Here is a 144,179-nt window from a genome sequence, read left to right as displayed (position 1 = left end):
ACTATTTGTGCCACGGTTATAAACACACACAAATAAACTCAAAGATCTGCTGCAATGTTATAGTTATTGTTTTGTCCCTTGAGAAATAAAATAGGCCTCTGAATCATTGTGACTAACTATCACAATAATGTTGTAAGTGACGTTATGGAGCAGATTATTGTATTCAGGCTCCTGCATAATAAGAGAACATTAGCTACAGATGGGCTAACTGTTCATTTCTTGAAAAGTAAGTATGCAGTGTAGCTCGCAACTGTTTCCGTTCTTTAAAAATGTTTTGTATTGTGGGATCCAGTCAGTGGTGGGATTCAGTCGGTTCGCACCACTTCGGCAGAACTGGTAGCTAATTTTTTGTTGCCCAGGCTCAGAATGGACTTCCAGAAGCGGCATCCACACAGAGAACCGGTTGTGCACATATTTGAATCCAGTTAGGTTTTCTTTTCATTGTGTAAATCAACATACCTGTATCATTCATGTTTAAATAAGATGTTTCTTCATATACTTCAAAGCCATTGTTGACCGAAGAGAATTTCCTTGGCCGTGCATTGAAATGTGTATCTAGCAACAAGGCTCAGCATTCTTAACAGGGAACATTGCAAAATTACCTCTAATAATTTTGCTTTTTGCCCTATTACATATCCTGAGTCCTGCTGCTACAGACACAATTCAAGGCGCAGCCAAGGAAATATTCACGATGAACGCAATTAGTCACAAAGATTCAGAGTCCTGTTTTATTTCTCAAGGGACAAAACAATCACCATGAAATCTGCGGCAGATCTTTGTATGTTGATTGGCGTGTGTTTACAACCACGACATAAATACAGCTAGTTTTCTACTTACGTTCACGACTGAGCCCAAAATTTCTGCTGCTAGGTGAGACGCTGGTTAAGTGGGGTTTGTCCCATTTCTACGACCCTTCTTGCCACAGTTGTCAAGTGAATCACTGCAGTTATTAAATTAGTCACTCGGTTGCTAAGCGAATCTGGATTCCCTATTGACTTTGCTTGTCAGAAGGTTGCAAAAGGGGATCACGTGGCCCCTGGAAAACTGCGACCGTCATAAATACGAGTCAGTTGCCAGTGATCTGAATTTTTATCACCTGACCACGGGGATGCCGCAACAGCCTTAAGTGTGAAAAATGGTCCCAAGCCACTTTTTTCCAGGGCTGTTGTGACTTCGAACGGTCAGTAAATGGATTGTGGTGAGTTGAGAATTCCCCGTACTCTTGGCATATTACTTCTTAGCTTTTGGGCTAAGAAGAAGTATAGTATCTATTCTTATTTCCTTTCTATATAGTCTTCTGCCAACTACCTATCTAGTTTGTCAGGGTCAGGAGAAGTCAGGCTGATCCGTAAAGGAATGAACAGCCATGCAATCTTTTTTTTTTATTATTATTACTTTTATCAACTTGAGAATAATAACAGGGGGAAAAAAGCATAAGGAATAAAACACAAAAGTAAAAGAATAAAACACAAATGCAGTGGTAAGTCGAGGAATATATATATATATATATATATATATATATATATATATATATATATATATATATATATATATATATATATATATATATATATTTACAAATACATATACATAAATATACACACACACAAACACACATATAAACACACATACATATACACATACACACACACACACACACATATATATATAATATATATATAATGAAATGGGGCAAGAAATATATATATTCAAGTGGTCAGTCAAGGAATCTCTCTCTCTCTCTCTCTCTCTCTCTCTCTCTCTCTCTCTCTCTCTCTCTCTCTCTCTCTATATATATATATATATATATATATATATATATATATATATATATATATATATATATATATCTAGAGTCTCGGGTTTCTTCCCGCGTTCCTTTCATCTTTAGAAAGTTGTGGCGACGTTTCGACGAAATCCCATCCGTCATCATCAGGCCGGAGTGTTCCTCCTGCTGCTTCCAGAGCCCACTCCTCAGGACACCAAATCACAACACTCAGGATATTACAACACAACAAAAAACCCCACCCATTCAGAACACACCCCACCCAATCAGAAGACAGCCACGCCTCCAACCAATCAGAAGACAACCACACATCCACCCAATCAGAAGACAGCCACGCCTCCACTCAATCAGAAGACAACCACGCCTCCACCCAGCCGGAGGACACCCCCCCCACCCAATCAGAAAGCAGCCACGCCCCCACCCAGTCAGAACACAGCCCCACCGGCAGTTGGAAAGAAAGGAACAGCCAGACCACGCATTGCTCCTGGAAGCAGCAGGAGGAACACTCCGGCCTGATGATGACGGATGGGATTTCGTCGAAACGTCGCCACAACTTTCTGAAGATGAAAGGAACGCGGGAAGAAACCCAAGACTCTAGATCTACACATACAGACACCCGCGAGAATCTACGAAAACATATATATATATATATATATATATATATATATATATATATATATATATATATATATATATATATATATACCTTGACATGAATGCAATTGAACCAATATTTCTGTCACTAAGCGAGACACTTGTTCAATCAGTTTGGTGCCCCATTTTACGACCTTTCTTGCCACAGTGCTTACGTGCACCACTGCAGATGGTAAGCGAGTCACACGGTTGTAAAGTGAATCTGGCTTCCTGGTTGTTCCTTTGCTTGTTAGAAGGTCGCAAAAGGGGATTGTCTGATCACCGTCATAAATATGAGTCGGTGGTCAAGCGTCTGAATTTTGATCGCGTGACTCTGGGGATGCTGTGAGGGCCGTGTGAAAAACAGTCAGGCCACTCTTTTCAGGGGCCACGGTAACTTTAATAATAATAATAATAATAATAATAATAATAATAATAATAATAATAATAATAATAATAATAATATAAAGTTGGAAGGGACCTTGGAGGTCATCTAGTCCAACCCCCTGCTCAGGTGAAGTCACTAAATGGACTGTTGTTAAGTCAAGGACCGCCCGTGTTTCCGTGTGTCCCGTTTGTTTACAGTACAACAGCCCCGAACTTCACTTCAGAAGCTTCTCCATTTTTCCCTCAGGGGTGGAAATAGCAAATACAACTGAGGCGCAGAGCACCTGAGCAGCGGTGATGTGCCTTTGTCTACAAAATCAAAGTCAGATTTCAGGCTAGCCGCATGACAACTTAATTGGGAACGCTGAATTCCTCTCAATTCCTCGCATCTGCCCGTTGAAGTACCACTGGGGTTTATCTGAACAAGATTTACTTTCCGATAGTGAAAATAGCCTCAGATCCGGTTTGCCAGAGGCCTGTGCCGCAGTGCACATTTAATGCTTCTCAATAAGTATCTAATTTTCGTTCCTGCTTGATTTTGGAAGTTTTACCGTTATTACACTGAGACTGTTTACTCATTTCTGCAGTTGGTCGCCTCAGAAGATTTACTGCACATCTCGCTTTTGGGGGGGGGTTGAGAAAGGGGGGAACTTGGTTAGCTTTCTTAGGGGATTTGTAATCACGAAGCGGGGAGGGGAAAAAAAGATTCTATATTTCAAAGATGACGTTAATGAGAGATCAGCCTGCCATATTACAGGGAGGACAATGCTCTCGTTGTAGTTTTCTGAGAGACAAAAACAACAACAACAACAACAACAAAAACCTTTGCAATATGGCTGATATTCTGTTCCAGGGAGGCAGTCTGGCAATCAAGACCTGCCAGTTGGAAACAAAGATCTCACTGTAGAGAGAAAACTGCTACTGCAATTGAGAAAAAGACAGACTTGCTGAATGGCCGCAGAATCATATGGCCATGGAATTTATGAATTACTGCAATATTAACATGGAGTATAATCAGCTTTGGATGAAGCAGCTCAGGGCAAAGATTGACCAGGGGAGTCAACAGGCTCCTTTCCCATCTTCTGTTCTACAATGGCTCCAGAAGCAGCAACAAGAGAGGTCTAAGTGACTGGAATCATCTATCTGCAGGGTTTACACCTTGCTGCACTACATATTACTCCGTAGCAGAAGTAATGTATACACTGCTGAGCTATATTAAATGTATGACAAAAGGAGGAGGAAGAATAGAATAGAATAGAATAGAATAGAATAGAATAGAATAGAATAGAATAGAATAGAATAGAATAGAGTATAAAATGTAATGCAATGCAATGCAATGCAATGGAATAGAAATAGAAATAGAAATAGAAATAGAATAGAATAGAATAGAATAGAATAGAATAGAATAGAATAGAATAGAATAGAATAGAATAGAAGTATAAAATGTAATGCAATGCAATGCAATGGAATAGAAATAGAAATAGAAATAGAAATAGAATGGAATAGAATAGAATAGAATAGAATAGAATAGAATAGAATAGAATAGAATAGAATAGAATAGAATAGAATAGAATAGAATAGAATAGAAGTATAAAATGTAATGCAATGCAATGCAATGCAATGCAATGAAATAGAAAATAGAATAGAATAGAATAGAATAGAATAGAATAGAATAGAATAGAATAGAATAGAATAGAATAGAATAGAATAGAATAGAATAGAATAGAATAGGAGTATAAAATGTAATGCAATGCAATGCAATGCAATGGAATAGAAATAGAAATAGAATGGAATGGAATGGAATAGAATAGAGTAGAATAGAATAGAATAGAGTAGAATAGAATAGAATAGAATAGAATAGAATAGAATAGAATAGAATAGAATAGAATAGAATAGAATAGAATAGAATAGAATAGAATAGAATAGAATAGAATAGAATGTACCTTGGAGGTCATCTAGTCAAACCTCTGCTCAGGCAGGAAACCTTATACCATTTCAGGCAAATGGCTGTCCAGTCTCTTCTTAAAAACTTCCAGTGTTGGAGCATTCACCACTTCTGGAGGCAGGTTGTTACACTGGTTAATTGTTCTAACTGTCAGGAAGTTCCTCCTTAGTTCTAGGTTGCTTCTCTCCTTGGTTAGTTTCCATCCGTTGCTTCCCGTTCTGCCTTCAGGTGCTTTGGAGAATAGCTTGACTCCCTCTTCTTTGGGGCAGCCCCTGAGACATGGGAACGCTGCTATCATGTCCCCCCTCGTCCTTCTCTTCATTAAACTAGACATACCCAATTCCAGCAACCGTTCCTTATATGTTTTAGCCTCCAGTCCTCTGATCATCTTTGTTGCTCTTCTCTGTAGTCATTCTAGAGTCTCAACATCTTTTTTACATCGTGGTGACCAAAACTGGATGTAGCATTCTAAATTTTGCAATTGAATAATGGGTGCTTTTCAGACAAGGAGGAGGAAGAGGAGGAGGAGGAGGAGGAGGAGGAGGAGGAGGAGGAGGAGGAGGAGGAGGAGGAGGAGGAGAGAAAGAACACATTAGGCCACTGACTGTTTAAATGCACTAGAGAGAATAGAGAGATTTCCCGAAAAGCTCAATTACTCCTTTCCATCTGCCTCATTGTTGAAAACATAAGAGAGATGCTGGGGCCTGAACTGGATTTTTTTCTCCCCTTTCGGGGAATCTCAAGAACTGAGGTAGGCATCAGTGCAGGAGAGGTCGTCAGTTGCCATATTGACAATTAAAAATAGATAAATCACGGTGTCAAACAGTATTCCCTAGAGCCACCTTCTCCAACCTAGGCCCTTGCTAAGATTGCAATTTTTGGTCATGCCAGCTGGGAATGTTGAGCACTGCAATCCCAACCCATCTGGAAGATGCCAAGTTGTGTTGCACCAGAGGGCTTTTAAGCTCAAAAGTGGAAATGTTGTTTGTTTAAGAAATTATAAATCAGATTTTGTAGGTTGGGGTTCGGAGGGACACGGCTAGCACAATACCGGCTTAAGGAAGCAAAAAAAGAATGATACCGGAAAGCTCAGAAGGAGCTACAGTGGATTGCAGCGAGTTAGAGGTAAAGCAAAGTGACGTGCCATCTCCTGTATCTGAGAAGCTTCGTCAACTGCGGTCCATTTCATTGGATGATTAACTTCTTCTGCTCTTTCTCCAAGATTCTAGCTTTATATCCTTTTACAGTAGATTAGATGGGGCTACTAAACAGGCCCAAGTCAGGTTCAATGCGTTAAGATTTGGGCCCCGATTGTTATTAGAATAACAGAAAACAGAATTGGAAAGGATCTCGGAGGTCTTGTAGTCCAATCCGCTGCTCAGGCAGGAAACCCTACCCCATTTCAGACCCATGGTTGTCCAATCTTTTCTTAAAAATCTCCCGTGTGGGAGCACCCACAAACTTCTGGAGGTACCGTAAGTGATTCCGCTGATTCATTCTTCTCACTGTCAAGAAATTTAAATTAGAATTATTCCAAATTAGTTCTTCTATTGCTTACAGTCTGTTCTATTGAGAAACATGCAACCAAGAGGATCAGGGGACTGGAGGCTAAAACGCATAAGGGAACGGTTGCTGGAATTGGGGATGTCTGGTTTAATGAAGAGAAGGACGAGGGGGGACAGTGTTCCAATATCTCAGGGGCTGCCCCAAAGAAGAGGGAGTCAAGCTATTCTCCAGAGCGCCTAAGGGCAGGACAAGAAGCAACGGATGGGAACTAATCAAGGAGAGAAGCAACCTAGGACTAAGGAGAAACTTCCTGACAGTTAGAACAACTAACCAGTGGAACAACCTGCCTCCGGAAGTGGTGAATGCTCCAACATTGGAAGTCTTTAAGAAGAGACTGGGCAACCATTTGTCTGAAATGGTATAGGGTTTCCTGCCTGAGCAGGGGGTTGGACTAAATGACCTCCAAGATCCCTTCCAAGTTTATTATTATTATTATTATTATTATTATTATTATTATTATTATTATTATTATTATTATTATTATTATTATTATTGTTGTTGTTGTTGTTGTTGTTGTTGTTGTTGTTGTTATTTCTAAAACAAGCATCAGATATCCAGCCTTCTTAAATGTTTTTATGTCCATTGTATTGAAATAAACTACTATAGAGTTTTCCTTCGGGATCCTGTTCTTTTGACCTTTTAAAGTCCTTTCGAACAACTTCAAAGTTTTCTTAAGTTCGGTTAAGAGTTATAGTTGTTTCTTTCCTTTGTCCCAACAGCTATTTAACAAGGCCGATGGAACAGACCTTCTAACATGTATATTTGACTACACAAGACACTCAGTCTGGATCATCAACCATTATTTCCATTGTGACCTTGAGGGAAATTTAGCTTCAGCGGTTTTGTTTGGCACGAGATGCAATTTGAAGTCCCTCAGGTGAAATCAAACAAGCCATTTAGCACTATTATCTTACCTCCCCAATCTCACATAACTTATCCTTCTTTGATATCTTGTGCATCTCCTGATCCAAAATAAGAAAATTAGTTTTTCAGATAACTTCATATTTTATTCCCCCGTAAGCTGAATGAATGAATGAATGAACAATTTTGTTGATCAAATGGCTTCTTCGCTTTTCAGAAAGTATAAAGATTCACTGACTACATCTAAAGGATGCCAGATTGGAAACTCTTGTTTTAAAAACTGTCATAAAAATAAATAGTACATTAGAAGGCGGGAGAAAAAAACACAACGAGGAATGAATGAATTACACCATTATTAAGCTCAACAGAATGCCCAACTGGTTTACAACTTCAACTTTCTTTTAACAGTCAAAAAATGGCATCTTGGAGCCAGAGTTCAAAGGATTAAAGTTTCCCAAAAACTCTGCTAATGACTTAACAAAACGAAATGCCTGTTTTAATTGAAGTAAATTGATGGATTTCATTTAAACCTGCTGCTTATGAAAATGACGTGGTTAAACAACTGCCTTAGAATGTGCTTATTTTTATCTGAATTGTCACAGAGGAAAAATAATACATTTATTTTCTAAAATGTGTAAAGTGCCACGTTCACCGAGTACCAGCGTTGTTGTTTTTTTTTTTTATTTCCCATGCACGTGATAACTATCAATGTCCCTTGGTAAGTAAGAGAAGCCTTGATTGGTTGCTCAAATCTAAGTTCTCCAGAGTGAGATTTGATGTCAATCCTCAGAATGATCTGGAAGCGCAAAATGAATTCTCTACTGTACATCTTTTGAAGAGATGGTGCTAACAAGGAAATGTTGATGTATAGAAGAAATCAGAAGAATTGTAAAAAAAAAAAAGGTGGGGGAGGAGAACCAGTCCAAAATTAAGGACCGGCCAAATGTAAAGAGGTCCATAATGGTTTTACACGCTCCTTGAGCAATCACATAAACAACAAATTAGCTTGCTTCATTCAAAGTTGCCAAATAAAAATGTTAACACCAATTGTGGATATACAGTTGGTTGCTTACCACAAATCTCCTCACTTCAGTTTAATAAGAAGACAAAACGTTGTGTATTCTAATCAATTGAGGTTTTCTTACAGAATGATTTATCAGCCCTGGTTACTGATCTAGACCACGGTGGGAAAGAATTCATACATATATATATTCAGGTATTTTGTATCTTTGAAAACATTCACGGAAAACGATACATTTCTTTGAAGCTCAACTTTTTGGGCAGGTGGATTGAGCAAAAGCTCCTTGACATGCGAAGGCAACTGAATATACAAAGAAAGCAGAACGCAATCCAATTTGGGAGTCTGTAAATTGTAAACAATTTTTTTTAAAAAATCTATATCCCTAAGAGCTGGCGGGCTCCTACTATAGTTTGGCTAACTGCTGGAGGCAGAGAGAAAGAACATCTCACATCCCAGAAAAGAAAAAAAAAGCCAATGTTATCTACTGTAATTGGCTGCGAAGCTATCATAACTGGATTTTGACTTGAAGGCAATTTACCGTATCCAGTCTTATGCTGTTACATGATGGGACACGTTATTTCTCAGCCTTATCTCCAGGTGGTTTATAGGATAGAGGGAAACTCTCATTACAATGGTATAATAATGGTGATGATGAATAGAATAGAATAGAATAGAATAGAATAGAATAGAATAGAATAAATATGGAATAGAATAGAATAGAATAGAATAGAATAGAATAGAATAGAATAGAATATATGGGATGGGATGGGATGGGATGGGATAGAATAGAATAGAATAGAATAGAATAGAATAGAATAGAATATATGGGATGGGATGGGATGGGATGGGATAGAATAGAATAGAATAGAATAGAATATATGGGATGGGATGGGATGGGATGGGATAGAATAGAATAGAATAGAATAGAATATATGGGATGGGATGGGATGGGATGGGATGGGATGGGATAGAATAGAATAGAATAGAATAGAATAGAATAGAATAGAATAGAATAGAATAGAATAGAATAGAATAGAATAGAATAGAATAGAATAGAATAGAATATATGGGATGGGATGGGATGGGATGGGATAGAATAGAATAGAATAGAATAGAATAGAATAGAATAGAATAGAATAGAATAGAATAGAATAGAATAGAATATATGGGATGGGATGGGATAGAATAGAATAGAATAGAATAGAATATATAGGATGGGATGGGATGGGATGGGATAGAATAGAATAGAATAGAATAGAACAGAACAGAATAGAATAGAATAGAATAGAATAGAATAGAATAGAATAGAATAGAATAGAATATATGGGATGGGATGGGATGGGATGGGATGGGATGGGATGGGATAGAATAGAATAGAATAGAATAGAATAGAATAGAATAGAATAGAATAGAAAAGAGTTGGAAGGGACCTTGGAGGTCTTCTAGTCCATCCCACTGCTCAGGCAGAAAACCCTATACCATTTCAGACAAATCGCTGTCCAATCTCTTCTTAAAAACTTCCATTGTTGGAGCATTCAGATTCTGGAGGTAGGTGGTTCCACTGGTTAATTGTTCTGTCAGGAAGTTTCTCCTTAGTTCTAATTTGCTTCTCTCCCTGATTAGTTTCCATCCGTTGCCTCTTGTCCTGCCTTCAAGAGCGTTGGAGATTAGCTTGACTCCCTCTTCTTTGTGGCAGCCCCTGAGATATTGGAAAACTGCTATCATGTCCCCCCATCGTCCTTCTCTTCATTAAACTAGACATACCCAATTCCAGCAATGGTTCCTTATATATTTTAGCCTCCAGTCCCCCGATCATCTTTGTTGCTCTTCTCTGCACTCTTATAGAGTCTCAACATCTTTTTTTACATCGTGGTGACCAAAACTGGATGCAGTATTCCAAGTGTGGCCTTACCAAGGCGTTGTAAAGTGGTATTAACACTTCACATGATCTTAATTCTATCCCTCTGTTCATGTAGCCTAGCACTGTGTTGGCTTTTTTGGCAGCTGCAGCACACGGCTGGCTCCTATTTAAGTGATTGTCCACTAGGACTCCAAGATCCCTCTCAGTTGCTACTATTGGGCAAGGTACCACCTATTCTGTACCTGTGCATATGGTTTTTCTTGCCTAAGTGTAAAACCTTACTTTTTCATTTTTTATTATTAGAATTCTATCAGTACCAATGGAAGGGAACTTCTATCAGTGTTCTTCAAACTTGACAACTTTAAGATGTGTGAAATTCAACTCCCAGAATTCCCCAGCCAGCAGAACACTGATTAGTATGAACAAACTTTTAGTATAGAATACCCCAACAAGAAGGATACATATTTTTGTTTTAGGGACAAATATTCTAGATCTTTCCAGAAAATTCTGTTTTTTTTTCCTTCTGACTGTGATGATTTAGTAGATTGTTGGGAATTCTGAACAAAGTAGGCCGAACGGGTAGATTTTACACATACCCAAGCAATAAAGTTCGACATTCACAAGGAGACTTGTTCAAAACTCTGTTTTTAAACACACAAAAAATATAGTAATGAGTGAGCGTGGCAGATAAATATATTTAAATAAAATATGTTTCAGCATTCTTTTATTTGTTTAGAAATAAACAGGGCAAAGGGAAAAAAACCCTCAATAGTGCCGTCAGTACAATATTTTGAAGATTACTCTTTTCTTCAGCAAACAGTAGTGTCATCAAATAATCTGCAACACAGTGCACTGTTACAATATGATTAGCCATATCCATAGAGCAAAGCAATGAATAAATGAATTAGAAAGTATAGCAATAGTAATAGCCCTTAGACTTATATACCAATTCACAGTGCTTTCCGACACTCTCAGTACTGTTTACAGAGTCAGCCTCTTGCCCCCAACAATCTGGGTCCTCATTTTACCGATTTTGGAAGGACGGAAGGCTGAGTCAACCTTGAGCCGGTCAGGATCGAACTGCTGGCAGTGGGCAGAGTTTGTCTGCAATACGGCATTCTAATCAGCACAAATTATTCCAATAATAATTCATAAGGTAAAAGTTTGTGGATAAATCCAAGCTAAACTTTTCGCAAAAGCAAGGGTGCGTGGGTTTTCCTGTATCCAAAAATGGTAAATTAAGGCTGGCTATGTGAAAATAGCCAACAAAATTGCTTTGGTTATTAGATTTGTGCTATGAGCAAGTCCACTTTATGCTTCAGTTTGAATAGCAGCTATATGTTGAATATAAATTTCAGATTTATTATAGAAATAACAATACATTTTATATATGCATATAACCAATAGTCCATGCAGCCATCCACCAAATACTTCAAAACATTTATAAAGCTTTATACTAAGATATATATTGTATTGCACATTCCAGAGAGCTAATAACAAAACTGTAAACACGCATAGCTTGATTTGCATTTTTTTTTAACATTCAACCAATAGTTTATGTGAAAAGGCACGTCAGTTAATAAAAGGTGAGCGATGGGGGGGGGGAATCTGTTTTCGTTGTTTTAATTGCCTCCCAACCAGTTGCAAAATATTGAGCCCGTATATTACAGTAATGCAATTTTAATTCGGATCCAAAGTATTTATGAATGTGCATGTCAAAATATAATGACAAATATGCGGCAGCATGCAAAATGTATATCTACTTTGGAATATGTAAAAGTCCTTTAACACATTATTTGTGATAGCAATTAAAAATATTTTTAAATATATATATATATTTTACCAAGTTGGTGTCATGTCAGAAAAACAGTGGAGGCTGGGAGTTTTAAATAAGGAATTCTTCTCCCTCGAACGTTAGGAATATGTTAATCGCGACTTGCAGGTATATATGATGCGAAGCCTCGTTCCCGACTGCTACAGTCTTATGAATAATGTAGCCAAGTATTGTCTTGAACGTCTAAATGGGTCCAAAGTTTTACGCAACTGGTTGAAAGGTTTACAGTGCTCGTAATCTTGCGAGCAAAGCTTCCACTTCAGGAATCGCGTCGCCTTTAGAACCGCCAAGTTCTATTTCGTCTCTTCTCTGGGTTCCTCCAGGAGTGGCTTTCTTTTTTCCAACAGTGTTTCTCTTTTCTAGCGACGGACTAGCTTCGTTTTTACGATGACCGTCCTTGCACGTGGGGTTCCTTCCACTCATACTGTGGTGGGGATGTAACTTTTCTCCCGTCGGTGCCTTCTGGTTTTCTGTACGAAAGAAAACAAACCCGTTGTTGCAGGACACAACAGTGAAGTGCCTAACACCAGATTTACCCATTCACTATACTGGTCGAGCTAATCTTTGCCGCCAGGCCGCCCCATCCCCAACTCGTTCGGGAGGGGAAAGCTTCTGCTACGCCCCGCTACTCTTCAAAGCAACCTCAGAGAGAAGATTTCTGCCTGATTTTTGAAGTACTCTCAGTCCTGAGATATGACTCTGGCTACTCCTGTTTGTTGGGGCCACAATGCTTCACTTAGTTGCAGGTTCACCTCGGCCCTTCACTGGGTCTCTTTGCAAAGATGGATCACCCCTTCCGCGAGCCAATGATTATCAGGCACCCTAAGAGGGTCAATGGCTGACTTTACCAGCATTGCTAAAGTAACATGGTGGATGAGATCTTTGCTTAGCCTAGAGAAAGTCACTCATTTAAACTCTACAGAGACCCCAGAGAAACCATTACAATTTTTCTTGTTTTGGGTCGTTTTCCACAGTTCTTTCTTTCCTCTCTCTCTCTCTCTTTCCTCCCTCCCTTCCGTCTCTTTTCCTTCCTTCCTTCCTTCCTTCCTTCCTTCCTTCCTTCCTTCCTTCCTTCCTTCCTTCCCTTCTCCTTTTTGTGCATGAGCATAAACTCACAAAAATGTTTGACATATGCTTTTCTGGGAAAGAACAATGGGAAGGCACAGCAATGGGAAAATTGTCTAGTGGGAAAACATAGTAGCTGGCAGTCTGCCATGAATAATTTTCAAGATGTTGTCAACCTGTCTCAGTTCAGGCAGTTTTACACACACACCCCTCAAATGATCTTAGAATTAAGCCAGACTGAACACAGGATAGAACCAGCTTCAAATGTTACTGATTTATTCGTATCCTGTCTTTATTATTTTTACAAATAACTCAAGGCAGCCAGCATATCCAACAGAAATTCCTCCTTCTATTTTTTTTTTCTCTTCACAACAGCAATCCTGTGAGGTGGGCTGGGCTGAGAGAGAGTTCAAAGTTACCCAGTTAGCTTTCAGGGTTAAGGCAGGACTAGAATCCTTTCTAACCTGGTGCCATAACTAGACCAAAATGTAAGTGAAGACATGCACTGAGGTAAAAGTTCTGACAAGAATCAAAAGGAAGGACAAATTTTTATATCCCTTGATTCATGAAAACGGGTAGATTCTGCCTGTGTTGAGGTAAGCTTAATTCATTCAAACAATGTTCCTGAGATATTGCATTGAAGGACCTCCAGAAATATTCTGGAGATTTGATCAATTCTTCCCACCTTGATGTATAATAATAATAATAATAATAATAATAATAATAATAATAATAATAATAATAATAATAATAATAATAATAATAATAATAATAATAATAATAATAACAACAACAACAACAAAGCTGAAACTGTTTCACATTTAATATGTGAGTGCAGCAAAATCACGCACACTGATTACAAAACTAGACATGACTGAGTTGCTAAACTAATCCACTGGGCTTTGTGTAAAAAATATGACTTGCCTGTGTCCGAAAAGTTGTGGGAACATAGGGTGGGAAAAGTTGTCGAGAATGAGAGGGTCAAGATCTTGTGGGACTTCCGAATACAGACAGATCACCATTTGGAACACAACACGCCAGATATCGCAGTTGTAGAAAACCGAAGCGTACAGCTGATTGATAACGCTGTACCAGGAGATGCCAGAGTCGAAGAAAAAGAACTGGAAAAAATTACGAAATACCGCGACCTGGCCATCGAAACTGCACTATTATGGATGAAATGCGTAACAGTGATACCCATTGTCATCGGGGCACTGGGAACTATGTCCCAAAACTTTACAAAACACATCAAGAAATTGCAACTTCCTGCAATAACTCCAGCAAAGCTACAAAAAACTGCGCTACTCGGAACATCTTACATTTTAAGGAGATACCTGGTTGATACCTAGGATGCTGGCAGCAGCCCGTGTCAACCATTAGTGCCAGTCAATTTGAGTGTTCAGTTGACTGAGTTTCATGCTTTATGAACAAAAGTTTAATAATAATAATAATAATAATTAGAGCCTTGGTGGAGCAGTGGGCTAATGCCTCCTTAAGTAACACCAGCTGCCTGCAATTATTGCAGGTTCGCATCCCACCAGGCTCAAGGTTGACTCAGCCTTCCATCCTTCCGAGGTAGGTAAAATGAGGACCCAGATTGTTGGGGGCAATTAAGCTGACTTTGTAATAATGCCGCTTGGGGGGTGTATGAAAGCCCTAATAAGCAGGCATATACATAGAATGAAGGCTACTGCTAAGCTTGTAAGCCGCCCTGAGTCTTCGGAGAAGGGCGGGATATAAATGGAATTAAAATAAAAATAAATAAAATAAAATAATAATGTCCACCACATGTGCACTAAACTAAAAGTACAGCAGCTAATGCTGGACTTGACAGAAGCAGTTCCAACAGTTCTACAGAAATTTGAACATACATTTCTGTAACCTAAGCAGTGTCTTCTCAAGTTGACCTAGTGTTCTGTCCCAGCCTACGTGACTCCTTGTTAACTCACAAGGACAAACCCCTCTTCCAACAAGCAGGCTGGAAACGCAGGAAAAACAAACCCCTTTTAATATTTACAGACCTGCAAAATGTCCCAAAAGCAAAGGCAAACAAAAAAACAATTCAAACGGAGAAGTGTTCACAGGCAAGGCAATCAGAACATGATCCCATGAAACGTGAGTCCTTTGCAAACGGTTGCCTTCAGCAACCAGCACCGCCCATACCTTCCCTTTTTATTTTGCAGCCCCAAGGCGTGGCTTCTCAATGCCTTCTCCTCCTCCCTTGGAGCCGCTCCATTGCCTCCGTCTGTCCTACTCTTGTTGCCTGTCGACATTTGCGAGCGTCTATGATGTCTTCCAGCTGTGAGTCCTCAGAGTCTGACTCAGCTTCCCAGTACAGCTGGGTCTCAGCCTGAGCACGAGTGGAGGGGCCAGGCTCTTCATCAGATTGTAAGTCCTGGAGCTCATCAGAGCCTTCTTCCAACTCTGATGGCTCTCGAGGCTCCTCAGACTCAGCTGCCGGGTCCACTGGCTGGCACGGAATCACAACACCTAGGTCACAGTTGTTTTGAGGAAAATTGGGGAGGGGGGGGAATGCATCAAACTCCGAAAGGAGGATAAATTGAAAATAAGGTAGAGGTTATTGTCTTCTAGCACAGGGGTCCCCAAACCCTGGTCTGCAGACTGATACCGGACCACGGGCACTTAGGAACCTGGCTGCGCAGCTGGAAGTGTGCTAGAAAGCGCGTCTTCCATCTCCAGGAATGGGGCAAGTCTGCAGGAGAAAACTCCCCCCTCCCCCCTGCCCAACCCATGGAAAAATGGTCTTCCATGAAACCAGTCCCTGGTGCCAAAAAGGTTGGGGACCTCTGTTCTAGCAGGAGAAATGGATAAATTTGTATAAGACTACTGATTGGCTGGCATCAACTGCCCTCAGAACAGTAACCATTGGGGAAGGATGCTCGATTTAGCTGGCATTCTAGAAGATGAATAAAACTAATTTTAGCTCTGTGTGTGGGCCAACGGTCGCTTTAACTGGTGTGTCAGTGTGTACAGATTGGTACGCTGATTTCACAATTTCCCAGGAACAGGAATGGAGAGAGTTTATTTGCTCAAGTAAGTTTACTGTCACGATGGTGAGTCAATTAACAGGACTTCCCGGTCCATAGAGAAAAAGAAATTGAAAACCCAAATAAAGATATTTTGGAACTGAAGCTACACCACATAGGCACTAATTGCAGGCAGCTGGTGTTACTTAAGGAGGCATTAGCCCACTGCTCCACCAAAGAGGAAAAAAAATTGGGCCCAATTCTACAGGATCACCTATAATCCGATTGCGTATGGGATCTTCCATGGACTTCCAACGTGCCTGTGCTTAAAAAGCCCTAGAAATGTCATTCTCGAACCTTTGTTCGTTCCCGGGACGTGCTCGACGAAGAATAAAAAAACCGAACTGCCGATTTTTAACTCAAACAATACGTCAGTCAAAAAAAACACCTTCAAATGCACTTCTCCCTTTTTAACCAACCTCCTGAGAGATCTCAAACTTTTTCTTTCTTTCTTTCTTTTTTTTTTAAAAAAGGAATATTCAATATTCATATAACCTTGAACAAGGCTTGAAAATGGCTTCAACAAACTTGACATGACATTTAGGGAGGGGGGTGTTTTGGTTTTTTTGGTTTTTTTGGGGGGTTAGGCGCTGAAAGATGTTCCATCATCCCAATTGTAATGACTTTGGAGCACAGGCAGTCACTCATGACAGTGTGTTTTATGTGACTGGTGAAAATCCCTACCGAAAACAGCTTGTACATTAAAAGGCTGCTGCTGAAGATATTTACTACACTGTCAGTCCCTGACCGGGGGCTCACGGTGATGGATGAGTTTTTTTTTTTACACAGTTTCTTGGGCAATCTCGACAAAAATTCTAGCAAGTATGATCACCTTTTGGCCGTTGGGGAGAACATAAAAACCGTCTTCTGCAACTTCCTTTATCACGGGGGCAGTTGATACTTAAAAATCTAATAATGCAGGAGCAACATTCATTTAGTTCCGCTTACTGTATGATAAAATAACGTAAAGGTATTGCCAGGATTAAACCCTGCACAAAATGGTGAGATGATGTGCTTTGGGGGATGTCTGTTAAGTATGTAAATTTGTTTTCTGAGGGAGGTGCGCGGTGCACACATTCACGGGCGCACAGTTTCCTTCAAGAGAAAAAGAATAATCCTGTTAGACTGAAAAAGAAGAATAGGTATATGAGAGGCAACTGGCAATTCAACAACTCCATACAGGCTCTGGATATTTTCTTGGGGAAGAAAACCATTTTCCTGACATGTACGCAGAAAGATTTTTATGGGACATATTTTAAACCTGCTAGGTAGATAATAATAATAATAATAAAGTTGGAAGGGACATTGGAGGTCATCTAGTCCAACCCACTGCTCAGGCAGGAAACCCTATACCATTTTGGACAAATGGCTGTCCAGTCTCTTCTTAAAAACTTCCATTTGTTGGAGCATTCACCGCTTCTGGAGGCAGGTTGTTCCACTGGTTAATTGTTCTGTCAGGAAGTTTCTCCTTAGTTCTAGGTTGCTTCTCTCCTTGGTTAGTTTCCATCTGTTGCTTCTTGTCCTGCCTTCAGGTGCTTTGGAGAACAGAACAGAATAAGAAGGGACCTTGGAGATCTTCTAGTTCAACCCCCGCTCAGGCAGGAAACCCTATACCATTTTGGACAAATGGCTGTCCAGTCTCTTCTTAAAAACTTCCATTTGTTGGAGCATTCACCGCTTCTGGAGGCAGGTTTTTCCACTGGTTAATTGTTCTAACTATCATTAAGTTTCTCCTTATTTCTAGGTTGCTTCTCACCTTGATTAGTTTCCATCCGTTGCTAGGTGGAAGGGTAAAATATATATACTTTCCCTTTGTGCATTCCTCCCCCCCCCGTGTTTATTAAAAGAATATTCAAATTTGGGTTCATAGGTAGCCCTTGCTTAAGAACCATTGGGACCACAATCTTGGACATTGAGCGAAGTGGTTGTTAAACTAGAAATCACATCACTACTTTGCTCAACGGCTGCAATCTCAGCACGTCCGGTTGCAGTCATTAAACAGTCCTGCAGGTTGTTAAGTGGATGAACGGATGGGTGCCTCAGCGGGTAGACTTATAGAAAGACAGGGCTTCGAGAAATAGATGTCAGACATTATGTATATTTGGAACTTGCAGCATTTGATGTGAGCTTTGAGCAGAGAAAATTCAAATTCTGGCTAGACGAAATTTAATTTCCCTAGATTGTGGTTAAACGTAATTGTAGGTTTGCAGATATCTATTATATAAGGTAGCAATTTGAGCACGTAGAGCACTAGTTTTACTCCGAAATGAATTATTTTGAAAGTTGCCTCTTTGGAAGTAGATGGGTTACATTCTACATTAGTTGATCAATGTGCACATTTCTGATGACCTACTGTCTTCTTAAAAGACGAAACATAACAAGCACTATCAAAGCAGCCTTGCAAATTCTATCCGTTGGCTGAATTGTAAAAGAGCTGTTGTTTTGGGCTCTTTAAAAATCAGAAGTAATAACATCAACCTTTTTCTCTCTCTCTCTCTTAAAACAAAGTATTTGTGGTATGCCTCATTTCTAAATCTTTCCCAGGAATAAACCATAAAGATCTCCAATGAAGAAAGTCTTCCATATCCAGCGTAGCTGATACAATTAGCTGGGGAGAAACCCCCGAAGTTGGTGTGTTGATACATTCCAACGACCTTCTCTTGACTGATGAAGTTGCTTGGATGATCAATGAAACATCTCCGATTAATAAAGTTTGGTCCAGTTGCTATGATTCAACCTTTTAGACTCGCTTGGGCTGGATGATTGAGCCCTCTTGGACATTTTGCAACCTTAGGACAAGCAAAGTCAATGAGGAAGCCAGCTTCACGTAACAATCGTGTTACTAGCAACTGGAGTCATTCACGTAACCAGTGGGCCAAGAAAGGTCGTAAAATGGGGCAAAATGCGGTGGCGCAGTGGTTAGAATGCAGTATTGCAGGCTAACTCTGCACTCCCGTTGCCAGTTCGATCCTGACTGGCTCATGTTTGGGGCAATATGCTGACTCTTGTAAACTGCTTAGGGAGGGCTGTAAAGCACTGTGAAGTGGTATATAACTCTAAGCGCTATTGCTAAAATTCACTTAACAATGGTCTTGCTTTTCAATGAAAAGTTTGGACTCTATTGTAGCCCTAAATTGAGGGCCACCTGCATATTCTTTAAAGAAAAATAGCTGGATCCCTCAAATCTCAACCTGCCTTAAGAGAAAAATATCTACTGCTAGCGATGACAATCTTTGCATACTGAAGTAGTGTACGTTTTCTCCTATAATTCCTGTAGATAATACAACAATCAGGAAAAATATATTTGTAGATACTTAGCTTCTCCACACATATCTAGCATTAGAAATGAATACTGCAGCATGGGTATGAAATAGCACTGGCTTGAAATGAGAATTTAATTCTTAATAGCAAATGATAAAAGTCTGACCAACATCTTTGAGAACTTTCAGTTCAGCAACTCTGTGCAAACATAGGTGGTTTTTTTTTGGGGTGTGTGTGTGCATAATTTTATTTTTTTCTAGCCCTAACTCTTCCGTAGATTGGTAGAAATTGTATTTGTAAAGGTTTTCTATATGGTTCAGAATTGATTCACCTTATTTTTTTTTCTGATTTGGATATAATTAATCATGTCAAGAAGAGAGCGTTAAATGTTATGAGGAAGACACTGGACATTTTTCTTGTGGTATATGCACCAGGAAAGGAGATAAATGCAATAGTTTCCTATTTCCTTCAGCAAAATAGATATTTGTCGAGTCATATATTATACTTTGCTTGCTTGCTTACTTGCTTTTTCCATAAAAATATTCACCATTTGGCTAGGAAAAGCAAAGGAGTTTTCCAAAAGCAGAGATGCCTTGGTCCTTGCTCATAAATGGAAGTATCTGATGTCCTACATTAACAGAATACTGCATCCAGTTTTCGTCACCATGATGTAAAAAAAAAGTTGTTTAGACTCTAGAAAGAGTGCAGAGAAGAGCAACAAATATGATCAGGAACGGTTGCTGGAATTGGGTATGTCTAGTTTAATGAAGAGAAGGACAAAGTGGGACATGACAGCAGTTTTCCAATATCTCAGGGGCTGCCACAAAGAAGAGCGAGTCAAGCTATTCTCCAAAGCACCCGAAGGCAGGACAAGAAGCAACGGATGGAAACTAACCAAAGAGAGAAGCAACCTAGAACTAAGGAGAAACATCTTGACAGTGAGAACAATTAATCAGTGGAACAACCTGCCTCCAGAAGCTGTGAATGCTCCAACACTGGAAGTTTTTAAGAAGACTGGACAGCCATTTGTCTGAAACGATATAGGGTTTCCTGCCTGAGCAGGGGGTTGGACTAGATGATCTCCAAGGTTCCTTCTAACTTTATATTATTATTATTATTATTATTATTATTATTATTATTATTATTATTATTATTGTTGTTGTTGTTGTTGTTGTTGTTGTTGTTGTTGTTGTTGTTGTTAAATGATGTTTCCTAAAAAAATATTTTTAAATAATGTCAAATTCACAGCATTTGGATCCAAGTTTAATCTTCTCTATAGTCACTTAGATGAGATGGGCCATGGAGAATTAAATAAATAAATTTGATAGAACATCACAATAGCACTTAGACTTGTATACCGCTTCACATTGCTTTACAGCCCCTCTCTAAGGGGTTTACAGAGTCAGCCTGTTGCCCCCAACAATCTGGGTCCTCATTTTACCGACCTCGGAAGGATGGAGTCAACCTTGAGCTGGTGAGGATCGAACTGCTGGCAGTGGGCAGAGCCATCCTGCAGTGCTGCATTCTAACCACTGCACCACCCCAGCTCTTGCTGCGGGCTTAATGCCAGTCAAGTTCAATTAAGGAGACTGCTCAACTTTCTTGCTTTTTTAGAATGTAAAAAGCTGAGCCCACATTTGTTCTAAGAAATGATACGGGGGTTTCTCCTACCATGGTGTTGCTTTCACTGTCGTGGTGTGTCTTTCAATGCCTTCCATAGAAGACAGCAAGAGGTACTTCGCTCTGGGGAACAAGGACAGCAACACCATCCCAACGTCTGCTTAGCAAACCAATCCACAGGCCACTGTCCAGGAGCAATGAAACTACTGCTTTTCTGTTGAAGTTGCGGTACTGACTTGATTATGCTTGCATAATTCAATGAAGCTATGAGCTATGCCGTGCAGGGCCACCCAAGACGGAGAGGTCATAGCAGAGAGTTCTGACAAAACGTGATCCACTGGAGAAGGAAATGGCAACCCACTCCAGTATCTTTGCCATGAAAACCCTATGGACAGTACCAAAAGGCAAAACTATATGACGCTGGAAGATGAGCCCCTCAGGTCGGAAGGCGTCCAATATGCTACTGGGGAAGAGCAGAGGGCTAGTACTAGTAGCGCCAGAAAGAATGAAGCGACTGGGCCAAAGCCGAAAGGATGCTCAGCTGTGGATATATCTGGTGGTGAAAGGAAAGTCCAATGCTGTAAAGATTTTTTGTGAGCTTAAATGGACTCCAGAAGATGGTAGAGGACAGGAAGGCCTGGAGGAACGTTGTCCATGGGGTCGCGATGGGTTGGACACGACTTCACAGCTAACAACAACAAGTGTTTAACAGCATTCCCTGGGCAGTTTACAATATTAGCATGATTTGCATATTGTCTCCCACAATTCTGGGAAGGATGGAGGACTGAGTCAAAACCTTGAGTCCGTCAGGATCAAACTCCGGGCTGTGGGCAGAGTTATCCTGCAAGGCTGCACTCTAACCACTACACCATTAGAGTTCCCTATGCCAGTGGTGGTGAACCTATGGCACACGTGTCAGAGACGGCACTCAGAGCCCTCTCTGTGGGCACATGCACCGTCGCCCCAGCCCCGCCTCCTCCCACGGCACCCTCCTCACCAGCAGCCCCCCCCAGAGGAGAGTCGCCCCCGGGCGTGGCCCACGCGAAGCAGTGCAGCCAAAGATACGGTAGCCAGGCAGCAGGGACAAGACTCCACCCTTGCGCCCCATCGCGCACAGAGGATCCTGTGGGGCAACGGTGGAAGGCGTGGCCACCATGGCACTGATGGGCTGCCTGGGTGATCTGTGGAGGGCCGTGGAGGTGGTGGGTGGCCCAGCAGGCAGGGCAAAGCAGGGACAGGGGTGGTGAGGGGGCGGTTTTGGGGGCACTCGGTCTCTAAAAGTTTCGCCATCACTGCCCTATGCAATAAAACCATCTCCTGTAAATGTTCTTAAGCTGAACCAAATGCTCCATTAATTAGGAAGAACAGTTTGGGGAGCCGGGATACGCTGCTCCTTTGGTAGAGGGACAAGTTTTAAAATGGAGATGTGTTTTCTCAGTGGAAGAACAGAGAGTCAGTTCTGTTTGAATGGATAATCATACCTTCATTGATTAGTCACGCTATTGATTCAACTGTCAGCTCCTCTCCTTATATCCCAAGCACTTACTGCTACCTTTGGCAACTACGTTCTAGGTTTCTCTGTGCATTTTTAATGAGACGCTTATACAGTCCCAGTTATCCGGCAGTATTCCAGCACTCCCGTGTTCACAAACACTGGGAAAGAATGCATACACGCCTACGTCTGTCACGTCCCGGGAAAGGTCTGACGTTTTCTTCCTCTTTAAATAGAGAAGAGGAGAAACAAAGAAAGTGACCAGGTAAAGAAAGATTGCCAGTTCTGCAATAACACACACACACACACACACACACACACACACACACACACAATCAGATATTCAACAGGCAGTTCCGCATTAAGAAACTATATTTACTGAAGTTTCATCTTTTATAGAACTATCATCTGGTCGTGTGTGTGTGTGTGTGTGTGTGTGACTGATGACTAACTACTGTATCTATCTATCTATCTATCATCTATCTATCTATCTATCTATCTATCTATCTATCTATCTATCTATCTATCTATCTATCTATCTATCTATCTAATCCATCTGTCTATCTATCTATCTATCTATCTATCTATCTATCTATCTATCTATCTATCTATCTATCTATCTATCTATCTATCTATCTATCTATCTATCTATCTAATCCATCTGTCTGTCTGTCTATCTATCTATCTATCTATCTATCTATCTATCTATCTATCTATCTATCTATCTATCTATCTATCATCTATCTATCTATCTACTGTATCTATCTATCTATCTATCTATCTATCTATCTATCTATCTATCTATCTATCTATCTATCTATCTATCTATCTATCTATCTATCTTTGTGTGTATGTATCTCTCTCTCTCATCTATCTATCTATCTATCTATCTATCTATCTATCTATCTATCTATCTATCTATCTATCTATCTATCTATCTATCTATCTATCTATTGGCTTGAGCTGAATGAAGTTCACTGCAGTTGTAAATAAGATTGTAATGTACAAGTTAACAGTTGCAAGAACACTTAATATTGCAGCTGTAAGCCTGATGTCAGGTCAGTGCAGGCAGCCTTGAAATGTTAGCACAAACCCTTCCCCTAACACAACATTCTTTCTGCATTGTTCACCAATCACCCTTCACTTGAACTAAGCAAATATGACAGAGGAGGTCACATTGTCAAAGCATTTCAGGAAAGCAGCTTTGCAAACTGTTGACAGAAAGCAGGCAAGGAAATCAAGGTGGCAGAAACAGAGAACGTGAAAAGGTGAGAGACGCCGCGAGCAGAAATAAAAGGATATGCATGGGCATCCAGAATAAGAGACGGATGACAAAACTGGAGAGAATCCAACTAGCCAAGGCAATAATGCAGATACGAGAAGAGTCAGACACTGCTCTTGACAATGTGAACATATGTTTGCTCTCTACTTAGTAGAAGCACAGACTCTGGAATTGTGGGAGGCAAAATGTATTCAGTTTGAATAATTTACTAACTGCATTTCCATAACTAACATAAAAAGCAATACCTAGCCTAGACGCCAAAATCATCTGACTCTCCTCCAGCAAATCACACTTCTGCTTTCCAATTGTTAACATTACTACATTCGGAAAAATTAACACCCTGCTGAAAATTAGCCGTAAATCATAGATCCATTCTAACAATACCTCTGCCTGATATTCCACAGGAATAAACTATAAACAACTGTTTGAGACTATTTTGTATAAGAACAACAGTACATTTAGTTCAGGGCTGTCAAACTCGCCACGTCACGTGACGCAACTTTTTTTCCCCCCATTGCCGGCAATAGGGTGGGTGCGGTTTTGGCGTGACGCATCCGGCCCGCGGGCCGACAGTTTGACACCCCTGATTTAGTTGACCACTTGAAGTTGCAATGGCACCGAAAAGCTTTTCATGCTTACAGCCGTTGCAGCATTCTCATGAACGTTCTGATCCAAATTCAGATGCTGGGCAACTGACGCGTACTGTATCGATGACGGTTGCCAGGTCCCGGGGTCACAGGATCCTTTTGTGACCTTGACAGGCAAAAATAAATAAATAAATAAATGGGGAAGCCAGAGTCTCTTCACAACCATGTTGTTAAGCTGAGAACTGCCGGGATTCGTTCAATCAAAGTGGCGAGAAAAGTCGTAAAATGGGGCAAAACTCGCTTAACAAAATGTCTCGCTTACCGGTAGACTTACAATACACTCAACTGTTCTTTGGGTTGGAAGTTTTAAAACCTCTATCACGTTCCGTTTAACGTTTCACAGTGCGCCAACTTGGTGGCACAGTGGGCTAATGCCTCCTTAAGTAACACCAGCTGTCTGCAATTAGTGCAGGTTCGAGTCCCACCAGGCTCAAGGTTGACTCAGCCTTCCATCCTTCCGAGGTAGGTAAAATGAGGACCCAGATTGTTGGGGGCAATAAGCTGACTTTGTAATAATGCCGCTTGGGGTGTGTGTGTGAAAGCCCTAATAAGCAGGCATATACATAGAAGGAAGGCTACTGCTAAGCTTGTAAGCCGCCCTGAGTCTTCGGAGAAGGGCGGGATATAAATGAAATAAAAATAAAATAAATAAAAAATAAAATAAATAAATAAATATTTGGAATAGCGTAACCGTAAAACTCCTTGCAAAGTGCTCCTGTACATAAATATCATAATGAGAGGGATTCTGCAGCATCACGTTCATTAGGCACATACTTCTGCTACCCTGATTAAATTGCTCTTGGGTTGGACAAAGTAGACAGTTATTACTGAACCGCATAACTAAGGCAAAGTATCTGTCTTGCAATATCAAAAGACAAGGCACAGATATTTCAAGGAAACACGGCATTAAAATGGCCATAATGAACTATTTGTCAGTTATGGCCATTTCTAACCAAACTGAAGAATTGAGAAGACATTTTCAGACTTGTTAGAATTGTTTATGTCTGTATCTGATGAGCTATGGTTTTGTTTTTGGCCCCAAACTGTATATAGCTAATGCACTAAAGCTGACCATAATATTTTTTTCTGATTAACTCTCAATTCAGATGGTTAATACCGAAATGCAATATGGCCGTTTGCTGTAATGAGGAATCTCAAACTGCCCTATTTGCTTTTTACTTGTTTGGTAACATTTTAGTAAAGACCAAGGTGTTGTGATTCAGGGTCAGCCTGTGGGTTCGGCAGTTGGGCCGGATGACTCAGAGGAGGAGGAGGGGGGTGTTGAAGACCATGCTGAGGGGGTTGAAGATCTTGCTGATGAGAGCCCTCAGCCAGGCCCCTCCCACTTGGTCACCACGGAGACCCAGCTGTGTGAGCCTGACAGTGTGGATGAAGATGACCCACAGCTGGCCCTGTTCAAGGACGCCCGATGCAGGAGGCAGTCAATTAGGAGTAAACAGAGGAAGGCAATGGGGCTTCTCTGAAGGAGGCAGAGAGAAGCCACGCCCTGAACTCTATATAAGGGGAATGTGTGGGGAGGGCTGGTTTGCTGAAGGCAACCGCTTGGATAGTTCGTGTTTCTTAAAGCTCCTGTTTCTTGGTTCGTGTCTTGTTTGTTTTTGTAGCTATAAATTTGGCAGGCGTCATTCCAGCCTCTTGCCGTTTGTAAAGGGGTTGTCCCTGCCTTTTCTGCAGGGTCGGTAGCAGGCTGGTACAGAACACAAGGTTGTTCCTCCCTTAAAAATAACAGCAAGGATTTGACAACATGGAAATATCCCTTATCTGAAAGAAAATTGCTGTTTAAACTTGGGCAAACAATTAAAAAGACATGCATTAGCACATTTCAGTTTCAGCTTTTTTTTTAATTTAAAAAAAACATTTCTAAATGTGCTACACAATAACGAGAGGTAACTTTAAAAATAATAAAATAAAATAAAAAGCAGACTGTATTTTAAATGACACGCAAGACCTTGAATGTTAAATAAAGGTGATCTTCCATCTGTGATTAAAACACACTTCTGCTTTAATTGCCTTTAAGCTAATTGGCTTCTTCCTGTGTAGATAAAACTGCCCCTTTTAGCAACTTTAATTGCTTTTAAGGTACCCCTCAGGAAATGTCAGAAAAATAAAATAAAATAATGCATCCATAAGACTGGTTTTTGTTGAGAGGTACATTCACCTTAAAAAAAAGGGGAGGGGGAAGAAATCGCATTTTTATTTATATAAAGTATTTGGCTGATTGCATTCCAAATACAAGATGGCGATTACTTGAATATTATTAGAGGGGAAAATTGAGCATAATTTTAAAAGATGTCACTCGGTGTTCGCTTGTAAAAGAGAAAGAACTGTTATTCGGGACGACAGTGACATGTCCCGTGATGTCAGAACTCTGTGGGGTTTTTAGATAAAAACAAATAAATGTGAAAGCTACTATTATGATAGAGAGGGGGAGTATTCTGCAGCATAACTGGATTTCCCGACGGTGCATTCGTTCATATTTATAATACATCTGCCCCAATACATAATGGCCCCAACCATTATGCCAAAGCAATCTATAACGGCAAAAAGACAGGAGCTGACAGGAGCTAATGCCGGTTTTATTTTGCCTACTATTGCTTTCTAATCTACTAAATGGCTATGAAAATTGATGCGCGGTTTGAAGTGCTTTAATACATTCCTAGATAGACAAAAAGGCTAAGCTCCCTCTATGGTAAATTGAAATTGACCAAGTTCTTTTGTTTCCTGGGTTTGAATGTAAACAGCTCGGCTTGCTATGCATGTAAGTTAAACTAAGTGCAACGTGCTAATTGGAATGAAGGCTGGAGACTACTCACAGGAGATAGGATACTTAAAAAAAACAACGACAACCACGACAAAAAACCCCTCAGACCTTTAGATCCACAATCCATGCACAATACAAACAGGCAATTACGGATGCTCACACTGAATCAAAATCTATCATAACAAAAATGGGGGGGGGAAATCCTGAATCAAAATCTATTGTAACAGAAATGGGGGGGGGAGAAATCCTAACTAAAAATGCACTATGCTACCTTTGGATTCCCAGGAGAACCATCCTTTGTGCACTCACTTCCCATCTCTTAAATGAAACTGTTTTAGGCACCGTTTAAAGCTATGGCAAAACGGACTCTTCAAAACTACAGGCAATCCTTGACTTACTATAGCTCATTTAACAACCCTTTGGGGTTATACAAGGGCCCTGAAAAAAAGGGGCTTATAATCTATCCCAAAAGGCAACTGGACCTCCTTTGTTTTTCCTTGAAAAACGTTTCCCTCCTCATCCAAGAAGCTTCTTCAGTTCTGAGTGAAGTTCTTCGAGTTCTTCAGTCAGAAGCTGAAGAAGCTTCTTGGATGAGAAGCGAAATGTCTTCCAAGGAAAACCCAAGGACGTCCAGTTGCCTTTTGGAAAAAAGTACCTTTGGGACAAAAGGGACGCGGTGGCTCAGTGGGTTAGGACGCTGAGCTTGTTGATCAGAAGGTCGGCAGTTTGGCGGGTCGAATCCCGAGTGCCACGTAACAGAGTTGAGCGCCTGTTACTTGTCCCAGCTTCTGCCAACCTAGCAGTTCGAAAACACGTAAAAATGCAAGTAGAAAAATAGGGATCACTACGGTGGGAAGGTAACAGCGTTCCGTGCGCCTTTGGCGTCTAGTCATGCTGGCCACATGACCACGGAGACATCCTCGGATAAACGCTGGCTCTTCGGCTTTGAAATGGAGATGAGCACCGGCCCCTAGAGCCGGAAACGACTAGCACACCTGTGCAGGGGAACCTTTACCTTACCTTTGGGACAACCTGGATGACTGAGAATCTCTCTATAGACACGCGTCTTTTTCACAGTTACGACGGGTACAGCATCCTCATGGACACATGATCAAAATTCAGGAGCTTGGCAACTGCTTCTTATTTATGAGACTTGCAGTGTCCTGGGGTCATGTGATCAGCTTGTGCAACCTTCTGACTAGCAAGTCAACGGGGAAGCTTGATTTGCCCGACAGCCGTGGGACTAACTTAACAACTAAAGCGATTCAGTTAGCAACTGTAGCGAGAAAGGTTGTAAAATGAGGCGACCCTCACTTAAGAACCATTTCACTTAGCAACATAAATTTTGGACCCAACTGTAGTCCAAAGTCGAGGTCAGCCTTGCCTCCAGTTGAAAGAGTCCATCTTTATTGCTGCAATTTGACTCAGCCTTCCATCCTTCCGAGGTAGGTAAAATGAGGACCCAGATAGTTGGGGGCAATTAAGCTGACTTTGTAATAATGCCGCTTGGGGGGTGTATGAAAGCCCTAATAAGCAGGCATATACATAGAATGAAGGCTACTGCTAAGCTTGTAAGCCGCCCTGAGTCTTCGGAGAAGGGCGGGATATAAATGGAATTAAAATAAATAAATAAAAATAAATTTTCACCTCCTCTTTAAAAAACAAAAAACAAAAAAACAACCGACAGATCTACTTAAACCCAGCATTTCAACATCTTTTTGTTTACACCTCCATCAAACCACAGCTCGGCCCGGTGCTGGGGATTAAAATGAAGGCTAGAGGCGATGTGGGGGAAGATATATAACACCTTCCCCAACAAGTTGTCTATGAGTGTGCCAAGAGTACGATTCCCACCCTCAGCAGCCAGCGCTGGGATGAGGGGAATTGTGAACAATGTGCCTGGAAGGTACCAGATTGCAGAAAGCTGATTGAGAAGCATAAAAATTAGTCAAGAGGTTTCAGCTTGGAGATGCTCCAGCTTCCTTTGGGAGGTAACTGCGGGTGTAACCGCGATAATTCGGCTTCTGAGCCAGGAATTCTCTACTTTTGTTGATTTTTTAAAAAAATTTATTAGCCTGCTCACGGAAATGACTGCTTTGCCACTAGGTCAGAAGGACCCGGTGAAGGATGGAGGTGGAAAACGTCTTTAGACTTCAGGCCATCTCAGTTTGCAGGGGTGGGGATGGGGGCAAGGTAGCTTCTAAAGATAGACTGGCTAGCGCTTATCCTTGATGGTGAGCAGAGGACTTCAGATCCTCTGCTCTGCTTCAACGACAAATAAAGGAAGTGGCAGAGGTTCTTTTGGGATAAACTATTAACTATTCCAAAAAACTAGAAAGGCAGAGCACACAAAGGGAACAATAGGACTGGAGAAGACGTTAATGCTTATCTGTATTGATCTGATCAGCTTCCCGGCCGGCCGCTCAACGGTTTGTGTTGATGACACACATCTAACACGACAGGGTGAATTTGCTCTTCACAGCTGACTGGGTTCTTTTTTTCCCTTCCATTTTGAGGTTTTTCCCAGCTGATTTCTATTTATCACTCTTTTTTTTGGAGAAGATCTACTACTTTCTCTCCTATCAAATGGGTGGACTTTGGATCCCTCGGTTAGAGATTCCAGCGGCGATGAATTTTGCTTGTCCGAATCAAGAAGGGGGAAAGGCAAAACAAAACGGATGTTCATCTCCTCTGTTGCGCTTCTTTTCTATTGTTCTCTAACCAATTAATACTTTAATTACTTTAATTTGTTTTAGCATACGAGTCATTCTGAGGTTTGGTGGGGGGAGGAGACACCAAGCTTTGTTCCTTTGTGCCTTTCTGAAAGTGGGCCATTTAAAGCAGGGGTCTTCAGACTTGGCCCTTTTATGACTTGTGGACTTCAACTCTCAGAATTCCTCAGCCAGGCACACAGGCTGAGGAATTCTGGGAGTTGAAGTCCATAAGTCATCAAAGGGCCATGTTGGAAGACCCCCCGGGTTAAAGTTTCCTGACCTTTTGCACCATGGAAGAAAGGGAAAGCATGGTGTAGACCAGGGCTAGGCAACCCTGGCTCTTTTATGACTCGTGGACTTCAACTCCCAGAATTCCTGAGCCAGAATGGCTGGCTCCGGAATTTTGGGAGTTGAAGTCCACGAGTCATAAAAGAGCCAAGGTTGCCTACCCCTGGTGTAGACATTCAACGCCGAGATAATTCAAAGGTTTTATTCACCACCACCACCACCATTTCAAGATTTATGATAAATCAGTTTGGATAGCCAACATTTCTCCCAAATGCTTTGCTATTGAAAATAAATAAATAAAAAAAGGACCTGGGAATGTGGGATGTGGAAAAACCTATGGACCAATCGTGTTAAAAGATGCCTGGACCAAAAGGGTCAACATCCAAAAGGGAAGCAGTTTCTTAGACAGGCAATCCTCAGCTTACAACTTCACATTGTGCCTAAACCTTCCGTTGCTAAGCGAGACATTTGTTAAGTCAGTTTTCCCCCAGTTCACAACCTTCCTTGCCACAGCTGTGAAGTGAATTGCTGCAATTGTTGAGTTAGTCACACGGTTGTTAAATCTTAAGGCAGGAAGGAGACTGCAGAAACGAGAGTTGAGGAAATCAGTTTGCTCTTTTCTAATTCTAACACATCTAGCTTAAAGGAGAAGAAGATAAGTATACAAGGTAATTTTAAAGAAGATCGTGGCATATCAGACAGTTTAACAGCCCATCTTCCTTTGCTTAAAATGTTCAAGGAGTTGCAAGTTCCAGAGACCCATCATTTCAGGATCCTAGCCACTGTTCACTTCCTTCTTGTTTTGATTACCGTATTTTCTGGCGCATAAGACGACTTTTTAACCCATGAAAATCTTCTCAAAAGTCGGGGGTCTTCTTATACGCCCAGTCGTCTTATACGCCGGAAAATAGTAAATCAATCCTCGGGAGCGGAGACATTAGTGGAAACGGACAAATCCAGCGCTCGAGAACGGCGAAAGGCGGCCTCCTCATAAATAAACTGACCAGCCCAAACGAGGCTGAGGCTCCAGCTTACCGGCATCCTAGGGCAACAGCCATTATTTTTTTTGGGAAGGGAGCAGGAGTTAAGCGCGTGCTGAGCCGCTGGCGCTCCGCGAGCACGAGAACTCAAGGGAGTGTGGGAAGCCAGGCGGAGGCTGACCTGACATGTTCATGCAGAGCTGAGCTTCACCTGACCCTGGGAGTTTGACTTCAGGGCGTGGTGCCGCGGCAGACCTACAGCAACACCCGCCCGGGAAGGCGCAGCTCGGGAATTGCGACAGGCAGACCGCAGTGGAAAGCTGGCGCTGGGGCTTCAGCAGCCCAGGGTCGCCCCTCCACCCTGAAGTAGAAGGCGGCCTCGTGGAGGGTGTGTGTGTGAATCTTAAACTTGCCGCGCATGGCTGAGCCCGTTTCTTCCCCCCCACTCCTCCACCACCCTGTTCATTAACTAACCTATGGAAAGAACCGCCTTCTTTCAGACCTGGTGCCTTCCCGAAGTGTTGGGCCACAACTCTCGTCGCTCCTGGACGAAACAGCCAGCGCGTGTGGCTGAAGTAGAAGGGGGCGCCAAGGCGAGAGGACACGAGGTTTAGGTGAGGCAGAGCAAAGCTGATCTCGAGGTCAAAAGCTCTTGATAAACCTTCACCTAATTGAGAAGCAGCCCTGACTTCCTACTTATGTCTGGCAGAAGCAGTTTGTTCACTTAGTCTAGACAGGCACAATCATACCAAAGAGAATGCCTGTGGAGATTCTCAGTCATGCAGGTCATGGTTGTGTTTTTTCCCAAAAGGCAACTGAACTTACTTGGTGGTTGTTGTTTTTTTTCCTGTGCAAACATTTTGCTTCTCATCCAAGAAGCTTCTTAGTTCAACTAAAGAAGCTTGCTTGGATGAGAAGTAAAAACATTTTCAAAGGAAAAAAAAAACCAAGAAAGGCCAGTTACCCTTTTGGAAAAAGCACCTTTGGGACTACCGAAGAGTGTTATCATTAATAAGTGTGAGTGTTACAAATATGCAAATAAAATCTACATGAGCCAGTCAAGTCAATAGTACTGTATTCCTACATTGCCTCATAACTACAAGTGTGCTAAAGCTCACAACATACTAGAAATGCATCTTTTTTGTATGTCAGTCAACTGGAGAGAGCTGGACATATCTAGAAGATTCTGCTACTGAGGACATTTATAAAATAAAAATAAGGTCACAGTTTAATGGCTAAGCTGTGCACAAATAAAAATAGGCTGGGTTTATTTAGAAAGATCAGAAGCAAACAATGAATTTTAAACATCAAGACTCTGTATATACAAACAGCTAAGATAAAAGCGTCATTGTCTCTTTTTGCCTAAGATGCTGAGAATCAAAACATTTTGGTTAAATCAGTCTTTCCCTAGCTTGGCATTCTCTAGATGTGTGAAAATTAAAATTCTCAGCCAGAACAATTTTGAGCATTGTTAACTCTAAGGCACCTGAGGAGCACCACATAGGGAAAACTACTTTTAACCCATGAAAATCTTCTCAAAAGTTGGGGGTCGTCTTATAAGCCCAGTCGTCTTATACGCCGGAAAATACGGTACCATAATTTTCTAAGTCAGAGGTTTTGCAAATTAGGGTTTCTTCTGAAAAACTGCACCGGGAGTGAAGACAAGGCTTGTTATCCTGTAAGGTCCTTTTGAAATTATTATGAATCTGTGCGTTTTGAATTTTGCTTCATAAGGAATTCCAAAGGAGGGTTGAAGTGTCCTTTCTGATTCTTTCCATGAAAATCTCCATTTTGTGCCAAAGCTGGGAACCGAAAAGCCCACTGATGTTGATACAGTGGGACATTCTGCTCGTTAAAGACGAGCAGCGTTAAACGTGGCATGCCGAAAGCAGAAGCCAAGTATCACAAGCTCAGCAAGCCAAGATATGTCGAGTCAATATTAGACAGGTTAATGGTGGCAATAATAATGGTACTCAAGAAAGCCTCACCCTTGTGGAGTTTCTGGGAAAGCTATAAGATAAGATAATCTTTATTGTCATCTTTTTTTTACTGTGGGCACGACGGCACACATCAAAAATGAAATTTAGTTGCCCGCTCTCAAAGGGAAACACCTACATGACACACACCTAAAATGTACTATATACAACATATGTATAGACCCACACCCCTACATATACATAACAAAGAAATATTAAATACTGTCCATCTTGAATATAGGGACGCGGTGGCTCAGTGGGTTAGGATGCTGAGCTTGTCGATCAGAAGGTCGGCAGTTTGGCGGGTCGAATCCCGAGTGCCGCGTAACAGAGTGAGTGCCTGTTACTCGTCCCAGCTTCTGCCAACCTAGCAGTTCGAAAGCACGTAAAAATGCAAGTAGAAAAATAGGGACCACTACGGTGGGAGGGGAACAGCGTTCCGTGCGCCTCTGGCGTCTAGTCATGCCGGCCACATGACCACGGAGACGTCCTTGGACAAGAGCTGGCTCTTTGGCTTTGAAACGGAGATGAGCACCGGCCCCTAGAGTCGGAAACGACTAGCACGCATTTGCGGGGGAACCTTTACCTTGAATATATAATGGCAGGAGGAAGCCTGAGAGTTCACAAGGTTAATGCTGTATGGAACGAAACTGTGGCTGAATCTGGATGTTCTGCTTCGGATACCACAAAGCCCCCTCCTCCCAGAAGGGAACAAGGAAAACAGGTTGTGAAGAGGATGGGTAGCATCCCAGACAATCCTGTGGACCCTGCTCAAGCAACGCTTCTGTGCTACGTCCTGGATGGAAGGGAGAGAACTGGCAATGATCTTTTCGGCCCTCCCCACCACTCTCTGCACTGCCTTCCTGTCTGAAGCAGGGATGCTTCCAAACCAGACTGTGATGCTGTATGACAGGATGCTCTCGATCGTCCCCCTGTAGAAAGTGGTCAGGACAGGGGAAGGAAGATGTGTTTTTCTCATGCGATGCAGAAAATGCAGGCGCTGCCGTGCCCGCTTCACCAGGGTCTCGCTGTTGAGTGACCAAGCCAGCCTATTCATTAACTGCTGGTAACCATCTCCACAGGTGAATCATTAATGCACAGAGAAGTGTGGCTCTGCCTATCCTGGTGCATTCCCTAAAAATATTCAGGGAATGGATTACCACCCCACATAAATGTCATAGATTCTCTTTGCAGCCCTTTTATTTTGCTTATTTTATTGTTTAATTATAGATAACACATCCCAGGCCTGTCCTTTTGGAGAGACCTTTTCCCGTGCTTATTATGAATGTACTTTCTCCGTCTCAAGGTCCCCTTTCCGTTGCGGGTACCCACTTAATAGAAGTAATTTATTCTCTCAATATTCCCACTCCATTGCTCAGAGGATATTGTGCAGTAAAGTTTCACCGGCTGGGAACAAACTAAACTCAGAATCTAAAATGTAGCATTCTGTGTAAGTACTCTTCAGTTGTACAGGTCTGAATGAACGTAATTTTAGAGTTATTTCATGAAAGAGAAATTGACTTGGTTACAGGGAGGAAATAGGAGAGCAGTGGCATGACCCATGATGATGAACCAAATCTACTTTTTCTCCTGTGCTCACACAAACAAATATCCCCAATTCCAACATCTGCAAAAACAAACCCCAGTTGATAAGTCATTAACGCTACATTTAGGAAAGAAAAACCACAGGCACAGGTATAATATGGGTGGTATCTCGCTCAGCAGTAGCAACTGTGAGAGGGATCTTGGAGTCCTAGTGGACAATCACTTAGATATGAGCCAGCCGTGTGCTGCAGCTGCCAAAAAAGCCAACACAGTGCTAGGCTGAGGGATAGAATTAAGATCATGTGAGGTGTTAATACCACTTTACAACGCCTTGGTAAGGCCAGACTTGGAATACTGCATCCAGTTTTGGTCACCATGATGTAAAAAAGATGTTGAGACTCTAGAAAGAGTACAGAGAAGAGCAACAAAAATGATCAGGGGACTGGAGGCTAAAACATATAAGGAATGGTTGCTGGAATTGGGTACGTCTAGTAGTCTAATGAAGAGAAGGATGAGGGGTGACAGGATAGGAGAGTTCCAATATCTCAGGGGTTGCCACAAAGAAGACGGAGTCAAGCTATCCTCCAAAGCACCTGAAGGCAGGACAAGAAGCAACAGATGGAAACTAATCAAGGAGAGAAGCAGCCCGGAACTAAGCACAAACTTTCTGACTTTTAGAACAATTAACCAGTGGAACAACCTGCCTCTAGAAGCAGTGAATGCTCCAACACTGGAAGTTTTTAAGAAGAGACTGGACAGCCATTTGTCTGAAATGGTATTGGGTTTCCTGCCTGAGCAGGGGGTTGGACTAGATCAGGGCTTTTCAACTAGTGGTACAGGTACCACCTGTGGTACATTGGCACCTGGCAGGTGGTACGTGACCATGCTAGAAAAGTGGTAGTGGGGGAGGGGAAAGAGCTGAACCGGTGGCAGCACCACACAAGCCTGAGCGAGAGACGGGTAGAGCTGCAGGGCTGTCAGGGCTCAGTGGAAGCGCCAGGATCAGCGCCAGGCTCCAGCTGGAGCTCAGCAGTGATCCTGCCGCTTCTGAGCCCAGAAGAAGCGCCAATCAGCTGGAATGTTGCAGTTTTAAATTGTTACGTTATTATTGTATTTACGCGTTTAATTCTTTTACAATTTTTCTATGTTTTTTCTTTTTTTAATTTTTATTGTTGTGAGCCGCCCTGAGTCCTTTGGGAGAAGGGCGGCATATAAATTTAAGTAAATAAATAAATAAATCTCCAGGGACTTGTGATTTACATTCAGATGCTTGGCAACTGATTCATATTTATGACGGTCACAGTGTCCCAGGGTCGTGTGAAGTGAGCAAAACCTGCTGCAACCACCCAGCAGATGGGGGGGGAAATAAAAAACAAACACCCCCCCCCCACCCCCGCTGCCAATCCTCAACAGAAATGGTCACAATGATGAAAACCTTGGACAGGAGGAAGAGCGCTGCCGGGAGGGCAGGCAGGCGTCTTGCTCGGTTGTGGCTTGGGGGGCACTTTTTTCAGTGCCACTGGAACTTCAAACTAAGTGAACTGTTGTAAGTCGAGGACTACCTGTGCTTAATCACTTTTTTCCTATTTTTTTGGTCATCAAGTTTTTGACAGCTTGCTAGGCGACTGGTGGTACTCGGATGTTGCCATATCCTAAAAGTGGTACAATGGGTGAAAAGGTTGAAAAGCCCTGGACTAGATGACCTCCAAGGTCCCTTCCAACTTTATTATTATTATTATTATTATTATTATTATTATTATTATTATTATTATTATTATTATTATTATTATTATTATTAATTATGCAAGGGGAAAAAAGGAAGAATCTCTTTCATAAGCAAATTTAAAGTTTGTCTTAGTAACCCAAAGTGGTAAGATTTCTGTAGATCCTCCAAAGTTAAATATATAAACTCTGGACCTGATTGTCAAGTTGAGTCCAGGTGAGGTGCATAAGGTAGAACTTTTTCCCTGAGATTACAAGCAACCTGACCTTCCTTCTTGATGTCAGTTTAAATAACCCAAGACATCATTCAGACGTTTTTGCCAATTCATTCAAATTGCCAGGAACCAAGTGGCAATAAACTCTCATTTCCATCTTCCAAAAGTGAATTAGACAAAAATGTCTTCACATTCGTGCATTTTGAGATGCACCTCATAATACATTAATAAAGAATGACAAACCCAAAGAGCAGAATTGTAACTGTTCATGTTACAGTTAAATGTTACTGTGCAAGTTTCCTGGCCCTAGGCATTTCGCTTCATGCTGATCGTGTGGCATTGCAGTGGATGGGATATACAGCTGTTCAACAAAAGTCAAATTAGTGTTTTTTTTATAATTCGTCTTTCGTGGTGAGAGAAAGAGGGACTGGTTAAATCAGTTAAACTGGACCTTAGGGGTGAATCTGGCCTTTTGTGTTCACAAAAATCATTCTAAACAGTGGTCCGAAGATACATCATTTAAAAAGAAAAAGAAAAAAAAGGATGTAATCTGGATACTTTAGTCAGGTTACCAGTGGCGTAGCGTGGGGGGTGCAGGGGGGGCCGGCCGCACCGGGCGCAACATCTGGGGGGGCGCCCATTAAGCTCGCCGGAGGGGGACGATTCTGCTTCACCGAGGGTCGGAGGAGCGAGCGAGTGGGCGGAGCATAGAAAGCAACCGCATTTGCTGCACCCAGCCAGAGTGGGATCCCGTCCTCTCGCGGCTGCGGATCGCCTCCTTTCTCGGGTGGGGGTGGGGAGGCTTGGCGGCGTCTCGCCTCCCTCTCTTTCTCCCGCCGCGGCTCTCCTCCGCTTGGCTCTCAACATGCAAGCCCGCCCCCCCCGACCCAGCTCCCGCCCCCATCTCCTTTCCCGGAGGTAAAGGTAAAGATGAGATCCCCCCATCTCTCTTAGATTCAGAAGACCCGGTTGCTGAAGTCGTGAACTCGCCGGGTCGCGCCCGTCTTCACGGGGCCTGAATGAAGGCGTCGGTGTTAAATCTAAATAACCAATCCATCACCCTCCATTTAAGCAAGAGGAATGGATAGGCGGTTCTCAAAATCACTCGGCGGCTGCCCCTGATCTTGAACTTCCTCTTAACCAAGACAAACGGGAGCTCCCAGGTTGAGAATTCGGAGGAGCTTCCCCTCGGCCGTGGAAGTTCACTTTTGAGACAGCCGCTATCTTTGGGCAATTGGTTTCACTGGGTTTCTATTGTGGGGTAAGGAGGGGGAGGGGGGCAATGTACCTTGTCCGGAAGGTATTGAGGAGAGGAGGAAGGTGACTGGAGAGGGACGGAAGTCCAGGTAGCGCCAAGTTCCTGAAATCTCTGCCAGAAAAGGAAGGAAGAGAACGGCGCTTGTCCTAGTCCTAGTTGGGAAGAGGAATCTGCCTGAAATTGACTAGTCAACGGGACTTCAGAGTTTTCCCTTTGGGGGGTAGGTCCGAGAAATTGACAAGACCCACTCTCGAATCCGTGTTGAATTTAATAAGGTCACTTTATAGTCCAATCCCCTCCGTGCTGAGAAGTAGCCGAAGCAAGTTCCGTGAGATTCATTCCCAGGTAAGCAGAGACTTCCCAGTACGTTCGACTACAGCATCCCTCATCCTTGATTGACCCTGGACGAATTGGTGATGACTGGGACTTGAAATCCAGGACATTGAGCGAGCCCGGGTTGGGAGGGGAAAGGGGGAGGAAGGGGGTAGCCTGGACTGTGGGTCTGCAGGAGGCAACAATCTGGAATATGGACAATTTGGAATAATCTTGGGAAGCTGAGGCATTGTAAGTTGGAAGTCATTGTTTGTTGCCTAACATGTTGGGTCACCCCACACCACATGCTAAGCCATAAACCGTGGTTGGTATCCAGGGTTTAGGACAAGATGGAGAAAACTAGCCAATTGTGGGATCATAAATCTTGATGAAGCCCATCATCGCTCCATGTGATGTATGCACTCAATCTACAAACGTAGTCCAAGCCTATTCACATCTGTTGTAAGGTCATTCTCTCGTGGGGTTTATCTTGACATCCACTAAGAGTGGAACAAACATGCCCCATTAACCATTTTCAACGCCATGTCCTCTCTTTGTCTCATCCTAAATCACAGCTGAGGCACCTTAAAGTTGCCTTGTTTCAGTTTTAAACTAGCATTTTCCCTCTTCTCCAGAGACCCTTGTTTGCCTTGAACCTAACTCAGGGGTAGGCAACCTTGGCTCTTTTATGACTCATGGACTTCAACTCCCAGAATTCCTGAGCTAGTGGAAGAGACTCGAGTGCTAAAATCCACGGGTTAGGGGGCGCAAATTACTTGCCTTGCCCCGGGTGCTGACAACCCACGCTACGCCACTGCAGGTTACTAAACATACAATAAAATGTCGGTGTTAAAGACCACTGTAATTAACAGTTGAATAATACCCAGAAATCAAAGCAAATTATTTCTGCTCCAAATACTAAAACCTTTAAGCTTCTGTTTCATTCCATATCCTGAATTACACCCCAAAAGAAGCCATTCACAATTAAAAATGTGTTTAATCAATGTAATGCAAGTATCTTTAGCTCCTACAGCAAAAGCCAAGAATCGCACGTACTCTGTGTAGATATTTTTGGAGAATTTGGCCGGATTAACTGCGGCAACAACGTCTTATCGCCACTTCCCCCCTTCATAAAGGGAGTTATTTATCATCATTTGCAACAAATCCAGTCTATATTTTGATGTCGCAACCAAAAGGGCTGAACTGGCATGCAGTTGCAGTTTGCCAGCCACATTTCTCCTAATGAGATGCCCCCGTGGCTCTCAATTTCTCTGATTATAGTCAACAGCTTTCATTAGTCGTTGCAAATAAGGCTGCCTGCCACTGTATTTACGCTCCTATTGCAAACAATTAGAATTTCATATTAGAATCATGGGGAAAAAAACTTTTGGAATGGCAAAGGCAGACGTTTAATGCACTTTGCGTTTTGGCTAGAATCAAAGGCTCTTTGGGCACCGGGCAACTGATCTGCCATCCAGAGAGATTGGACGGAAGTTACAGGCATCAAAATCAGCTGCACGCTATCCTTTGTACAGCTAGTCCTCAACTCATGACCACAATTGAGTCCCCAAATTTCTGTTGCTTAAGCGAGGCGGCTGCTTTAAGTGAATTTTGCCACAGATCTGCAGGCGTTCAGTTAGAAACGGGGCTGTTAAGAGAAGCTGACTTGCCCATTGACATGGCTTGTCGGAAAGGCCGCCAAAAGGGGATCACACGATCCCGGGACACTTGCAACCGTCCTACGTACATGCCAGTTGCCAAGCGTTCGAATGTGGATTGCGTGAGCGTGGGGATGCTGCAACAGTCGTAAGGGTGAAACATAGTCATTTTTTTTCCCCAGTGCCGTTCGTGAGAAGAATCCAGACGAAGAAATATTTTGGGGAATATGAAAAAAGGCAGAATATATTTCCTCAAAGGAATAATGGAAAAGATCTTTAAAAAGACAGGAACCAGCCCCAGCCCCTCTCCCCCAAGCAGAAACTAGGCAGAGGCCAGCTTTTAGAAATGCAGATGTAATAATCCATTCAGGAAGGATGGAGCCAGCAAGCTAGGAGCTGATGAGATTGGGAAAACAAAGACCCGCAAAATCGACATACCCACCATCAGAATACCAAAAGGACACACTCTAAGTACATGACACAGGAAATACAAAGTCTCAAACAGGAACAAGAACCCACCTCAAAAGCCCCAGAAGGTATAAAAACCCACCACTCCTTACTACATGTGATCAGTTTTTCCCAAAGCCATTTTTCTGTCTGGCTCTGCTCTTCAATAAACTACGACCTTCTTTCTAAAGCAGTCTCCATTTTGATTATTCCCAGCTTGGATTGGACCCCGATGAAGGTTTTTCTTTCAACACGTTGTAACTTCGAACGATCACTAAGCCAATGGGTGGAAGTCAAGAACTACTGCATACGTGTAACTCTAGTCTAGAGGGTCACCCACTTCTTCCCGTGTCCTTTCTTACCAGTATCGAAGCGAGAATTAAGCAAAGATGTGAAAAGAAAACTTATTTCCACAGTAAGTTATCTCCGGCCTTTATATATATGCATATAAATCTCTGGGCAGAAGCCGCAGGTAAATTAATATTTCAAACGTGTGCTGTACAGCATTAAAGAAATTTCAGTTTAGATGCTGGCAACAGAATTATTACTCTTTGCTTTGAAAATTAGAAGGACTTGCCTAGAGTGAATTAAGAAACCAGTCATTGCTTTTAAGTAAGGAGCTGGATTTCCTTAGTCATCCCACCCTTCTCAACTTCAGAATTCTGTCAGCTGAAACAAACAAACAAACAAAAATTAGCTTTAGGTTTCTGCAAACAGTTCATCCTCACTGGGACTTCAAATCTCAGTTGGGGGGGTGATGAGGATTAGGAAATATTTAGTTCATCTTGAACAGTTAATGGTTGTGTAATTCCTGAAGAACATCAAATGGTCTAAATTTTGGCACAGTCACATTTAAAGATGCGTTCTTCTTCCATCAAACATACACTACATTGTTCTGAGTAGTGGAAGCAATAGGTAGGTTGGAAGTTAAGAAGGTTAATGATTGACTTATCAAATGATATCCCAAAGGTGCTTTTTCAACTGGTCTTCCTTGTTTTTCTTTGAAGACGTTTCGCTTCTCCTCCAAGAAGCTTCTTCAGCTCTGACTGGATGGTGGGGAATGGAAGGATTTATATTCTTTGCAGACAGCTGGTCATTTGCATTCTTTTAGAGAGTCGTTGAGGCAACTTGGAGGTTTATCTGTGTCTTCAGGGTCACCTGAGTGGTGCAAATGGGTGCGGAGCCTTCTTGGAACTGCTGAAAGGATTGTGTCGTGACGCTTTAGAGTTGAATACTCCACACCCATTTGCACCACTCAGGTGACCTTGAGGACACAGATAAACTTCCAAGTGGCCTCAATGACTCTCTAGAAGACCAGTTGCCTCTTGAAAAAGCACCGGGATCACTGAGAATCTCCAAAGACATTTATCAAAAGATAACTAGAACCCATTTTATGTGGCAAAACATTCAACGCCCAACTAAAAATGAAGGTAACCTCTTAAAACACCAAGAACATCATCAATAAAGAAGATGGCGCAGGGCTTAAATTAAATTAAAAAAATAAATAAATTAAGAGAACATCTTCTGGAATAATTCAACTTTCAATATTTCCATGTTCGATAGGGACAGAGTTAGCCTGATCTCAGTCCGGGAGCCATTCCAAGCATCGGCGCTGCCACAGAAAAGCAGTGACATCTAGCCAAGGTCTCCTCTCCTGGAAGTATGGGACCAATGAAAATGGTTTTCCCTAGCTGAGCTAATAGACTAGCATAGAAGGCTTTGCAGGTACCCAGGTGTCAAGCCACAAGATAGTAAAAAACATTACTTTTAATTGTACCTGGCCACCAAACAATAAAATATTTATGGGTCAATTCCAAAGAGTTTTGTGGATCAAACCCCATACAGTGCTAAGCCTGTCCCTATAGAAAACAGATGTACTGAAAACTGAATTGTGTTCGCTGTTATCATTTACATGCCATTGTCTTTTCCTGCTGAAATTAAGAGTTTTAGGACGATAGGGGTGGAATCACACAACTGCACGACTTTTAAGTATAAATGAGGATTTAGTTAAAACCACAAGCATTTTCCAGAACTGGTAGGCAGTTATCGGTATTTTCGTCCTCTTTAGGATCCTGTTATAACTGCTTTTATAATATTGCATTGGGTTAGGACGCTGAGCTTGTCAATCAGAAGGTCGGCAGTTTGGCGGGTTGAATCCCGAGTGCCGCATAACAGAGTAAGTACCTGTTACTCGTCCCAGCTTCTGCCAACCTAGCAGTTCGAAAGCACGTAAAAATGCAAGTAGAAAAATAGGGACCACTACGGTGGGAAGGTAACAGCATTCCGTGCGCCTTTGACGTCTAGTCATGCCAGCCACATGACCACGGAGACGTCCTCGGACAAGCGCTGGCTCTTCAGCTTTGAAACGGAGATGAGCACTGGCCCCTAGACGTGGAAATGACTAGCACGCATGTGCAGGGGAACCTTTACCTTTACGCAAGCGGGAGAGTTAAGGAAAAAGTGACTTTAGCAGCCTAAAGTGGATTGTTAAAGCTTTATCCCATCAGTCCTTTCTGGCGTTCTCCCTAAATAGACAATAGCTGCTATGTGTCTCCAGAGACTCTCTTGAAATACCTTGGACCATTCTTGTCCGTTTCTTACAAGATCTGTATAGGCTTTATCTAAGCCCTGTATAAAATGCCTTCAGTTAGCTACGTCCATCATGTGGCTCCTTTATTAAGAGGAGAGGAAAAGGAGACCACGGATTCCTAAATTAGCTACCACCGGCAGTCTTAATCTGAAAATCGCTCATCAATTAAAAACTTGCTATTGCCAAAAGGCTAGGTTGAAAGGTTGCTTACTACAGATTTCATTGCAATCTTGGAATACAAAGGAGGCCTAGAACGGAATTCACACCTGGGGTGAAAAAAACCAAAAAAACAAAAAATAAATTCCCTTCTCTGGCCTCTGCTGCTCTTTGCCATGAACTGCACAGCACCGTTGTTTGAAAACCTGGCAAAAGTGCTAGAGCATCATTTTTAAAATAAACGAACCACCGCTATTCTCTGCCTTTGGAATGCACGTTAGACCAAATGTCATTTATTTATTTATTTAATTTCTTGATTAAACTTACTTGCCGCCTCTCTCTCCACTACAAGGCGACCCCGGATTCGTTCTCCTTCGCTGAAGGGGCTCCAGGACAAATGACATAAAACAGCAACACAAATGCAATATTTACAAAATTGATACAGCTACACCTCCCGTGGTAAAATTCCCTGCCTCTTACAAACAATGCTTCACGACACCTCAGCCATATAAACCGCTCATCTCTTTTGTTATCTCCTAATGAAAAGTTTTTTCATCTCTCAGTAAAAGCAAAACATTTTGTTTTTTTCTTTCAAAGTAGGGAAAACGTCCTACCGAGGCAGTATGCTTGCAATTAACAGGGAAATATTGTAGCACCCTCATCCCTCCGTGTCCTCTGAGAAGAAAGGGGTTTTTAAATTATTTTTCCCCTAAAAAAAAACAACCAGTTTTTTGTTTTTTTAAAAAAAAAATTGAATTGTATGGCTTAAATGTTATGTTAAAGGTAGAAGAAAAAAATTGGAAGCCATTTAACTTGGTCTGACGTTTTACATCTCAAAAACCTGGCATCTTAACAGGGGGACGTGTAGACATTTTATATCCACTGAGGATGTTTCAAGATACCATATGTTTGCAGTCAGTAACAACTTACGGCTGAAAATGTCTGGGGGTCATGAAGGAACAAGACACTGCATGCAAAAACTGGAACAAACCACATTGGTTGGCCCAAGTGCCATCAAGTTGTCACTTCAAAATACAAAGCATACAAAATGAGTGTCCAGCAATGAAGCAGAATGAACATTTTGCTACAAGTGAAATAAATCTAATAACTCAAACTGGAGGTAACACAAACAACTTAAGCACATCAAGACATACTTCACATTTTAAGTCCTGTATCAATGTGCAGTCGTGTTATACTATTGACGTCTATTAAAAAGTTGGGATAAAAAAAGCTCATTATTTTTTTTTAGATTCTATTCCAATCGTATTTGTCATCCTTACAAAGATACAAACTTTGACCTCTTAATATTTTAAACCAACACAGATAAGGTCCTTAATGTGCATAATTGTGCTCTGTATATCTGAACAATTCCTAGATCTTTTTTTCTTCTTCCCCTCTTAGGAATCTTAATGTTTTTGAAAAACCCAGAACAGAACAGAACAGAACAGAATAAAAGAGTTGGAAGGGACCTTGGAGGTCATCTAGTCCAACCCCCTGCTCCAGCAGGAAGCCCTATACCATTTCAGACAAATGGTTAAAAAAATAAAAACCTTCAGTGATGGAGCAGCCACAACTTCTTGAGGCAAGTCCTTCCACCGATTAATTGTTCTGTCATTCCTCTTTAGTTCTAGATTTGTTCTCTCCTTGATTAGTTTCCATCCGTTGCTTCTTGTCCTGCTTTCAGGTGCTTTGGAGAAGAGCTTGACTCCCTCTTCTTTGGGGCAGCCCCTGAGATATTGGAACACTACCATCATGTCACCCCTCACCCTTCTCTTCGTTTAACTACACATACCCAATTCCAGCAACCATTCCCTATATGTTTTAGCCTCCAGTCCCCTGATCATCTTCTTTGTTCTTCTCTGCACTCTTTCTAGAGTCTCAACCTCTTTTTTTAATATTGTGGCGTATTTTTCTTTCTTTCTTTCTTTCTTTCTTTCTTTCTTTCTTTCTTTCTTTCTTTCTTTCTTTCTGTGTGCATCTTACCCACAAATAAAAGAGTTAGGGAATCTTTCTGAAGTTGAATTATATGGTAGCAGCATTAAAACTGTATGCATACCCTTTAAAATGTTAACACTAGTTGGAAGGAAAAGGGTACAGCGATACCTTAAATTTCCATCTTATCTGTGTGGGTTTTTGAAAATTAATTAGTCATCCTTAGTTTGCTCACTGGGTACTAAGTAAGGCATCCATAATCCATGAGCTCATGAATAATTTCAGAAGACTGTCTCTCAACAGAACACACAAAAAAAGGTCACATTTCTGCAGAATGCTCCTGTTTTTTCAATACACTCTACTGCAATGTTTTAAGGAAAACATAACAGGATGCATCCCACTGGCATCATCATTTGTCTTAAAAACATAGGATTCAAAAGGACTTTGTCTTCTGGTCAAACTCCCCATCCTGCATCGAAATACCTCATGCCGCCCCACAAAAATATCTGTCCAATCTTATCTTGAGAACTTTCAGCGAGGGAGCATCCATGATCTCCGAAGAGAGGCTGTTGCACTGCTTGATGACCTTCGGTCAGAAATTCTTGCTTATTAAGTTTGGATCTCCCTGTCATGGTTCTGACTGACGAACTCAACTGAGACAATCCAATCTCTCAACGCAAAACTTTACTGAGTACATCATTTCGGCACCGATGAAAGCACAACCAGCTCTGGCTATTTCCCGCGCAAACCACTCTAATTAAAATGTAGAATTCCCCCACCTCCTATTAGTGCACGTGGTCCAATCGAGTGTCAAGATATTGTTATGAGAAAGTGTCTCTGTGAGTTTGCAAACATCTGCAGAAACGTCCTTGGTTCACACGGGCTGACTTCTTGTTGTCTGGAGCCTGCATTCCATTTCTCCCGTCCCTTTCTCCCTAGTACATTGGTAAGCTGAGAAGCAATAATGGTGGCAACATCATACACGTGCTTTGAGTTTGAAACTCCCACTGTAAAGCTTCTACTCACTATGGAGAACCTCCATAGACACTGAGGCGATGGTCTATTTTACCGAGACTGAAGTCTAAATACATTACATTCAGAGAGCATTCCCTGGTTTATTCCAGTCATATTAGAAAAGAAAGCAACAAAATTGCTTTTAGCCAGCTTCTGTTAATCACCATATTTGTTTCAAAATGCTTGCAAACTTGCTGCTTATTTTTTTTTCCCTAAGACTTCCCCAGCATCTCTTGTCATGATTTTCTTCACAGCATCTCGTCTCATAAAATCACAGAAATGTAGAAGCTGTTCCCCTAAAGGAAAATGAAGGGGATGGTTCCTTCATACTGCTGCTTATGAGGAAACCACACGAGTCTCTTCTAGTGAGTCAGCATCCTGCAGTAACAAGCTCTTTTTTAAAAAAAAATATCCACATGACTGATTCCCACTGACATGATAATTTCATTTACACGCTCCTAGAGCTCTGATTTTTAGCATTACCATGGAATATCCATCATCTAAAAACTGATTATCAAAACCGGCAACGACGATTCGAGGGACTTTCTCACAATTTATGGAGCTGTGTTACAATCTGGACTGGATGACTTCGATGCTGTCTCACCAGAGGCGGCAATTTTAGCAATGTGAGGTTGTCATGGCATCACACAGTCATCTCCCCATTTCTCAGGTTTTCATTTTAATTATCAGTAAAAAGGTTTTAAGGCCCGCAAAAAAAAAAAAATGCACGTTACGAAGTAAGAATGGCATGCCTGTCTTCATTTCCCACTCGGCAATTTAAAAGCAGCTTTTTATTGTTAAAAATCTGTGGTGTGCACTTTGACATCTGTTACGGGAGAAAAAGGAGTAAGATAACACAGATGCGGTAGGCGTCACAGTCGTTCCCTATTAAGGAGAGCATTTCCTTATTTCAACTAGAAAATTATACTGCCGCAAAAACACGAAGAACTCAATCACCTCCTGTGAATGTTGTGACTTATTAGTTTTGTGAAACATACACTCAGTAAAACAAAAATCATCGGAAAGATCCGAAAGATCTGGGAAGTCAAAATGATGCAAGCGGAGACTCTTTTGACCAAGGTAAGCTTGTTAGTGAGGTTCCCAAGGATGCCTGTCGAATTTCAGACGGAGGCATCACGCTTATGCAATAATTCTAGCTGAAAACGAATCCTTGGGAGGAGTAAGATGGAAGAAGCCATGAACCCACAGGACACCTTGTGAAATATGCCAGCCGTTACGTCAACTATGTCAAAGAAATTAAAGCAATGTTGTCTGTTCACATCTCCCGTGTCTTTGGAGCCAGAAGCAATCAAATCATGTGCTGCTTTAGCTGATGGTTAAGAATTAATTGCAGCTGATAAATCTCTCTCGGCTCCAGGAGCTTGAGGCTGAACGCAGAACACTCATTGTCCATGTATGGTGACCTGGTCCAAGACTATGATAGGTCCCAAAGGAATCCAGCCAACTTTGATGGCTGAAGATGGACTAGAGCTTGAATCCCCAGGCTCCAAACAAACGCCATCCTTTAGTAACGGATTCCACAGGAGGGACTGCACCTCCTACAACTTTGCTTTCTGCTCGATCTCAAAGAAGCCCTCCTTCCTTACATATCACAAGGGCCCTGAAGACATCTTGAAAGTAGTGTCGCCCAATAATATGTGTGTTGGGGATAGGAGAAACAATCTGCAGTTAGGGAGCCTCCCTGGAAAAACATACCTCAAGGTTCTGATAAACAAGTCCAAACTAATCAGAACTCCGAGGCTTGAGATTTCCTCAGAGAACTTGCTTCTCAGCTACACAGCATCGGCACGGTCAAAAGCGAAACCAAGTCTGAAATTCCCTTCGAAGAGAGACAACCATACAAGGTTGAAGTTCCCACCCCAGCGCTATGCAATCGGCTACGTTCCCCAGTGGAAGAGCTTGGCGGGCTTTCTAACCAAATGCTCACACGCCCCCAGCTAACAGACAGAAATGACCTTGGTTCCCACGGGACAGTAAAATGTTTAGACTAGGAGAAACCCTCCGCACCCCCTCCCATTCTTTGTGGCCACCTAGAACGAGCAAAATGGCTGCAGCCAGGTTCGTTGTAGGGTTGACAGCATACATGTCTGTTTGGATGCTGAACTAATCCTATTTCTCCAGGCACTTTAATAATTCTCTAACTGAATGAATGAATGAATGAATGAATGAATGAATGAATGAATGAATTTATTATTTATTTATCTTTCTTTCTTGTCTGTTCCTTCATCTTCCTGCTTGCTTTCCCTCTCTATTTCTCCTTCCTTCCTTCATTTTGTCTTCTTTCCTTCCTTCCTTCCTTCCTTCCTCAAACACTTTAGAAATATTGTCCTCCATAGAGAACACTATACTTGTCTGATGAATTTGAAAATAACAATAACAATAACAACAACAACAATAACAATAACAATAATAATAATAATAATAATAATAATAATAATAATAATAATAAAAACTATGTCCAAAAATTTTGCAAACTATGTCCGGACACTATGTCGAAAAACTTTGCAAAATACGTCAAGAAATTGCAGCTTCCTGCAATAACTCCAGCAAAGCTACAAAAAACTGCGCTACTAGGAACATCTTACATTTTAAGCAGATACCTGGTTGATACCTAGGATGCTGGCAGCAACCCGTGTCAACCATTAGTGCCAGTCAATTTGAGTGTTCACTTGACTGACTTTTACGTTTTATGAATAAACGTTTTATAACAATAATAGTAATAGAGTTGGAAGGGACCTTGGAGGTCTTCTAGTCCAACCCGCTGCTCAGGCAGGAAACCCTCTACCATTTCAGACAAATGGTTATCCCAGTCTCTTCTTAAAATAATCATCTTAAAGTTAATTGAAAGCCTCAGTTCAGCTCTGGTTTTTTTTTCCTCTCTCTCTCTCTCTCTCTCTCTCTCTACAGAACTGGTCGTTTCGGCATAGCAATATATCAGCTTAAAGGATGGCCTTGGTATTAGTGTCCAAAGGTCAGTGCCATCTCTCTACAGACAAGCTTTGAATCACAGTCTACCTACTTATCCTCTCTTTACTCAATGCTGTTAAGTCTCTCAGCTCTTCCCCGCAACGGTTACCAGGCATGACTACGAGCAGAAATGATTGAAGTGTAAAAGTTAGGTCAGAGAGGGCACACAGCCTCACTTTGTCAAGGTTTCAGTACACAGAGGAAGCATGCAGAGTATGGACAGGTGATGAAGAGGGGCGAGGAGGGGGAAGTTCCTAAGAGACTGTAAATGGGGAGGCAAACACCTGGACAATTATAAACCTAAAGAAAACTTCATACTTACACTGGTGCAATTCACAAACGGAAGTTCATGTGGAGTGGGGTACAATCTAGAGAGCTTGGGTCGACTGGCGGCCCCCAGGGGGAGGGCGTTCTCTGTGGGCGCGCCAGACCTTTGGAACCGTTTACCGGTGGAGCTCCGGACGGCTCCCGACCTTCGCTCCTTCCGACGTGACCTAAAAACATATTTATTTGAACAAGCCGGCCTGGTCTGATGGGTTTAGGGGTATTTTAACATTTTGTATTAATCTATTTAATTGGGCTACTGTATTTAATTTTAGGGACGCGGTGGCTCAGTGGGTTAGGACGCTGAGCTTGTCGATCAGAAGGTCGGCAGTTTGGCGGGTCGAATCCTGAGTGCCGCGTAACAGAGTGAGCGCCTGTTACTTGTCCCAGCTTCTGCCCACCTAGCAGTTCGAAAGCACGTAAAAATGCAAGTAGAAAAATAGAGACCACTACGGTGGGAAGGTAACAGCGTTCCGTGCGCCTTTGGCGTCTAGTCATGCCGGCCACATGACCACGGAGACGTCCTCGGACAAGCGCTGGCTCTTCGGCTTTGAAACGGAGATGAGCACCGGCCCCTAGAATCGGAAACGACTAGCACGCATGTGCGGGGGAACCTTTACCTTTTTATTTAATATTTCTTTTAATTTTTATATATTGTATTTTATTGTATTGCCCTGTACACCGCCCTGAGTCCTTCGGGAGAAGGGCGGTATAAAAATTAAATTATTATTATTATTATTATTATTATTATTATTATTATTATTATTATTATTATTATTATTATTATTATTATTATTATTATTATTATTACGGAGAGGAGCCCAGAATAACTGAGTTGGAAGGGACCTTGGAGGTCTTCTAGTCCAGCCCTCTGCTCAAGTCGGGGATCCTATATGATTTCAGACACATGGCTGTCCAATTTCTTCTTAAAAGCCTCCAGTGATGGAGCAACCAGGACTTCTGAAGGCAAGCTGATCCACTGATGGGATTGTTCTGACTGCCAGGAAATTTCTCCTTATTTCTAAGACGGCTCTCTTCCTAATTAGCCTTTTTCCATTCACAGACCATAGCTTGACAAACAGAACTGAACTGGGCAAAGGAGATCGGCTATGGGTAGGGAAATCTAATTCCCTAGAATTCAAACTACTACTTCCATAGATTTATTTATCTTAAAGGTAACGGCGTTTCATTCAGAGAGATTGTGCACCTAGAAAATGCAAAAGGTGGCCGACAAAAGCTATTTAGCTTTCATTTGAATAAAGTTAATGCTGCACACATTAGGAACGTGCTCACGTCACAGCAGGTAAGCGTTTCATTTACATTCAAACACTTTAAACAGCATCTTAAAGCCAAGATTTATTGTAAATTTAGCACACACGCATTTCATCAGCTACTTGATAATCAGTGCAAAGAGACTGCATTTTAATAAAGGTATTTTGTTTTAAGCTCACTTGCGTTAACATGCCACGCTATCTGGAATCTCTTAAACTGTGTTACAAGAACTGCTAAATCAGATAGGCGTTCACAGTGCCAAATCCCTTGTGTTTTATGTGAACATAAACACTTTTGCTCCGCCGTTATTGAATGTGGAGGTTGTCCACCTTTTTGAAAGGATTACATTGTGTTTCCAGAATACAAAATGGAGAATTGTATTTGGATGTTGCCAAACAGAACAAAGCAAGTATACAACAACAACAACAACAAAAGATGGATAGGTCACCGCTAAACTTTATGTTTGTGGGATCATTCAATTTATCCCCTTCCTACATTGTTAAGGATTACAGATAGACTCCGGCTTATATTCATTTCATTTAGTGAGCGTTTAAATTTACAAGGCCATTGAAAAAAAGTGAGACGACCGTTTCTCCACGCTTAGGACCACTGTTGCACGCCCGTGGTCATGTGTTCAAAATTCAGATGCTTGGCAACTGGCATGTATTTATGAAGGTTGGAGTGTCCCGGTGTCATGTGACCCACCCTTTTGGGACCTTATGACAAGCAAAGTCAATGGGCAAGCCAGATTCAGTTAACAACCAGGTTAACAGTTAACAACGGCACTTAACAACTGCAGCAAGAAAGGTCGTAAAAAATTCACTGAACAAGTGTCTCACTTAACAAGAAAACTTTTGGGTGCAATTGTGGTAATAATAATAATAATAATAATAATAATAATAATAATAATAATAATAATAATAATAATAATAATAATAATAATGTTGGAAGGGACCTTGGAGGTCCTCTAGTCCAACCCCCTGCTTAGGTAGGAAACCCTATACCGTTTCAGACAAATGGTTGTCCAGTCTCTTCTTAAAAACTTCCAGTGTTGGAGCCTTCACAGCTTCCGGAGGCAGGTGGTTCCACTGATTAATTGTTCTCACTGTCAGGAAATTTCTCCTTAGTTCTAGTTTGCCTCTCTCCTTGATGTGTTTCCAATTCCAGCAGCCATTCCTTATGTTTTAGCCTCCAGTCCCCTGATCCTCTTTGTTGCTCTTCTCTGCACTCTTTCTAGAGTCTCAACATCTGCTCATAAGCCGAGGGTGTTGACCAGTAGCATCAGAATGTGATGGATGTTCTCATACTTCTACGTTGGTTCTCTCCTTGATTAGTTTCCATCCCTTGCTCCTTGTTCTGCTTTCTGGTGTTTTAGAGGTTGACCCTCTTCTTTGTGGTTGCCCTTTAAATAGTGGACCATGCTCTCATGTCATCTCTGCTCCATCTTTTCATTAAACTAGACATGCCCAAGAGATCAAAGCAAAAAAACCCGTGGCCTTCTCTAAGCCACTTCAGAGGTTCTGTCCCCAGGCTTATTGCTTTTCACTGTGAAAATTATCTTTGTATATGCAAAACAAACCGTGGTTTTGAAACCGCAGGGGCTAAGCGGAATGCACGCTGACCTGCCCATCCATACTATCGCTGTGAAGCAGCTACTTGCTTCTTGCAACACCCGGGATCATCCTGGTGGCTCTGCCACAGGGCTACACAGACGAAGGCATGGAAAAAGAGTGCTAAATGGTTGCAATTAACATTCACCCTGCTCCTTCGACTGAGCTCCATTGCTATAGCAACTGGAGTTGCCCAGACGACACCAAGGCTGTGGCTTCAGCTTGTGTACGACATAATCACAACCGAACAGAATCGCTCCAGTCCCGGCCCCTGCCTTTGGCTGCTGGCACTTTAAAATGATTCGCTTTGTTTTATTATTATTTTTCCCAAGCTTTAATTGAAAAATTGCGTCTTGGTTTCCCCAGCATTTCAGTCCCGCTAAGTGTAATTACTAAATACTAAAAAGCAGAGACATCACCCTGCCAACAAAAGTGCGTATAGTCAAGGCTATGGTTTTCCCAGTTGCAATGTATGGCTGTGAAAGTTGGACCATAAGAAAGGCTGAGCACCAAAGAATTGAGGCCTTTGAACTGTGGTGCTGGAGAAGACTCCTGCGAGTCCCTTGGACTGCAAGGCGATCAAACCAGTCAGTCCTAAAGAAGATCAACCCTGACTGCTCTTTAGAAGGCCAGATCCTGAAGCTAAAACTCAAATACTTTGGCCACCTAATGAGAAGGAAGGACTCACCGGAGAAGAGCCTAATGCTGGGAAAGGTGGAGGGCAAGAGAAGAAGGGGACGACAGAGAATGAGGTGGCTGGATGGAGTCACTGAAGCAGTAGGTGTGAGCCTAAACAGACTCCAGAAGATGGTAGAGGACAGGAAGGCCTGGAGGAATGTTGTCCATAGGGTCGCGATGGATCGGACACGACTTCACAGCTAACAACAACAAGTGTAATTAACCAGGAAGAGTTGAAAGAATTCAATTTCTGCTTTCCTTTCCCAAAACAATAAAAAAACAACAACCAAGAACAACAACAACAACAACAACAACAACCACATGGCCTGGCAGGCAGCCAGAGAAAGCCAAATAGGAGTTCTTTCCAAAAATATGCAAACTCTCACAGGTGGCTAATATTTCATAGCAGCTCATAGAAAAAGGGGATGAAATATAGTTAATCTCAAGCAGTAGAACTGGTCCAAATGTAGACCGCAAGCTTTTCTATGGGATGAGCTTGGAAAAACCAAGATAACGGCACCCAACCGTTGAATTGTCTCAAACTATGCGATTTTTAAATTGAAATGCACTCGCGTTAACTGGAAACATTATATCAGGAATGTTGTGATTCAGGGTCAGCCTGTGGGTTCGGCAGTTGGGTCGGACGATTCAGAGGAGGAGGAGGGGGGTGTTGGAGAGGTTGCTGAGGGGGTTGGAGAGCTTGCTTATGAGAGCCCTCAGCCAGGCCCCTCCCACCTGGTCACGACGCAGACCCAGCTGTGTGAGCCTGACAGCGTGGATGAAGATGACCCACAGCTGGCCCTGTTCAAGGACGCCCGACGCAGGAGGCAGTCAATCAGGAGTAAACAGAGGAAGGCAATGGGGCACCTTGGAAGGAGGCAGAGAGAAGCCACGTCCTGAACTGTATAAAAGGGGAATGCGTGGGAGGGCTGGTTTGCTGAAGGCAACCGCTTGATTAGTTCCTGTTTCATGGTTCGTGTTTGCTCTCTTTGCTCTGTTTAAGTTTTTATGTTAATAGATTTGGCAGGCTTAGTTCCAGCCTCTTGCCTTCTTGTAAAAGGGTTTGTCCCTGCCTTATCTGCAGGGCCGGTAGCAGGCTGGTACAGAACAAGGAATCAATGTGATCAAATGATTTCAAAAACTGAAATTCTACAACAGCGAGGAAATCTGAAAGATTGCTGCCTTTGGGGGGATTGGAACATACGCGATTTTAAACCGAAAACAATACCAAATTTCCCAAATGTTTTCAAGTGTTTTGCTGTATTGTAAACCAGAAGAATCCCTCATATCATGAAATGGTTAAAAAAAATACCCTGCACAAGATGATTTCAGAGACCGAAAAGAGCAAACTGTTGGCAATACTGGGAGCAAATAGGATAAAAGAAAACTCCTTCAGATATTAGCTTCTCAAGCACTGGCTGGGACAAGATATAGCTGCCTAAAATCCAGTTATTTTATTCAGAATAACAGAGTTGGAAGGGACCTTGGAGGTCTTCTAGTCCAACCCCCAACTCAGGCAGGAAACCCTATACCATTTCAGGCAAATGGCTGTCCAGTCTCTTCTTTAAAACTTCCAGTATTGGAGCATTCACAACTTTTGGAGGCAGGCTGTTCCACTGATTAATTGTTGTAACTGTCAGGAAGCTTCTCCTTAGTTCTAGGTTGCTTCTCTCTTTAGTTAGTTTCCACCTGTGGCTTCTTATCCTGCCTTCAGGTGCTTTGGAGAATAGCTTGACTCCCACTTCTTTGGGGCAACTCCTGAGATATTGGAAGACTGCTATCATGTCCCTCCTCGTCCTTCTTTTCATTAAAGAATTCAGTCGGTGACAAAGTATCAACACTGGTAAGCAAATCCAGGTCTCAATTTGGTTTACATTAAGGAAACCAAAAGAGAAGGCCATGGACTTTTTAAAAATCAGTATTAGTGTTGATAATTGTTTCTTTGTTGCTTTATCTCAGGGGTCTTCAAATTTGGCCCTTTTATGACTTGTGGACTTCAACTTCCAGAATTCCTCAAGCAGGCATGCTGGCTGAGGAATTCTGGGAGTTGAAGTCCATCAGTCATAAAAGGGCCGGGTTTGAAGACCCCTGCTTTATCTTGTTGCTTTTAATGATTGTAAGCCACTGAGACTTGTCTCCAGGCAAGATAAGTTCCAAATATAGAGAGATAGACAGACTGGCCAGATGAGATAGATAGATAGATAGATAGATAGATAGATAGATAGATAGATAGATAGATAGATAGATAGATAGATAGATGGATGGATGGATGGATGGATGGATGGATGGATGGATGGATGGATGGATGGATGGATGGATGGATGGATGGATGGATAGATAGATAGATAGATAGATAGATAGATAGATAGATAGATAGATAGATAGATAGACAGACAGACAGGACAGATGAGATAGACAGATAGATAGATAGACAGACAGACAGACAGACAGGACAGATGAGATAGACAGATAGATAGATAGACAGACAGGAAAGGTGAGATAGATAGAGATAGATAGATAGATAGATAGATAGATAGATAGATAGATAGATAGATAGATAGACAGGCAGACAGACAGACAGACAGGACAGATGAGATAGATAGATAGATAGATAGATAGATAGATAGATAGATAGATAGATAGATAGATAGATAGAAAAAAAACAGATGCAGAAGGGAGAGAAAGGGAGACAGACAGATGAGATAGGATAGATGGGAGAGAGACAGAGAAAGAGGGAGAGAGAGAGACAGAGATAGGCAGAAAGATAGAAAGGAGAGAGAGAGAGAGAGAGTAAGGAAGACAGACAGACATAGAGCCAAGCCTTGTTAGGAAATCGGCGTCTTACTGCACTACAGTTCCTAACAGACTAAGGAACTTCAGAGGAGAGACACAAAAATATTAAATAGCAGAAAGGGTAATTTAATTATAAGTACATGGATATCTCTCCACTTACGAGATTCAAGGCAGTTAATAATCATACTAGATGAATTATCCATCTGTGCTGCCCAGTCCGTTACCCACACGCACCCTTTGCAGCAAAGCATCAGTTGGTTTATATATATTTTTTCTAAAACAAGGACTGCTGAAAGGACCATCTGATACATTTCACAATCTTCAATTGAAATTTATGGCCAATTTACGGTTGAACGCACCTCTTTCATGCACCGGTGACCCTTTCGCATGCTGTATTTATTTATTTATTTTATTTTATTTAAAAAAGAGCATATTAAAAGGACATTAGTCTAGAGTAAACCACTTTCTGTTTAAACCTGCAAGGGGGAGCAGAGAGAAATTTATGGTCTTCCAGCTGTTGAACTACAACTAGCATTTTTCCCCACCAAGGTAATTCATCTTTAAAATGAAAAGATTGTCTTAGGTGTACTGAGGTTATAGTAATAGAAAAGGTTCCACAGGAGGAAAGCATTTTTAAAAATTCTCATTTGCAAACTTTGCACTTCAGGAATATGAAAATATATAAGCATAATTTATGAAGAGGCAGCCTGACTCATAATAATTGGACTGTGCAACCTGAAGCTGTTGTATGAAGTGGGTTTTCAATTCAGATTCTGCAGATATGAAAGAGAGTAGTTAATGTTCAAGGAGCAGAGCTTTCTGCTTTATTTGACACATGTAAAATAAATGAGCGAATAAAGTAACACTCAGCAAGGCTTAGAAATAAACGCAATTTTTCTCCTCCTGTTTGGCTGAGGCCTTATCAGCCTTATTTTACTGGACTTTGTTTGATAACTCCTTTCAGGGTGACAAGTGGGATATAATTGTTCTTTTCAACAAATAAATAAAAAGCAGGTTTTCATAGCTCAGGAAATTTGGTAAACCAATTATCATCAGAGTCAGTGGGAAATTATGCATCTTCTTTCTTGCACAGAACTGTGAAGACACAATTACTAACTTCAAGGCCAAAAATTCAGAGGAAGAGCTTTCGTGAATATTCCAGGGAACGAAAAAAAGATACGCTATATGCAAGCTACATAAAAATTTCAGGGTTTTTTTTTTTTGATCGAGCTGAATTCTTACGTATCATCTGATGTAATTTAGAGCTACTAAATCTGGACTGTGAAACCTCAGGCAATGGCTAGGTGGCAGCAAAGAACTAAAAGTGTGAAGCCATAAAACTTCGTAAAAAGCTGCCACCTGCTGATCAACTGGAGGTTTGCAGCCTAGCTCTGATAGTCCTTGTTTCATCTACGAATCATTGACGCCCCCCCACAACAACAACAAAAAAAAACTCACATGGTAGCAATAGCAGTTTTTACTGTGTACCTCAACCAGCAGGTAACTAACCTCAGAATAACACGCTCGCTTCTCTTGGTACTGATGCCAACCCTATTACCTATTACCCCGATTGATTGATTGCCGTCCGAACGTATTTGGAAATGTTGATACATTTCCGTGTATTTTTATCTCGAGATGCTTAAATTATCCTCACAGTTGCCCTCCGATTCAGTGAGACAGACGCTTTGGTTAAAGAGCATTTCAAGTAGAACATAATTTCACAGCGGGGAGGAGCCGTGCTCAGAAATAAAAGGCCCATTATGATTGTTCGTGGGGTGCCGTGAAATGGGCTTAACTCAAGAGATTCATCGGGGGTGTCCCAGTTTCAGCCGGTGCCTAGCAAACTGGAAGCGGTTCAGTTGAGGAGCTGGGTGTAAGCTGGAGACTGATTAGTTAGGAAGCTATTGCTAAAGGCAGTGAGAGCCGTAATCTGTCCCAGGAGCTCACTCGCTCTCTCACACACACACACGCAGCCGTTTTCTCTGCCCTGAGAGACCCAGTTGGAAATCCCTTAATGCACTATGCCCTTCATTTATTTTTGCTACTGGACATTTGAGAGCGTTTTAGAATGCTACTTTCCAAACAGCTGCCTGATGATGGATTGTGCTGAATTAAATACGTTTTTTTATTTCTTCCCCCCCCCGCCTTTCCCGGCGAGATGAACAGGAAAAGACTACCATCTACAGTGCAAATGCAAAAGTGGACGTTTCGTTTGGTAAATTCGCAAAAGCATAGGGAATAAAACGGAAGCATCCAAGTATAGTTCAACGTCTGGGCTCTACTTAAGCCAGTCTGCAAATAAGGAACAAGCCCAATATTCATGACCAAACTGTTGAGCATTTTTTTTTTAGCTTAGCAACTATTGCCATCGTCATTTTAACCCCGTCGACTGCAGGGTGAAGGCCCCTTCTACATGTTTCCAACCAATACTTATACCAAGCAACCAATAAAATTAGTTTTTGAGTATCGATAGAGCTACTATAATTTAGATCATCTAGGCAGGGGTGGACCAGCATCAACTTCCCTCCGCCCAGTGCGCTCCCACAGAGAGGGCCTCCTTAGGGTGCCGCCGTTCGGAGAATGCCGTCTGGTGACCCCCAGGGGGAGGGCGTTTTCTGTGGGTGCGCCTGACCTGTGGAACCGTTTACCGGTTGAGCTCCGGATGGCTCCCGACCTTCGCTCCTTCCGACACGACCTAAAAACCTATTTGTTTGTACAAGCCGGCCTGTTCTGATGGGTTTTGTTTTAATTATTGTTTTAATGTAATTTATTTTCTGCATTTGGGCACTAGGGTTTAATTTGTTTTAATTTCTGTATTTTGGGTATTTTGATATTTATGTCCCTGTTCACCGCCCTGAGTCCTTCGGGAGAAGGGCGGTATACAAATCAAATCAAATCAAATCAAATCAAATCAAAATAAATAAATAAATAAATAAATAAATAAATAAATAAATAAGTAAGTAAATAAATAAATAAATATGGCAACTTTGGTGGTCGTTGTTCTTAAAACCATTTATAAATTTACAAACGCTTGTACGTGCCCCGTTCTTGTCATCTCGGATACAAAACTCACCAAGAGAGTTGAGTTTAAAAAAATCCTTGAAAAATATACCAGCAATCCTCACATGAAAAGAAACCAAAATAAAACAAACACACTCTTTCATTCTGATTTCTGTTTAAAAAAAAAAAAAAAGCAAAATGCTGTATCTGTTTTCCAAATTGTGAGTGACTGGCACCCTCTAGTGTTAGAATTAGCAGAACAGTGTTTGAGGGTGTGGGGTGTGTAAGTGTGAGACATAAACTAAGAGAAGCCATGGCTAAAATCATGGAAACTGTAGAACGGAGGGAAAGGATAACCCCTTACATAGACACACAGCTGTGAGATTAATACTGAATTTATAACTGGTTTCATGAACAGAGATGCACTGATTTGGAAAACAATCTGTTGGGAAAATCTAAATTAGAAAGTCTAAATAATTAGACTTTCAGCCTCCTTTCACTACTCTTTCAACTCATTACCTTCATGTTAAATAGTAATGTTAACAACAACCCCCTTTGCCCCTTGAGTTACTTTCTTCTACATAGTAACAGATAGTAGTAACAGATAAGCAGAAAAGGAAGTAAACTGCTATTCAGATATATTCACTTACGGAATTCAGTTTCGTGAGGTAATTGTCCTGAAGCTATCAAACATTCATAAGAGCAAATGGAACATCTGTGACCAGAAATAGTATACCTCCGATTACCTCTGGCTATAAACCATTGTTGGCCTTGCTTGTGACTAGTCAGAAATATCTTGGCTGACTGTCGTGAACATGCGAAAGTAGATGATTCTTATTCTCAGCCAGGCTACTTACATGTTCTTTATAGTAATGTTACCCAGAATTCATATTGGTCCTAGCCCCTCATATTTTTATATTTCCTAAGACTTGGCCTGTGCATAATATACAATTAGTGAAAATAAATGAAACAAGGACTAAATAATCACCCCCAGTTTATAGCAGGTAAACCTCTGGTTTGTTAAACTGCCGTCTATTTGCTAAAACGAATACGGCTCCCGCAGTTCTTAAAGACTGAGGCCCAGGAATTGCCCTTCTTCTCCACGAGGTGAGAAGTCACCTCTTACCCTAGTATTAGCTACATAAATATGCAATTTCAGGCTTCCAGGCAATGTGCCTTCCAAACTCTTCCTGAAGAATCCATAGATTAAATTTTGAGCCCATATGGAGTGTGGCGGTCTATAAACAGAGCCGATAAATAAACTTTTCTCCATGCAAGTCACGTATTCCATCAATGTGCTACAGGGTCTCCGCTGTTTGCTAAAGTACCTTCTCTACTTCGAGGATGGGTTGAAAGAAAAAGACCGTAAACAATGCACAAGAAATGCAACAACCCCCTTTGCCCCTTGAATTACTTTCTTCTACATAGTAACAGATAAGCAGAATAGGAAGAAAACTGCTATTCAGATATATTCACTTACGGAATTCAGTTTCGTGAGGTAATATCCTGAAGCTATCAAACATTCATAAGAGCAAATGGAACATCTGTGACCAGAAATAGTATACCTCCGATTACCTCTGGCTATAAATCATTGTTGGCCTTGCTTGTGACTAGTCAGAAATATCTTGGCTGACTGTCGTGAACATGCGGAAGTAGATGATTCTTATTCTCAGCCAGGCTACTTACATGTTCTTTACAGACTACATTTCCAAGATTTAAACGAAAAAAGAACCCCCAGGAATGTGCACTCTGTTTCAGCGTGACTTATTCTTAATTTCACTTTGATTTTAATTCCATAAAACAAAATGGAACCGTAATTTAAAAACATGAACACATTTTGACAGATGCACAACATCCGTCAAAAGAATTCAGCTAGGGTGGGAGGACTTCCGAAGATGTCAACCAGTGGAGCACTGATGGGATCCAGATTTGATTTATCTTCAGCAAGGTCGCTGTGAGATCACAGAATATATAGTAATTTTAAATGCAACAGCTCGCTGCATTTACCACTGATGCACGTGTGTATTATTATGTGTTTAAACTTCTGGGATTGGTAATTGAAGAATGGAACAAAACACTAATTCAAAGTAACACATCGTATCTCCTCATTTAATACGTTAAGAAAGCCCATTGATCAAACGTGTCAATTTTCTTGTCCTTGCGTCAACGCTCAACATCAATTTACCTATTTTTATAAAATCGCAATCTGTTTCAGAAATTAAATACCCTGATTAAGAGTGTTCGTATACAAATCAACGTGCATTTTAGGAAAAGAGAGGACGGGAATGGGACTTCTATGTCTCATGCTTTATTATGCTAATCTAGACCAAGCAAAATTAAGCAACATCATATTTGCTGACGGAGGTACAAATTGATAGAAACAGGGATAAGAAAACGTGATTTATGAATTACCGTGATTACAAGGTTTCAAAACAGGTGCTGTAGAAGTAGAGCCGAAATTCTGGGGTTCAACTGCAGATTAAAAAAAAACTAAATAAATCATAGATTTCTTTTTAAAAACCAAAGATTTTAAAAACAAACAGAAAATCTGTCACTTTTCCACCAATCACTTTTTTTTAAAAAAATCCAAAGGGACTATGATTCCACTGACGTATCCTATCCCAAATAAAGCCACAGATCCTCTGGAAGTAAAGCACAGAACAGAACAGGAGGAAAAGTTGGGGCAACGGATCCTGACTTATAAAGCAAGGCTGTTATTCTTTGCAAAATGTGGCTTGTAAAAACAACATTCAGGTGTACATCTTTGCTACATTTGCCTTTGCAATATAAAATGGATTTTAAACACACACACACACACACACACACACACACGCACACACACGCTCCAAAGCAGTTTTTTGGCCTGCATTTTTCCACCAACAGGTGGGTTATCTTAAAGTAGGCTTGTGGCATGATTCTATAAAAAGTAAGAGAGAAAGAGAGAGAGAGAGAGAGAGAGAGAGAGAGAGAGAGAGAGAGAGAGAGAGAGAGAGAAAGGGGGAAAGAGAGAGAGAGAGAAATATTTACCTTTAAACCTGGGTGCTTGCTTTCTTCGATTGCGAAAAGCTGCCCCCGACTGCAGAGCCTCCAGCAAGCTATCCATCACCCCTGTCTCATCCTTCTCTGTGAAAAAATAATAATAATAATAATAATGGGGAGAATTCCTTGTTTTCTGGGTTACCATAGCAATGTCAAAGGATTTAGAGGGATACAGGGAATACTCTAGAAATAAACACCTGACCGTTCCAAGTTCAGACAAACCTTTAATTCACTCATCAATCAGATTCTCAAGCCGTCAGCTTGGAGACCATTCCACCCTGCAGTGGCTAAAGCAGACACGACTGAAGTTTGATTAAGTTCACAACAACGCAGGATGAAATGAGATGCGGCGAGAATTTCAAGTGCAGCGCAACTTTTGTCCTCGCGCTGCGGCGTCCTTCTAAAGCTGGTAATCATCACGCAGAAATTCTCTCGGAGAAATTTATCCGCGAGGCAACAATCTGAAGTGCTGGCATTTATTCTTTGCAAAAGCTACATTAAGCTCTTCTGCTTTCTTTAATGGATAAAAGAGCGGATGGGTCTCTAGTGCTTCCATTCTAGACCTGTAAATTATTACGCTGAACTTTTATATTCTTTTTTCCCCCTTTCTTCTTCTACTAAAGGAACATTGGAATGAAAAGGGAAATTCTCCCCTAGTCTGTTAGACATGAAACAATCATTTCTCTTATAATGCTAGATCTTATGAAGCCACTTACAGCCTCAAGAGCAGCTGAAAAACTATGTGCGTGTAACACCTCTTGACAATAATTTCCGTCTGTAACTGGAGCATTTTATTTTTTTAATCTGCACGTATACGCGGCTTGTTCAATAATTGAGAAATGTCTTTGGTTTCTTAAACACAATATTAATGCTTTCGTGTTGGAAGCAGCGAAGCGTTTCCGTGGCAAAAGGATGTCGCCCATGACATCGTTGTTGCCCAGCGTTCCAACCTCAGGAGCCACTGTGCTCTTCTCAAACACAAGGTATCTTTTTTAATGACTAGTTACCTTAGTTTTCCTCGGAAGGAGTTGAGCGGAGAATAAGATTAATACCACCAGGTTAAATGCTTCAGCCATTTATTTATTGAACTATAAAAGTTAAAACTAGTGTTCTGAGACTTGGTTACCTCTGCAACTTACTTGGAGAAAGAGACCTGAAACAAGTTGTTTTTCATTATTATTATTATTATTATTATTATTATTATTATTATTATTATTAATCAGTCAGCCAGAAGTTCAGACTGGATTTGGCATTTTTGTCTACCTATCGAGTCCTTACCAAGGACCTGGGATAGGCAGATGTGGATGTTTGATGGTATTATAGATCTCATCGCAGGCTGGAAGCAGTTCCTGGTAAGGCCACCTTTTGCAATTGACTAATGGCGAATTTGTCAATGCCGATGATGGTGTAAAAGTGGTGCTCCAGTTGTTTTGGGATTGCACCCAAGGCACCTATTACTATTGGTACTACCCTTGCTTGCGTCATTGTTTTTTTTTTTGTTGTTGTTGTTATTATTATTAAAATTTATTGGCTGCCCATCTTACCCCAGGGTAACCCTGTGGTACCGCTAAGAGTTGACTTGAGTTTTGCTTTTCTTAAGCAAGAGGATGGCTAGAAGTCAACAAGTTTAGCTTGAAATCTGGAGCAGTAGAGAGGTGTCAGGAAATACAAGCATGCATAGTTAAATCTAAAACTGTACAACTGAGCACACGTCTGCCAACTGTCAAGACCTTCTGGTGGCTGATTTGCAGCACTGAGACACAGTAAAAGAATTGCAAACTTTTAAAACTCCTGACTTCAAAAAGTAAAATAAAAAATAAAAAATAAGGAAGTTTCTAATTGCTTCCTGAGCCTAATTCAAGGTTCTTCTTGGGGTGGTGTGTGTGTGTGTGTGTGTGTGTGTGTGTGTGAAGAAAGCCAGACATGGTTGAGGCTCAAATTGTCTGCAAGACTCTCTACTCCATCACCACACCTCAAATTCTCCAGCTTTCAAGAGGGCCTCTTTTGCAGATCCCAGCCCTTAGGCTGGCTAACAATAGGAGCAGATTTCCGCCTTTTTTCCATCAATCGATTCCTCTTCACTGTGGAACTGATTGTCCGTTCAGGAGGGGTCTTAAACCTTAAACCTTCTTCGTCACATTCTTCATCAATGTGATGGTTTTATTTCTATTTGCTATTTCTTTTCCTTGTCGCTGTGTTCAGGTTTTAATGTAAGCTGCCCAGAGCCAATGGAAGAGTGGGTTGATGAATAGACATTCTGAATGCAATAAATAAACTTGATTTATTGATTTAAATAATTAGTAGCAGTCATAACGTATAGGGTTAACTCTTATTCGAGCCAGACCTACATTGTGTAGCTTTGTCATTCATCACCAGTACTCTGTATTTCATCTGGAAAACAACCTGGCAGCTGGCATTTCATTTCCTTGCCAATTACACATACATACACACACACTTGAAGTTCCTAATTACTTTACTCCAAAGCAGGAGCCTGCCCTGTTGACAATCCTCAGGCTGCATTAAAAATTGAGCGCTATTTATATGGAAAATTATTTTCTGGAAGTCAAAAAAAAAGAAAGCCAAGCTTTTATAGTTATGCATAATCACCAGGAAACTCTCTCTGGGCAGTGGAACATTTTGTAGGAACATCAAGCACTACGGAAGCTGGATAATCTAAGGCCCTAGGATACAATTCCTCCAGGCAATACAGCTGCTTTATAACCCAAAAGCAGAAATATGTGACTATGCATTTGTAGATAGGAGAATGAGAAATAACGTTCAGAACGTTAACCACAGTGGTGGACTTCAAAAACACACATGTAAAAAAAAAAGTGCAGGTTTTTTTTTGCCCACCCTAACATTATTGCAGAAGACAAGGGGCGCTTGCACCATTAAGACAATCACAGTGTGCTACTGTTTGGCAACCTACATTTTTCTCCCTAACGGTGCATTTTTAAGAGATCTTGTTATGAGAGTCATCAAGCAGCCCACATCAGCAATTACAAATCTTATTAAAGGTAAAGGTTCCCCCGCACATGCGTGCTAGTAGTTTCCGACTCTAGGGGGCCAGTGCTCATCTCCGTTTCAAAGCCGAAGAGCCAGCGCTTGTCCGAGGACGTCTCCGTGGTCATGTGGCCGGCATGACTAGAAGCCAAAGGCGCACGGAACGCTGTTACCTTCCCACCTTAGTGGTCCCTATTTTTCTACTTGCATTTTTATGTGCTTTTGAACCGCTAGGTTGGCAGAAGCTGGGACGAGTAACAGGCGCTCACTCTGCTACGCGGCACTCGGGATTCGACCCGCCAAACTGCTGACCTTCTGATCGACAAGCTCAGTGTCCTACCCCACTGAGCCAGCGCGTCCCTGTCACAAATCTTATTAGATTTGTCTAAATCCAACAGGTGTCCTGGAGGCCCCTTAAACCAGCTCTGGGTATTCATCCATCGAGTTGGGATTCTGCTAGATAGCCTTGTGTTGTCCCATCTTTGGACAGGTATTTTTTTTCCTGTTTCAAATTCTTGCACTGTGTGCTTTAAAGGGCTGTTTTGCAGAGTCCATGAATCAAGCCTAACATGCAGATTAACTAACTTTTAAGTTACCCATGCCCTGCAGCCTGTCTGCTCCTCATTTGGGTTTCCCCCCCTCCCACTTCACTTTCTCCTTGAGTGAGCAAGCCAGCACAAAGGAAGACATTAATCAGAGGAGAGAGGAATCAGCAACCTTCAAAAGAAACAAATTGTGCAATCTAGTTTCCTGTTATGGGCATGATAAAGATGCTACAGACTCTTTTCTTGCCAGAAGCGAGAAAGAGTTAACTGGAGGTGCACGTACCCTCACCTATTAAATCGGCCAGTAGTTGCAATTTGAGGACCGAGCAAAATATGAATAGACTATAGAGGGGATCAATCAGACTTAAACGCAGCAGGGAATTTGAAGTAAACCATTTCTTCTGCCTTTAGCAACCCAAAAGTTGCTCTAAGTGCCATCTGGAGTAATCAGGTTGCTGACCATATTACCTGCTTTAATATCCAGCAGGAGCTTTTTCTTCTGTTGCTGTTCTAGTTTTTCTTTTTCTGCTTTCTCCTGAGCTATTCTAGCACGTCTCTGCTTTTCTTCCATTTCTTTCCTTCTCATATTATCCTTTGCTGCTTGCTAGGGGGGAAAAAAATACACGTTATCAAATATTAAGATGTTTTTTTTCCAGATTTCGTGACAGAATAATGACATATCTTTAGTTGGTTCACACAAACACAGACGCCTTAAGGAGTGTCACCCTTGAGGACCACAGGACCAGATCTTCTCAACTGCTTCCTGGAATAGGACTCCTTCCGACTGACCCACAACCTATAACTGTTTGGGAAAATGCTAAAAGCCGGCTATGTTCTGTTGTGGAAAATTAGTACACATTTATTCGAACTTCAATTCCTCACTTGGCTGTAAAGTCCACAAAGATGCTCTTAGATCAGGGGTCCCCAACTCTTGGGTCTGTGAATCAGTACCGGGCTGCAGCATGACAGCAGCCGGTCTGCACTAACAAGCAAAAGTCCCAGGCAACACACAAAACCACGCACCCTCCGGTCTGTGGAAAAACCTCTCTCCATGGAACCGGTCCCTGGTGTCCAAAAGGTTGCGGACCTCTGTCTTAGATGATTTGTTCTCCTGGCCTATTTGTTGTACTCACTTAGAATGACGATGAGATGAGCAAAACCTCAAATTTAGCTTTGGTTCTCTCTCGTGTTTGCTGCTCAAAACAATTGAGCAATACGCTGAAGTAACTGGTCAGGCACATTGTCTTCTAGCAGCTAATCCCAATTCCCGTAAGTTCCAGAAGACAACAGTGAGAAACCAGTATTATGTTGCTATCAGGAAAGCTACAAAAGCTATGTCTGCATAACCTTCAAGAGTTGAGTACGGCTTGGGGTGGAGAAGTCTAATCAATAGCATGTTAAAAACAAGACAAAACACAGAGACGAGGACAAAAGGGAATCTTAATACAACGGAATTAGATTTACTAGATGAATAGGATTACTCACTAAGTACCCACATGATTCACTGGACTCACTGGAGAAGAGCCTAATGCTGGGAAAGGTGGAGGGCAAGAGAAGAAGGGGACGACAGAGAATGAGGTGGCTGGATGGAGTCACTGAAGCAGGAGGCGTGAGCTTAAGACTCCAAAAGATGGTAGAGGACAGGAAGGCCTGGAGGAACATTGTCCATGGGGCTGCAATGGGTTGGACATGACTTTGCAACTAACAACAACAACCCAAATGATTAGGATTAAATACTATTTGGGGGCAAAGATGGGAAATAAAACCAAACAAGGATAACAATGGGACAGAAGGATTTTGACATCGGCTATTGTTTTGTTACGAGTGTTTTACCGTAAACATCGTTTTGAAGTTGCTCAAGTCGGCAAGGAATTCTTCTACTGAAATTTTCTTTAAATCAATGGCATAATATTCCATGACATCCTGGCACAGGTTTTCCATGCTTTTGTGTATTGTAGAAAGTTGCTTGAACTGTTCTTTTGCTTGGACGAGAAAGCTGTGTTAGGCTTGTTAAAGTTATATTCAGAGTAGAACGGGATTAAAATAAACCAAGACAGAGTTTTTCAAACGCTAAGTAAGACTATTCAGAAAGTACTAAAATGGGCAGCGCAGTAGAAACAGCGTGCTGTAACAGATAACCTTTTCTCTCTCTCTCTCTCTCATTCTCTCTCTCTCTCTCTCTCTCCACAATAGCATTTCTCTGGTGATAAGACTGGTGTTTAATATCTTTTAGAAAGGATTTCTCATGGGAAACTAAGGCAATCAGTAATTAAGCATTCCAGCAACTTATTAAGGGCTATCCCTGCATAAAATGATGGGGGGAAATTGTTTGGTACTAAAGTTATCAAAATAACTTTCTGCTATGTATTCAAGATGAGCAGTGATTAATATTTATATGTCATTTATATGTAAGGGTGTAGGTTTATACATATGTTGCATCAGGCATGTTTAACTGTGTGCATGTAAGTGTACACTTTGAGAGCAAGCAACTAACTTTTATTTTTTAATGTATGCCAATGTGCCCACAGTAAAAAAAATGACAATAAAGGTTATCTATCTATCTATCTATCTATCTATCTATCTATCTATCTATCTATCTATCTATCTATCTATCTCTATCTAAAGTTCTTTACTACAATGCTTCTGGTTATATTTCTACTTATAATCCATACGAACATATTATCTAGTGCAGCGGGCAGGTTTTTTTTACGTACATCATTTTTTATTACAAGCTTTAACCAGTAAAGATTTTTTTTTTAAGGAGCGTCAAAATAGATAATCGCAAATGAACATTGACTGTACAACAATCCATCACGCATCTTAAATCTTACTAGGGATCCCCTGCCTGGATGCTAGATCTGATAAAGGTTGCAACATTGCGAGTCTGATAAAAAGCCTTATCAGCAAACAGGAAATCATACAGAATGGCGTTGGGTAGGGAGTGCTTGCTAGAAAGGAAAGAATAGGATTTTGATGCAGTATGAATCATTTATTCCACATAAACTAGCCCAGATACATGGGTAAAGAATATGTATTTTCATGCCAACAGCTGCCAGTGTTTGCCAAAGCCAGTCAATATTTCATCAAGGCTTAAATTCTGGGAATGGTTTTTTATAAACAATTAGGGGGGGGAAATCTAAGGATGTAAATCAATTCATTATAAAGTTCCCACTCACATATCCCACTCATTGCAAGTGCTTAATACTTTTTTTTCCTGTGCAACATTTTCACAGAGTTTACGCTGCCAAATCATGGTATAGAACAGACATGTCAAACACAAGGCCCGGGGGCCGGATTCGGCCCGCGAAGTGGTTTCATGTGGCCCGCGAAGCCATCCTGGAAACAGTGAGGGAACAGCCCCCACTGCCTTGGCCCTGGCCCAGAGACCCTCCTTCTGCCAGAGACCCTCAGATCTGTCCCACTCCTGCCCAGGCCCCCATAGGCACCCTTGATGCGAACGATGTAGAGCTGGCCACGCCCACCCAGTAGGCCATACGCACTCTAGCCACACCCACCCAGTAGGCCACGCCCACCCTGGCCACACCCACCCGACCCCTTGAGGGCAACCGCAATGCTGATGTGGCCCTCAATGAAATTTTATTTATTTATTTTTATTTTAATTCCATTTATATCCCGCCCTTCTCCGAAGACTCAGGGCGGCTTACAAGCTTAGCAGTAGCCTTCATTCTATGTATATGCCTGCTTATTAGGGCTTTCGCCCCCCCCCCAAGCGGCATTATTACAAAGTCAGCTTCTTGCCCCCAACAATCTGGGTCCTCATTTTACCTACCTCGGAAGGATGGAAGGCTGAGTCAACCTTGAGCCTGGTGGGATGCGAACCTGCACTAATTGCAGGCAGCTGGTGTTACTTAAGGAGGCATTAGCCCACTGCTCCACCAAGGCTCTTATAGTATAGTGAAATTGAGTTTGACACCCCTGGTATAGAATTTACTAAGTTTAGTACTGCATAGAACACTCTTTTTTTGTTCTACTGCAGCACTGTAGGCTTTCTTATCTCTACAAAACGGCATTAAAATAAAACAAATTAAAAATAAATAAATAAATAAAAATTTAAAATAAAATTAAAATGGTTTAAGATTGTTTTGGCTTTATTTTTACATTTCAGCCCCAGACTCCCAACAATTTACCAATTCTAGATTAAATATCATGCTAAGAAACCAAGGAAAGGTCTAGCTGTTAATGATGCAACGTTTCTCAAACTTCACTAAATATGAATCTTTATTTCTGAGATCACTTATTACAGCAAGTCTTGCTAGCAATTTTTTTACACTGTATTGCACCAATCTCTCCCCTTTACATGCAGCCAGCATCAGCTTCAAATGGAGGAAGTGGGTGTCAAAATATTTGCAGTTAACTTTGGAGATAAGCCTGAAGATTAATCCTTGCTAGTAAGTAATCAGGGTCTAGTTAGTTAAACATAGCTTCTCTCCTCTCCCCATTTTTCTGTAGAAGAGAGATTTCATTTCTTCCACTGTTTTTCCCCCTTTCCTCTTGTTATTAGGCAGAAGGGAGGAGAATTTGTGTGAACATATTCATGTGTTTATAAATATGGTTTATGTTTCTAGGAAAGAGTGGTTAAGAATGTGCAATAAATCCTCGGAAAAAGGAAGTGAAATATAACAGACAATGTACCATTCTGGTCATAAAATCAATATTCAATTAAAAATGGATTTGCTATATTTAAAAGGCCCTTCAAAATACGAAACAAGACATGCAAACCAAAGAAAAGATAATGAGGAGCATTAAAGTACTACCTTTTTTTCTTGGCTGTAAATTATTTTGTAAATGATACGTGCACTTGCGTTAACACCACTGCCATGGGTCGCAAAAATGGGCCGCCGCCATGCTGCAAGGTGCAAAAACGGCAGCTGCCACACCACCGGGCAGAGAAAAAAAAGTGCTGCGCCATGCAAGAACGGAGCAGTTAGCGAGGGTCACGCGGGTGTGAGCTCCGCCCCGTATGTGGAGCACGCGTGCTTGCAACCCCTTGAGTACACACGCGCACCCATGTAAAATGCTTCCCCCTTGCTTTTCCTCCGGTCTGCCAACCGACAAAGGTAGGTGACCTATGCTATATAGGATCATCTAACACTTGCATCAAATACCCCATTTTTCCTCTACACATTTTTTTAATTAGCAAGCACGTAGTCATTACCCGGAACGAATATAATTCCACTGTTCCCCAATTAGTCTCTGTCTACAGGGAATGTTAACAGGAGGCTATTACATTTTAACAGTGTTTAAAGATCAAACCATCTGTTTTAAGTGTCGCGTGTAGATTTAGCTTAGAGTGCTTATGTATTTTTGTGAAATTTCCAATAATGTTTTGTTTTATAAGCTTACAGTGTATGCATGGCTCTGTTGTCTGTGTTACACTAGCATCTCGCGTTAAGAAATATTTCATAATATTTCATCTTGGAACAAAGTACTATCAACAGCTTGCAATATTACCAGTTTTCCAATGTGGGAATTGCCCATCGTACAGAACTATTTAAAAGGAAACAAAGAATATTTATCATTCTATCCCATTGAGTTAGAGACTAATTTGCACTTTAAACTCATAACCTCTACAAATTAGAAATGGAAGAATCATTAAGCCTTGTTGACTGCTGGAAAAAGAAAAAAAAAGATGTTCAGTGTAGCGCTTTTAGGCAAAATTGCTTTAAAATTGTGACCAGGGAAACACATGCTGGTGCCATAAATTTCTAAACACAATCAATTATAATTGGAAAATTGTGCATGGTTTCGAAGGGAGGGAGGGCGGACGGAAAGAAAGGGTAATTTCTTTTTATACAATTGCATTAAACAATTGTAATAAACAAAGCCTATAGAGGCCAGAAGGAGCGTCTACAGTACATCCTTTTTGTAAACGCGATCTCAGTTTTACTGGTCACAGGTCAATAGTAACGTGATGGTCATATTAAAGGTTTTGAAGATCTTTAGATCGTTAGCATCATTATTTTGCTACTTACTAAACATGACTGAAAAACTGGCACTTAGTAGCCAGACAAGGGATATTGGGTAGCCTTCCACAGATTCACTAACCCACATGTGGACCAACAAAAATGTGACACTTTATCTGCTTTACCTGCGTCAATTCAGATTTTTTTTTCCTTCCACACAGAGGGCACAAAGGACTTCCTTTACAAGAACCAAAAAACAAACAAACAAAAAACAAAACAAAACAACCGATATTAACCTAGAAGAACTATTGGAATAAGGTAAGGTAAAGGTAAAGTTTCCCCCACACATACGTGCTAGTCGTTTCCAACTCTAGGGGCCGGTGCTCATCTCCGTTTCAAAGCCGAAGAGCCAGCGCTTGTCCGAGGACGTCTCCGTGGTCATGTGGACGGCATGACTAGACGCCAAAGGCGCACGGAACGCTGTTATCTTCCCACTGGAGTGGTCCCTATTTTTCTACTTGCATTTTTACGTGCTTTCGAACTGCTAGGTTGGCAGAAGCTGGAACAGGCGCTCGCTCTGTTACGCGGCACTCGGGATTCGACCCGCCAAACTGCCGACCTTCTGATCGACAAGCACAGCGTCCTACCCCACTGAGTCACCGCGTCCCCTATTGAAATAAAAGTAGGGTAGTCTATATCAAGCAATAAATTATTTTAAATGCTCTTCAAAAGCTTAGGGAAATTAATCAAGTGTTATTCGTATAAATTACTAACCGAGCTTAGCTTCAGGAGAATTCAGAATGGGCGAACTGAACAAGTATCCCTCAGTGGAAAGTTCTAGCTCCATTCTAATACAACACTCGCCAGAGGGCAGAAAAATTGTGGTAGGTTTTAGCTTCTTTTGTCATTCAAACAATCAAAATGAGGACTATATGTGGAATAACAGTTAGGCAGATAAATTTAAAATATATTTTGCAAATATATTTAGCAACAACAAAAGGATATGGACATTTTGGTCACAAATTTGTCGCGGACGTCTTCAGGTTGAGGAAAAGTCTCCAGATCTCTCTCAAGTTGTTTGATGTGTCCTTCCGTCTGCTTTAGGCTCTTTTCCAAGCTCTCCACTGAAACTAAACACACAAACATACATCTTTAATGGTTAATGATTTTTGAAGGATAGGATACAAAGCCTACTCCAGTTTCATAGCATACAAAAAAAAAACCTTACTTTAGCCAAAATCAGATAATGCATGTATTTCCTATTTCAAGAAATGAAAATCTTTTTCATGGCCAATATAGGATTCTAAGCATGCCTCGTGGAAATCAAAGATGGCTTTAAAATATTAAAAGATAATAAGAATTATATGGGATTTATTCTAAAGGGAAGAATTATTTTCTAAAGAGATGTTGTGTCTATAATGTTCTCTATAACCTGCAAAATATTATTATTTCTGGGATTTAAATATAACCTATGACGTACATTTGGCTAGAGCTCCTGACTTCATGTAGCTAATAATCTGATCCTTCAGTCACTGAACTATGTCAGAACTTACAGTTGACCTGTTAGTTCCAGTAAATTTTCTCCCAAATTGTTATAAAACTGTTGTGTCTGATCAATGTTCCCAAATGTCTAATTCTTTGAGCACTAACAGATTAGAACATCACTTTTCCTTATGAGAATATCGCTTATATCCTAAGGCAGGGGTCTTCAAACTTGACCCTTTTATGACTTGTGGACTTCAACTCCCAGAATTCCTCAGCCAGGCACGCTGGCTGAGGAATTCTCGGACCTGAAGACCACAAGTCATAACAGGGCCAAGTTTGAAGACCCCAGTCCTAAGGTATCCTGTAGCACTGATATCTCTTTCAAAGGGATCTACCCATGAGACCAAATGTCCATGAGATGCCTGCAATTGTAAATAGCGTAGGAATGGTCAACTTAAAAAACCCAACAGAATGAATATGGCAAACTTCTAACATAGCTATGGATGCCAGAACATTCTCTTCCAACATGTAACACACTATTATGTATTTTGCCATCTCCATTTTTGGAAGGAATTAATCTCCAGTGTTATTCACACCAGGTCACATGCAAACAACAAAGAGGCCCACACAGTACTTCAGACCTGGCACTAATGACCTTGGGACATCTAGGCTTGTTTGACTGCTTTGATTGTCACACGTTATTCCTTCTACTTACAGGCATGATCGTTCACCTACTTTCTTTCTGAATGAAAAGCTAACATAGAAAATCTTCAAGAGGAGACAACAGCATACAAACAATGTGTTTGTAAAGACTTTCTTGGATACAACACAGGAAGAGGAGTAGAACAACTTTTTTTTTAAAGACATGAAGACATGATGCTAGGTGAAATCAGATTTAATTTCCTAAAACTTTGTAATTATTAGCCTTTTATTTGAAAGGCATGCATGGAAGCCATGAAAAATATTTTAATTCCCCAGTTTGCTGCTTTTTGTATGGTAACACTCTTGTGCTCTGGACGGTGTGATCTGAAACATAATCACTTTTCCCCCTCCATATTCTCTGCTAATTTAAGATAAGGGAAAGTCATCTTGAAAGAAATAGAAATAACTGTGAATGGAAATTCATAACTGCAGGCAGAGGTTAATGCATGCTGCAAAGTTAAAATTCTCCATTTGGAAATTATTCATTGCGATCAGAGTTTAACAAAACAAAACATACATATCAGTTTTAATACAGACCTCTGCTTGCTTTGTCTAAGTTCTGCAAGTCTTCAAGAAAGCTCAAAACATTAGGGTATTTTTCTTCACAGATTTCAACCAGAAAGTGAAGCAGTGTTATCGTCTGATCAGCAGATTTGGTATCCTTTAACTAGGCAACAAGCAATACATTGGTAAAAGAATTAATATAGTTCTGTTTCATCTTATTACACATTCATTTTTTATTCTCTAACTTGGCATTAGATTTCATTAGACTCACAAGTTAAACAGAATAGAATAGAATAGAATAGAATAGAATAGAATAGAATAGAATAGAACAGAAAAGAACAGAATTTTGTTGTTAGTTGCAAAGTCATGTCCGACCCATCGCGACCCCATGGACAACGTTCCTCCAGGCCTTCCTGTCCTCTACCATCTTCTGGAATCCATTTAGGCTCACACCTACTGCTTCAGTGGCTCCACCCAGCCAAATCATTCTCTGTCATCCCTTTCTTCTTTTGCCCTCAACCTTTCCCAGCATTAGGCTCTTCTCCAGTGAGTCCTTCCTTCTCATTAGGTGGCCAAAGGATTTGAGTTTCAACTTCAGGATCGGGCCTGAAGTCAGGGTTGATCTCCTCTAGGATTGACCAATTTGATCGCCCTGCAGTCCAAGGGACTCGCAGGAGTCTTCTCCAGCACCATAGTTCAAAGCCTCAATTCTTTGGTGCTCAGAATAGAATAGAATAATGGAATGGAATGGAATGGAATGGAATGGAATGGAATGGAATGGAATAGAATAGAATAGAATAGAATAGAATAGAATAGAATAGAATAGAATAGAATAGAATAGAATAGAATAGAATAGAATAGAATAGAATAGAATAGAATAGAATAGAATAGAATAGAATAGAATAGAATCTGGAAGGGACCTTGGAGGTCTTCTAGTCCAGCCCCCTGCTCAAGCAGGAGACCCTATACCATTTCAGACAAGTGACTGTCTCTGACTTGGGATGTAGAAGTGTCGTAGAACGGAGACTGCCTAATGCTTCCAGTTGCCCTCCGGGTGAGATTCAAGGTGCTGGTGATGACCTATAAAGCCCTAAATGGCATGGGCCCGGATTATCTGAGGGAGCACCTGCTGCCAGAGTCAATTTCACATCGTCCTGTGCGCTCCCACAGGGAGGGCCTCGTCAGGGTACCGCCGGTCAAGGATTGCTGACAAGCGATCCACAGGGGGAGGGCGTTCTCTGTGGGCGCGCCTGCCCTATGGAATCAACAGCCAACGGAAATCCGGACTGCCCCCGACCTTTGTTCATTTCGCCGGGACCTAAAAACCTGGCTCTTTGAGCTATCTGGTCTGGACTGAGGGGTTTAATATTTTTAAATTGTGATTTAATTTTTGCGGCTAGACTTAATTGATTTTAATTTTATATTGGATTGTTTTTAAATTTTGCCTTGTAAACCGCCCTGAGTCTTTTGGGAATAGGGCGGTATAAAAACCAAATAAATAAATAAATAAATAAATAAATAAATAAATAAATAAATAAACAAACAAACAAACAAACAAATAAATAACCTATAAGTGTCTTTGAGTTCTACCAGGAAATAAAAGAGGCTGTGCATTGAGAGATAAATTGTGATATCTAACTTTAAAACTCAACTATGGGGATGATATTAAGATACCCATCCACACTTAACTTGACCCAAAAAGACACACATTCAGCTAATGGCATCCATTGAGGGATTCAAGATGGTGCATGCCTTTTGTCCTGTTCTTTAAGCACAACATGCACACATATATATACGCATTGTGGATGCTATAGTGTCCAGCATGAATACCAATCCATAATCTATGAAGATAAAGTTTAGGCGAGTATATTTCAAATTTCCCTCAAAATGCTTGGAGCTTAAGAAACCTGAAGCCTTCAGGCAGTGGCTATTTCTTCAATGGTAACCTTAATAATGATTCGAGTTCCGAGGTTTGTTACTGACCTACAGCTGACAATATCTGTGCACAGACACATTCTGTATGTGCCCATGAAGCTACTGTCATTTGCAGTACATGTTGTGCAAGCACAGAAAGAGTACATCACTGCTCCATTGGTGGAGCAGAGGGCTAATGCCTCCTTAAGTAACACCAGCTGCCTGCAATTACAGGTTCGCATCCCACTAGGATCAAGGTTGACTCAGCCTTCCACCCTTCCGAGATAGGTAAAATGAGGACCCAGATTGTTGGGGGCAATTAAGCTGACTTTGTAATAATGCCGCTTGGGGGCGGCGGCAAAAGCCCTAATAAGCAGGCATATACATAGAATGAAGGCTATTGCTAAGCACATTGGTTTGTGCTTAAATTGTAAGCCGCCCTGAGTCTTCGGAGAAGGGCGGGATATAAATGGGATTAAAAATAAAAAATAAATTAAATGCATGGAGGGAGAAAGTAAAATATATTTAAATTGAGGCACCAGATCAATGCCTACCTTACATCAATTCATTGTTTTCTATCATCTGAAGCCATTCTGGCTTCCAATACACCAGCTCACCCATTATTATTATTTTCTTCTTTTAGCTTCCCTTTTGAGGATTTTACCAACTCACTATTCTCCCTTTTCCTCTTTTCCATTTGCTCTTCCTTAATAGGTTGTCTTGTGATTTGATCCTAATTCAACATGGGTTAGGACCCTGAGCTTGTCAATCAGATGGTCGGCAGTTTGGCGGGTCGAATCCCGAGTGCCGCGTAGCAGAGTGAGCGCCTGTTACTCGTCCCAGCTTCTGCCAACCTAGCAGTTCGAAAGCACGTAAAAATGCAAGTAGAAAAATAGGGACCACTCCGGTGGGAAGGTAACAGCGTTCCGTGCGCCTTTGGCATCTAGTCATGCCGGCCACATGACCACGGAGACATCCTCGGACAAGCGCCGGGTCTTCGGCTTTGAAACGGAGATGAGCACCGGCCCCTAAAGTTGGAAACGACTAGCACGCATGTGCGGGGGAAACTTTACCTTTACATAATCAAAGCCACCTCTATTTTTCTACATTCACTTTTGCATTTAATTCACATTCCCTTAGCAGCTATTCGTTCTTGACCCTACCTGTTCTTATCATACACACTTCTGCAATAGCTCGGCATACAACTAATGTTTTTTTTCTGACGTATCAAATTCTACAAAGCGCTGCATTTTTATATATACAGTATATCATTGTTTTCAGGTTTGGGGGGGGGGTTGTGACAGTCCTGCCTTACAAGTAATCATATGGACCAGCATTTCCACTTTTTAAAACTTCTACATTTCCCCAACCTTAAATGCTCTCAGATTTCCCCACTCCGTGCATTTGCTCTAGATAGGAACAGCTTTTTTTTTTCTAATTGAGAAAATGAAGTTTTTCTAAAACCGCATTCATTCTCTCCTTCACTGGATGAGAAACATAAAAATTAATTGATTTCATGTGCAAATTGTGTTACAGTTGGTAGACAGGACAGATATTTACAACTATTTTATTGGGGTGGGGAAGAATCTTGGCAAATTTACACATTTATAATTATTCCATTGGGACGCGGTGGCTTAGTGGGTTAGGACGCTGAGCTTGTCGATCAGAAGGTCGGCAGTTTGGCAGGTCGAATCCTGAGTGCCGCATAACAGAGTGAGCGCCTGTTACTCGTCCCAGCTTCTGCCCACCTAGCAGTTCTAAAGCTCGTAAAAATGCAAGTAGAAAAATAGGGACCACTACGGTGGGAAGGTAACAGCGTTCTGTGCGCCTTTGGCGTCTAGTCATGCTGGCCACATGACCACGGAGACGTCCTCGGACAAGCGCTGGCTCTTCGGCTATGAAACGGAGATGAGCACCGGCCCCTAGAGTCGGAAACGACTAGCACGCATGTGTGGGGGAACCTTTACCTTTTAATTATTCTATTGGCAAGGGGGAAAAAAAGATAATCAGCAGCAGAAATACATTGAGGGCTTGACTAAAGCACCAGATTCCTCTCATACAGGCTGTTGAAATACTCACTTTACATAAGGAGCAGAGGTTAAATCCAAATGTCTGGGCATTCCGGGATCCAGCATTCATGTAGTTTCCCATTAACAGGACTAGTTCGAGAAGCTGACTGAAGCTTCTGCTCTTCTTTATCTCTTCACAGGCTGCGCTGACAGCCATGATTTCAGGCTTGGTGTTATTCACTTGCTCCTCAAACTGAAGTTTAAAAAGAATAGCACCCAACCGTGGTCTCAGTCTTGTTACGCTGCTCATCTGGTTAAAAAGAGAAGAATACCTGTGTCACACTTAACAATTTGGTACAATCGTGATACGTACCATGATTCCCGACAGATCCAAAGACCGGATCAATCAAGAACGGTCGTGTGAATGTTATGACGATCTCTCTTTAACTAACAGAATACAGAATAACAGGGTCAAAGAGGCCATCGAGGTCAAAACTGAACAGCCCTCTCAACAGAAGGGGAGGGATACGACATCATCTATCTCCAGTCCACAACACTGTCCTTTCTGAAGTTCCAAGAAGGCTCCACACCCATTTGCAACACTCGGGTGACCCCGAGGACAGATAAACCTCCAGGTAGCCTTAATGACTCTCTAAAAGCAATGCAAATGACCAGCTGTCTGCAAGAAGTATAAATCCTTTCATTCTCCCACCATCCAGTCTGAGCTGAAGAAGCTTGTTGGAGAAGCGAAACATCTTCAAAGTAAAACGAGACAGTGCAGTTGCCTTCTGAAAATGCATCTTTGGGGTAACTATGACCTGGATGATGGAGAATCTCCATGATACAATAACTGTTGTGATTCAGGATCAGCCTGTGCTCACAGCAGCTGAGTCCGATGAATCTGAGGAGGAGGAGGAGGGGTTTGGAGAGCCTTTGGTGTCAGAGGGAGGCTCTGATGCACTGCAGGACTCTCAGCCTGGCCCCTCCAGTCATGTTCCTCATGAGGCTCAGCTGTGTGAGTACGAGGTGTCGGTCTCAAGAGTCACAGCTGAATCTGTTCAGAGACGCTAGAAGCAGAAGGCAATCCAGCAGAGCAGAGCAGAGAAAATCAATGAGGCAACTCAGTGAGAGGAGAAGAAGGCAGTGAGAAGCCACACCTTGGGACTGATAATAAAAGGGCTGCTTGCTGAAGGCAACCGTTTGGAGACATTCTAAGGGAATCCTGGTCTGTTCTTGATACTTCTGTTTAACTCTTGTTTGTTGACTCTTGCTTGATATTTTGATTCATTTATTGAAGGAAATATTCTGTTGCTTTTTTGTTTGAATTGTAAATAAATTTGGGTTGGGTTTTTCCAGCCTATTGACTGTAAAAAGGAAAAAGGGTTTGTCCCTGACACACAAACAGGGCCGGTTGTAGGCTGGAACAGAACAATAACAGAGTTGGAAGGGACCTTGTAGGTCATCTAGTCCATTCCTGTGGGCCCTGCTGACTTTGGTGTCATTTCCTCGAGGCGGGCAAGGTGCTTTTGGAAGGATGGACTGATCCTCAAAATTTAGAGGGGTTGAAAACCCCTCTAAGTCATCTCCCAAACGAGTTCGTTGGGCACAGTATTTTAACCGTTTCAATTTTGCTTTCAAATATTTCCCAGGGGGAAAGAATTGCTTGGCTGGCGCCCTGTCCAGAATACCCCAGTACAAAAGTCGCCGTAAGGAGATTGTGGAACTCCATCATTCCACTACCACAGTCAATCTCTCAGATAACCCCTGGAGGCCAGCTGCAGGCGAAACCGTCTGAACCGGATAGCCCGCTGACAAAAGAAAACAAAAACTTGAGGGATTAAAAACCGATTCCTGGTTTTGGGAAAATAAAACCATGGGCTTGCCTGGAAGGGATCAAAACTGTACTTGCCAGGAAAGCTTAGAGTTCAAGCACCTCAGCGCAGCCACAATATCAAACAGGCTGGCTACTTTGGGTTTCTAAAGACTTTACATCTGGTCAGAAGGCAATTTTGGTGGCCAGGTATGAAAAAAAGGATGTTGAAAGTTATGTGAAGAGCTGTGCAACTTTTGCAGCTATGAAAAAAAAACAACGCCCTAGATTATATATACCATCTTCACGGAGCACCAAAATGGATTATTTCGGATAGGGGAGTCCAATTTACTGCAAAATTTTGGAGGGACTTCCTTAAGCTGATCGGATTCACACCAGGACTATTGTCAGCTTTTCATCCAAACACAAATGGAGCGGCTGAGAAAGCCAACTCAGTGGTAGAACAATACATTAGTTGTATGATGATTACCAACGATCTATGGCCCATGTCAGAAAGCTTATTAGCCATTATTTCAAACTTATGAGGTTTACAGGCTTACTTTTATAGATTATAGATTTTACTCTCACGGGAATTTTATAGTAAATACATTTTATGTGCATGCATATATTAATCAGATATTAAACCTCTCCTAGATATCTGGTAGCAAGTTAGTTTTATGTTACAATCATCTAGCATGGCCGTTGTAGGCTTTTTTCCACGTTGCGGAAACATTTTGTACTCTTTTGAGATTGACTTTTATTGGACTGCACTTTATCTTGGACAAAGAGAGCAAAATAAAATGATCGATATGTCAACACCTAACAGATGCTTGTTTACCAAACGTTTATCAGGGCGTCATAACCGCTACAGCACTGGTGTGCTTTGCAAGCAGCAAGGAGAACAGCAGCCAAGAGGTGGTTGTGCAGAATTGTTTCAGTTTCAGGTCATTTGCACCGACTTGGCCAAAGACACACCCTGCTCACACTCTGTGTGTCACGAAGCCACTTAGGAGCACGGGGGCTCAAGTGGTTGGAATGCTGGGCAGGAGGTTAGCAAGCCCACGTTTGAGACCCGAGAGCTACCGTGGGGCAGGGTTGAGTCCCCGTCCTTCACTCCAGCTCCTTCCCGGGCCATGATAGGAGCTGGCAACTGGACATCCCCCAGGGAAATGGTGAGGTCACCAGCTAATCTTTTCAACCCGGAAGCACTTCATTGCTTCTGACACAAGTGCAATGAAGCCTCTTTTCAAGGGCTTTGGACAGCACACAGGATTAATATAATTATTAGACGTTTACCGCCACGCAGGCCAGAGTGTGTTATAGAAGACTTATTCTCTTATAATTGTTTTAAAAACATGGTGAGGCTGCCTCATACTTTTTTTTTTTGGTCTCACGTTTATAATTAGAAATGGAAAAGCAAGCAGGTTACCAATAACAGCAGAAAGAAAAAGAGGCAGAAATTCAAAAATGTCAGAACAGTCTCACTCCCAGTCTCAGTGACAAGAGCCAGACTTTAAAATTCCTCCTGTCAGGAAATTACTTGGAAGAAGTTGGTTAAAAAGTCATATCAGAAACTTAATGCAACAGAAGATTAACTCGTCCCTGACTACCAGCTACCCAAAAGAAGCAAACAGAATACTGCACAAAACTCACAGAAAAGGATTGTGGGTTTTTTTGTGTGTGTGTGTGTGTGTGTGTGTTTTTTAAAAAAGAATATAGAATCTTAAAACCATATTTTGAAATGAATCAATCTATTTACCACAATAGCGAACTGCTCCGGGTCAGACAAATTCTTATATTCTTTCTTCAATTTGGATAATTCGTTGAGTTGTTTTTGGTCAGGAAGGTGTTTTATTAAATTCTGCATTCCATGGAAAGATACAAAATTAAAATGTTCATAGTTTTTTTTTTAATCCCCTTTATACTGCATGATTACTTGCACAAAAAAAGAAGAGAGGTCAACTTCTCTTCAGTCTTGTAAGGTAACAAAGCCAAAAATAGACAGTAAGGAAAAAGTATTTACTATTGAAAAATTAAGGACCCCTTAAAAATCCTAAGAGATAAATGTCAAACGCAGTAGGCTGTTTATTCCATTTTAAACTGTCCAACTGCCCTATCTTAGAGAAATCTGCTGACACACATAGTATAAATGAAACAGTTATCAAACATTAAAAGGTCTATTATCTTAATAAAAATGGCAAGTATAACAAATACAGAAGGTATAATCTGCCATCTTTGGTGATAATACCAAATTGTATTGACATATAAACACAAAATTATGGTTGATTGTGCATGTAACTTTGTCCATGACTTCACTACAAATGTGGTAGATTTTATGACGATCTAATTATTAGGAATACTTGTTTATGAAACTGTTAATCAAATTACTGCACCTGAATCATGGATTCTGACAGCTGGGTTTCATCTATCTCCAGAATCATTATTTTTATTTCTTCATAAGGTACTCGAAATGACCCTAAGAAAATAGCTAAACACACAGACAAACACACACACACACACATAAAGGCATTTCAGTATGTTTTTATTTGAGAACGGCAAATTAAGCACTTTTAAACACTTCAAGCATTAAAGTGTTTTCAAGAGGCAACTTTTTTTGTAGGTGGAGGAGGCCAAATTGGCATAGGTCCGGATTACCTACGGGAGCACCTACTGCCGGCGTCAACTTCCCTCCGTCCAGTGCGCTCCCACAGAGAGGGCCTCCTCAGGGTACCACCGGTCAGAGAATGTCGACTGGTGACCCCCAGGGGGAGAGCGTTCTCGGTGGGCGCGCCAGTCCTTTGGAACCGCTTACCGGCTGAACTCCGGATGGCCCCCGACCTTCGCTCCTTCCGGCGTGATCTAAAAACTTATCTATTCGAACAAGCCGGCCTGGTCTGATGGGTTTGGGGTTTTAACATTGTTTTTAACTAACTTACTACATTGGGCACAATCATTTAATTTTAAATCTTTTATCCTGTATTCTTATTTTTATTGCCCTGTACACCGCCCTGAGTCCTTCGGGAGAAGGGCGGTATATAAATCAAATAAATAAATAAATAAATAAACTTGATTGCTGTGTTTTCCTGTGTGAGAACCAAGTCTCACATCTGCTTTGGGAGACAAGAAAGGTATGGAAAAACAGGATGAATAAAGAAATATGCAGGTGACTTAAGATGAAAGCAGGCTGTGGCTTCCAAACAGGAAGGAAGGGAGGGAGGGAGGGAGGGAGGGAGGGAGGGAGGGAGGGAGGGAGGGAGGGAAAAAAGAAGGGAGGGAGGGAGGGAGGGAGGGAGGGAAGGAAGGAAGGAAGGAAGGAGGAGGAAGAAGGAAGGAAGGAAGGAAGGAAGGGAGGGAGGGAGGGAGGGAAAAAGGAAGGGAGGGAGGGAAGGAAGGAAGGAGAGAAGGAGGAAGAAGGGAAGAAGGAAGGGAGGGAAGAAGGGAGGGAGGGAGGGAAAAAGAAGGAAGGGGGGAGGGAGGGAGGGAATGAAGGAAGGAGAGAAGGAGGAGGAAGGAAGGAAGGGAGGGAGGGAAAAAGAAGGAAGGGAGGGAGGGAGGGAATAGGACATCAACAGTAATAGTAGGAGTGACAGATTATTCATAGCAACTAAGCTACAATATACCAGTGTTATCAGAGCAAACCTCATTAAGATAATTGGGGAAGGAAACTAAAAGCCATTGTCCATGTCCAGAAATATAATAAAATCTGCCCTTAACAGGCTTGGGTGTGATCTTTATTTGAAATGGGGTAGAAAGAGTGGCCTATTCATTTTTAGTGGCTTTACGTCGTAATTACTCATCTCTTTTACTATGGATTTATTCCGCACCCAGCTCCAGAGAGGAGTCTCTGATCGTAAATAAATGCAATTACGTAAAGACTCCAGATATGAGTAATACATTATCATCCAACATCAGAACCAAACTGAGGAATGGGGAGGAAGGAATGAAAGGGCAGAAGATGAAAACAGGTATGATAAAGAAAAGGGAAAAAAATAAAGAATATGCACTGAACAAAAGTGGGAGGGCCGAAAGGTACAGACTGAAAAGAAAACTCCCAATTTTAACAAAACAACAAGAGTTGGAAGGAACCTCGGAGGTCTTCTAGTCCAACCCCCCTGCTCAAGCTTTGAAGTCTTTATTGATAGAAAACCCTAGGGCAGGGGTAGGCAACCTTGGCTCTTTTATGACTCGTGGACTTCAACTCCCAGAATTCCTGAGCCAGCCATGCTGAGGGGAAAGGGAGAGGTTTCCAAGCTAAGCCATGCTGACTCAGGAATTCTGGGAGTTGAAGTCCACGAGTCATAAAAGAGCCGAGGTTGCCTACCCCTGGCCTAGGCCGCTTTATGACTGGTGGACTTCAACTCCCAGAATTCCTGAGCCAGCCATGCTGAGGGAAAAGGAAGAGGTTTCCAAGCTAAGCCATGCTGACTCAGGAATTCTGGGAGTTGAAGTCCATGAGTCATAAAAGAGCCAAGGTTGCCTACCCCTGGCCTAGGCCGCTTTATGACTGGTGGACTTCAACTCCCAGAATTCCTGAGCCAGCCATACTGAGGGGAAAGGGAGAGGTTTCCAAGCTGAACCAAGCCGGCTCAGGAATTCTGGGAATTGAAGTCCACGAGTCATAAAAGAGCCAAGGTTGCCTACCCCTGGCCTAGGCCGCTTTATGACTTGTGGACTTCAACTCCCAGAATTCCTGAGCCAGCCATGCTGAGGGGAAAGGGAGAGGTTTCCTAGCTGAACCAAGCCGGCTCAGGAATTCTGGGAGTTGAAGTCCACCAGTCATAAAAGAGCCAAGGTTGCCTACCCCTGGCCTAGGCCGCTTTGGTGGACTTCAACTCCCAGAATTCCTGAGCCAGCCATGCTGAGGGGAAAGGGGGAGGTTTCCAAGCTAAGCCATGCTGACTCAGGAATTCTGGGAGTTGAAGTCCATGAGGCATAAAAGAGCCGAGGTTGCCTACCCCTGCACTAGACCATTCGGGACAAATGGCCGTCCAGTCTCTTCTTGAAAACCTCCAGCGATGGAGCACCCACAACTTTAAAACCCAAAGCTCAAATTAGCTTTACTTAAAAATGCATACTAAATATCCAGGAGACATTTTCCAACTTCGGCGCCTTCATTTGCAGTGCTCACAGCGATACATCCCTTCCCCATTTACCCATTGCTTGGACTCGTTTCCGTCATAGCCATATTACAAAGAAGAATCGTATTTAACTCCGAAAGTAATATTAAACCACTTTTTCCCCCCTCCCCCCAAATAAAGAGAGCGATTTACTTACAAAGGTTTTGCGCGATCTTTGGATCCAGGACTTTCAGTTCTTTGATTCGTTTAATAGGTTTCCTCTCTTCAAAGCCTTCGTCTCTTTTCACTATCAAGACAAATGTTGTGGGTGTGTTAAACATACCAGAAATGTTTATATTACTGCTATTAGTGCCCTTGCATAGAGCTTAAGCTTCAGTGTAGTTTCAACCTGAGGACTGCAGTTGTACAATTCATTGTATTCAGGTTTTACCCACTGTTGATGAGAGCGTGTTACAGGTTATCCTGAATCAACTCAGGGTAATGGTGAGGAGTCTTAGGGAATATCAGGTTTGCCAATCGTGAATGAAAAATCCAACACAACCTATAGTACATCTTTAGAACAGGGGTCCCCAACCTGTGGGTCGCGGCCCAGTATTGGGCCGTAGGCTGCTGGCCACCGGGCCATGGGACAACCTGGCTAGTGCACGCGTGTGTGCACACTACACTCTCACTTGTGCTAGCGCCACAGCCGCTAAAACAGGACGCCGTGCCACAGGGTGCAAAAACAGGCCGCCGCTGCTACGCCTCGGGGCGCAAAAACATATGCTGCACCGTGGGGCGTGGAAATGGGGTGCCACCGCGCCACAGGGCGCAAAAACAAGTCACCGCCGTGCTGCAAAGCGCAAAAATGGACGCCGTTGTGCCGCTGGGCACACAAACAAGACACTGCGCCACGAAACAACGGGGCAGGGATAGCAAGTATCACACGGGTGCTAGCTCCACCGTTTGTGGCACACACGAGCATAAAATGCTTCCCCCTCCCTTTTCCTCCGGTCCACCAACCGACAAAGGTTGGTGACCTGTTTTAGAAGAATTCCACTGTCACCCTTACTTCTGCGTGTGTGTGTATTACATATAACACTATTCATCTTTTCCGTGGAAATAAAAAAATTACATTTACAACAAAACAAGTCAGCCGACAAATCGTTATTTCCTGTTTCGGAAATGTATATAAGCTGCACTTGCTTAAGGACTGCCACAAAAAAAGTACATAAAATCAGATCTAGTCACATGATCTACTTTACAATCATATGAGCTTAGGATTGTAATTGTGGGCTTGTGTGCAGTCATAAACTGAGGACGACTGATACAACACTGTCAAACTACCTAAATAAGGCTGTATTATTATTATTATTCTCATCTCTCCTATTACCTATCTCCTTAGGACTATAACTTTGTTGTTTGTATCTTACGATGTATATTAATTGTTTTATTTAGTATCCTAGTATGTTGATTGCTTATTTAGTATCTGATGACTATCACTAAGTGTCATGTCTTATGATTTATGATGAATGCATTTTTATGATGATTACAATCATGATTCATCACTTGTCGCTTGTATGTACGCTGAGAGCTTATGCACCAGGGACAAATTCCTTATGTGTCCAATCACACTTAGCCTATTCTATTCTATTCTATTCTATTCTATTCTATTCTATTCTATTCTATTCTATTCTATTCTATTCCATATTTTCTATTCTATTCTCTTCTATTCCATTCCATATTTTCTGTTCTATTCTTATTCCATTCTAATTCTATTTTATTCCATTCTAATTCTTTCTATTCCATTCCATTCCATTTTATGTCCTTCCATTCCTATTCTATTCTATTCTATTCTATTCTATTCTATTCTATTCTATTCTATTCTATTCTATTCTATTCTATTCTATTCCATTCCATTTATTTGCATCCAGTTAATATTTCAGTGGGCACTTTCTGCTTTCACAGGAAGTAAACACATTGAGTAGTCTCGACCACTGACCTTCATTTTCAAAGACAAAGTAGTAGATAGGATTCCCTTTTTGCATTTTCTGTGCTGCTGTTCTTAGAATATTTTCAGCTCAAATGTACCTTAAAATAACTTCCTTTGGTCCTTACTCCTTCTAGGTATATTACATGGTGAGAATTATTTTTCAAAAGGGCTTAGCGTACCTTGAAAAGAACTAGCCCAAAACAATCGGCCGCCTAACAAATGATTGCTCATAACTAAAATACATGGTATATTTTCTCAGCTTTTAGTCACACTTCCCACAGTCTGTAGCAGAGTAAACAGTAATTTTAACAACTCAGTGGAGATATTTTGGCAGTTGAGTGCATGCTTTTCTTAACTGCATTATACAAGGAGAGCTTAAATGGAAAAGTGAAATAATACCATGGGCTACGTTCTATTCTGTGTGTGCTGCAGTTACAAATGATTGTAACCTCAGTTATTAATGTAACAATTATCATATGACACACATAAGTATTCATCAGCTGCGGTGACAGGAGCTGCAGGTGTTTATTGAAAATAAAATAGGCTCGTTTTCTAAAAGGAGGCTTCAAATCAGGAAAAAAATAATAACAATTAACTTACCATTTTTCTGACAACAAAAGGTAAGTTCCAGCTTGCATAACAAATCGGTGCTTTCGTATTTCCCATCATTGGCCCTTACCCAGAAACAGTTTTCAGTCATTTCCTGGGGGCTTATCTGCAAAGGGAATATAGCATCTTAAATTTCCTGTTATCGTTAATGCCAGACTTTGCTGGGGATGCAAAACACGTGGTTTATGGCAATGGGAAGGCCACCTGCCATCTGTAGCCTGCAGATTCCTGAGTGGAAAAGCTGGTCTCCTTTGAAGGATGTGGGTAGGTTTACAGGATAAAATCTGTGTTTGCGACTCCTTCAGCGTCTCTCAAATATCAGATTCCGCATCGAAATGAGAAGAAGAACGATAAGAATCCGTTTTACTTTTGGTGCTAATTCCACAGCCTTTGGAAGTGGGGCTTTCAAGCGATTGTGGCTCAGAAGAAGTCAGAAATATGTTTCTTTCTATATTTACCACCTGACTTCCGATAACTCCAGGCTGTTTACCAATTGTTTTTTAAAAAAGCATTCAAACAAGGTCAGTATTTCTGACCTAGTTCCAAATGAGGAGTTAACAGAAATCAGATATTCCTCAACCAACGAACCTTATTGATTAGAACGGAGGTCACCAACCTCTTGTCGGTTGGCAGACAGGAGGAAAAGGGAGGGGGAAGCATTTTACATGCATGCATAGCCGTGCGCATGGGGCCACGAGCATGCGCGCACCACAAACGGGGTGGGGCTAGCGCCCGTGTGATGCTCACTAGCCCTGCCCTTGCCTTCTTTCTGCGCCCCGCAGCACGGCGGCAGCCTTTTTTTGTGCCCCGTGGCGCGGCAGTGCCTAGTTTTTGCGCCCCGTGGTGCTAGCGCAACTGAGAGGGTGTGCGCGCACACATCCGCACACTTGCCAGCCTGTGCCACGGCCCGGTGGCCAGCAAGCCACAGCCCACTATTCGGCCGTGGCCCATAGGTTGGGGACCCCTGTATTAGAACACAGGACTGGGGCAGAATAAAACATCAGAAACATTAGGATTGTTGAGGATGTGTGGACCACAGTAGCATGAGCATCCTTCTCCTTAAACAGATCCTTTAAAGAAGAGATTGGTCAACCGTTGGTCTGAAATGGTGTAGGGCAGTGGCGGCGAACCTTTTAGAGACCGAGTGCCCAAACTGCAACGCAAAACCCACTTATGTATCGTTGGGTGTCGGGTGGGCGTGGCCCGTTGGATGGGTGTGCCCAGTTGGGTGGGTGTGCCAAATTGGGTGGGCGTGTGGCTGCGGCGGTAACGGCAGACTGGTTGGGACTAAAAAGTTCAATTAATCAATTCCAACTTTGCGAGATCCTTTTTTTCCCCGTGCGAAGTTGACATTGATTGATTGCACTTTTTTTTTTTTTTGCGATGGAGGCCTAAAGCGAAAAGGTTTTATAAAACCCAGCTGAAGGCCTAGGACTGGGGCGACGGCACCCGTGCCCACAGAGAGGGCTCTACGTGCCACCTGTGGCACGCGTGCCATTGGTTCGCCACCACAGGTTTAGGGTTTCCTGCTTCGGCTGGCGGTTGGACCAGAAGACTTCCAAGGTCCCTTCCAACTCCTGGTATAGATTCACGAAGCCTTATTACTGATCTGAAAAGTCAGATGAGTTCGAAACACAGAACAGCAATTGCTTTCAAAGACATCAGAAAGCGGGGATTATTTACAACGGCGGTTTTAAGGCCGGGCATTGAAAATTAAGAAACTGAGGAACAACCAAGAGGGAGAGAAAACTGATTGTCAACCTCTGCATGATAGCAACCCAACACCCATGAAAGTAGAAAGACGCATCCTGCGGCACATTCCCCCCCTTCCAATGTACATCTCCACTGTCACAGCTTGATAGGCCTTAGATTGCAAAGTAAAATACATTCACTGAGTATCTTGCAATTTTACTTCCGCCCTGCAGCGTATGTGATACTTTGCTTCCTTAGAATGCAGAATAAAAGAGCTGGAAGGGACCCTGGAGGTCTTCTAGTCCAACCCCCTGGCCAGGCAGGAAGCCCTACTATACCATTTCAGACAATACCATTTATTTTTATTTTTTTAAAAAAAATTCTGCGACACATTTTCTTGCTGAAAGATTGCTGCCTTTTTAGGCAGGAACTTAGGCAACGTTTCAAGTATTTTGTCACTTGAGCTATTTTGTAAACCAGAAGAATCTCTCATATCATAAAATGAAACGGTTTTAAAAAAAATCATCCTGCACGAGACGGTTTCGGAAGCCGAAAGAGCACACCGCTGGCAAGTGGGAGTAAATAGGATAAAAGTCCTCCAGATATTAGCTTCTCTAGCACTGGTTGGGACACAATATAACTGGCTAAAATCCAGTTATTTTATTCAGAATAACGGAATACAGAGTTGGAAGGGACCTTGGAGGTCTCCTAGTTCAGAGGTCCCTAAGCCCGGATCCGTGGACAAGGATCGGGCTGCAGCATGCCAGCAACCGATCCGCACAAACAAAGCTCCATCTGCGGGATGCAGGTAGCATACAAGACTACATTTCCTCCGGTCTGCGGAAAAATCTCTCTCCACGGAACCGGTCCCTAGTGCCCAAACGGTTGGGGACCTCTGTTCTAGTCCAACCATCTGCTCAGGCAGGAGACCTTATATCATATTAAGACAAATGGTTTTCCAATCTCTTCTTAAAAACCTCCAGTGATGGAGTACCCACAACTTCTGCAGGCAACTTTCGTTCCATTGCTTAATTGTTCTCACTGTCAGGAAATTTCTCCTTAGTTCTAGGCTGCTTCTCTCCTTGATTAGTTTCCATCCGTTGCTTCTTGTCCTGCCTTGAGGTGCTTTGGAGAATAGCTTGACTCCCTCTTCTTTGGGGCAGCCCCTGAGATATTGGAAGGCTATCGTGTCACCCCTAGTCCTTCTTTTCATTAAACTAGACATACCCCATTCCAGCAACTATTCTTCCATGTGTTTTGAGTCTCCAGTCCCCAATCATCTTTGTAGCTCTTCTCTGCACTGTTTCTGGAATCTTCCTTGCCTTACCTTGGACCAGTTGATTCTTTTCATGGTCACTTCAGGCTTAAATTCTTTTTTAGGTTTCAATCCGAAAGGCAGCAATTGAGGAGGAGGAGAGCGTTGATCTCCAGGTAATCCAAGTAGCGGAGGTGGGGGTGGAGGAACGCCAACAGGAAGTTGGTTTTTCGATCCACTAGCAAAGGCAGGTGGTAGTGGGGGTGGGGGAGGTGGAGGAGGAATAGCTCCAGTGGAAGCTCCTGGTGATGGGACCACATCTGTGGGTCCTTCAACAGATGTCAGAGGACAACAGTTGGCTGAGCCATTCTGAAAAGAAGAAAACGTTGGTATTTGTCATGCAAGGACTTTGTCTGGTAAGTGCGTACTCACTCTTTCTGCCAAAAGAAATAGGACAGAGGTCAATCAATTCCACCATCGGTAAATCCAAGCAAAAATGGCTCCCATGTGTATGTGTGTGTGTAAATATATACTGCTCAAAAAAATAAAGGGAACACAAGATAAGACATCCTACTATTAAATACAGTACATTGTGTTGTTTAAGTGTTCCCTTTATTTATTTATTTTTGAGCAGTATATATATATATATTCCTTGATAAGATTAAAAATGCGAATTCCCAGGCATATTAAAATTAACAAACTAAGCGAACACTGGGATGGAATAAGAAAAACTAAAACAGTTTTTATTGCTAAAAGATCAAGCTTTCGTTGGCTAGCTGGCACCGTCGTCAGGATGGAAACGCTGGGGTGGGGAGATGACGTTTATACTGTTGGTGTCTCTGCGCTCCGCTCATGGAGCGCATCACCGGTCTGTTTGTTGAGGCCGGCCGTACTCCTTTGAGTTGTCACGTATCCGTTTTCTTATTCCATCCCAGGGTTCACTTAGTTTGTTCACACACACACACACACACACACACACACACACACACACACACACGTGTGTGTGTGTATATGTATGTATGTATATGTATGTATGTATGTATATGTAATGTGTGTGTGTGTGTGTGTGTGTGTGTGTGTGTGTGTGTGTGTGTATTACCTGACAAGACAAATTTATATGTTTAGAAGGCATTTTCTAAGGGTAAAGAAAAACTGAAGTAGGTGAAAGGATTAAAGCAGAACCCAGAAACCTTTCCTAAAATATTGGTTTCAGTCCACGGTCAGGGTATAAATGGGATAAAAAGGGCATCAATTGTAAGCAAGTCGTTTTTAAGACTGTAATACTCTAATGATTCTTATTGTTTTTAATGTTTATGTTCTTTTTTTTCCCTCCTTCGTATTTTCCTCGACTTACAAGTCTGTTTAGGGCAGGGTTGTCAAACTGCCGGCCTGTGCCGGTAATGGCAAAATAGCCCCAATACGTCTTGCAACGTCACGTCTTATGAGCATTGTTCACTTACGACCACTGCAGCATCCCAATGGGTCACATGATCAAAATTTAGACACTTGGCAATGGACTCATATTTATGACGGTTGCCGTATTCCGGGGGTCATGTGATCTTTTGTGACCTTCTCACCAGCAAACTCAAATGGGAAAGCCAGATCCACTTAACAACCATGTTACTAACTTAACAACCGCAGTGATTCACTTAAAAACTAGGGCAAGAAACATCATAAAATGGCGCAAAACCCATTTAACAAATGTCTCGCTTAGGAACAGAAATTTTGGGCTCGTGGTTGTTAAGTCGACCACCACCTTGTTATATATTGTCTAACTTTTTCTTACAAATAATTCAACATCGTTTATAATTTTATGACTTTATTTTGTGATCACTGCTGTATTATTTGTTATCTTGATATTTGTATTGTCCATTGAATTTAATAGTGAATTTTGGAATCAAACACCTTAAAGGTTCTTCTAATCAGTTCTGAATATGATAAAACCACAAACTTTAGCACAATTGTAAATTCCTTCTTATTTGCTTGATTCTGTTTCTATGAGTTTATTTTCTCTTTCTTTCTTGTAAGTGGGAACGTGAATCTATATATATCTTAAATAAATTGTACAGCAGGAATAGTCAAGAACTATCTTGCCCCAAGGTGAGACGGTATGTCTATTTCATCTTTTTACATAGCTTGCTTTTTAAAAGAAAGTGATGATTATTTTAAGTTTTATGGCTAACCCATTTAGTTTGGTTCACTGAAAAGCAACAGATAAGCATATTTATTTTATAACTTTTAATATATAAACTAAGTTAAGTTATATTAGTTTCAAGAAAGACCTGAATCACAAGGAACTGCTTGATAACCACAGTAGCCACTTCTGTCTGATCAAACCTGACGTACAATGTGATTTTATTTTATTTTTAAATGTCATGTTAGCATCTACATTTCCACAGCAGACAACATCCCAAAGAGGTGGGCCAAATGTATTAGCTAAACATCAGCTAAACTAACAAACAACATCCACCACAAGTGTCAACTTACAACTGTTCATTTAGTGACTGTTCAAAGCTACAATGGCGCTTTTAAAAAGTGACTTATGACCGTTTTTCACAGCTACGACTGTTGTATCATCCCCAGGGTCATGAGATCAAAATCCAGAGGCTTGGCAACTGGCTCATATTTATGACGGTTGCAGCGTCCTGGGGTCATGTAATCCCCTTTGGCATCCTTCTGGCCAGCAAAATCAAAGGGGAAAACCAGATTCCTTTAACAACGGTGTTAGTAACGTAACGACTGCAGTGACTTATTTACCAGCAATGGCAAGAAAGGTTGTAACATGGGGCAAAATCCACTTAACAGCTTTTTCTACCTTGGAAGGAAAAGCTTGTGTTTTGAGGTCAATTGTGGTACTAAGTCAAGGACTACCTGTAATTCATTTGAAATAGCTAACTAATGAGATGGGATTTTTAGCAGATCAAGAAGGAAGGAAGGAAGGAAGGAAGGAAGGAAGGAAGGAAGGAAGGAAGGAAGGAAGGAAGATGAAAAAAGGAAGGGAGGGAGGAAGAGAGGGAGGGTGGAAAGTTGAGAAAAGGAAGGAAGGAGGGAAGGAAGGGAAGGGTGGTGGAAAGATGAGAAAAGGGAGGAAGGAGGAAGGGGGGAAGGAAGGGAGAGAGGTAGGGTGGAAAGATGAGAAAAGGGAGGGAGGGAGGGAGGGAGGGAGGGAGGGAGGGAGGGAGGGAGGAAGGAAGGAAGGAAGGAAGGAAGGAAGGAAGGAAGGAAGGAAGGAAGGAAGGAAGGATAAGAAAAAGAAAGATGCGGATACCAAGCAACTTGGAAATACTTTAAAATAAAAGGGCATTATCCTTCCTGGGGACAATCCCAACAAGTATTTTGTTACATAATGGCCAGGGAGGTGCGTTTAGGAGATCACAAGAACAGAGGCACTAACTATCACTACTGATAATTACCAGCTGGTAATTAACATGTGCATTGCATGATGATAAGCCACTAAATTAATATAGTCCCTTTTAAAGGCCGAGTAGGTTTGTAGACATTGATATACCTGAAATACTATGTGCCATTATCTACCTGCCTATAAAAATGTAGGCACCAAAACAGGAGTTGTCCCTTCCTTCCCATTTCTACTATTCTACAACTGTATTTCAAGTGTCATGGCATCATCGCCACATCTTCAAAAGAACAACCACTTCCTACCAAGATGGAGACCAAAAAGAACAGGAAAAATGGTCCCATGTCTTTCTTATTCAGAAATGACAAAGCACAGAGTCAAAGTCTTATTGGGTTTTTTATATATTAATGTGGTAGCATCACACATGAGCTTGTTGCTGATTATTTTAACTGCATAAACAGCAACTTGTGAAGGCAGATTCTTTTTTTTTTTACCTCATTTTTGTAAGGTTTTCTCTCTCCATCAAGGAGACTAAGCTTTTCTTCAGTCTTCTGAAGCTGCGCCTTTGTCTCTTGATGAGCTACAAACTCGTTTTCAAACTGGAACAAAAATGAAAAGGCGCTGTGCATCGTTAAATTTACAAGTGTAAATTGTTCACTGCCCCGAGTATTTTCATGCTGTCATCCTTAAGATTTGCATATTATGCAATATTAAGTGGCTCCAGGGAGATATGAAATATCAAACTCATTTTTATTTCAAAACGAGGGAGTGAGATGGATTAGACTCGGCTTTGCTCTTGACAAGTACATTGATTTTCATTATTTTTTTTTCCTTAAAACTCCATTGCTGGTGTCTATGCAGGAGAAACTGTTACATCAGTTCCAGGTTCCTGTGAAGATAGACTCTCGATCCGTGGATATTTTTCAACAAATCAATCCACTGGATTCAAGACTAAGTTCATCTCACCCATAAGTTGTTATTTCAAATGCTGTCCACCAGTTCTTTAAATGAAACCAGTTTTATTAGGTCAGAAACTGGCATCTCCTAGTCTTTGCACTATCCAAATTCTTTAGAAGAGAAGAGAATTCTTTGTTGGCCAAGTGTGATTGGACAGACAAGAAATTTGTCCTTGGTGCTTAAGCTCTCAGTGTACATAAAAAAACAACAACCAGGTGATATTAGGCAACCTGTGGGTCTTATGGTTTTCTCCTTCACTAGAAGACAAATGCAATGTGTGAAAACCTCCAAAATTAGCCACATCGGCCACGTCTTCTTATCCTTAAATTTCAAATGAATCTGGGCAAAGGCTAGCCAACAGCCATAAGTATTCCACAAAGAACACACCTTATGTAGAGATGGTAAACTGCTTGTCCAATTTTAAATTAATCTCTACTCAGTTAAAAGGGTGTACAGTAAGTAGAGACATGTTGCCACAGTTGTTTTTTGCCGCTCGTTGGGAAGTTCTCCAAGGCAAGCTGCCAAACCTCCCAACAATGGCCAAAAACGATGGGCCTGTCCATTGTAGGTTTGCTTGATGTAGCCTAACCATTCTAGTAAGAAATCCAATTTCTCTTGCAACAGGTTCTACTGTAGAATAGCAGGCGCCTTTGGCTTTTTCACACCTACTTCATTTTCTGACTGTACATAAATTCAACGTAAATTGGTGCAACGTGGCTGTGAAAAATAGAGAGCTGTAGTTTAGTAATCAAGGAAGGGCCACAGATTCTCATTCCAGGATTTGGGAGAACTAAGAAACTGATCCTTCGTGGGGTGGTGTTTTTTTTTTCCCCCCTTAGAGAAATTTCTCGAAAAATTTCCTCCATATTTTTCTTTTCCTCATCCTACCGACGTCCGTTTATTTTGCATCCAAGAAAACGGAAGACGAAAACAATAAGAAGAGGACGTACAAACACTGTGTAACTGATAAATGCGCACTCCAGGATACAACAATTAAGGATTAGAAAAGCATAATAAAACGGTTCGATCAATCTCTGTTAATTTAGCTGAAAAGCAACTATAGCCTCCAGCTCTGGATCAGAGCTGCAGTAACATTTCACTATCAAACTCCTTTCCAACGGTTATGTTTTAGTAAAGGGGTAGAGGGGAAGAGGCCACCATTTTCGATCACGCAGCTAGGTTTTAAATTAAAGCTAAAATCGCAAACCTTTATTTTTGTTATCTTGTCTCTTGTAAAATGACTTTATTTTAGGTCTCAGAGATTACAAGACATTTGGACATTATAACAGGAAGGTCTGAGAATAAAACTTCTCTAAAAATTACCTTTTTCAAGAATTCTGAAGCTTTTCCTTCAAGTTCCTCCATTTTCTTCTGTTCAATACAGATATCTAGCAGAAAATAGCCTATATAAATCTTTTGGATAGCTTTTACTGACTAGCCCATCTCAGAGAACAGTCAATAGCAAGAGTAAAATTTATGTCAATTTGTACCCAACCCTAACATCAAGCAAATCTGTCCAGTAGTGTGTCAAGAAACATGCATATTTACCTCCTAATTATTTAAGTAGAAACAAGTAAAAAAAAGTGACAGCTACGCTGCTAGCTTCAAACGGCAATGACTAAACTTTTCATAAAACAGTTTAAAAGATACAATCCAGAATACAATCCAGTTTGAAAGCAGTTTCTTCATAGGTATCAGAGATGTTTAGCAATTACATTATTGATTTTGATAAGATACTCAAGGAACTGCTATTTGTAAGCGGGTCAGGATCACGAAAACATACATTGCAAGTATGCAACTAAACCAATCAGGAAAAAAAGATTTGTTGCTTATTACCAAGCATGTGTATATGTACATGTATACCCACACGTGCACGCACACACACACACACACACAAACTGTATGTATGTATATAACTGGCAAAAACAAATATACATCATTACAGAACACTTCCTGAATTTAATTTCTGGAACTAGTCATTCATTCATCCATTTATCACATTTATACAGCTTCCCATCTCACGTGTGGCATACAATAATAACAGTCCCTGTGAAATCTGGGTAGTAACTCATTTTTTTAAAAAAAAAAGTGATCTCTCGTATGAGTATAAATATGGAATATGAATACCTACCCAATATGTGACTGAAATTTACATCCAGCCTTTTTCGATAACTAAAATCTGGGTCCAGACCACTTCGATGTAAGACCACCTGTGAAACGCACTCTTCGATTAACTTGAAATACAAAGGTCTAAAAGAAATGACAAGAACAGTTGTGTATTTTAATTTTACGCTTCTGGGCTGATATTGCTTTTAATGCAGCGCAACATATTCACGCTTCAACGTTGACCTGAGTTAGGATTTAAAGACTTCTGTCAGTCTCGTCAAGACTGAACCGTGGCTAACATTAGCTGGAGAACTGACGCAATAACTGAATATGTCTCGGAAACTGGGACCTGTTCTTAAGCAGGATGGAAGTTTGCAAAAGCCATGATCCATCCTATCTCTTGATGAAGCGTCTATATGACAGGCACCTTTCAGTAGGAGACAGCAGGAAATTTCTCTTATGCCCTATGTCGGGATAGGCACCCTTGGCTCTTTTATGACTCGTGGACGTCAACTCCCAGAATTCCTGAGCCAACTATGCTGGCTCAGGAATTCTGGGAGTTGAAGTCCACGAGTCATAAAAGAGCCAAGGTTGCTTACCCCTGCCCTATGTAAAAGGATTATAGAAATGGACATCAGTAGTAGCAGAGCTGCCTCCAATGCAACTCTGTTTTCTTGGGAGGTCCTTAGGCACCTAGCCCAGCCACCGTTCAAAACAGGATGCTGCGTTAGATAGATTTTTATTTCATTTTTTCCCTTCCCAAATTTGGCTATTTCAAGATGTGTGCATTCCCAACGCTCAGAATTCTAGGAACTGAAGTCCACACCCATCTTAAGGCTGCCCAGTTTTGAAACACAGCAAGAAAGACCGTTGGGTTACTCTTATTAAGGGCTGTGTACGGCAACATTACACTTTGCGGAAAAAACCTTTAATTGTCTGGGGTGGGGGAGTGAAGTTTCGCCACAACAGGCAAAAGCAAGGGGCCAAAGAAGACATCGTGGCCAGTCACTCAATTTCAATAGCTGAACCTTTTGTGCCACGTACAAAGAAATGTGCGCGAGAGGATTTTGCAACTAACGAACGCTCCACTGGTGGCTCAAAGTTTAAGACCTAATTTTTATATTTCCTACTCTCTTTTGTTTATTCCATGCACCATTTTCTCTCTTTATTTGGTAGGCTTCTTTCTGCTTCTGTTTATTTTTGCCAGGCTAAAAACCTACTGATTTCGAGACTTGCTTCGCAAGCCTTTACCTCACACTTATCCCACAAAGTTAAGTTAAGAAGAATTTCAAACGGTGCTTGTATAAAAAAAAAACACACCTCTTTGTTTTTTTACACATTTCTCCCCACAATATTATGCAACGGATTTGAAGGATCATTCACAAGAAAGATATATTCCAGTTTGGAGGAGATGGATAGATTATATTCAGAATAAATATGGGACTAAAAAGTTCCATTTAGCTTATGAGTAGATTTTAGAGGGATATTGTTATTAATTTTAGTGTTAGCACTTTGTATGTATCTGTGTTAAAGGGGAGTTAAAGCACATTATGAATTTGGTTAATTTTATATTATGGATAATCTTTAGTTAGAATATGATTATTATAACTATAACCCTGTATTCAGCTCTGGGAAGTGGGGGGGGGAAGAGGGGTGGTTTGGGGTGGGTGGGTTTTGGGGATGTATTGTAAAATCTTTTTTTTTTGTAAAACTCTTTAATAAAAAAAATATATATTATGCAACGGACACCAACTTCTGCCACGCGAGGTTTGATATCGGCTAAATAACTCTGCAGAGAAAGCACTTGAAAAAAATAAAAAGGGGGTGAGGAAGGCAAAACAAAGCAAGGAAAGAAATATGCAGTCGGTCTTCGGGCACCCCCGAGCATCTGTGTGATAAACACGTTTAACGGAAATGTTTCAAACTCAGCGAGCAGCAACTGGCAATCTCGATCGAGATTTTATACCTCTGAAGAGCAAGCTGTTTTTAGACTATCCCGGCGTTCTTGCTGCTTTATATACCGGTGCATTTAAATAACCTGCCTTTTCTCTGTGAACTAAAAAGGTGACCTAGGCTGGATTCTCTTGCAGTGTTACTCCGTAATGACGATCTTGCAAGGTAAATTGGCGGAATAACTGGCCCGGTAAGGTTTTTTTTATTATTATTATTCAAGAAGGTGGAGTAAAGCTAGATGCCACTAATCAAAGTGCAGAGCTTTACAGCACTCGCCTATTATAACACCTACGCAAAAATGTCAAGTGTTTTATTTCAACTACCTACCCGTGTAATTTGCGTAACAACAGCAGAGGCTATTTCCAGAAAATCAGTTTGCTCCCAACACGAAAGTCTCTTTCTCAAAACCATAGCTAAGGTTGTATTAGCCATTAAGCAAACTAACCACAATTATTTATTTGTACCAAACCTAAATTATGAAAAAAAAAAAACAACCCAGCTCAGTATCATAACACAGCAAAGCAGCCTTTAACAGGGAAAGTTTTTCCTCGCTATGGTGATTTCATTTTTGAGGCCAAGATCAAAGTTAAATCCAGAGGTCAAATACACCCACATCTTTCTTGTGACTCCGCTGAATAAATGTAACAACTGAAGACCTATTTCTACGTTTTGAGGAGCTTACGAGGTTTTTAGGGACATGTCAGCTCTTAAAGAATCAGAAATTTTCACGCAAATTAGGTTGGCCTTCTTGACCTGCCACGTCTGACTTGACAGATGTTGCATATTTCTAAGTTCAGATTTATTCGAAGGCCTTCTATGAAACGAAGAGACTGTGATAAAAAATGTACAACAGGTTGCAAAACACTTGATACTTCGTAACCAATGTCCAGATAGGAGCTTCAGCAACTTTTCGTACCGTACGATTGTTTTTCTTACCGTATAAAATTATCATTTCGTATCAGCAAGAGGTGTTGCAGTATAGAAAGGAAGCAGTTTTCCGCACTCGTGTCCTTAACGCTATTCCACACTAAATTAAAAACATCATTTGCATCAGTAATCAAATTAAGGATAAAATATTTCAAGTGGATTGTCCATTGTAGACTAGTTATTCTTTTTGACATGAATTGCAGAAGTTATGTAACATTTTAAAATTTAACTTGGCGAGGAAAAATGATTTATGTTTTGGACACAAAATGAGTCATCTGCCACAAACTGATTTTGTTCCAGAACTTCTTGGAACAACATAGCACTTCTTACAGTACATCCACGATCCTCTCCTTTTAACTCTTACTACACGAGAATCGCCAAATTTTAGTTTGACAGTGTCAACAGTGTCAACTAAGAATCAACAAACTGTATCACTGGTTGGATGCTGGCTACCAAGACTGGTTTAACCCAGAGGTCTCCAATCTTTCTGGGTGGGTGGCCTGGTGGGAGAAGAAGGGACAGGCACCTAACAGGCACATGTCCAAACGTGAATGTGGCCCCAAGTGCACGCGCACGCACAAACAGGCCACAAACATGGACGCCACGCAAAAGAGGCTGCGAGCATGCGCACGAGCGACGGCGGTGCCTGTGTGAAGGTTGTGGAGGCGCTACCGCCAGGCTCACGGTGAGGCTACCTCCGGCGCAAGGATCACACCACCACCCTGCATGAGGCTTGTGCCATGGCCCACAGCGATGTCACCATCGGCATGAAGATCTCGCCGCCAGGTGCCTGCCTCTTGCGGCAATGTGGTGGCAATGTCACCCACAGTGTGTGGCATGCCGTCGCCTACCTGCCGCTCGCCATGCTCCGCCCCCCCGTGCGAGGTTCATGGCAATGCTCCCGTCCACACAACACTCATGGCAACGGTGGCATGAGGGTGGGTTGAGCACGTGCACATGTGCACTGCCAAGCTATTCACGTGGCCCGGTGGCCAAGAGGCCACGGGCCTGTAGCGGGACGCAGCCTGTAGGCTGGAGACCTCTGATTTAACTGATTACAAATTTCCATTTTTTTAAAAAAAGGATATTCAAATTCTGATCTGATATCTTCTAAACGGTGAGAAAATTCAATCATATCTTCTTCTTTGTGTTCACTGAACACTTTCAGCTGGATATCCAAAGCTTCATTCCTCATGCATCTCAGCAGCTGCAGTGGGAAAGCACCAACAGTAGTGTAATTAATAACTGCATGTTAAAGTGAGTTATTTTGAACAAAATGCATGTATCCAAAGCTAACCATTTTGGGGGAATTTATGCTATTCAAATATGTACTTTGTGAAACAATTTTTAGAGGAGGCAGTTTGTTCTGTCTTAATTTTTTAAAAAAAAAAAAGTCCATGAGGCATTTCACACTTCTTCTCACTGCAATTTTCTAATTTAAATATTAATTCACACATACACATACTTACCGGCAGACGCTCTTTTAATCCACAACGCATAAATTCATTCCGAATGTGGAGTCTGAAGTCCAATTCGTCAGGAGTTGTAACCAGAGCATTGATGAACTGCATACAAGCTATCTACAAAATGCAAAAAAAACCCTCTTTAATCTGCAGGACTTACCTGGCCTTCATTGATTTGCTGGACTAGCATTAAGACTTATATACTACTACATAATGCTTTGTAGCCCTCTCTAAGCGATTTCGAAGTGATAATTGAACATACTCAAATTTTTATCTTATGAATTTAACTGATGTTAGGTTTTTACAAATGCTGGATAAATATAATTTCCAGCGCGTTCTTCTTTACTTAAAACAAAATAAAGTATTCAGTTGCAATATGGCATTACAGTTAAAAGAACTTTATGGGTTAAAATTGGAGTATCGGGCCATTATATTTCTTTTAGGTAATCAGGAGGAATTAAGTCTTTGTAAAGGTAAAGGTTCCCCCGCACATGCGTGCTAGTTGTTTCCGACTCTAGGGGCCGGTGCTCATCTCCGTTTCAAAGCCGAAGAGCCAGCGTTTATCCGAGGACGTCTCCGTGGTCATGTAGCCAGCATGACTAGACGCCAAAAGCGCACGGAACGCTGTTACCTTCCCACCGTAGTGGTCCCTATTTTTCTACTTGCATTTTTTACGTGCTTTCGAACTGCTAGGTTGGCAGAAGCTGGGACAAGTAACAGGCGCTCACTCTGTTACGCAGCACTCGGGATTCGACCCGCCAAACTGCCGACCTTCTGATCGGCAAGCTCAGCGTCCTAACCCACTGACCCACCGCGTCCCTTTCTAGGTCACCACAAAAAAGCATCGCTTACTTGCAGATGGACTGAATTCTCCTCAAGACCTTTCAGAATGGGACCAAATCGGTCGATACCTCTCTCTTCTGCTGCTGTAGTCAAGGCTTTCAAAATTTTTTCCAGGCTGTGGAAGGAAGGAAGGAAGGAAGGAAGGAAGGAAGGAAGGAAGGAAGGAAGGAAGGAAGGAAGGAAGGAAGGAAGGAAAAGAGAAGGAAGGAAAGAAAGAAGGAAGGAAGGAAGGAAGGAAGGAAGGAAGGAAAGAAAAGAGAAGGAAGGAAGGAAGGAAGGAAGGAAGGAAGGAAGGAAGGAAGGAAGGAAGGAAGGAAGGAAGGAACTATTATTAAACTAAACAGATCTGCATACTTCAGTCTCACATCTTAAATACCTTTATTTCAAGGGACTTGAAACAAAACACCAAGCAATATTTCCCAGAAAACCCCAATTACCAACCATTCACAGTGGAGTTCACATTCTACACAGGCTATACATCCTGCAAGAAAATTCCCACCACGGAACAGTTGTGCTGGAAAATCCTGACTGGATCACAAAGCAAAGCATCTGCAAAAAAACACGATTTCTACTTTGACACCAACCTTCTGGAGGCCTGGACAACCCCAACTAAAAGTATGTAGGGATATTTATGGGCCCTTGGAGTTCGTCATGCAACATATCCAGCTGTGTTTAAGACAGATGGTCCTCGACGTACCACAGCTCATTTAGTGCCCACTCAACGTTGCAACAACATTGAAGAAAGGGACTTGTGCCCATTTTTCACACTTAACGACTGAGGTCCTGTGATCAAAATTCGGACACTTGGCCCAAGTGGTTCGTATTTGTGACGGTTGCGGTGCGCTGGGTCATATCATCACCTTTTGCAATCTTCCGACGAGCAGAATCAGTGGGGAAAGCCAGATTCACTTAACTGGGTTACTAATTTAAAAACTGCAGTGATTCCCTTTAACAACTGGGGCAAGAAACTGGGGCAACGTTACTGTTCAGGCTACCGACCGATGATCCCGACGAAGTAAGCAGAGCTGAGACATTCCAATCTCTGATGCAAAACTTTATTGAGCTCAGCATATCTGCACAGATGAATGGAAAACTAGCTCTGGCATCTAAATCAGTATCTTAAAAGCTTAGAACGGTGATGGTGAACCTTTTAGAGACCGAGTACCCAAACTGCAACCCAAAACCCACTTATGTTATCGTTGGGTGCCGGGTGGGCATGTTCCATTGGGTGGGCGTGACTGTGGTGGTAACAGCAGACTGGGTGGAACTAAAAAGTTCAATCGATCAATTCCAACTTTGCGAGATCCTTTTTTTTTCCACGAGAAATTGAAATTGATTGAACTTTTTTTTTTTTGCACACAGCGGCGGAGGCCTAAAGTGAAAAGGTTTTATAAAACCCAGTTGAAGGCCTAGGACTGGGGCGATGGCATGTGTGCCCACAGAGAGGGCTCTGCATGCTACCTGTGGCACGCGTGCCATAGGTTCGCCACCATGGGCTTAGAATCTCCCTCCCTCCCCCATTAGTGCAGATCCCATTGTCCAATAAGGTGTCAAAAAATGGTTATGAGAGAATGTTTCAGTTCTCAGGAAATAAGTTCTTGGACGGCCTTGATTCTCACGGCTCGGCAGCCCGATGTCTGAAGCCTGCATTCCATTCTTCCCTCCCCTCCCCCCCCCAAGTCTGTAGGCAAGCTAAGAAGCAAAATGGACGCCGCTACGTAAGCATTCTTCGTAGCCGGACAGTTGCACTTACATGTTTTCATCACCGATAATGCATATGGCAGAGAGAAGTTTAACTGCGTCCGTCATCATGTTGATTTGTTTGGGATCAATTGTTTTAGCCAGTAGTGAAAAACTCCTTTCTTCGCTCATTATTCTCTCCAAACCGTACTAAAGGGTCAAGGGGTAAAAATTAACAGGAGGCGGAAGGTGATTGTTAACAAGATGCATATATGCAGGCTGTTGCATTTTCACATACCCTTCCAGAAAAATGTCTGAAATTCTACAAAATTGGGAAGAGTTTCAAAGGCGCTTCCACAAAAAAACCAGCAATGTCAACAATGTCTATGGAGATTCTCAGTCATCCAGGTCACAGCTATCCCAAAGGTGCTTTTTCACGAGGCAACTTGGCCTTTGCATGAGCTGAAGAAGCTTCTTGGATGAGGAGCAAAATGTCTTCAAAGAAAAACAAGAAAGTCCAGTTGCCTCGTGGAAAAGAAAAAAAGCACCCTTGGGACGATGTTAGCCGTATCACAAGTTGAGGCTGACTTAAATACTTTTCCTTTTATTTAGTCAGTTTTCCTCCTTGTCCTCTCACTTGGATGTATACTGTTGATCCTTGAGCCATAAATAGAGAGACTCCATTTTGAAGCAACACGCAAGGGAACACAAAATTTAAACCGGTGCCTTGCCAAGATGACCCTCAGAATATTATCCCAATCAATGTCTATGTCAAGTGACGGTCACCATTCAGGAATATTTTCCCAGGAAAAAAAAGAAAGGGATTAAAAAGCAAATTCTTCCACGTTTTAACAATTTGCCAATATTACACATTCACCAAGCATTGTTTCATTATCATTATTTTGCAATCAGAACCAGGTGAACTAATCTCCTTCTGTCAATTCCTAAACAACCGCTAAGAGTGAAAGGGCTTGTGTTGCATACAAGCAATTTTATACATCACAACCTGCCCATTTCACATCGGGTCTGGCCTTGTTTTCATATGCCTCAACAGCTGTCTCTACCAGCACATGGAGCTATCCTTTCAGAAACACCATGTTTACATAGCATTTGGGGAACTTCAAGGAAGAATGCTGAAATTACACGGCTGGAAAAAAACCCTGCTTTATCTTCTATTGCTCTTAAACCCGGCATAAATCCTATTATGGGAATAACGAGATCTCACAGATACAGAATCTGACTGGGATTTGAATATCTATCTATCTGTCTATCTATCTATCTATCTATCTATCTATCTATCTATCTATCTATCTATCTCTATCTACCTACATAGATAGATAAAGACATATACATATACATATACATATAGGTAGGTATTGATATAGATAGAAATAGACATTAACAGATATACATATACAGATATACATATATAGATATATAGATAGATAGGTATAGAGATAGAGATAGATATAGACATAGACGGATATAGATATATATAAGGTAAAGGTAAAGGTTCCCCCGCACATGTGTGCTAGTCGTTTCCAACTCTAGGGGCCGGTGCTCATCTCCATTTCAAAGCCGAAGTGCCAGCTCTTGTCAGAGGACGACTCCGTGGTCATGTGGCCAGCATGACTAGATGCCAAAGGCGCACAGAATGCTGTTCCCTTCCCACTGTAGTGGTCCCTATTTTTCTACTTGCATTTTTTACGTGCTTTCGAACTGCTAGGTTGGCAGAAGCTGGGACGAGTAACAGGCGCTCACTCTGTTACGCGGCACTCGGGATTCGACCCGCCAAACTGCCGACCATCTGATCGACAAGCTCAGCATCCTAACCCACTGAGCCAGTGCGTCCCTTATAGATATACTGTATATAGATATACATATATAGACAGACAGACAGACAGACAGGAGGGTGGAGAGACAGAGATAGAGATATAGATTGATAGATAGATATGCCCTCCTGCACCACTGACAGATTGGGTTCTCAAAGTAGAATAAATTTGAGCCGAAAAATCGCAAACCAAATATAACAGGGGTCTTCAAACTTGGCAGTTTTAAGACTTGTGGACTTCAGCTCCCAGAATTCCTCAGCCAGCTGAGGAACCATTTCGTTAAAGGTCAGATACACAAGAACAATACCGCTGGTAGGCAGAAGAAAGAAATGGTTTCTACTATGTACCTTTTCTGCCCTCTCCTAAGAGGTAACCTTCCCGAAATCTTAATTCTTCCCATGACTAGCAAATCTCTCAGATATGAAGCTGGCCCAAGAAGCTGTAAAGTTTTATGCCTATCTCACAAACGTCACTGAGTTTACCTACAGGTAGCCCTGGACTTACCACAATTGAGCCCAAAATATCTTTTGCTAAGCGAGACGGTTGTGATGTGAGCTCTCCCCCCACCACACACACACACACACACTTTATGACCTTTCTTGCCATAGTTGTTAAGGGAATCACTGCAGTTGTTAAGTTAGTAACACAGTTGTTAAAAGTGCCCCGGGCTTCCTCACTTGACTGTCGGAACGATTGCAAAAAGGGATCACATGATCCTGTTCACCAATCCAGGAAGATGCTACAATGGTGCTAAGGGTGAAAAACGGTCATAAGTCACCCCAAAGGTACTTTTCCAGGAGGTAACTGGACTTCCTTGTTTTTCTTTGAAGGCATTTCGCTTCTCCTCCAAGAAGCTTCTTCAGCTCTGACTGGATGGTGGGGAATGGAAGGATTTATACTCCTTGCAGACAGCTGGTCATTTGCCTCCTTTTGGAGAGAGGACACAGCTAAAACCTCCAAGTGGCCTCAATGACTCTCTGAAAGAATCATCGGGTTGAAAAGAGGAGAATGCTTGTGTCACATTTTACAATTTGGTACAATCGTGATACATACCATGATTCCCGATTAGATCCAGAGACTGGATAAATCAAGAACGGTCGTGTGAATGTTATGACGATCATTTACTTCAAGGTAACTACAAAATACAGAATAACAGGGTCAAAGAGGCCATCTAGGTCAAAATTGAACAGCCCTCCCTGAACACAAAGGGAGGGATACGACATCATCGATCTTCAGTCTACAACACAATCCCTTCAGCAGCTCCAAGAAGGCTCCACACCCATTTGCACCACTCAGGTGACCCTGAGGACACAGACAAACTTCCAAGTGGCCTCAACGACTCGCTAAAAGAATGCAAATGACCAGCTGTCTGCAAGGAATATAAATCCATCCATTCCCCACCATCCAGTCAGAGCTGAAGAAGCTTCTTGGAGGAGAAGTGAAATGCCTTCAAAGAAAAAAACAAGAAAGTCCAGTTGCCTTCTGAAAAAAACACATTTGCGACAACCACAACCTGGATGACAAGAGAATTTTTTCATTGCCGCTGTAACTTCAAACGATCACTGAACAACCACTGCAAGTCAAGCACTGCCTGTGTGTGTTCATATTCGCCACAATTGCAAACTTCAACTTTAACTAAGCCGATGAGGCTACTGACCTTGTTGTTCATGAAAGCTCTTAAGCACTGAATTATCTTATGCTGTGTCTTCTTGAGAAGTTTGTCCGGTCTGAACAGAAAGGAGATAAAGAGACAAAAATTATAACAGGCTGGTTTACTGTCCGTTCGTTCTGAGAATTACAGACTTGTTTAGAAGACTTACTGCTTGCTTTCGACCAGTTTTTCCAAGATGTCCAATAATAATCCGAGCCCTTCCTGTCCGAAGTTCTCAACCCAGCTGCAAAAAAATAAATTTAAAAAAAAACAGACAAATCTTTATGTTAATTTTTGGCATTCATAATAAACAGATCCAAGTCAATAACTACATTGGTGAAATGGAATATCAGTGGCCAAATTCTTCAGTTCCTGGCTGTGCTGTTTAGTTTCTGTAACCTATGGGAGTCTTGCAGATGGATATGATATCCATGATAATGTAATATAGGTAAAGTTTCCCCCGCACATACGTGCTAGTCGTTTCCAACTCGGGATTCGACCTGCCAAACTGCCGACCATCTGATCGACAAGCTCAGTGTCCTAACCCACTGAGCCACCGTGTCCCTCTAATGAAATATACATCTTTATAAAACTGGCAACTCTTTGGGTGCCTTGGTGTTTAGTATCATATTTCATAACAGAAGATAAATCGGAAGAAGCATGTTAGACTTCATATATTCTATTTATGGGTGTGTGTGTGTATACACACATATTATTAATGATAATAACAACAACAACAACAACGTTGGAAGGGATCTTGGAGGTTATCTGGTTCAACCCCCTGCTCAAACAGGAAACCCTATACCATTTCAGATAAATGGCTGTCCAGTCTCTTCTTAAAAACTTCCAGTGTTGGAGCATTCACAGCTTCTGGAGGGAGGTGGTTCCACTGGTTAGTTGTTCTCACTGTCAGGAAATTTCTCCTTAGTTCTAGGTTATTTCTCCCCTTGATTAGTTTCTATCTGTTGCTTCTTGTCCTGCTTTCAGGTGCTTTGGACAATAGCTTGACTCCCTCTTCTTTGTGGCAGCCCCTGAGATACTAGAACGCTGCTATCATATCCCCCTTCGTCCTTCTCTTCATTAAACTAGACATACCCAATTCCAGCAACCATTATATGTTTTAGCCTCCAGTCCCCTAATCATCTTAGTTGCTCTTCTCTGTATTCTTTCTAGAGTCTCAACCTCTTTTTTACATCGTGGTGACCAAAGCTGGATACAGTATTCCAAGTGTGGCCTTACCAAGGCATTGTAAAGTGGTATTATCACTTCATGTGGTTTTGATTCTGTCCCTCTGTTAATGTAGCCTAGCACTGTGTTGGCTTTTTTGGCAGCTGCTGCACACGGCTGGCTCATATTTAAGGGATTGTCCACTAGGAGATCCCTCTCACAATTGCTACTATTGAGCAAGATATAACCTATACAATACCTGGGCATTTGGGGTTTTTTGGCAGCTGCCAGACACAGCTGGCTCCTATTTAAGGGATTGTCCACTCGGACTCCGAGATCCCTTTCCCGGTTGCCACTATTGACCAACGTACCACCTATGCTGTAACTGTGCATTTGGTTTTTCTTGCCTAAGAGTAGAACCTTACTTTTTTCCACCATTTTTTTTAAGAATGGCACTTTTAAAAATAAGGCCGGATTTCTTTCTGGAGACACCCACTTTCATTCCTGATCAGATACAAAGAAAGCCCTGTCCTCTCCTCAGTTGCTTTCACTTCTATCATAGGTTGCAAAAAAAAAACAACGGGAGGTTACGATTTGCACGCTCTATCCTGGAGCAGCTGAATGGAGAGGTGAATAATCAGATCCTACTCTTTGTAAATCTTTTTTCCCAGCTCCTGAAATTTACTCTTCACTGCTTCCTCGCGGTCTTTCTCTTCTTCACCTCTGCAAAGTGAGGGACAGAGCCCACCCACCCCACCCCCACACTTGCCCAGAGGTCTTATGCCCTCCAGCCATGATTTCTCTTCCTTTCAAAGTAGGGGTTCAAAAACAATCCCAAAGCCCGCACAGGGGTTTTTTTTCCACTGCGTAATGCTTTTTAGTAAGGAGAGGGGAGGCGTGGATTAGGTTACAAGCTGTAGTTGTACCCATGCCACATGCAGCATCCCTTGCTGAGGATACAAAAAAAAAAAAAAAGGACACAATGCCAATCGGTTTAGGCACACACTACACCCAGTTTTCTCCAAAGCAAACTCACACTTTTGTAGACGGATTAGACACCTCTCTTCAAATTAACGGGCCGTTGCCAACTCCCATTAGTTTGGATGCAAATGCTGCGCGCGGCGCAGTTTTACTTACCCTTAGAGGGATTAGCGTGATATGCGTGTCTGCCTTTCTCAAAAATTGTAAATTCCTCACAAGGAGAAAGCTTACACGTTCTAGAACGGGAACGGGGGACACTGCTTTATCTAGGGTCAGCCATTTGGTTGAACTTGTTCAATATTACAGACGACCTTACAGAATTTCAGACTGGAAGAGGCCAGTTCAAGAGTCAGTTACTATACCCGTGGAAAGCTGGCTAAGCAAAGTTAGGTATTCAAGGTGGAGAGTGAATAACATTTCTACGTTACTTATATGTCAGGGTGCAGGTCGATACATATGTTGTATGTAATATGCTTTAAATGCGTGTTATGGATGCGTACACATTGAGAGCCAGCAACTAAATTTCATTTTTTTTTAAGGTGTGCCGTTGCGCCCACAGGAAAAAATGACAACAAAGATCATCTACCCTAATCGAATCTATACCGTTAATAGTGCGGCCAGCTCCTTGATGGACATTATTATTATTTTTAATTATTTCTCAAGTATATTGGTGGCTTCTGTTGCAATACTGGGCACTGAGGGTTATTTCTTGATTTTTTTTATTTTTTATTTTTTGCTTTTGTAAAATAGCAACTGAGAATAGCCTTGCAGGTAGTCCTCCGTTTACGGCCACAACCAAGCCCAAAATGTACATTGCCAAGTGAGAAATTTGTTGAGTGAGTTTTGTGATTTTTCTCGTCACAGCGGTGAAGTGAATCCCTGCCAGGTTTTAAATTAGTCACCCATTTATTACATGAATCTGACTTTGAAACACAGACACACAGACACAAACACACACACCAGGGACACTGCGACTGTCAGAAATGAATGTAAACCACATGACGTTGGGGATGCTGGTACGGTCACAAGTGTGAAAAGTGGTCATGGGTCAGTGCGGTTCTAACTTCAAACGATCACTAAATGAACGGTTGTAATTCAAGAACTGCCTGTGCTTGTATACTTTTGATTAGGATGCTTTGGAATATTTTAAATTAACTTTAAAAAAATTACATTTCTTTACAGCAAATATTGAGATAAAAAAAAATACTACATTTGCTCCAACGTTTGTACTCCGTAGCCATGCTGCTTCTTAGGTCATAGCTATACAAAAAGTCTGGAACTCTTATTGTTATGATAGATAGATAGATAGATAGATAGATAGATAGATAGATAGATAGATAGATAGATAGATGGATGGATGGATGGATGGATGGATGGATGGATGGATGGATGGATGGATGGATGGATAGATAGATAGATAGATAGATAGATAGATAGATAGATAGATAGATAGATAGATGATAGATATAGACAGACAGACAGACAGAGATGAGATATATAGATAGAAAGAGAGACAGACAGACAGGCAGGCAGACCAATCGATAAACCTTTATTGTCATTTTTTACTGTGGACACAATGGCACCCATTAAAAATGAAATTTAGTTGCTTGCTCTCACAGTGTACACTTCCTAACACTCATTTAAACATGCTATATACAACATATCTATAGACCTACACCCTTATATATAAGTAAGATTTTATTTTTATTTTTAGACTTCCCACTAAAGTTCTTTATTTAAAAAAAATAATCTGTAAGCTATGTGTAAATCAGTCATGTTCATGTTCATAAACCCCTGCAAGCAAATTATTTTTTTATTTATTTTATTAGATTTATATACCGCCCTTTCCCGAAGGACTCAGGGTGGTTTACAGGGTATTAAAACAAAACCAGTACAAAAGTTAAAAACAATTTAAAAAAAAGATTAAATCATCCCTAAAATTAAAAACCCCAGTTAAAAATTCTCAGCCTGGGCCGGAGAGCTCAAAGAGCCAGGTCTTCAGGTCCCGGCGAAATGAACGAAGGTTGGGGGCAGTCCTAAGCTCCACGGGCAGCTGGTTCCAGAGGGCAGGCGCACCCACAGAGAAGGCCCTTCCCCTGGGTGTTATCCCCCGTCAGTCTTTTACCAGCGGCACCCTGAGAAGACCCTCCCTGTGTGAGCGCACTGGACGAAGGGAGCTTGATGCCAGCAGCAGGTGTTCCCTCAGATATCCCGGACCCAAGCCACTAAGGGCTTTATAGGTCATCACCAGCACCTTGAATCTCACCCGGAGGGCAACTGGAAGCCAATGCAGCTCGCGGAGTAGAGGTGTTACACGGGAGTATCGGGAAACCCCCATCACAACTCACGCGGCCGCATTCTGCACCAGCTGAAGCGTCCGAGTGGTCCTCAAGGGCAAGCCCGCGCTTTAAGCTAATTGGGGAACGTGATTTATGACTACAAATTGAAGGAGGGAATTGTGCTTTGATACTATGTGCCCCCAGGGGAGGGGAATTCAGTTTTTGGCTTCGATTATGTAACTGCCGATATTATGCTACTCGAATAAAAGATTCTTTAAGGTAAACAGTGCCTCGAGGTTCTTTTTGCGACCTTTTGACAAGCAAAGTCAACGGGGGAAGCCAGATTCACTTAACAGCAATCTCCCTAACTTAACAACTGCAGCGATTCACTTAACAGCTGTGGCCGGAAAGGTCACAAAATGGGACAAAACTCACTTAACAACCGAACTGGGCTCATAAGTCGAGGGCTGCCTGCATACTGTATGTGGCTTCCCTTCTGAAAGTGATTTCTGCCACTTGCAAATGCAAACGATCAGAAATGGAATCAAGGACACCTGTGACAACTGTATTAAAGCAAGCGATGATCGCCAGTAATGAATGTTCACAAATAACTTATATAACTTTTACAACTTAACTTACAGCGAGGTTAGTAAGACGCCGAATGAAAGACACTTGCAAAAAAAACCTTATCAACTTTCATCAAATCGGCTCTCCCCACCACCACCACAAAGTGTTGTTGAACTGTGGCATTACCTGACAGGGTTACTAGTCAATGAAACCCGAAGCGATTCTAGGCAGCTGACAAGTTTTTCATCCACTGTTCCAGATTTTAATTCACCGATGAATTCTTGGGGGAAAACCTGCCTTCTACTCTTGAGGCTTCCCTGAAAGATGATAATCACACGTGTTACGAAAAAAAACATAAATAACGTTCACCATCCATTTCCAGTCCATCTGGAACCTTCGTTCCAATATTGCGTGCGAAGTTCAGAGATCTATGTTGAACATGGAGCATATGCACAGAGCTATGCTGAATATGAAATGTTTATGAAATATGAAACATATTTCAACTCCTTCCCTCGGGGCCCCCGCTACAGGGCATTGCATCCCAAAACTAGACACAGGGACAGTGTTTTTTCCCCCCTTGTGCCATCACTCTGCTGAACACCTATTACCACAGCAATGTCTTATGCCTATGGACATTTACCCATGAACAATGGCTGCATTAATATTATTCTCATCTTTTTTGACTATTTCCGCTTATTGGTATCATTATAATTATATTACTTTGTTTTTTCATGTACACTGAGAGCTTATGCACCGGAGACAAATTCCTTGCGAGTCTAATCATACTTGGCCGAATAAAGTATAGTATTCTATTCTATTTTATTCTAATCTATTCTGTATTTCTATTCTGTTCTATTCTGTATTTCTATTCTATTCTATTCTATTTTGTATTTCTATTCTATTTTGTATTTCTAGTCTATTCTATTCTCTTATCCCCTATACATTCTATTCTATTCTATTCTATTCCATATTTTCTAATCTATTCTGTATTTCTATTCTATTCTATATTTCTATTCTATTCTATTCTGTATTTCTATTCTATTCTATTCTCCTATCCCCTATACATTCTATTCTATTCCATATTTTCTAATCTATTCTGTATTTCTATTCTATTTTATTCTGTATTTCTATTCTATTCTATTTTGTATTTCTATTCTATTCTATTCTCCTATCCCCTATATATTCTATTCTATTCTATCCTATATTCTATCTCATCCCATCCCATTCTACTCTCTTATTTTATTCTACTCTATTCCTATTTTTATCCCATCCTATCCTATGTACAATCTTGAAAGCCTGCTTCAAAATAGTACCATTGACAGATTAATACCCTAATACAGAATGGTGTAAGAGGATTATATATGCCATGTCAGAACTTATTTGGAGAACTGGACCTCCTAATTAAACTCAGCAAACTTTGTTGTTCAGTCGCTAAGTCGTGTCTAACTCTTCGTGACCCCATGGACAATAGTACGCCAGCCCCCTGCCTCCCCCTGGCCCTCCACTGTCTCCTGGACTTTGCCCAAATTCATGCCCACTGTGTCAAGGATACTCTCTAACCATCTCAAGTTCTGCTGTCCCTTTCTCCTTCTGAGTGCCATCTTTCCCAACATCAGGGTCCTCAGCAAAAATAAAAAAACCCTATCAGCTGAATTAAATCTGTTTCTGCTTTTTCCCCCCACCCTTCTAAATTTTATCAGTGTCTTTCACAAGCGCAGGGGTCTTCAAACGTGGCCCTCTTATGACTTGTGGACTTCAACTCCCAGAATGCCTCAGCCAGGGTGTCCGACTGAGGAATTCTGGGAGTTGAAGTCCACAAGTCATAAAAGGGCCAGGTTTGAAGACCCCCTGCCCTAAGCGCACGCCAGGGTCTCCCTATCCCGCATGCTTACCTGCCTCGAAGCAGCACTAGTGTACTGCAACACCATTTCCTTTTTGATACGCAAGTCTTTTTCTCTTAATGGAGCTTTTCGGTCCTCATTTAAATTCATGTCTTCCTACGAAGGAAAAGGTAACGCAGGTGTGAGGTTGCAAATGTATTACCCCCCCCCAAAAAAATGGTTTCAGAGTGGGGTGAAACAGAGTAAGGTCTGCTTTAAAAGTCAGAGGCCGTAACGATCATATTTACATTAGATCATATTTACATTATCACTCAAAGGTCAGTTGAATTTCAACAAAGAGGAAGAAAACAAGGCAAGAAAACAAGAGACAACCGCGGGGCAAGAATAAGGACACAAACAAAAAAAAAAAGGAAGTTTTCCCCGGTGTCATTTGGTACCAGGAGGCGATACTGTGGGTCCCAGAATAAACCTTGATTTCATTTATAGTTCAAATAACTTTGTGCCAGCTTCCCAATAAAGTCCACCAGTCATAAAAGGGCCAAGTTTGAAGACCTCTGCCCTAGCGCATGCCGGGGTCTCCCTATTCCATGAAAATAGAGAGAGCACCCCGTTCAATTCCTCCTGTTCAAATTTTAAAAAAAAAAACACGCCGGCCTTCCATTTTCTCCTCATTTTCTTAATCCGCGATTGGAGATTGTGGCCTTTAGCAAACAATTTTGAAACCTTTGCTTGATTGCTTCATCAATATTGCTGGGTTCATACGACGTGTGGTACGGTTTGATTTTTTTGACATGACATGCTGCATGTACTCAACTAGTGTGGTTGACAAAGTATCTGTTAGATTACATGGATATGAACGGTCCTTCTATTAACCATGATTGCAAAAAAAAACACAACCCTATGTCTAACCCAGGGGTAGGCAACCTCGGCTCTTTTATGACTCGTGGACTTCAACTCCCAGAATTCCTGAGCCAGCTATGCTGGCTCAGGAATTCTGGGAGTTGAAGTCCACGAGTCATAAAAGAGCCGAGGTTGCCTACCCCTGGTCTAACCGCATTCAGCTGACAATGGGATATCTGCTTTAAGGAGCTGAGGGGGCAGACAAATTCTTAACAGTGCCATTGTTTCACAGGAAGAGAATTTTCACAGGGCAGTTTAGGAATTACCCATTGTGGAAAATAACTGGAAGTAGCGAGGAAATTTAAAAACAAAAATATATGTGCTTTTAGTATTATCACGTAATCGTATATTTTACAATTATCATTTTATAATCAATTGCCAAAGGGACGCGGTGGCTCAGTGGGTTAGGACGCTGAGCTTGTCGATCAGAAGGTCGGCAGTGTGGCGGGTCGAATCCCGAGTGCCGCGTAACAGAATGAGCGCCTGTTACTCGTCCCAGCTTCTGCCAACCTAGCAGTTCGAAAGCACGTAAAAATGCAAGTAGAAAAATAGGGACCACTATGGTGGGAAGGTAACAGCGTTCTGTGCGCCTTTGGCGTCTAGTCATGCCAGCCACATGACCACGGAGACGTCCTCAGAGAAGCGCTGCTTTGAAACGGAGATGAGCACCGGCCCCTAGAGTTGGAAACGACTAGCACACAAGTGCGTGGGAACCTTTACCTAATCAATTGCCTGAATAGATGCTTTGAGTATATTGGGAAAAATACAAGCCTCAAGTGGAGGGAGGAGGAGTTACAATAGGGGCCAAGTGTGAGTCACCATCTAGGAATTGTTTTTAAGTACCCTCTGGTGCCTGGTACCCCTACTTGATCTGAGAGGTGTAGAAGATGGGTGACATCTCTCCTTTAGAATTGATAAGCATGTACATATATGGACTGAGTAAACAGGATAGTAGGGGAGGGATCTTACTAGTATAATTAATTAGTATTTTTAATTCATTTTTAAATTCTCTAATTTTTTATTGCACTGATGTTCTCAATTTCATTTTATCTTGATTTATGCACTTATTATATGTTTTATTGTGAGCCGCCCTGAGTCCTTCAGGAGATAGGGCGGGATATAAATCCCATCAATAAATAAATAAATAAATAATGTAAGCAAACAGGGGCAGAGATAATATATTCTGTTTAGGCGCTTCTGATAGACTGTAACCTCCAAAGCCTAAGCCACTGGGGCCATGGGGGAGGGAATGGGGCGTCGCAACAGGATGTGTAATAATATGTGATTTTGGAATTTGGGGGTGTGGTTCAGTGCTTGGCTACATTGCATTGTTTGCCTTCCTGAATCCACCACGCTTTGCAAAACCGTTACTTCTGAGACTTTGTGGTGAAGTCTAATAAACGTCGTTTCTATTTGCAACTCAAAGAGAGTGGATTTCAGTTTGTGACTATATTTTTGTGTCTAGCACCATCCAGTTCAGAAGCCGGTCTGCAATTCTCACCATCATTTTTTCAAAGAGCGCAAGGATCTCTTGATCTGATAAATGAGCAGGCAGGAAGTCATCCATCTCTGCAGGGGTAGTACATTCACTTGATGAGCAAGGTGCTTGTTTCCAAGACGGGAGAGCTGGCCGGTCCTTTTTGCTGCCTGGAATTCGTATGCTGGAAAATTTATCAAACTGAACAAAAAACAAGAATAAGCATGTCTCAGCAGGTACACAGTTAGACCAAAAAGAAAAAGAAACACAGTTGATTACCCAAAACCTTTAAAAGCAAGCCAAAAAGTTTGATTATGCAGTAGACCGGACACCACGTATTCCTAATCCCGCACTAGAAACCAATCATCTACAATTAAAGGGGTTGAAAGCATAAAGGAGAATGGGAAGGGTAGCAATACATAGGGAGAAAGTGAACGACTGACACCTCCATGAAGAAGAAAGGATTCAGTTGAGAAGACATTTAAGGGTTCCTAGCGAGACTTGAAGGGACGCGGTGCGGCTCACTGGGTTAGGACGCTGAGATTGTCGATCAGAAGGTCGGCAGTTTGGCGGGTCGAATCCCGAGCGCCGCGTAGCAGAGTGAGCGCCTGTTACTCGTCCCAGCTTCTGACAACCTAGCAGTTCGAAACCACGTAAAAAGGCAAGTAGAAAAATAGGGACCACTACAGTGGGAAGGTAACAGCGTTCCGTGCGCCTTTGGCGTCCAGTCATGCCAGTCACGGAGACGTCCTCGGACAAGCGCTGGCTCTTCGGCTTTGAAACAGAGATGAGCAACAGCCCCTAGAGTTGGAAACAACTAGCACGTATGTGCGGGGGAACCTTTATCTTTACCTTTAGCAAGACTTGAAGAAACTTTCCACATTATAAACCACATTCACTGTGCAGCCATCCTCTTTTTCTCTTTGGTTAAGGAGTCAAAAAAAACCTTTTATGCCTCTTCCATTATGTGGTGTCAACTGGGACTTTGCCAACATACAGTTTTTTGCACTGTATGTTGATAGATAGATAGATAGATAGATAGATAGATAGATAGATAGATAGATAGATAGAGGCCTGAGTTTTAAAAGAATGAGGCAAATATTGTAAAACAAATATTCCAATGGCATGAACTTTATGAAATTCCAGGTTATATGATATCAGTTTAAGATATCAATTTTAAATAAAGAAAACCCTGGATACAACACTGCTTGCCCACTTCTCATTTACTTTAGACTCCCTTATATTTTGTATCTAATGTTGACAATTTAAGCAGATTAGGTAGATGATGGATGGATGGATGGACAGACAGACAGACAGACAGAAATACACACACATACAGTGAAGGCTTGAGTCTGTAAAAGAATGGGGCAAATATTGTAAAACAAATATTCCAATGGCAAAAACTTTATGAAACTCCAAGTTAGGTGGTATGGATCTAAGATATCAATTCTAACTAAAGAAAAATCTGGATTAAATTGCTATTTCTGCAAATCAGGTGTTAATAAACACAGTTCCAGGAAATCTGTTTTCTATACCCTAATGAAAAAAATCTGCTCCTATATTTTTTCCTCCCAAAATTATAATAGTTTTGTAATCTTATATTAAAGCATAACTCTTGACCATCAACCTTTCTCTCCTGTATCGTTCGGTAAGGCTATTTTGCAAGCCATAATTTCTCCTGGACTCAGAAGAGGCCAACTCCCATCTCGGGGCATGAATCCAATTTAATACAGCACTTGCAAAGAGAATGAATGCTATTTCTTGCCCGAATACATCCTGCAAAAAAAAAGGAGCTCATCTTCTCATAATCATGTCTAGTACTGAATGTGTAAACTGTAAGTTACATTTTGTCAGGATCTGCTTTGCTATAACTTTAACGTAATTACTTTTTGTTCCGCTTCCTTATGGTGGTAGGGAAGAGATTGAGTTTCCTTCTGTATGGCGACTTTTCAGGTACTTGAAAAACGGTCAGCGTGCTCAGACTCAGTCACCTTTAGTCAAAATTAAACTGTCCTCGCAATCCTCTTCCTTGCCTTTATCCGAAATCAGACAAACTGCGGGGTCTGGTCCCAGTTCTAGCTGAAGTGGCACTCGACAATTTTCTGAGACTTTGAAATTATGCTTCTGTGGATGCAAGCCTACAATTCCTTTTGCTTTCCAGGCAACAAAGTCACACTGCTGACCTTTTGTTCAATCTGTGATTAATTACAAATCCAAGAATCTCTTCACATGTCAACTGTCGCCAAGCCAGGTAACCTCCTTCCGAGACCTACACGTTGGATTACTTCCCACCGACTCTTTTCATCCGTCAAGGCGGCGTTTTGTCCTCTGCAAATTTACTAAGGGTTTCCTTATCTGTCAACTTCGCAAGGCCCTCCGGACAGGAAGCACGCCCAGAGGGTAGTAGCAGTAAAGGAGAACGTTTATAGCTCAGTGGTTGAAATGAGGGGTGCTGGGTGGTCTCTGAGCTTGGTTGTTTCTTGCAGACATCTCATTACCCAAGCCAAGTTACAGCAGCATCAGACTAGCACTAACAAAGTTACCTAATTGGCGTAACGAAATGTCAGCAAGGAAAACCACCAAGCTCAGAGATCACGAAGGGCCTCTTAGAAGTACGGCCTCCAACTTTATTGTAAGGTTACGTTAAGAGAACCTTGCAAGTATGGAAGTACTTCTCTTGGCCCGCCCCACTTTTATAGGTCAAGAAACCAGGGACTGCTTTCTTCTGAGATCCCAAAGGTCCTTTTTTTCAGGAGGCGACTGGACTTTCTTGTTATTCTTTGAAGACCTTTTGCTCCTCACCCAAGAGGCTTCTTCAGCTCTGAAGGGGCATGGGGAAGGGGAAGACTTATACTCCTTGCAGACAGTTGGTCATTTGCATTCTATTAGAGAGACATGGAGGCCACCCGTGTCATCAGGATCACCTGAGTAGTGCAAATGGGTGTGGAGCCATCTTGGAACTGTTGAAAGGACTGTGTTGTGGACTGGAGATAGAGGATGTCGTATCCCTCTCCCACTCCCTCTGTTGAGAGGGATGTTTAATTTTGATCTAGATGGCCTCTTTGACGCCTCTTTCAAACCAGCGGTCCTCTCTATCCAAAATGTGGACTTTGCTATCTTCGAAAGAGCGGTCTTTGCGTTTTAAATGCAGACGGACTGCTGAGATGTTTAAGACAACCGCACTGCTCTTCTGGACTATGCTGCCAATCTGACTGTCACCTAGCCTGCAGCTCTTCGTCCCGTCCATTCCCACATACTGGACCACTACAGTATCATCAAACAAGTCATAAAAATGTTGAAGAATATAGCCCACGGCATCCAACTTGCTAACTCTGTGTTGGCATGACAAACTAGCTGTTGATCAGTGCTATTTGGGTTGAGCACCATAGGCAACTATGGATCCACTTAGCAAAGTTGCCATTGACTCATACATATCTACCTTCTAATCAGGACATGACATATTCATCAAACGCTATTAGGTCCACACCATTCCCAAATTCTAACACGAATTTTGATAGATGTCCAATAAAAAAAATGAATTACTCTGGCAAAACATGTTCTTCATAATCCAGGCTGCCTTCCTGTAATCACTGTACTATTTTCAAGGTGCTTACATGCTGATTTTGTAGCAACTGTTCTAGAATCTTCTTCGGTATCAATGTCAGAGTGTTTATTTATAGCTTCCTAGATATAACTTCCACAGATAAGGAGGGCTCTTCCAGTAATTTGGCACTTCACCAGATTTCTGGGTTTTTTTTAAAGATTTGGTTAGGGCTAGGCCAGGCATGTAAAAGTGCTGGCCCGCAGGCCGGATGCATCATGACAAAACCACGCCCTCCCCTTGCCAGCAATGGGAGGGAAAAGTTGCGATACGTCTCACGACATCATGAATTTGACATGCCTGGGCTGGGCCATCAGTAAATGTCTTCAACACTGTAGAACGTAATTAATCTATCCATTGAAATTTGAACTTATTCATATTTTTTTTCTAGAAACTTGACCTGGAGTCCTTTTTAACAAACTTGTCTGTCCTCTTTTCAGAAAAAAAAGGTAGACATTGGAAATTAATACGTTTGTACTGCATTTTCTTTCTTTTAATTGGATACTTTAAATAAAATATCTCAACAAGCAAGAGAGAAACATTTTGAGGCAACAGTACATCAGTCCAAAGCAGGAAGCCAGAAGCAGATGATATGTTTAGATCATAATTCCATTTCTAGGCCCAAGGAACTTTGCATGGGTAGGATACAAAAGCAAGCCATAATTCAACATAGAAAAGAAAGGATAAAGTGGTGATTGTGTTTCCACAAAACACAAAATCAGGACAGTCATGCAACATCTTAACACGTTGTGTGAACACAGCAGGAATGATAGAAGGAGCTATAGAGTTTGGCTTTACATGTCAACAGACAACTATATCCAAAGAAGCAGACGGCATGACAGATTATTTTCCAAAACAAATTCTCCTTAAATTTACAATAATGAAAACAAAATATCTTACCACATCATCTGTCAAAATCTTGAGGTGCAAGGGCTGTAAATGAAAGAAATGAAACAAACCATCTGTTAAGGCGATTTAAGCTATTAAAAGTATAAATAAAATACTTAAAATACTTTAAAAAAATGCTTTCCCATCAAAGTGATAACTCCTACTAGGAGTTTTCAAATTTAGGTGGAATATATAAATGTATACGACTGGAGCTATGTGACCCAATATTTGCATAATAAAAAAATATATATTTCAAAAGACAGTAGTCACTTAAAACACAATTAAACTGTAGTGTGCTTTGATTTAAATGATGGTTTAGCACCATATGCAATCCCAGTGGACAATCAGTTAAATATCAGCCAGCCGTGTGCCGCATCTGCCAAAAAAGGCAACACAGTGCTAACCTGCATTAACAGAGGGATAGAATCAAGATCACGTCAAGTATTAATACCACTTTACAATGCCTTGGTAAGGCCACACTTGGAATACTGCATCCAGTTTTGGTCATCACGATGTAAAAAAGATGTGGAAACTCTAGAAAGAGTGCAGAGAAGAGCCTTGGTGGAGCAGTGGACTAATGCCTCCTTAAGTAACACCAGCTGCCTGCAATTAGTGCAGGTTAGAGTCCCACCAGGCTCAAGGTTGACTCAGCTTTCCATCCTTCCAAGGTAGGTAAAATGAGGACCCAGATTGTTGGGGGCAATAAGCTGACTTTGTAATAATGCCGCTTGGGGGGGTTCCGAAAGCCCTAATAAGCAGGCATATACATAGAATGAAGGCTATTGCTAAGCACATTGGTTTGTGCTTAAATTGTAAGCCGCCCTGAGTCTTCGGAGAAGGGCGGGATATAAATGGGATTTAAAAAAACAACAACAACAAAGATTATCAAGGGCCTGGAGGCTAAAACATATGAAGAATGGTTGCAGGAATAGGTATGTCTGGTCTAATGAAGAGAAGTACAAAGGGTGACATGATAGCAGTGTTCCAATTTTTGAGAGGCTGCCACAAAGAGGGGCCAACCTATTCTCCAAAGCACTTGAAGGAAAAACAAGAAGCAAAGGATGGAAACTAAACAAGGAGAGAAGCAACCTAGAACTAAGAAGAATTTTCCTGACAGTTAGAACAATTGATCAGTGGAATGGCTTGCCTTCAGAAGTTGTGGGTGATCCATCAGTGGAGGTTGTTAAAAAGAGATTGGACACCCATTTATCCAGAATGGTATAGGGCAGGGGTGTCAAACTCAATTTCATTGAGGGCCGCATCAGCATTGCGGTTGCCCTCAGGGGGCCAGGTGAGTATGGCCAAGGGGGCGTGGCCTACTGGGTGGGCGTGGCTAGAGTGCGTATGGCCTACTGGGTGGGCATGGCCAGCTCTGCATCGTTCGCATCAAGGGTGCCTATGCGGGCCTGGGCAGGAGTGGGACAGATCTGAGGGTCTCTGGCAGAAGGAGGGTCTCTGGGCCAGGGCCAAGGCAGTGGGGGCCATTCCCTCACTGTTTCCAGGATGGTTTCGCGGGCCACATGAAACCACTTCGCGGGCTGGATCTGGCGCCCGGGCCTTGTGTTTGACATGTCTGGCATAGAGCAAGGGTCCTCAACCTCAACATGATGGGCCTCAGGCTATTGGCCACTGGGCTGCGCGAGTGGCTGGCCAGTGAGCGCATGTGTATGTGCATAACACCACTTGCGCAAGCGTCATGGGCGTCCCCCATTTGCGCACGTTGTCACAAGTGGCATGGGCGTTTGTGGCCACACTTGCACGAGCACCACAGGCTTTCATGGCCCCACTTGCACGAGCATCATCACAAACGTTGTGGGCATCTGCAGACCTTGTGAGCAACAGGTGTTTGTGGCCTTGCACGCGCATGCATCCACATCCACAAACACAAAACCCTTCCTTCTTTCCTCCCTTCCCCCGCTCTGGGCCGTCAACCCCAAAAGGATGGGGAACTCTGGTATAGGGTCTCCTGCTTGAGGAAGGGGTTGGACTAGAAGATCTCCAAGGTCCCTTCCAACTTTGTGATTCATATGCTATAAGCTGCTGGGATGCTTCAAGCCATAACGGTGTAGTTACATACATTGCATGAATGAAACCATTGATTGATATAGCTGACATATGAGCAAAATGAAAACATGCAACAGGGATCTTCAAACTTGGCCCTTTTATGACTTGTGGACTTCAACTCCCAGAATTCCTCAGCCAGGCACGCTGGGTGAGGAATTCTGGGATTTGAAGTCCACAAGTCGTAAAAGAGCAAGTTTGAAGACCCCTGATGTACAACTTCCAACTCACCTTACCTTTTCATGTAAACAACTGTTCTTTTTTTTTTGCACCTTCTTAAGTAATAGCTCAACCAATCTATTTTTACTGGCTGTGTTTGTCCTTTAGCTTAAGCTTATCAGATGTGACACCTTCTGAAGATGTGACTTGCTCCATTCAGACAAAGCCATATAAAGATCTGAGGATACTATTATCTTCTGGAAATGTCCCTGTGAGGAGAGAGAAGCTCCACAGAAGCGTCCAAACTCTACTACTGCTTTCAGATTTTCCTGCTTCAGAATGCACCTCGACTAGTAGAGCTTACGAAAACTATAAATACGACTTGGCGACATTAAAACCTGTCTGTTGCAAGGCGGTAAGCATCTACTTATTGTATTAAAAATAAATACGAAATACAGCCTTTTTTTCGTTTTTGTACGTTTCTACTTTTATGTGGCTGCTTTTCAGTGAAAGCTCAGATGAATTACGATTAAAAAAAACGCAGGCAACAAAAAAAAAAATGTAACGAAGTAATAAGCATCAGAACAAATAGAAACTGCTGCACCAAGAAATACTGCCTATGATCTTGAGCAAGTAAGTCAAAGCTTTCGCCGAGCAATAAAAAGGAAAGAAAAACAGCAACTCGTGTAACCCCTTGGCGAAGATAAACGTGATCTCTCAATTCTTCGCCATCTGCCTCAGCTGCAGAACTCAACACGTAGTAGTTCTTGTACAGGGGGAAGGAAAGACAAGTCTTTTAACTAATTTTGGAGAAAAGTTGTAATAAAGAAGCTAAGCCACGGTAGCTTTTACACAAATTCCTAGTTACAACACAGTAGCAATGGCACTCAGACTTATATACAGCTTCACAGTGCTTTGACAGCCCTCTCTAAGTGGCTTGCAAACGTTAGCACATCGTCCCCAACAATCTGAGCCCTTGTCATTGTACCAGCCTATTATTTATTATTATTTATTAATTCGGTTTACATACCGCCCTACTCCCGAAGGACTCAGGGCGGTTTACGAGGAAAAATTTAAAAACAATACAATATAAAATTAAAATAAAATTAAGTCTAGCCCCCCAAAAATTAAAATCACAATTTAAAAACATTAAAACCCCTCCGTCCAGACCAGATAGCTCAAAGAGCCAGGTTTTTAGGTCCCGGGGGCAGTCCGGAGTTCCGTTGGCAATTGGTTCCATAGGGCAGGCGCGCCCACAGAGAACGCCCTCCCCCTGGGGATCGGCCGTCGGCAATCCTTGACCGGCGGTACCCTGAGGAGGCCCTCCCTGTGGCAGCGCACAGGACGATGGGAAATTGACGCTGGCAGCAGGTGCTCCCTCAGATAATGCGGGTCCATGTCATTTAAGGCTTTATAGGTCATCACCAGCACCTTGAATCTCACCCGGAGGGCAACCGGAAGTCAATGCAGCTCGCGGAGAAGAGGTGTTACATGGGAGTATCGGGAGACTCCCATCACAACTCGCGCGGCTGCATTCTGCACCAGCTGAAGCCTCCGAGTGGTCCTCAAGGGCAGCCCCATGTAGAGAGCATTGCAGTAGTCTAGCCGGGAGGTCACGAGCGCATGGGTGACTGTGCGTAGAGCATCTCAGTCCAGATAGGGCCGCAACTGGCGCACCAGGGCAAAAGCCCCCCTGGCCACGGCTCCTATATGATCTTCCAAACTGAGCCGTGAATCCAGGAGGATGCCCAAGTTGCGGGCCCTATCAACGGGGCGTAACACCTCACCCCCCGTAGTTAATGATGGAAAAGATTGGTTAGTCTGAGATCCCGGTATGCACAGCCACTCAGTCTTGGCAGGATTGAGATGAAGCCTGTTTCTCCCCATCCAAACCCGAACCGTCTCCAGGCAATGGGACATCACGGCGAGGGCATCACTGGGTCGATTCGGGATGGAAAGAAAAAGTTGGGTATCATCAGCATACTAACCCTAACCCCTCCTCTCCCCAGAATAACATATTCTTTATTCTTAATATTAAACAGAGACCTCCTTTCCCAAATGCAGCCTGCCTGCAAATCATTTTTCCAGCCTCTTTCTCCAGGCGCGGAATCAAGACCAGTTTTTTACTTCTAGCACTTAGATAACTTTAGATGATTCGCCAGGTTTTTGATCACCGGATCTATTGAAAAAAAATATATCGATTGTGTTTTACAATCTTGCTAAGAATACGCCTATAAAAACATGGTGCCCAAAATATTTGCTTTATCAAATATATTGACCTTCTTTGGGTCTCTGTATGACCTTCCAATCATTTTTCGGAGATTCTTCCAATTTTAAAGAAAGAAATTACAAAGGAGATCAGAGTGTAGTCTGAGGCTTGATGTCCAAGAATATTTCTGGGGCCTATATACACCACAAAGAAAATAATAATAAAAAGCAAAGTACAGCGGTACTTGTTCCTCAACTACTTTGAAACTCATCAAATTTGTTACGCAATGCATTTTTGACACATTTCGTCCCCGTATTCATCATTTCTTTTGTACTCAAGGCACAAGTTAGAACTTGTCATTGTCGGCTGCCTTGTGACTCACTCTATTATTCCTTATGGGAAAAATTTGCTTGGTGCTCATCATTTTTGATACTCATTGCACCTCCCAGAGCCAATTAAGGATGAGTACCTAAGTACCACTGTATATGCAAATGTCCTGAAACACTAGGGAGAAAATTGGAGACACAACCAATCAATTTTCCTTTCACAACCAGTCAGGCCAATGACCAGCAATCCCAACTTCCCAAGAGGTCAAAGATCCCCTTCTCCAACTTTACCACAGCCTCAAACGGTTTAACCTGCCTGCCCAAGAACCAGTTAACTCCCTTTCCAACAATAGGTTGCTGTGCAACCTTGTCACCCAGCCATGGGCAGCCCATTTGAAAGGTCCGTTACTCCAAGCTCTCACCAGAAGCTAGTCACACCTTTATCATCCTAATACCCCAGAGGTGTATTTGAAACTTAACATTAAGAAAACCAAGATCAAGGCATCCGGCCCTCTCAATTCCTGGCAAATAGATGGGGAGGAAATGGAGGTAGTGACAGATTTTATTTTCCTGGGCTCCAAGATCACTGCAGATGGGGACTGTAGCCAAGAAATTAAAAGAAGCTTGCTCCTGGGGAGGAGGCAAATCTAGACAGCACACTAAAAAGCAGAGACATCACCCTGTCAACAAAAGTGTGTATAGTCAAGGCTATGGTCTTCCCAGTTGTAATGTATGGCAGTGAAGGTTGGACCATAAGAAAGGCCGAGCGCCAAAGAATTGAGGCCTTTGAACTATGGTGCTGGAGAAGACTCCTGCGAGTCCCTTGGACTGCAAGGCGATCAAACCGGTCAGTCCTAGAGGAGATCAACCCTGACTGCTCTTTAGAAGGCCAGATCCTGAAGCTAAAACTCAAATCCTTTGGCCACCTAATGAGAAGGAAGGACTCACTGGAGAAGAGCCTAATGCTGGGAAAGATTGAGGGCAGTACAAAAAGGGGACGATAGAGAATGAGGTGGCTGGATGGAGTCACTGAAGCAGGAGACGTGAGCTTAAATGGACTCCAGAAGATGGTAGAGGACAGGAAGGCCTGGAGGAACGTTGTCCATGGGGTCGCGATGGGTCAGACACGATTTCACAACTAACAACACCACCAGAGGTAAGCCCCAAAGGCTTGGTCCATCCTGCCCAGTACACATCACTTTCCTTCCCACTAAAAGGCCACTTTGTGACCACTACAAAGAATCCCTTTTGCGGTAGGCAAGGGAGCTGCTCAAGGCCTTATGCCCTACTACAGAGGCAATCACTTTCTTATCCCTGCACAATGTGGGCAAATTACAAAAGGGTGCTTTGAAATCAATTGGAGCAGCCCTTTTGCAATGTATAAGCCCCCCCCCCGCCAAGCCCCTTTCCTTATGCCCTAATGCAGGGCTCTCCAAACTTGGCAATGCTGAGAGTTGAAGTCCACAAGTCTTAAAGTTGCCAAGTTTGCAGACCCCTGCCCCAACGCAACCCTGAGCACTCTTCCTTATGCCCCCAAAGCAACCGTAACCACTTCCTCACCCTCCCTGGAGGCAGGTCAATTTCCTTCCCACTAAAATGGTGTTTTGGAACCACAAGGAGCAGTCCCTTTGTAGTGTGCAAGGGACCCTCCAAGCCCCCTTCTTTATGCATGCACCCCTTTGTCAGGGCAGGTCAATTCCTTTCCCCTTAAAAGGCCACTTCGCAACCACTACAAGCAGTCCCATTGCAGTATGCAAGGGACAAACACAGACACACCGCTGCCCAGCCCCCTTCCTTATGCCCTAATGCAACCTCTATCATTTTCTCATCCCTTCCCAGTGCAGATCAATTCCCTTCCCCAAAAAAGGATGCTTTAAAATCACTTAGGAGGGCCCCTTTCGCAGTGTGCAAGGGATCCTCCCAAGCCCCCTTAAGCCAGGCAAGATTTGTTTTTCTTGCCACATACAGTATATCTATACATCCAAACTAGACTGTGTTTTTTCTCTGGGTCACATTCTATTCTATTCTATAGTCTATTCTACTATTCTATTCGATATTCTATTCTATATTCTCTACTCTATTCTCTCTAGTCTATTGTATTCAACGCTAAATCTATTCTATTCAACTCTAATTCTATTCTGTATCCTATTCTATTCTATATTCTCTACTCTATTCTCTATATTCTATTCTATTCAACTCTAATCCTATTCTATTCTATTCAACACTAATTCTATTCTATATCCTATTCTATATTCTCTACTCTATTCTCTATATTCTATTCTATTCAACTCTAATTCTATTCTATTCTATATCCAATTCTATTCTATATTCTCTACTCTATTCTCTATATTCTATTGTATTGAACTCTAATTCTATTCTATTCTATATCCAATTCTATTCTCTATTCTCTACTCTATTCTCTATATTCTATTCTATTCAACTCTAATTCTATTCTATATCCAATTCTATTCTATATTCTCTACTCTATTCTCCATATTCTATTCTACTCAACTCTAATTCTATTCTATTCTATATCCAATTCTATTCTATATTCTCTACTCTGTTCTCTATATTCTATTCTATTCAACTCTAATTCTATTCTATATCCAATTCTATTCTATTTTCTCTACTCTGTTCTCTATATTCTATTCTATTCAACTCTAATTCTATTCTATTCTATATCCAATTCTATTCTATTTTCTCTACTCTGTTCTCTATATTCTATTCTATTCAACTCTAATTCTATTCTATTCTTTATCCAATTCTATTCTATATTCTCTACTCTATTCTCTATATTCTATTCTATCCAACTCTAACTCTATTCTATTCTATATCCAATTCTATTCTATATTCTCTACTCTATTCTCTATATTCTATTCTATTCAACTCTAATTCTATTCTATTCTATATCCAATTGTATTCTATATTCTCTACTCTGTTCTCTATATTCTATTCTATTCAACTCTAATTCTATTCTATTCTATATCCAATTCTATTCTATATTCTCTACTCTGTTCTCTATATTCGATTCTATTCAACTCTAATTCTATTCTATTCTATATCCAATTCTATTCTATATTCTCTACTCTATTCTCTATATTTTATTCTATTCAACTCTATTCTATTCTATTCTAATATGATTCTATTTTCTATCCTATCCTATCCTATCCCTAAGCCCCCTTCCTTATGCCCTAACGCAACCTCTGTCATTTTCTCATCCCTTCCCACTAAAAGGGTGCTTTGAAATCACTTAGGAGGAGCCCTTTCGCAATGTGCAAGGCAGCCCCCCCAAACCCCCTCCCTTGTGCCCTAATCGCCAAGTTTGGAAGACCCCCCCCCTCCTTTCCTTAGACCCTAATGCAGGAAGCCCCCAAAGTTGGCAATTCTGGGAGCTGAAGCCCAGGAGCCTTAGAACAGCCGAGGCCCCGATGCAACCCCAATCTCTCTTCCTCTCCCCTTGCCCAGGAGAAGCCCAATTTCCTCCTGCCACCCCCCCCACCCCCCCACCCAGCCCCAAGGCTGCCCGGGAGGAACAGCAGCAACCCCCGCTCTACTCACGAACTTGGCTTTCTTGCTGCTGCCGCCGCTTCCCTCCGAGCCGAGCGCCTCCGCGGCCTGCCTGCGGGCCGGCTGGTTCTTCCCGCGAGGACCCCTCTCCATGGCGGGCTCTCCGAGAGGCGGCGGCGGCGGCGGCGGCCGAGACTCGCCCGACAAGGAATTTTCCCCGGCTCGAATTCTCCCGCCGCGCTGGCCACGCCCCCTCCGGGAGAGACGTCGCCCAATCGCAGGGTCGCGCTTGCCGGAAGGCGGCCTCCGGATTGGGCGAGCAGGGGGACCAATCGCCGCTGGCCTTAACCGTCGTCTGGGTGGCGGGTGGGGTGGGGTGGAGGGGGCGGAGCCGCGGCTGACGTCACTCGCCCGCTGAGGAGGCTCCGCCTCGGCGGAGGTGACACTCCGGAGTCGCTACTCCTCGGAGTAAGGCGGGGTGTAATTCCTTTTTTTTTTTTTTTTTCGGGGGGGGTGTGATGCCGTTGGGTGCTTCTGGCCGGTGTGGTGTAGCTCAGTCGAGTAGCGGAGGAGAGACGGGTTGCGAAACGCACAAATAAGAAGCAAACCGTCAGATTTGATTTGATTTGATTTATTGTATTTATGTTTATTTATTAAACTTATTTGTACTATTTTATTTATGTTATTTTATTTATGTATTTAGCTTATTTGTTTTTTATATTATTTATTTTTACTATTTCAATTGTTTTATGCTGTTTGTTTTACTTATTTATGTAATTTACCTTATTTTTATATTTGCTTATTTATAATGTATAATTATTTTTATATTATTTTTATTTATTTATTTTAATTCCATTTATATCCCGCCCTTCTCCGAAGACTCAGGGTGGCTTACAAGCTTAGCAGTATTATTATTATCTTATAGTATTATTATATTATTTATTCATATAATTTAACTTATTTTATATTATTTTATTTATTTATATGTAATTTAACATTTATTGTTATTTTTATTTATTTATAATATTTATGTAATTTAACTTATTTATTTTTATATTATTGATATTATTTAGCATTTTTATATTTATTTATATTATTTAAACTATTTATATTATTTATTTTTATATTATTTATTTTATTTATATTTATGTTTAAATTAAAATGGGACGCGGTGGCTCAGTGGGTTAGGACGCTGAGCTTGTCGATCAGAAGGTCGGCAGTTTGGCGGGTCGAATCCCTAGTGCTGCGTAACAGAGTGAGCGCCTGTTACTCGTCCCAGCTTCTGCCAACCTAGCAGTTCGAAAGCATGTAAAAATGCAAGTAGAAAAATAGGGACCACTACGGTGGGAAGGTAACAGCGTTCCGTGCGCCTTTGGCGTCAAGTCATGCCAGCCACATGACCACGGAGACGTCCTCGGAAAAGCGCTGGCTCTTCAGCTATTAAACGGAGATGAGCACCGGCCCCTAGAGTTGGAAACGACTAGCACTCATGTGCTGGGGAACCTTTACCTTTACCTTATGTTTATATTATTTCTTATATTTATATCATTTTATTTATTTACATTATTTAAATTTATACATTTTGAATCATTATTACTTTAAATTAGTATTTTTTTTAAAAAATCTTTATTGATAAATTTCTTTGCCGCCCACCATACCTCCCCGTGGAGCTACTGTAGGCAGGTGACCACCAGAAAAAGGAAGAGATATGAAAAATGCCTGTATAACAGAACAGAATAAAATAATAGAACAATAACGGGAACAAGGGAACGCAACCGGAAGAGATGCATCAATATGATAACCAAATCTAAGTAGGATAAATGTATAAGGATAAATAAATGCATTTATGAAAATATGATAACACATATGTACATTTTTTTTATATTGAGAGTGTCTTAATACAAAATACCAATGAAAATATTGATAGGAAAAAAGGGAAAGAAAGGGACAGAAAAATGTGAGAGAAAGGGGAAGAATTTTTTAAAAAATTGACTTCCAACTTTTTTGCAGCGCAGTGAAACACTAACTAAATTTACCACCTCGACTTTTTACTGTTACATTCTTAGTAAGTACCAACCATTTCCTTAACAATCAGAAAATTCCAAAGGCAGAATTTCATTTTTCAAGCACAAAGTTTAGAAGCTGTTACCAAGTGGAAACAAAACTAGATGTGTTCTTTTCTCTGATTAAAAGAGTTAATTTTGCCCTCTCGGGTTTTTCTGATCATATTTATTATATTTATATTTATTAAATTTTTATACCGCCCTTCTCCCGAAGGACTCAGGGCGGTGTACAGGGCAATAAACATTAAAAAAAACAAAGTACAAAAGTTAAAAACAATTAAATGATTTATGCCCGATATATACAATAGTTAAAACCATATTAAAACCCAACCCCAAACCCATTGGGGCAGTTGACTTCTCTTTCCATTTTTGTGCATATAGGAAGTTCACCACTATACTGTATATAATATACATGATAGCGTTAATTGGGGTCCCAGTTTGTTTTCACTATTGTTTCTTATTATTTTTATTTTTATTGTTCAATCTGTATACATTCCTTCCTCTGTACACCGCCCCGAGTCCCTCGGGAGAAGGGCGGTTTATAAAAACTAATAAATAAATAAAAATAAATAAATATATAATAAAGTTCCAGATTTTCTGTTAAGCTTCTTATCCAATAGTCCTAAAAGAAAAGCTGCTAGTTTCTGTTTTGTTTTTATCTTAAGGATCTTCAGCACCAAAGCATGAATCTGGCCTCAATATTTCTTTGCGTTATTACAAATCCGCTCAAGATGATAAAAAGTTCCTTCTTTACATTTCCAACACACATTCTGAAACATTGTTATACATCTTTGACAATTTGTCAGGCATTAGCTGCCAACAGTACATCATTTTGTAAAAGGTTAAAGCTCAGTGTAAATGTCAAAGCATTAATCCACCTGTTTTCCTATTGCTCAAGCATGATATTATACAAGTGGTCCTCAACAACAGCTCATTTAGTGGCCGTTCAAAATTACAATGGTACTGAAAAATGTGACTTGGGACCGTTTTCACAATTACGACTTTTGCAGCATCCCCGTGATCAGGTGATCAAAATTCCAATGCTTGGCCACTAATTCCTATTTACAACGGTTGAAGTGTCCCGTGATCCTGTGATCACCTTTTGCGACTTTCTGACAAAGTCAACGGGAAAGCTAGATTCAGTTAACAACTGGGTTACTAACTTATCAACTGCAGTGATTTCACAAATGTGGCAAGAAAGATCGCCAAATGTGGCAAAAGTTACTTGACAAATGTCTCAGTTAACAACAGAAATGTTACGCTCAGTTGTCGTCATATCTGTGCTCAAAATTCTTTGGCCACTGAATCATACAATGCTTTACATATTCATTTTCCAGGTTCAGGGCATCCTTCTTCAACTGTCATAGAGCAACTGATATTAGTAGTGTTGTAATTGCCATCATGGCTATTAATCTACCACAAACACAAAACATTTGTACCTTATTTCCCTCTCAATTTGTGGCAGTAAATCACATACCTGAAATTACCTGTTGTGTAAAAGGTACAGTTATGTCATCCCAGTAAGTCATCTGTATAAAAAAGGCCTTAAGTCAGAGGTCCCCAACCTTTTGGGCACCAGGGACCGGTTCCGTGGAGAAAGGTTTTTCCGTGGACCGGAGAGTGCGTGGTTTTGAGTGCTGCCTGCATCCCACGGATGGGGCTTTGCTTGTTTGTGCGGACCGGTTGCTGGCATGCCACGGACCGGTAGTGGTCCATGGACCGGGTGTTGGGGACCCCTGCCTTAAGCACTTGCAGCTTTTTCTTATAGAGAAATAAAGGTAATTATATAATCATAGAAAAGTGACGCAATGGCCTAGAGGTGAAGATGTTTGCCTCCCACTCGGAAGGTTGAGAACTCAATCCTAGGCAGCAACAGATGTTTCTCTATCTGGGGGCAAAGAGAAAATATCTGCTGGCAACTCCACATAGGCATCAGGAAGGGCATCTGGCTAGTAAATGCTTAGCTCCATTTCGTCACTCCGACTCCACCTGGGTCATAAAAAGGAGAGAAAAAAATATAGGAAATTTGGATATGCAAAATGTTACATACAAGGAATGGTTGCTGGAATTGGGAATGTCTAGCCTAATGAAGAGAAGGACGAGGGGAGACATGATAGCAGTCTGCCAATATCTCAGGGGCTGCCCCAAAGAAGAGGGAGTCAAGCTATTCTCCAAAGCATCAGAAGGCAGGACAAGAAGCAACGGATGGAAACTAATAAAGGAGAGAAGCAACCTAGAACTAAGGAGAAATTTCCTGACAGAACAATTAATCCGTGGAACAACCTGCCTCCAGAAGCTGTGAATGCTCCAACACTGGAAGTTGTTGTTGTTTTTAAGAAGAGACTGGACATATGCAAAACAGCAAGTGCTAAGATTGGATTAGAATTAACTGTCTTAAAGAACACTTGCCAATTATCTTTGATCCAGGAAAAAAAATGATGCGTATGTGAAGTTATTTCTACAAAAATAGACTTGGAAAGAATATCTGTTTTGTTTTTGCTTTTTTTATAACACCACATTCTGATATACCACACATTCAGCGCTAAATAGTAGACGACTGGACTTATACCAAATTTTATCACTGCTTGTCAGTTACAGGAGCCCATTTTTAATCCGCAGAACAAGTTAAACAATCTCACACATGCTGTGAGGAAAAAAGGAACATCTGCTATCCCTGATCATTACTTGACTACTCAGGTTTATACAATAATTGTTTTGTTCCATGGGCATTACGAACCTGTCACCTACCAAATATCAACTTCATGGGGGAAATCCCCACTTGCATATTTATCAAGATACCCCTTATCCCACTGAATTGCATAATTTAAAGGTCTGATCACGTTTTGGGGGAACAGCACATATTTCAAATTTTACACTCTGTTCTCTGTAGATTTCATAACGGGTGTCTCAGATGTACAAAGCAGATGGCCTTCAAAACGCATAGTTTTAATCCATTGCGGGGAGAATAAGGATAGTACTGCATAAACATTCATATGTGTCCCTTTTTTTTTCAACCGAAATCCATATGGCCCTGTGTTTTTAATTACTTGCGATGAGATACATAGCACTAACAGGATTATTATAAAGATTTGCATACTTATGTTACAGAATGCATGTTATGACTGGGTTTGCCCATCTGTTTATAAGCCAGTGATTCTCAAATAGAGTAAATTACACCTTTATTTATGTTACAAACCTACCCCATTACAACAGAAATCTAATTTTGTTTGTAAATAAGAATTCTATCAACGTTTTGAAGATTGAGCTTGGTCTCAAAAGGATATATCTCGTCGAGGGCTGTGAATATATATGCTGACAATCTAAGCCTCAACGAAAAAAACATTAGATTTTGAAAATTGCCATTTATATCAAAGAAAGTTCTCTGCCAAGTAATCTGGAGCAGGGATAATTAACCTGTTGGCAACCAATGAAAATATATCATTTGGCTGGTCAATTAAGAGTAGTAATAATAGTTTTATTGTTTACATCAGAGAAACCATTCAGACCCACACGCCATGATGTGTCCTAAAAAAAAACTCAACAGAAATAAGTTTGTCAAAAAAACAGAATATGTCAAAAAAAAAGCAGCAATGACCACAAAGAAAGAATTCGATGTAGGACATTTAATCCTATTCCAGAATGTAACAATCGTTTCATTGATTAAATCGTGTCAACAAGCATAAGTCATGTTCCTTGATAAAACACCTCTTCCAAACAAACTTTGATCCTACTTTAAAACACAGTACATAAACTTTAAAAAACAGACGTTCAAATTTGATGAAATGTCAGATCAAGCTCTGAAAAAAAATTGTTTAGTCGTAGAATTGATAGTTAAAACTCTGAAACTAAAGGCAACTACACAAATATGCTTATTTGTAGTTACTAGCACTTATGATGTTATCTAGTTTGGGTAATGAAACATCTGCAAGAAAACAAGCTCAGAGACCACTAAGGACCCCTCATTTCAATGCTGAGCTACAACTGTTCTCCTTTATTAACGAAACCAGTAACCATAAAACAGAAAAACAATCGAACAAAACCTCTGCATATTAATTTTATCTCCATGATTCTTCCCAATGTATTCTCTTCCAGCCAAATAAGTTTGAAAGGCTTTATTCTGAATAATAGCCAGGACTGGGCTGAGTATCTGGAAACAGAACATCTAAGATGTAGAAACTTCAAACTCTGTATTTCTGCTCTTCTGATCTGCTAACAGAAGAGGCAAAGACAGAGGCACAAGACCCTTTGAGAACTGAGCGGGGTTATACCACTCAAGTTGCCAAGTTTGCAGACCCCTGCCCCAACGCAACCCTGAGCACTCTTCCTTATACCCCCAAAGCAACCGTAACCACTTCCTCACCCTCCCCGGAGGCAGGTCAATTTCCTTCCCACTAAAATGGTGTTTTGGAACCACTAGGAGCAGTCCCTTTGTAGTGTGCAAGGGACCCTCCAAGCCCCCTTCTTTATGCATGCACCCCTTTGTCAGGGCAGGTCAATTCCTTTCCCCTTAAAAGGCCACTTCGCAACCACTACAAGCAGTCCCATTGCAGTATGCAAGGGACAAACACAGACACACCGCTGCCCAGCCCCCTTCCTTATGCCCTAATGCAACCTCTATCATTTTCTCATCCCTTCCCAGTGCAGATCAATTCCCTTCCCAAAAAAAGGATGCTTTAAAATCACTTAGCAGGGCCCCTTTCGCAGTGTGCAAGGGATCCTCCCAAGCCCCCTTAAGCCAGGCAAGATTTGTTTTTCTTGCCACATACAGTATATCTATACATCCAAACTAGACTGTGTTTTTTCTCTGGGTCACATTCTATTCTATTCTATAGTCTATTCTACTATTCTATTCGATATTCTATTCTATATTCTCTACTCTATTCTCTCTAGTCTATTGTATTCAACGCTAAATCTATTCTATTCAACTCTAATTCTATTCTGTATCCTATTCTATTCTATATTCTCTACTCTATTCTCTATATTCTATTCTATTCAACTCTAATCCTATTCTATTCTATTCAACACTAATTCTATTCTATATCCTATTCTATATTCTCTACTCTATTCTCTATATTCTATTCAACTCTAATTCTATTCTATTCTATATCCAATTCTATTCTATATTCTCTACTCTATTCTCTATATTCTATTGTATTCAACTCTAATTCTATTCTATTCTATATCCAATTCTATTCTCTATTCTCTACTCTATTCTCTATATTCTATTCAACTCTAATTCTATTCTATATCCAATTCTATTCTATATTCTCTACTCTATTCTCTATATTCTATTGTATTCAACTCTAATTCTATTCTATTCTATATCCAATTCTATTCTATATTCTCTACTCTGTTCTCTATATTCTATTCAACTCTAATTCTATTCTATATCCAATTCTATTCTATTTTCTCTACTCTGTTCTCTATATTCTATTCTATTCAACTCTAATTCTATTCTATTCTATATCCAATTCTATTCTATTTTCTCTACTCTGTTCTCTATATTCTATTCTATTCAACTCTAATTCTATTCTATTCTATATCCAATTCTATTCTATATTCTCTACTCTATTCTCTATATTCTATTCTATTCAACTCTAACTCTATTCTATTCTTTATCCAATTCTATTCTATATTCTCTACTCTATTCTCTATATTCTATTCTATTCAACTCTAATTCTATTCTATTCTATATCCAATTGTATTCTATATTCTCTACTCTGTTCTCTATATTCTATTCTATTCAACTCTAATTCTATTCTATTCTATATCCAATTCTATTCTATATTCTCTACTCTGTTCTCTATATTTGATTCTATTCAACTCTAATTCTATTCTATTCTATATCCAATTCTATTCTATATTCTCTACTCTATTCTCTATATTTTATTCTATTCAACTCTATTCTATTCTATTCTAATATGATTCTATTTTCTATCCTATCCTATCCTATCCCTAAGCCCCCTTCCTTATGCCCTAACGCAACCTCTGTCATTTTCTCATCCCTTCCCACTAAAAGGGTGCTTTGAAATCACTTAGGAGGAGCCCTTTCGCAATGTGCAAGGCAGCCCCCCCAAACCCCCTCCCTTGTGCCCTAATCGCCAAGTTTGGAAGACCCCCCCCCTCCTTTCCTTAGACCCTAATGCAGGAAAGCCCCCAAAGTTGGCAATTCTGGGAGCTGAAGCCCAGGAGCCTTAGAACAGCCGAGGCCCCGATGCAACCCCAATCTCTCTTCCTCTCCCCTTGCCCAGGAGAAGCCCAATTTCCTCCTGCCACCCCCCCCACCCCCCCACCCAGCCCCAAGGCTGCCCGGGAGGAACAGCAGCAACCCCCGCTCTACTCACGAACTTGGCTTTCTTGCTGCTGCCGCCGCTTCCCTCCGAGCCGAGCGCCTCCGCGGCCTGCCTGCGGGCCGGCTGGTTCTTCCCGCGAGGACCCCTCTCCATGGCGGGCTCTCCGAGAGGCGGCGGCGGCGGCGGCGGCCGAGACTCGCCCGACAAGGAATTTTCCCCGGCTCGAATTCTCCCGCCGCGCTGGCCACGCCCCCTCCGGGAGAGACGTCGCCCAATCGCAGGGTCGCGCTTGCCGGAAGGCGGCCTCCGGATTGGGCGAGCAGGGGGACCAATCGCCGCTGGCCTTAACCGTCGTCTGGGTGGCGGGTGGGGTGGGGTGGAGGGGGCGGAGCCGCGGCTGACGTCACTCGCCCGCTGAGGAGGCTCCGCCTCGGCGGAGGTGACACTCCGGAGTCGCTACTCCTCGGAGTAAGGCGGGGTGTAATTCCTTTTTTTTTTTTTTCGGGGGGGGGGTGTGATGCCGTTGGGTGCTTCTGGCCGGTGTGGTATAGGTCGGTCGAGTAGCGGAGGAGAGACAGGTTGCGAAACGCACAAATAAGAAGCAAACCGTCAGATTTGATTTGATTTGATTTGATTTATTATATTTATGTTTATTTATTAAACTTCTTTGTACTATTTTATTTATATTGTTTTATTTATTTATTTAGCTCATTTGTTTTTATATTATTTATTTATTTATACTATTTAAATTATTTTATGCTATTTGTTTTACTTATTTATGTAATTTAACTTATTTTTATATTTGCTTATTTATAATGTATAATTATTTTTATATTATTTTTATTTATTTATTTTAATTCCATTTATATCCTGCCCTTCTCCGAAGACAGAATGGCTTACAAGCTTAGCAGTATTATTATTATCTTATAGTATTATTATATTATTTATTCATATAATTTAACTTATTTTATATTATTTTATTTATTTATATGTAATTTAACATTTATTGTTATTTTTATTTATTTATAATATTTATGTAATTTAACTTATTTATATTTATATTATTTAGCATTTTTATATTTATATTATTTAACCTATTTATATTATTTATTTTTATATTATTTATTTTATTTATATTTATGTTTAAATTAAAATGGGACGCGGTGGCTCAGTGGGTTAGGACGCTGAGCTTGTCGATCAGAAGGTCGGCAGTTTGGCGGGTCGAATCCCGAGTGCTGCGTAACAGAGTGAGCGCCTGTTACTCGTCCCAGCTTCTGCCAACCTAGCAGTTCGAAAGCACGTAAAAATGCAAGTAGAAAAATAGGGACCACTACGGTGGGAAGGTAACAGCGTTCCGTGCGCCTTTGGCGTCAAGTCATGCCAGCCACATGACCACGGAGACGTCCTCGGAAAAGCGCTGGCTCTTCAGCTATTAAACGGAGATGAGCACCGGCCCCTAGAGTTGGAAACGACTAGCACTCATGTGCTGGGGAACCTTTACCTTTACCTTATGTTTATATTATTTCTTATATTTATATCATTTTATTTATTTACATTATTTAAATTTATACATTTTGAATCATTATTACTTTAAATTACGGTAGTATTTTTTTTAAAAAATCTTTATTGATAAATTTCTTTGCCGCCCACCATACCTCCCCGTGGAGCTACTGTAGGCAGGTGACCACCAGAAAAAGGAAGAGATATGAAAAATGCCTGTATAACAGAACAGAATAAAATAATAGAACAATAACGGGAACAAGGGAACGCAACCGGAAGAGATGCATCAATATGATAACCAAATCTAAGTAGGATAAATGTATAAGGATAAATAAATGCATTTATGAAAATATGATAACACATATGTACATTTTTTTATATTGAGAGTGTCTTAATACAAAATACCAATGAAAATATTGATAGGAAAAAAGGGAAAGAAAGGGACAGAAAAATGTGAGAGAAAGGTGAAGAATTTTTTAAAAAATTGACTTCCAACTTTTTTGCAGTGCAGTGGAACACTAACTAAATTTACCACCTCGACTTTTTACTGTTACATTCTTAGTAAGTACCAACCATTTCCTTAACAATCAGAAAATTCCAAAGGCAGAATTTCATTTTTCAAGCACAAAGTTTAGAAGCTGTTACCAAGTGGAAACAAAACTAGATGTATTCTTTTCTCTGATTAAAATAGTTAATTTTGCCCTCTCGGGGGTTTTTCTGATCATATTTATTATATTTATATTTATTAAATTTTTATACCGCCCTTCTCCCGAAGGACTCAGGGCGGTGTACAGGGCAATAAACATTAAAAAAAAACAAAGTACAAAAGTTAAAAACAATTAAATGATTTATGCCCGATATATACAATAGTTAAAACCATATTAAAACCCAACCCCAAACCCATTGGGGCAGTTGACTTCTCTTTCCATTTTTGTGCATATAGGAAGTTCACCACTATACTGTATATAATATACATGATAGCGTTAATTGGGGTCCCAGTTTGTTTTCACTATTGTTTCTTATTATTTTTATTTTTATTGTTCAATCTGTATACATTCCTTCCTCTGTACACCGCCCCGAGTCCCTCGGGAGAAGGGCGGTTTATAAAAACTAATAAATAAATAAAAATAAATAAATATATAATAAAGTTCCAGATTTTCTGTTAAGCTTCTTATCCAATAGTCCTAAAAGAAAAGCTGCTAGTTTCTGTTTTGTTTTTATCTTAAGGATCTTCAGCACCAAAGCATGAATCTGGCCTCAATATTTCTTTGCGTTATTACAAATCCGCTCAAGATGATAAAAAGTTCCTTCTTTACATTTCCAACACACATTCTGAAACATTGTTATACATCTTTGACAATTTGTCAGGCATTAGCTGCCAACAGTACATCATTTTGTAAAAGGTTAAAGCTCAGTGTAAATGTCAAAGCATTAATCCACCTGTTTTCCTATTGCTCAAGCATGATATTATACAAGTGGTCCTCAACAACAGCTCATTTAGTGGCCGTTCAAAATTACAACGGTACTGAAAAATGTGACTTGGGACCGTTTTCACAATTACGACTTTTGCAGCATCCCCGTGATCAGGTGATCAAAATTCCAATGCTTGGCCACTAATTCCTATTTACAACGGTTGAAGTGTCCCGTGATCCTGTGATCACCTTTTGCGACTTTCTGACAAAGTCAACGGGAAAGCTAGATTCAGTTAACAACTGGGTTACTAACTTATCAACTGCAGTGATTTCACAAATGTGGCAAGAAAGATCGCCAAATGTGGCAAAAGTTACTTGACAAATGTCTCAGTTAACAACAGAAATGTTACGCTCAGTTGTCGTCATATCTGTGCTCAAAATTCTTTGGCCACTGAATCATACAATGCTTTACATATTCATTTTCCAGGTTCAGGGCATCCTTCTTCAACTGTCATAGAGCAACTGATATTAGTAGTGTTGTAATTGCCATCATGGCTATTAATCTACCACAAACACAAAACATTTGTACCTTATTTCCCTCTCAATTTGTGGCAGTAAATCACATACCTGAAATTACCTGTTGTGTAAAAGGTACAGTTATGTCATCCCAGTAAGTCATCTGTATAAAAAAGGCCTTAGAGGTCCCCAACCTTTTGGGCACCAGGGACCGGTTCCGTGGAGAAAGGTTTTTCCGTGGACCGGAGAGTGCGTGGTTTTGTGTGCTGCCTGCATCCCACGGATGGGGCTTTGCTTGTTTGTGTGGACAGGTTGCTGGCATGCCACGGACCAGTAGTGGTCCATGGACCGGGTGTTGGGGACCCCTGCCTTAAGCACTTGCACCTTTTTCTTATAGAGAAATAAAGGTAATTATATAATCATAGAAAAGTGACGCAATGGCCTAGAGGTGAAGATGTTTGCCTCCCACTCGGAAGGTTGAGAATTCAATCCTAGGCAGCAACAGATGTTTATCTGGGTGCAAAGAGAAAATATCTGCTGCCAACTCCACATAGGCATCAGGAAGGGCATCTGGCTTGTAAATGCTTAGCTCCATTTCGTCACTCCGACTCCACCTGGGTCATAAAAAGGAGAAAAAAATATATAATCATAGGAAATTTGGATATGCAAAATGTTACATACAAGGAATGGTTGCTGGAATTGGGAATGTCTAGTCTAATGAAGAGAAGGACGAGGGGGGACATGATAGCAGTCTTCCAATATCTCAGGGGCTGCCCCAAAGAAGAGGGAGTCAAACTATTCTCCAAAGCACCCAAAGGCAGGACAAGAAGCAACGGATGGACACTAATCAAGGAGAGAAGCAACCTGGAACTAAGGAGAAATTTCCTGACAGAACAATTAATCCGTGGAACAACCTGCCTCCAGAAGCTGTGAATGCTCCAACACTGGAAGTTTTTTTTTTTAAGAAGAGACTGGACATATGCAAAACAGCAAGTGCTAAGATTGGATTAGAATTAACTGTCTTAAAGAACACTTGCCAATTATCTTTGATCCAGGAAAAAAATGATGCGTATGTGAAGTTATTTCTACAAAAATAGACTTGGAAAGAATATCTGTTTTGTTTTTGCTTTTTTTTTATAACACCACATTCTGATATACCACACATTCAGCGCTAAATAGTAGACGACTGGACTTATACCAAATTTTATCACTGCTTGTCAGTTGCAGGAGCCCATTTTTAATCCGCAGAACAAGTTAAACAATCTCACACATGCTGTGAGGAAAAAAGGAACATCTGCTATCCCTGATCATTACTTGACTACTCAGGTTTATACAATAATTGTTTTGTTCCATGGGCATTACGAACCTGTCACCTACCAAATATCAACTTCATGGGGGAAATCCCTACTTGCATATTTATCAAGATACCCCTTATCCCACTGAATTGCATAATTTAAAGGTCTGATCACGTTTTGGGGGAACAGCACATATTTCAAATTTTACACTCTGTTCTCTGTAGATTTCATAACGGGTGTCTCAGATGTACAAAGCAGATGGCCTTCAAAACGCATAGTTTTAATCCATTGCGGGGAGAATAAGGATAGTACTGCATAAACATTCATATGTGTCCCTTTTTTTTCAACCGAAATCCATATGGCCCTGTGTTTTTAATTACTTGCGATGAGATACATAGCACTAACAGGATTATTATAAAGATTTGCATACTTATGTTACAGAATGCATGTTATGACTGGGTTTGCCCATCTGTTTATAAGCCAGTGATTCTCAAATAGAGTAAATTACACCTTTATTTATGTTACAAACCTACCCCATTACAACAGAAATCTAATTTTGTTTGTAAATAAGAATTCTATCAACGTTTTGAAGATTGAGCTTGGTCTCAAAAGGATATATCTCGTCGAGGGCTGTGAATATATATGCTGACAATCTAAGCCTCAACGAAAAAAACATTAGATTTTGAAAATTGCCATTTATATCAAAGAAAGTTCTCTGCCAAGTAATCTGGAGCAGGGATAATTAACCTGTTGGCAACCAATGAAAATATATCATTTGGCTGGTCAATTAAGAGTAGTAATAATAGTTTTATTGTTTACATCAGAGAAACCATTCAGACCCACACGCCATGATGTGTCCTAAAAAAAAACTCAACAGAAATAAGTTTGTCAAAAAAACAGAATATGTCAAAAAAAAAGCAGCAATGACCACAAAGAAAGAATTCGATGTAGGACATTTAATCCTATTCCAGAATGTAACAATCGTTTCATTGATTAAATCGTGTCAACAAGCATAAGTCATGTTCCTTGATAAAACACCTCTTCCAAACAAACTTTGATCCTACTTTAAAACACAGTACATAAACTTTAAAAAACAGACGTTCAAATTTGATGAAATGTCAGATCAAGCTCTGAAAAAAAATTGTTTAGTCGTAGAATTGATAGTTAAAACTCTGAAACTAAAGGCAACTACACAAATATGCTTATTTGTAGTTACTAGCACTTATGATGTTATCTAGTTTGGGTAATGAAACATCTGCAAGAAAACAAGCTCAGAGACCACTAAGGACCCCTCATTTCAATGCTGAGCTACAACTGTTCTCCTTTATTAACGAAACCAGTAACCATAAAACAGAAAAACAATCGAACAAAACCTCTGCATATTAATTTTATCTCCATGATTCTTCCCAATGTATTCTCTTCCAGCCAAATAAGTTTGAAAGGCTTTATTCTGAATAATAGCCAGGACTGGGCTGAGTATCTGGAAACAGAACATCTAAGATGTAGAAACTTCAAACTCTGTATTTCTGCTCTTCTGATCTGCTAACAGAAGAGGCAAAGACAGAGGCACAAGACCCTTTGAGAACTGAGCGGGGTTATACCACTTTAGTGTTAATACCACTTTACAAGGCCTTGGTAAGGCCACACTTGGAATAATGCATCCAGTTTTGGTCACCACGATGTAAAAAAAGATGTTGAGACTCTAGAAAGAATACAGAGAAGAGCAACAAAGATGATCAGGGGACTGGAGCCTAAAACGTATGAAGAACAGTTGCAGGAATTGGGTATGTCTAGTTTAATGAAGAGAAGGACGAGGGGTGACATGACAGCAGTGTTCCAATATCTCAGGGGTTGCCACAAAGAAGTGGGGGGTCAACCTGTTCTCCAAAGCACCTGAGGGCAGCAATGGATGGAAGCTAATCAAGGTGAGAAGCAACCTAGAACTAAGGAGAAATTTCCTGACAGAACAATTAATCAGTGAAACAACCTGCTTCCAGAAGTTGTGAAAGCTCCAACACAACAATAGGTCAAGACGGTTAGTCTATTTTAACTATCTGGAATATGTTATCTTTCATGGTTGGGTTAATAAAAGTCTTTGTGTTGTGAAAAAGTAAACAATAATAACTCTTATTTTCTACACAGTGAAGCACTGGTTGCAAATGCAATCAGCTCTGTGATAAGTGCTATGCTACACAAGGTGATGAAAACAGTGTTCTGCTTAACAGTAGGATACTTAAATCCTACTTGAACAAAATGGTAGTAACTGT

General features: G+C 41.4%; 1 protein-coding gene across 1 annotated transcript; it reads right to left on the bottom strand.

The window, feature by feature from the left end:
* Nucleotides 1–60,816: 60,816 nt before the first annotated feature.
* On the bottom strand, nt 60,817–103,594 carry DIAPH3 (diaphanous related formin 3). The gene is made up of 20 exons (XM_083362326.1): nt 103,461–103,594; nt 101,717–101,822; nt 100,871–100,981; nt 100,490–100,608; nt 99,411–99,527; nt 96,547–96,665; nt 95,739–95,803; nt 93,953–94,057; nt 90,176–90,472; nt 87,148–87,262; nt 84,772–84,861; nt 81,891–81,985; nt 81,257–81,358; nt 77,758–77,997; nt 73,798–73,927; nt 72,077–72,203; nt 66,983–67,145; nt 65,618–65,753; nt 61,590–61,685; nt 60,817–61,034 (listed from the first exon to the last, which is right to left on the bottom strand). The coding sequence occupies exons 1-20, from the start codon at nt 103,577–103,579 to the stop codon at nt 60,964–60,966; spliced, it is 2,523 nt and encodes an 840-aa protein (XP_083218452.1). The 5' UTR covers nt 103,580–103,594; the 3' UTR covers nt 60,817–60,963.
* Between the last annotated feature and the right edge of the window lie 40,585 nt (nt 103,595–144,179).

This window comes from Vipera ursinii (assembly GCF_947247035.1).
Source record: "Vipera ursinii genome assembly, chromosome: 4".
Classification (NCBI taxonomy): Eukaryota; Metazoa; Chordata; class Lepidosauria; order Squamata; family Viperidae; genus Vipera; species Vipera ursinii.
Note: the sequence above shows the minus strand (reverse complement) of the source record. Positions and strands in the feature narration are given on the sequence as shown.

What these genes read in the sequence shown, in the direction of transcription:
- DIAPH3 (XM_083362326.1), bottom strand. Translation starts at nt 103,579, where the DNA reads ATGAGCGAAGAAAGGAGTTTTTCACTACTGGCTAAAACAATTGATCCC. An exon ending in AAAGATCGCGCAAAACCTTT is followed by an intron (nt 81,986 to 84,771) that starts GTAAGTAAATCG and finishes CTGTGTGTTTAG; the next exon opens with CTATTTTCTTAGGGTCATTT. An exon ending in ACCTCTGCTCCTTATGTAAA is followed by an intron (nt 73,928 to 77,757) that starts GTGAGTATTTCA and finishes CTTGTTGCCTAG; the next exon opens with TTAAAGGATACCAAATCTGC.